Consider the following 144,179-nt stretch of genomic DNA (forward strand, 5'->3'; position numbering starts at 1 on the left):
TCCCGACTCCCCTGTCATCATGAGCTGGACCATAGTGAGTTGAAACGTACACGGGCACCACGATCGTGTTCGTAGCCAGCCACAGTACCTAATGCTCCGACAAGAGTTGCAGAGGGTAGTGGTAGGGTGAGCAGTAGACATCCTCATGATTCATGAGCACATGTTTTCAGCACAACAAACATCAGACGACGCCATCACCTTCTTCCAGGGAGAGCTCAAGAGGAGTGGTCTCCCGCAGTAGGATGGAGCGGAGGGGTCTCCATCTCAATCTCACAGACCTTGGCTTTAGAGGTCTACGATCAGGGCGAGCTCATTCCAAGATGGGCAGTTTAGATGGGAGTTCAGATGGGAGAGTCCAAGATTGGAATCCTGAACGTGTATGCCCCAGCATGTAGACAACATCGCCCGGCCTTTTGGAGGAGGCTGTCAGAGGGTCTTCCAGATATTGACTCCTGGATCGTTGGAGGGGACTTCAACCACCTGGAGTTTGGGGAAGACAAGCAGAGCAGCGCCTCGTTCTCTAAGATGTTAGCAGCAGAGCCTAGTACCTGGGAGCAGTTCATTTTCATGATCAGTGGCAGAGACCCATGGAGAGAGCCAGAGTTCAGCAGGACTCCTGGCAGCCTTCTCTTCTCCTTTGGGAAGAGGAGACATGATGGATTGCTCGAGAGATTAGATCGCTTCTATGTTGGGGACTGGGCATTACACAAAGGCGGCGCTACCAAGAAGGGGGTCCGCATCCCAGAGGACCTCTTGTAGGATGAGGAGATTTAGCAGGTTATGGCAGAGATCTGGGAGCACTCAGAGATGGCACGGAGTGAGGGCTGGGCGGCGTGGGTTGCCAATGCGATTCAAAGGAGCAGTGTGGAGCTACAAGCTCACGCCCTCAGGGGGAGGAGGACCTTCTAGGAGCCCGAGCGGCCTTTGAGGAGAGACCTCGCCTCCATCGAGAGGCTCAGGAAGCAGGACCCAGTGTCTCAGTGGCTTAGTGATAGATTGGAGAGTGCTCGTCTCGAGCTTCAGGACACAGAGCTACATCAGGATGAGTTCTCCTATCATTCCTCCTGGGCCTGATGGTACAATAGCAAGATAGGATGACAACAAAGTTCTTTCAAACCACTGGGCCCCAATCGCAGCGTCTCCGGGACTCCTAGGGCATCATGCACACTGACCCACAGGACATTCTTGACATAACCACGGATTTTTATAGCCAGCTCTTTCAGACAGAGAGGATGACCCCAACCGGTCTTGTGGCCCGAGAGCTTGTTTGGGAGCACGTTCTGACAGTAGTCTCGCGGGACCTATGTAGCAGACTTGAGGAGCCTTTCACAGATGAGGAGCTCTGGGAAGCCCTCAAGGCTCTCCCGACCCAGAAATGCCCGAGGGAGGATGGCTTGACTCCAACCTTCTTCCCGAACTTCTGGGAGATTATCTCCACCCCTTTCTGTTTAGCTTGCCAGGAGATTTTCGAGACAGGCCTTCTCCCTCGATCCTTACACAGGGGGTGGATGTGTTTGATCCCGAAAGGTGGAGATACGTCAGATATCCGACAGTGGAGGCCGATCACTTTGCTTGATACTGCATACAAGATCCTCGCCAAGGTCTTGAGTTTGCGGTTACAGCCTCATCTTACCGACATCATCCATGACACAGACTGGGTTTGTCCAAGAGCGCAGGATCCTGGACAACATCTTCACGTTCTGGGAGGTAGTGGATTGGTCTAGGGAGGAGTCACAGCCACTGGCCATCCTTCTCTTGGAGTTTGAGAAGGCCTACGACAGGGTGGAGTGGTCTTTCCTCGAGGGCACTATGAGGAGATTGGGTTTCTCAGACCGATGGGTCAGAGGAGTTTTAGCGCTATACGTAGGGAGCTCTAGTCAGATGATTATCGGAGGACACACAGGCGAGGCCTTTCCTCTCTCTCGCTCGGTCCACCAGGGCTGCCCACTAGCTCCCTTTCTCTTTTGTTTATAGCAGAGGCTCTGGGCTACTACTTGAGATCACAGGTGGCAGGTCTCACAGGGCTATGGCTCCCAATCTCCCAATCAGACAGGAGGAGGAGCTCCTTAACTCAGAGTTTGCAAATGACACGGCCTTGTATGTTGAGGGCACCACGGCAAGTTTAGAGAGAGTCAGAGGCGCCTTGGCTATCTATCGTGAGGCCTTGGGGACACAGATCAACTGGACGAAATCCATAGGCTTCTTCACGGGCTTTGAGGAGACACAATCTAGGTTGAATTGCATGCTCATAGTTACTATGGAGATTTTGGTTAGCGTCTGAGAAAATTGTAAAAGTTGTGTTAGGCTACTTGATAGAGGTTACTGCACAGAGTGTCTACTTTATAGAGGTTACTGAAGAGAGTTGGGTTAGGGTTTGAGAACTTTGCTAAATTAGTGTTAGGTTACTTGCAGGACGAGTAATGTCTCTAGCTTTCTAATTTTGGAAGGATCTTTGGGACCAAATGGGGTACAAGCTACGGAGTGCCAAAACAAAGCGTAAATGTCTCTCCTGGACACAAACAAAGAAAAGAAGAGAGAGAAAGAAAGAAAGAAAGAAAAAGTGTATTAAAGTCTTCGAGGAGAGAGAGAGAGAGAGAGAGAGAGAGAGAGTTAACCGTTGTAGTTTTGCAAGGATAAAATTCAAAAGATCCAATAGATAAAAGATATACTGAATGATGAGTTGGAGGAAATGGAGTGCATCCGTGAGTGGGGGAGTGACTTTGGTTTCAAATGGATACCGCGAGGCCAAACAGCGAGATACCTTGGATGCGAGATGGGTATTGACATCACAGCAGAGCAACAAATTGCCCCGATCCTTGAGAGTGTTCGGCGCAAGCTTCTCTATTAGAGCTCGGTCAAACTCTCCCTCGCAGGTCGCGCCTTAGTGGTAGACCAGGTCCTTCCCATTGCCTCATATATTGCCTCTTGTTGGTGCTTTCACAAAGGATGCATTGGACAACTCCGATGGTTGGTACGGAACTTCCTCTGGGCAGGTTCAGACGACACGAGGAACACTAGGGCCCAAGTAGCTTGGCAGACGGTGATCATGCCGCAAGCACTAGGAGGCTTGGGTATCATCAATCCGGAGATGCAAAGCAAGGCCCTTTTGGGCAAGTTGGTGGTTCGTGGCCTCACCCTAGGTGCCGAGCCTCTGAGGCTCCTCTTACAGAGAGGGCTTCTGAGGCACACCCCACGCACTTGGGGATAGTGGCAACCTTCACATAGATGGATCTTCTCAGAGGCCCCCCTTACGGGAAAGGGCTCCCCCCTGATGAGAAGCCTCCACATGGTTTGGCAAAGAATAGCAGGGGGCCTCATCCGTGCTTCGCCGAGATGTGCTAACCCCTTATGTGGCACCCAGAGGTCAAAGATCAAGAGGGACATATGCTTGGGCAGCGGACTCACATTGGCTGGGCACAGTGGGACAGTGGTCCAACAGGGTCTTTTGGTCGCTGGAGCAAACTACCTATGGAGGCAAAGACGAGGCTTGACGCCATAGCACATCTAGGAGAAACAGGGCAACAGATGGGCGAGATCAACTTAGCCATTCCTCAATCTTGGTGGGAAGGACTTCACATTTGGAGAGACAACAGATGGTTGGGGCGGTTTTCCCGTACTGGTGTTCCCTTAAGATTTTTGATGCAACGCGATAGCATGCACCCCGACTTCTTTTGTGTAGGACTTGGAGGCTTGCTTCAGCCCCTCACTAGGAGTGACCCTGAGATGGATGGGAGTCCTGATGGGATACACTGGCAAATTATCAGACCGGTAGGACGCTTGGGGAAGGAGTGGCACATTGATCCCAGTATCTCAGAGCACGACGCCTCTCGATGGCGCCTCTGGCTATGGGAGGGTAGACCCCTGAGGGAGGTCCAGTGGGACTCGAGGGAGTGGTTCTGGCCCTCCTGGGGCGGCCTAGCTGAGACGATAGATGAGGTGCCTTTCTTTTCCTACACACAGATTGGCAGGAGACTTCCGATGGACTCGTCGAGGTGGACTCCCTCAAGGGAAAGACACTGGGTGACCCACAGAGTGCCCCGGGATGTTCGCTCCAGGTTTTGGGCACGGTTGTGGTCCAACTTGTGACCAAGGAAGATTTCATACTTCTTTTGGCTGGCAGCCCACGGAGGCTTGCCCATCAGCCCGTGGTTGGAGCAGATGCAAGTGGAGGGACAGATGGTGTCCTGGAGACTATCTCGCACTGCCTATGAAGCTGTCGTAGCGCAACGAGGATCTGGATGAGAGCCCTCATGATCATGACACGCATGCAGAGATTACACCTGGGGAATGGTGGCTTGGTTGACAGAGGTAGGACACGCGTTTCAGATTGATGAGATCTCCCCAACCTATCATATACAGAGGATTCAGAGGATTGCACTCCACGAGGCAGTCCCCCCTGACACCCTAGCTCCTCCTCTTCTTAGGGAGGACAGTGTTTGGGAGGTGGTAGCCAGCATCACGGCTTAGAACATTTGGGTGGCTCGGTGCAGTCTTGTAATGGGAGAGCACCTGGTTCCACCCTCGGCTACCTTGGTTGCCATCTGGCAGGACATCATTTACACTCTACGGTCCACGTGGGAGCGTGAGACTCCAAGCTCCGGGGCAACTATTGAGAGGCGTGCTTGTTTCTGCAAGGCTTGGCCTGCAGGTGTTTCCTACATCTTCACTCCGCGAGGGATTCGCTCGCTGTAGTCCCCCCACTTGGATGTTAGCCCCAGTTCCAGAGATCCCCTAAGCAGTGAGCTGGGCTGCTGTAGAACAAGCTGATTTTTCTTTCAACCTTTTCCGGTTTTTTCATACTCAGCACCTTTAGGGCTGTTGTCTTGTATAAAATCTTTCAAGCATTAATAGAAGGTTCCTTTCTTTTGGGGGGGGGGGAAAGTGTCTTTTGTTAACAGTGCTACACTCGTATCTAATACATAGGGTACCCATCACTACCCAAAGTCATATTTTGCTGCTTTCACATCTTAGAATTTGCTGGAGTGCATGCCTAGAAGAACGTAAATGCAAACATTGACGAAGATTGGTCACAGTAAAAGATCCAATCTCGGTGCAAAAGCAAGAGGGCAGTGTGAAGGCTGCTCTAAGTATATTTTATTGTGGTTTGCCAAGAGGCCAAAAGAGAATTCACAAGCAAAGCAGGTCACAAGATGCATGCCCACATTTGAAGATGTGCTTAACAGTGCCAATGATGCCAAAAACTCTAGCACAAAACATCTTCATGATAATCTTTAGTGAGAAGCATGCACGAGGCATGCAAAAAAGGGGTGCCATCGCATATGACATATATTAACCATAACGAGGCATGTCAAAAAGGGATGAGGTCGCAATATGAAATCTGGAGTTTTTTTAGGGATCGGGGGCTCATTGCTTTTGATGAAAATGGGCTTACAATGCAAGGTTCACTGGTGGTCCGAACTGCAAGATGGGCAACCCCAACCTCTATAGAAACATTGATCCTTCATGTGCAGGCCCACAGTTTACAATTCCTTGCTATATCTGTCCTGGATCCTTTCTTCAAGCTCTAACGCAGTGGTCTTTACATATCATTTGAAGTACTTGGACACAAAACTTGCCAGCTTTCCCTCATTTTGGTCCCTTCTTCCCTTTGGGTATTGGTCTTTGCATACCATTAAAAGCACTTGGACAAAAGCTCTTCACCTTGCATGTACCACATTGGGGATTCACAGGTTTGCATACCTGCAATAAAAATCAAACCAACCACAAAAGAAGCTTAGAGTTTTGTCAATCAACAATTCGAATTTCTAGTAATTGAAAACTGCTCGTCATCTGTTTATTTTGCCACTGGTGAGTTGTATCAGATTATAACTGTTGCATTTAATGGAAACTGGGAATTTTTTGTATTACATTAAAGCTCAAGGCAGATTTTGAACTTTCAAGATGATATATAACATCACTATAACCAATCTAAGGAAGCTTTCATGCAGACAGATCCCATTTCTTCAATCCCTGCAGTTTAACTCCTGTCTCAAGGCTGCACCCAGAAGACCAGCAAGAACAGAAATTTGGCAGTTTGAGGGGACCTCTTGGTTTGTGTGTCCTGCTTGTTGTGGATTTCGATGAAGTACTCCAGTAAAAATTCTACCTTAGAGTTACGAGAATTGCATTGCCCTCTTAGATGTAGAGAAGCGATTCTCCACTTTCTTAGTGTCTTGTAGAAACTGGTTCTACCTCACAAACTGACCTCTAGATATTGCCACGTTAAAGAAGTGCAAAAACTTGTTCATCACTTAATGGAGTTAAAAACCAATACCTTTGAAGCAAAGACAAGCATAGAAGCAAAGACATCATGTACTGACCGATAATGTCCTTTTGGACGTGTCCTGGTCTCTACATATGGAGAATACATCCTCTGTTGAACTGTCTGAAGCCTGCTATTTCTGTTCAGCTTAAATACTAATGAAGCAAAAGATTTCTTAGCCTGTTGGGCAGTTCATTATCACAATCACGGCAATCTTTTGATACTCAGCAGAAAGGAGAACATTACTTTTTAAAAGAGGATACTGCTGTATACCAATACAATCCAAAACATACAATAACATGTGAAGAAATCCTCCAATCATTTGATGGCGATTGTAAGCACATCTGAAGATCAGTTTCTTGGGAAACCACATACCTACATTGTCTTTTCCCTCCCTCCGTTTGTGCATGTCTTCACAGTGATACATCTCTCAATTATGGATACTTATTTCCATTTATTTCATTCATAAATTTATGCACATCTTTACTATCCACACATGTGAGTCTTCTGTGTGAGTTTTTGTTACAAGACTTCACACATCCGCTGGTTATCTTCATCAGCAAATCCTGTGCACAAGTCATCATCAGTTCAATGTTGAAATCTATCATAGCTGATCATCACCACGTTTACCATCCTGTATGGTCTTTAGACATCTTCAATATGATTTCACCATTTCCTTATAGTGAGGGCTAATCCATAAGTTATAGTATGATTCCACCATTTTCATTGGTGTGGGCCTTTCTATGGCCTTAGCTGACACCCTATCTAGTACTCAGCCAATCTCATTTGGTGACAGGATGTTTGAAGCTACTGCATTTTCACATTGAGGAAAGACTGAAGTTGTCAGCAGCATGCTGCAGTGGGTTGAGGTGCTTCACAATCTTTACTATACCCTCAGGAGTTATTAGGTTAACTAGCACCATGGGAGTAAAGCCTCAGTGCGTTAGGCCATGATGCTTAGCTTAATGAGAACAGACTGAGATCACTTAGTGGAATGGATGAGATCTTTGGAACCAACAAACTTTTAAGTAACTCCTAGCTAAATGAGTGATCACTCACATGCACAATAGATAGAGCACATCAAGACCCTATCATTGATTTCAGTTTGGGTTGGATTGAGTCATCTCACTTGAGTTATTGATTCTAGCAAAGGCTAGAGAAATCTTTTGTTCTAGGCCTAATGTTTGATTACGTGTATTCTTAGGTAGAGGCCTCACAGGGCAAGTCTTTTAAAACATAATTAAGAACTGATTCATTAGATAATTTATATTCTGCTACAATAGAAAGTTAGTTATATATTAAATAGCTTTTTAAAGCTTTTGCAGCCTTTTGTGCATCCTCTCTCTTAAATCGAGCTTGCACTCTTAGTTTCTAGCTAGGCAGGTGGAATAGCTCCTGGCCTTCATCCTATTTCGATCTGCCTGCTTTCATCACCTACCCATGCTCTGCTCCTATCCAACGCTGTTAACAACCAACAGCCCCCTGTTGTTACAGTTGCCATTAGCTCTTAGGGACCTCAAAATCTTTTGCAGCCTAGCTTTTCCACTTGGCCCATCCCTGCAGTTCCAATCGCTAGCCCATCCCTCCTTTTCATCTTGCTGCGATTTCAGGCTACAGCTCTGTGGAAGTCACAGCAGTCTTTTGTGCTGAAACCGAACCCACATTGGGTTAGCAATCACTCTCGCACACTAGCTCATTTTTTCTACTGATTCACTTGCATTATTTATCTGCACCAGGGATTTTGACCCTTTTGACTAAGAGGCACTCACACCAAAAGGATTTACAGCTTGCTGTGCCTTAACATTTTGGTCATCTTGGGAGGCTCCCTCATGCATAGATTGATGTTCTTGCTCATCCTGGGAGGACTGCCCCTCCATATCCCAATAATCATCAGTAAGAGACATCTTTGCATAATTTTCTTTGCTGCATTAGGCAATAGTTCACCAGAGACAATCACAAGCTCACCTCCTCAAGAAAGATGGTGATGTCCCGGGAATGGAGCCATAAAACTGGCCTCAAGGCCAACAAGAGGGCGGTAAAAGACAACTAACCAGCCAATGCTTTCACACTAAAGTATTCAGCAACTAACTCAAACAAAAATTGGGAGCTAGAGTGCTCTTGCTCAAGAACAAGGACACAGATTTTTAGTAGTGAATTCAATCTCACTTGCATTCGATACATTTCCCACTCACAGTAGGCATTAATATCCCAAGCAATGACCCTGCTGGGCTCTGCTCTCACACCCCCCAATGGCAAGAGGCATCCATCTCTGTTCAAACACCTGTATAAGGCTTGAGTTGTTGCTAGCAGCCCATATGGGGTCACACAACTCCTCACACCACCTCTACTAGTTCACTCAGAATACCCAAGCAATGGGTGAGATCATAAATGATCTGCCCACAACCTCAGAAACAAGAACTTGAACTGCAAGCATCCACGGTGGACCACCCCGCCAACTAGTCTCTCCAAAACAGCTCACAGCCAAGAGACTTCACTAAGAGGCATGTGAGAACTCTTAACCAGTCCGGAAGCTCAGACCAAGCTCATTCACGAGCTAGCTCATACCACAATATTCCCATGCTACCATGCTGGCAGCTGTCCATGCAATGGAGGCAAAGTGCCCATGCAAGCTCTAACCCTGTCCACACGCCCATGCTGTAGCAGTCCGTACAAGTCATGTCCTGGCCATACAAGAGCAGTCCATAGACAGCCTACGCATTCATACAACCCATAATGCAGTAGCCTGCAATCTGTACGTGCCGTACTCAACTTTGAAACCAGTGCAACCTGTGTACGCACCTTTGAAACCCGTGCAACCTGTGTACGCACCTTTCAAACCCGTGCAACCTGTGTACGCACCAATCCGTACAACTGCTCATAAACTGCCGTCCATACATGATCCGCCAACCATACAACCTGCGTCCGTACGTCTGTACTCAGGGTTCCAGACCCAACGATCCGTACGTTGCCTCCCTGCCAAAATCCATACGGTGAGCACTCCCCGTGCATCGTGAGCTCCCCGCGACCACATCATGGATTTTTTTGTCCTCAATCAGCATATAATTGAACAAACTTTTTAATTCCCTCAGTAATATTAAATGTTTGAGTCAATTAATGTTTAATATTTTGTTGATCAACTGTAATAATAAGAAATTCAAATCATGCCTAGTATATAACTATTGCTGGCGGCATTCTTACCTTTCCTCCTATGCTAGTGTTTGGAGCTTCAACACGGACCATGCTTCTTTCCGGGGAGAAAAAACAACAAGACAATGCAAAACACTCATGAATGGGTACTCCAACTCTTGTACCATCCAACTAGGACTCCCAAAGAATAACTCAAAGTACACTTATGCATTCCAAGCAACCCTTGTCATATAAATTCAACTCACACAAACTTCAAGCCATATCAATTGCCTTAAGTGAATTCCCTATGGGTTCTTTCCAGGTGCTTCCTCAAGTAATCTTCCAAATCCCAAGGTTTGGGGAAATGCCAAGTGGCATCCCCTTTGCATTTGCGCCCATTGCCCCCTCTAGTGGGGCAATTTTAAGGCCCTAACCAATGACATACTTGGGTTCTAAGGTTATTTGCCCCCCTCTTTGGGCCAATCACCAATTTTATCCCCAAGTCACAATTCCCTAGGGGCAATCTTGCATATCCACACCTCATGGCCTTGCCAACTAATTTTCCAGGGTCCCACTCACATTCAAGTACAAAACTCACGCCCTCGTGACACAATGTTACAGTTTTGGCAGAGGTTTTCTTTTCTACAGATATCAAACTTGATTCTAAGGAGAAATCAATATTGAATCATATATATGTGATAGGGTTCCTAGGCCTTCTTGGCTCCGTCTGAAATCCACTCTTACAATCTCCAAGTTAAGCATCATTCTTAAAAGGATATATATCAAGGCTTAGCCTTGGTAGGGGATGGACCTCATTCACACCCCATCCAATGCTTGTCTCTATTTTATCTTTGTTTTTGCCCCCCTCTGCAGTCAAACTATCTTCCCGCCCTGCTCCGCCCGCCCCTCCACTCCTGCTCGCTGCTGCCCTGCCTGCGGCTCCCCGCTCTGCTGTCCCACGGCAGCTCCCACTCCCGGCCTGCTGCTCCGCCCTGTATGCTCGCCCTACTGCTTGCCATGCCCACTCGCTCTGCTGCTCCGCCCCAACCCACTCCACCCCTGCCCGAGCTCCTTGCTGCTCCACCCCAGCCCGCGCAGCCTGCTGCCCTGCTACGCTCTCCTGCACCACACCCCCCGCTCCGCCTTGCTGCTCTACTCCCATGCAGCTCCTTACCCTCCACCAGGGCTGCCCCCCGCGCTGCCTACTGCCCCTGCAGCCCCCCCGTCCCTGCCTGCCTTCTGCACCGTCTCACAGCCCCTCCCTCCCGCCACGCCTCAGCCCCCTCGTGGGCAGCTCCCTTCTTCGCCTCTCCACCTCTTCACCTCCGGCTGCCCTCCACATTGCAGCTTATCCTTCGCCTCTCCATCCTCATCCACCTCCGACTACCCTACCTTCCTCACCCTGGGTGTGCTTCCAGCCATGGGGGGGGAGCCTATGCTCCCACTCCCGATCGCGCACTAAAACCTGCATCAAGGGGACACGAATCAGTCCAAGGCAATGGGAAAAGCCGAGAAAGAGACGGATAAAGCCAAGAAAGACGACCCCAAAAAAAAAAAAAAGACACAACTAAAACTTGAGGATGTGAACACGCACGTCAACCGAAGTGGATTCAGGGTTGACAGCAAAGCAAAGGCGGGGCCCACCTCAGCCTCACCTTCAGCCTCTATTCCTACTCCGACTTCAGCCCCCGCTTCAGTTTCAGTTCCAGCCTCAGCTCCCTCTATCTCTACTTCGACCTCAGCTCCCACTTCAGTTTCAGTTCCAGTTCCAGTCTCAGCTCCCTCTACATCCTCACTGTCGACTTCAGCTTCCACTTCAACACTAGTTTCAGCTACATCCCCAGCTACAGCTACAGCCACTATCAGTCTCATGCCCATGGCCCCGGTTGTTTCCTTCCCTTCCTCTCCTGTTACAGCTCTCGCACCACTTATGACACCTACTTCGGAGGTCTCATACACTGCTCCGCATTACGCTTCACTCTCCCCTCTCCCTCTCAGTCAGCCCACGCTCCCATATCCCATTGGGACTGCCTCATCCATTCCACTGTCATCTCCGTACCTCACCCAGTTCACCAGTCACCGCCCAATTTCCGGACTCATCCCCACACTTTTATGTCACAGCCATCACAGTTTCAGCTAGGACACAGGTGGGCTGATACACCAAAGGCCTGGGATACCTTGCTCATGGAGGTACATAGCTTCGCATAGGAGCAGGTCCGCTTCAACCAGGAGCAAAGCCACATCATACAGGAGCAGGCTCGAGCCATTTGGAAGCAGGCTGATCTTAATCAAGGACTCAGACAGGATATCCTGCAGCTCCGACAGGAGGTCACAACCATACCCCGGGGAGTACCCTAGTTGTCGAGGCACAAATTGCGAGCATGCAATCTGCTATTGAGGAGACATCCAGATGGGTTGACGTGGCCAAATGGGAACCCGCCAGGGTAACTGTTTTGGCTACCCTCATGGAGCAGTAGCAGAGAGCCAGTAAGGCTCTCAACATTAGAGTACGCGGGATCCCACGTGCTGAGGCTACATTGATGGCAAATGTGACTGCTTTCATGGCCGCTACTCTAGGTGTGACTGAGCACAGGATAGAGAGGTCATGGTGGGTGGGGAGAGACTCCAACTGAGAGCAACCCCTGATCATAGGGTTCCATGACACCCAAGCACGACTTTCAGCTCTACGACGCAAGTCAATTCTTCGAGATCAGCCAGCGATCTCCATGGATGAGGACCTCACTCCTCTACAGGTTGAGGAGAGACGCGCTTAGCTGCAGCAGTGGGATCAGGCCTAGAAGGAGGGGAAGTGGGCAGTGGTACAAGAGGGACAACTTCTGACAGGCCCCCGTAGGGCACCAGCCCCTCCCCTACATAGGAAAGCGGGGTCTATGAGACTCAGATATCTAAGACCCTATTCTGCACCATTTGGAACTATAATGGTACCTTATGGTCAGAACCAGGGAACTTCTTGGAATCCTATACAGGTCATGACATAGTATTTTATACAGAGACACATCAGAGTCCAAAGCACCCACTTCCAGTAATCAACGGATATACATGGGAGTCTGCCTACAAAGATGAGATGAGGGATACAAGGGGGGTTCGAGGGTCAGGTGGAGCTGCAGTCCTTTTCACATCCACACTTTTGGGGACCATTTCAGTAGAGTAGAGAGATGCACATTCCAGGTTTCTTTGGATCCGGATTCGGCACATGGACAGCCGTGATCTGTTTATTGCAGTTTGCTACTTCCCCCTTGAGACCTCCCACTTTGCTAGAGATATCCGAGGTGACGATGAGACATCTCCATTTGCTGCTCTTTATCAGTTCATTGTTGACTTCTCTAGCCGCAAAGAAGTCCTCCTAGTGGGGGACTTCAACGCGAGGAAAGGCACCCGTCAGGTACTATTCCTCGACTTCAGGGATGATTCCACTCTCTTGCCAGACATTGACCTTGAGGAGGCAGGTATGCTATAGGTTTCAGCTGACAAACGAGGCCCATTCACATCTTATGGGCAGGCCATATTAGACCTCGGCAGGATGCATGATCTCATTATCTATAATGGTCTTGACAAATGGCCCGCCTTAGGTGGTTTCACGTGCTTTCCAGATACGGGAGGCAGCATTATCAACCTTGATTTTAAGGAACCGGAAACCCAAGGATCACAAGGATCTACAAAATGATCAAAGGATCAGATACATGTGGAATTCCTTATTGAAAAGGCAATTCCCCAATAAAGGCTAAGTAGATCTGATTTAATAGTTATTTTTATGTCTCTAAGCCCTGAATATTTTTGTGTTCCTTGTTTATTTCAGGAAAACAATATACCCTTAGTTTCCCCCCTAGGGAATTGTGCCTTGGGGGTCCCGGGTAAATAAGAGGTTTAGGCCCAAGAGGGGCCAAAGGACCTTAGAAATTTAGGTTGAAGGGGCAAGGGTCAAATCACATTTTAAGTTGGTCATTGGTTTGACCCCATAGGGCCTAGGAGCAAATTAAAGGCCTTGGGGGCAATCCAAAACGTGGGCTGCCGCGTGGCATGCTTATGCAAACCAAAATGGCAAGGAAAACTTTGGAAGGTCGTGGGTTGGCCGCCGAGTGTAGGACAAGAGGCGTGAGCTTGGAGAGTTCGTTTTTGATGCACGGAGAAAGGCGCTTGGAATTTGTGCACTAACAGTACGGCCGTCCTACGGTTTTTGAGTGGCGGGCTGCGTGTACGGGTTGGCGTTGTACGGATGGAACCGTATAGATTGTACGGACAATCCATAGGAGCACTCTAGCTCCCCCAATCTGTGTTTGAATTACTTGTTAATATTCTAGTGTGAAGGCTTTGGTGGGTTAGTTGTTTATATACCGCCCTCTTGTTGGCTTTGTGGCTGGACATCAGCATCTTTCTTAAGGAGGTGAGCCTGCGATTGTCTCTCATGAAGTATTGCCTATATTTGCATACAAGCTAAGGTGTGAAAGATATTGACAGTCCAAAACAGTAAAAAGTTGCAGGAATCTGTTTTTTTGTAACTATGGCAAATGCAAGTGGGTCTAATAATATCATCCAGATTGTTGGTGAGAAATTAGATTACCATAACTATCCCATTTGGAAATTTAGAATGGATAACTTTTTGATTGGAAAAGGCTATTGGGATTTGGTTATAGGTGATGAGAAAGAGCCTAATTTGCCTGAAAAAAATGCTACTGCAGTTAAGTATCATAAAGCTTGGCTGGAAAGAGCATGGAGGGTGCTTCACTGGTTTTCAATATCTATTTCAGATGCCATGGTTATGCAAATTCTGAAGTGCAAGTCTCCCAAGAATGCATGGGATATCTTGACAAGATATTATGGCACAACTACAAGTGCCAAGAAATTTCAGTTGAAGCAAAAGTTCAATAATATGTCAAGGCAGGGTAGAACAATACAAGAGTACGTGACTGAAATCAAAACCATAGCTGATCAATTAGCTTCTATTGATGCTTCTGGGGATGATGATGACATGGTTGCAGTCACTTTGAATGGACTTGGTCCTGAATATAAGTCTTTTGACACTTCCATTTCAATGAGGCTGGATATGGCGGATTTCAATGAACTAGTTGCTCTTTTGATACATGAAGAAGTGAAGCTTGGGCTGAATACTAGTGCTAGTAGCTCCAGAAATAGAGATGTCATTTTTTACTCTAATCAGAGAGGTAGAGGTGGTAGAGGCAAGAGTGCCTCTCATGGTCACATCTCCAACGTTGTTGATTCCATCATGGGATCCCATGCCTTCACATCTCGCATCACTAACTTCACTGTAGCACCTCTCCCTCCAGGGGCTAATCACACTTATCTTTTCTTTAGCATCTCCACTCCACGTCGCATAGCACCTTCCACCCCACCGAGTTCTTACTCCACCTACCATGATATATGCTTTGACTGCGATCATTCACCTACTTACTATGTCCGTGTGTACATACTTCTCGCTTATATTGACTTCATACCCCTTTTAGATAATCATGCTGCCTTGGTTACCCGCTCACTACACGAGGCTGCCCTTGACGCTTTCCCCCACACCACCCGCCCACCATCCCCTGGGACCGTACCCTGTAATAGCTGGTACGATGATGACTGTAAGGATTTACGCCGTCAGCTCAGATTCGAAACCAAAAACAGTCTTCTGAGCGAACTAGATACGCTACGTGAGTACCGTAGACTAGTACGCAGAAAGAACCTAGACTTTGTTCGTCGGAACGAGGAGGAGCTACTAAACATTTTGTTTAGTAACAACTCTAAGGACTTTTGGCGAAGATTTCTAGGACGGTCCCCCTCACCACTCACTAACACTCAGGTCTGGTTTGATTATGCACGCACACTTTATGACATCCCAAATCAGCCAGTCAGTAACCTCTCACACATGCCACACCCCACATCTTGCACCCTCTTCAAGGGGGGGGTAAAGAATGTCGTAATGAAACTTCATAATGGCCGAGCGAAGGATCATGAGGGGCTATGCAGTGAGTTCATTGCATATGGGATTAACCTCCTAGCCCCGATCTTAGCAAAGCTCTTAAATGAAGTTGTTTGTTTGAAGTTTCCACGCACCTGGACCATTAACACTATCTCAGCCATCCACAAGGCAGGGATCCCATGAGCCCGGAGAACTACAGGACCATTATGATTAGACATGTCATGTCCAAGGTTTATGCATCAGGACTTGATTCCAAGGTCAACAAATTTGCGGAGAGTCGAGGACTTAGAGCAATAGGACAAGCCGAATTCCGGTGTGATCATGGAACCATGGACCACATTCTCACACTCAGATGTATCATCGAGGAGGCGAGGGCACGGAAGCAGATGGGTTTATTGTTGCTTTGTGGATTTCCGCAAGGCATTTGACACGGTTCCAGGAGCCCACCTCATATGGCGCCTACAGGACTTGGGTTATGACCAGGAGATCATTTGGGCTGTCATGGCACTTTTCGAGAGAGTTTCAGACAGAGTCCGGGCTGGATCTAGATGGACAGACAAGATCACGAGCACTATGGGGGTCAAACAAGGGTTTCCATTATTGCCAGAAGCAGTTTACATTTGATGGGTCACCTGTTGAGATAGTTTCATCATACACCTATCTTGGGGTTGTCTTTTCCGGACCCATCTTCACTATGAGACCCGCGATGCAGGCACGCTTGAGCAGAGGATATACTTCATTGGCCACTAGAGAGGCAGTGCTTCCGCTCCCACTTTCAAGATCCACGGACCAAGGGGTTGCTTTTTGACTCCTTGATCTGCCTAGCGGGGATGTAGGCAGCCCATGCTGGGAGCCATACTTGTCGGATACAGAGTGGGCCCGTGTGGAGCGGCTACAGGTTCTCATGTTATCCGTGGTAAGCCATTCGTTCCTCACCAAATCATTCAAGCTAAGTTTGGGTCAGCCCCTTTACAACTAGATGCTGAATTTCAGGTCATCACGTATCTGTATCAAGTCAGGGAGTATGGGGATTACACCTCTAGACGTAGCAAGCTACCATGGCTAGCTCTATCCTCTTCTATGGCACTTGCAGCAGGTGGGGACCAGAGGTGCTGGTATGCACACACAGAGAGATGGTTTGAGCGACTGGGGCTCCACATTGATAGACTACCACCCTTCCAGTACAGCATGGATGCTCTATTTTCTCCCCTCCTATCACACGAGGTCAACCAGATTATCCGTGAGGATCTATTACAGCTATACACATTTCGGACCTGGTTGGGACCAAGTGAACTCCTAGTGAAGCTTAGCTTCTACAAAGATCACTTCTTACATATCACAGTGGAAGGTTTCATTGACCCACCAGGATACACACAAATTTACCTACCCCACTCACCTCTTGGGCAATTCCAGGTCTCTTCACACAGACTTTGTATCGAGAGCGGCAGAGCAGAGCGACTACCTAGAGAGAGGCGCATATGCACATTGTGTGACATGCAGGAGGTTGAGACAGTGGAGCACTTCATCTTCCGGTATCCTGTTTACTATGAGATCTAAGGGCATTTCTACTGCCTCTTCAGAGATAGCTATGGGATTTGGGCCCGATTCCTCTCCTACCCAAACCAGAAGTGTTTGGCATGATTCATTCATGAGGTACTCAGACACTGGAGAGGATACTCCGAGCACGGAGACAAGAGCAGACTTTTTCCTTGGCTGATCCTTCTCAGAGCTCTATCACGGAGTTCTTTCAGCCAGATCACGTGGACCCCCACGAGATGAGGCCTCGACATGACCGTGACCCGACAGCTCAGACAGAGGGTTGACACATAGATCACACTTGGGGACATCCCCTCTTTGTTTAGAGTCGGAGCCCGATTGACGAGGGTCACAGTAGCCCTGGTTAGACGTAGAGCTACGACCAGGAGACATACCAAGACTGCACCTTTGAGTGGCTGATAGCACTGTATTGCCGATTTCATGCCCCCATTGCCTCATCCACCCTGATGTCCTGCTGCTGATGATGATGATGATGCTGAGATTGATTTATAGTGACCATTGACATGACTATGTTGTGCTTAGGACTTAGTACTACCATTCTGCTTTTTTGCATTTTGCATTGGTGAGGATGCTCATTTAGTAGCTCCACTACCACAGCTCGTTTGTACCAGGTTTTTCACAGTCTCATAGACCCATCAGTCTTCCAAAAACTTTAATAAACTTTCTTTCTTTCTTTCTTTCTAAATCCTATCTCTTGTGTGTAGTCTGAATGATCTATGTCTTGAAGTGAATTTCCAGTTTAAAAGGCTGATTAATTTCAAATTTAATTAAGTTAATGACCAGAAATTTAGCTTCTCCTTAAGCATGATTCTGACAAATCATAAGGGTTACCCTCCTCCTTACCAAAGGCACCAACATTGCAACATGAAGCATATACATTTTCTTGGATGGTTTTCTAGTGAGTTTTGGCTCTGAGATACCCATGATAAGCCAAAGTCAAATTTCGGCAATCGATGAGAAATAGGGCTGAGCAAGGATAAGGAACATTAGGGTTACTCACTACTGGTAAACCTAATCCATATCAAATAACTCACTTTTGCGATTTGAAGTGGCTCAAAACAAAGAACCACATCAGCCTTACATTTCTTGCAATATACTTGTTTGGAATGCGCACTACGTTTCTCAATCTATTTACTCTTGTGGTCATTGCAAGGCTTTCAAGCACTAAGCCATAGATAAAAACTAGCTTATGTCTAAGCTACGTATTGGACTCCCTGCTCTACGGTAGTGTTAGTAATAGAGGAGACCAGCTGCTGATGTACTTGAACGACCACTTCGAGCTTCAGTGGCTTTGTTAAAGGCATTTGCGTGCCTCTTTCTTAGAGAGTTATTGCCTCCCCTTAGTGCTCAGCTCACATACTCCTTGCAGAGCTTGCTTCCCTCACCATGAGAGTGCTAGTGTGCTGGTCACAACCTGGCAAATCGATACATATACATGAATCTAGGAAATGCCCAAACTTACCCTCTAAAAAAATGCAGTTTCAGCCTGATGATAGTCTCTCAAGGTTGAAAACCATGTCCATTAGTTTGTCATCTACATTTCTAGGAGTCAAAAGTGTCATTAGAAGGGGGTTGAAGGTTGTTATGCCATGACCTGCTGCCAGCAAAAGAAAATTTATACATACCTGACAGTCGAGTTCCAGTTGAGAATGCAAGGTTGTTCGGTCTTCTACTGTATCTACACAACAAGCCAGCAAGGATATGTGCAATTTTTGTTTAAAATACGTAATTTCATAGTCGTTCTTCATCTGGTTTTGTTTCAGGGGATTGTGCTGTTCTATCATAGAGTTTCCAGCTGAGTACAATATGCTTCAATACTGCACATCTAGCTTAGACTTCTTCAAATGCAATAATTTGAAACAGAGAGAAGAGACCTAATAACAATGAGTCTCAACTCTGCTTTCTTTAAAGTTCGACAACTTCGTGGAATAGCCTTCTCAGAAGCAGAAGTGCTGTTACTCATTGCAGAAGCATGGCGAGCAAAGATGACATCAACTAAACATTTATATAATGTTCCATTTCTAAGTGTGTTCCAGTGGGACATGAGAAGATGTGTGCCTTAAGATGCAGTTTGAGATGTCAAAGGCGGTTCATGACAAGATCAACTGTGTCAGTACAGACTCCCGTAATCTGAATGGCTCAGATTAGATGTCATACCAACTTGAGGAATTCTTTGCAGAAAAAACTGCCGAAGCACTGCATACAATGCTGATCTGTGTAAAACGTAACACGTAGCAGAAATAGTTGTTTCCTGTCCCTGGCTTAGATGGTACACTTTGTTGTACCCAGATCATGCTTGACAGGTTCACTGCCATAAGCATAATGTGTTCTATATAGGATTGAAGAATGTGTGTCACCTATCGTATCTACATCACAAGCCTAGTAAGGATTGCTTTGAAATACATAACGTTAATCTTACCTGATGATCTTATTTCAATTTGGTATATTTTAATGTTCCATCGCAGAATTTCTGACAGATATTGTGATATCCCCTGGTTCGACATGCTTGATTTTAGCTTGCATATTAGATGCATTCTGGCATCGTCCACATTGAAAAATTCAAAGCAGAGGACTGAGTCCCAATATTAATTGGCGAAGAGAAAACATTCAAAACCCTCTTATCAACTTGTATGTATAGCCTTGTCAAACCAGCTACTGCTAATTGCAAGTCCCACTAAGGAAACTGCATGGAGGCAAAAACTATTGCCTCACTAAGCCACTATGCACCAAATCATGCTCATTGCTTATCGAACCTTCTCTCTCTCATGAAATGGAGCCAGCCTAGAAAAACTTATTCAAATCAGTAGGTCATTAAATGCATCCTACGTTCAGCAATCGGTCTTTCTCAACTTTTTCACTTCTTTCAAATTATTACGTTTACTGAATATTTTGGACAGCTTAAGGAAGAAAACCAGATCAGATTTACCTGTTGACCAAAACCTACGAATAAAAAACTGATCTCTGGCCACAATCTCTTGGGTAGCCACGCTTCAAGTGAAATCCTCACTTGTTCCGGGTTGGAACCTTTAGGAGACCACCCTAATCGGCAACATACTCTCCGCACATTGGTATCAACAATCAAGCCCTCCTCCCCCCTAGCAACAGGAAATCCACAGCTTGTCAAGTAAACTGTAGCATTTCAAAAGCACATGGGAGCATCAAATAATAACATCATTTCAACATTTCATCAAAACAAATAATCGCCTTCATAGACGAACACTTTTGGTTGACATTGACCCAACTAACTAAGACTGTGGTTATATTAAAAATAAGAAAACACAATCTAGAGCATTTCTTAACCAAGAGTCATATATGCACCCATCTTAGGAGAGATTGAGTTGACTTTGAAAGACTTGCAGATAACTTTCCGGGTTCATTCTTGGATCGTAGGCCCTAGGGGGGACTTCAACATGGTAGAGCAGCCAGTTGATAAAAGGGGGGAAAAGGAAGGTGGTGTCCTCCTCTTTGAGAGAGTACCATAAGAACAGTTTGTCTGAAGGGTGCGAGGCAGAGACTGCTGGTAGGAGACCGAGTTTTCAGATCAATGATGCTAATCTTCAATGCTAGGACATGGAGGGGCACTATCATGGCAGGATTGATGGCTTTCATGTTGATTATTGGATCTCGAGAGGGAAGCTAGGCACTGGTACTTCAAATCACCTTTTGTAGTCCTTCTAGTTAACTTAGGTGACTAGGGTACAAGATGATGCACAGTTCAAGTTTTAGGGTCCCTAGGTCATCCACACCACAAGCAATGTTTGGTATTCCACGTAAGCCAAGAAAATCCAGTCGCAGTTCCATCAGGCCTTCCAAACACACTCACAAGCCTCTAGGTGAAATCTAGGATGCTGAACAGGTCGGAAAAATGAACTCATTGCATTAAGAATTCGGTGCAACACTTCTAAAGCTGTGACTGATAATGCTCACCTGCTACGATAAGGCTAGTTTGCTGCGACTCGCAGTGATATAACACTACAACTAAGGTAACGTTGCAGCAAATGCTTATGCGGCAACACGGCGCAATAATGCTAACGCGGCCTCCTAGCCCAATGCTTGCCATTTGGATCCTTCTCAAGGTGCCATGTGTCCTTGAATGAACCCTTCAACTAAAGCTCTCTCAAGAGCATTCCACTTCACCTTTTAATTTAATGCCTAGCTAGGCCTGGGAATGCCCCTAGACCCTAGCCCTTTAATCCCACTTATGCAACCTTGATCTATGTATGCCTTGTTCTCTATCTAAAATTTTTCCTGGTTCATGTGGTAAAGATTTAGGTTCAATGAGTTCATCTAGAATTTCATTTCTAATGAGATTGTCATCATCTCCCAATTTCCTTTTGAGCCTACTTATAGGCATAAAATGACAGAGAGATTCTGTAAGAAGACTGACACACACATAGGATGAATGCCAAACGACAGTACGGTTGCTGCGACACACGCAGCCCTTGCCATATTTTAAGGCTGAAACGATAGTCGGTCGCGAGCCAAGTGCGCCTCTTGCTCGTCTCAGACGCCAATCTCCACCAGCACCTTGAACCAATCATCGCCCACCATCCGAGAAGTCGCCAAGCATCAGCCTGTCTCCAGGCTGCTGCCAGAGGGCAAGGAGGCCGACTTTCATGGAGCTGGACAAGAACCACGAACCCAACTGCAAAGAGAGTAAGGGAAAGAGCTTTCACGAACCATGTGTAGAAGACCACGTCCTAGGTTGTGCCAAATGGCACTCCTTTGAACCTTAGGGACAAAAATGCCCTCCCCCACGAGGTTTACAAGAGCTAGGGATGTTTTTCCATTTGCTAGGCGGGATCTTCAAAGAACATAGCAGACTGCCCACCTTAAGATGGTTGACTTTATTGACCTAGCATTTTTGGCATTTTAATACATAATCTTTATCTATTTCAGGCCAAAAGAATTGTCTTTTTAAAAGTGCATATGTCTTCTGAATTCTTACATGTCATGTATTGATACTATCATGACATAAAAAAAGGATTTGGTGAATAATGTCATTTATACTCGGATTTGAGTCCTTTCACCAACCTGTGGTTTGTTACCATTACCATGCGATTGCTCAATGAAAGCTCCCCAATCTTTGGATCCCTCTCCATAATTGCTTTTCATATTTCAAAAAAGTGAGAATCAAGCTCACATTTTCCCCCCCCAATGAAAACACTTTAATTAAGTTTGAAAAAATACATCATGGTAGAGATACATCATGCATAGCATGGGAAACAAAATACTCATCAAGAGCTACTGAAGCACAAGGTTGAGGTTGAAAATGCCATCTCAACTCTCTGGTGGACTCTGAGAAAAAAGGTGAGCCACTCCACTCCCCGAGAAAAACAATCCTCTTGGTAGAAGCCGCCCAGGCATGCTCACCCAAATGGCCATCAAATTGTGTATAACATCACTCTAAATACTAGCCAATGCGCAAAGCTTGGACCTAGGAGCCATCCAAAGACTCTGTGCGTCTAATCTCCAAATATGCCATTGAAATGCTCGCTAGAAGTATCCACTAAGGCATGTTCAAGTCTGTAAGGAGGGTGGGAACATCAACCAGAGCCATGACTGAACTAAATGTCATTGAACCCCTAGGTCATGAAGGAGGAGGGAACAAAAGTGCTCAAAAGACTAGCAATCGCCTTCCAATTAAACCTCACCTATCTGCAATTCCATAAACAATGTTGAATGGACTCCTCAATAGAAAGGCACGAGGGCAAGTGTGAGCTGCCGCGAAACTTGGACCTCCATAGATTCACTCCAATGGCCTCCATGGAATAAAAGACAGAAGAAAAGCGTGAATCTTCTGTTTTTTAGGGATTTTCAGAGTATTCTCTATAAGGATTTTTGCAAGTCAATATAACTCTAAAAATTATCCCGATGAGGAGCTCTAATAGGGCTTTCAGCCCTTAACCCTGAGCTGAAACTTCTTGGCATTACTAAATATATAGTGAAGGAATAGGAAGCTCTTCTCACGGTTTCATTCCCACTGCAAATACTTTATGCAAACGCATCCATAGAACCTCCATGAACACAAGGAATGTGATCTGGGTTAGGGTTTGGATACAACTTGAGTCCAGTTGCTCCACATGACCCAGCACCCTGAGAGGCTCAAAAACCACATCCATCGAGATATCCTCATCTCTAGACCTAGATAACCCGTCCCCAGAGTGAACATAAAAAACCAAGGCATCCCTGTTTGAACCTCATTGCTTGAAGTGGGATACCTAGCCTCATAAATGCCCCTGTAGAGCAATGGTGAGGCTTGCCATCCGTAAAATTTAAATCCAAGGGTATGGCTGCATCGATCTGCTCAATTCTCCGTTCACTTCCTCTGAGGTGACTTACTAACTAAAACTTACGATCATCCGGAAAGTTTTTGAAATCCTTCCAAGAGCCCACACATAAAGCAGGTCCTCTCCTCCATCTAAACCACTACATGTAACGAGAAGCACCACGAGGTCCGTCATGATCATCAAGTATGCTATCATTCCACATGACATGCTGCCTATCAATCTCTTCCAGAGAAGAGGCAGAGGGGCTTTCCAAAGATTACTCACAAAGCTAGCCAAATCTTTCTAGATGGCAGCCATAAGAGGGAAGGAAGCAAACCTAAGACGCAATCATGTAAAAATTCACCTAGGAGACGAGATCGTCTTAAAAGGTGGAGTGCTTTGAAGCGGATTGACTCCATGCCATAGAGAAGAGGAGGAACACAACCTTGGATCCCTAGATTCATGGAGACTCTCCTTGCCACTGCAGGAACATCACCAACTTCTACATCAGATATGACACTTAGTCATACCATGCTCAAGAGCCTTTCTGGACTTGGATCGAGGAAGATGCAATAAGCACTTCTTCTCCACCATGGTTGGACACATGGCAAGGAAGTAATTATATAGCTTCAAGACTATTTAGGCAGTTCTTTAGATGATCCTTTTGTGAGTAGACAAATCACAACTGACTTTTACTCAAATTCAACTAAATGCAAAGCGCAACGTTTGGAAGCATATGCCTTCTCGAATCACAAGATGAGACGAGGCTACTCTTGGATGACCCTTTAATGTCAAAGGAGCTGTTATTTGCCTTGCTAAAAGATGTGATGATGTCATTACTCCTACTTTCTTCATTAGTCACTTCACCCTTCTAAGAGATTTAGGACAGCAACACTCTGCCTTCCTCTCTTACAGGGCCTCATTCAAACAATAGACTTTCATTTCTCAGTGGAGGCCTATTACTCTTCTAGGCACCGCCTACAAGATCTTCACAAAGGCGATGAGTCTGAGGCTTGAACCCTTCTCTATAACCTTATATATGACACTCAGACAAGATTTGTATAGGGAAAGAGCATCTTTGATAACATCATCTCGTTTTGGCAAGCAATTCAATGTGCCAAAGAGAGTCACCAGCCCCTAGCCATTCTTCTTGATTTCGAGAAGCCATATGTCTTTTTCCAGTAACACTCTGGCATATGGGATTTTCTGACCATTGGATTATGTGGGTTTCCCCTCTCTACCAATCAACCCATAACCATGTTCTTCTTTAGGGACAAAGGAGAATACATTTCAGATTTTCAGATCCATTTTCCAATGGATGTCCCCTTTCTCCCTACCTTCTTGTGATGGGGGTCATGAGTTATTTTTCTTCACTTGGAAGTAGGAATTATTGTTTTTCCGCTTCAAATAAAAAATGATGAACTCCTTGACAATGACCTCGCTCATGATACAATTATATTTCTTAAGGCCTCTCTCCCAAATCTGAAAACTTTTGCATCGGAGATTTTTGTCTTGACAAGAGCATCTAGCAACTGGCACAAATCTATAGGGTTCTAGGTTTGGCATGTAGATACTCTGTGTTATGCTCTAGCCGAGATAGCATGACCTCGGATAGATCGGTGGGCATTTTCTCTTAGATGACCAACTTTTGTAATAGTTAATGTGCGTAATTGAAATGGTCAAGAGAAGTAACTGCCAAGGTCCTAGGTGAGGGTGGAATGGCATTGACTAGGTAGTTCTCAGTGCTAAGGCCTAGGTGCACCTAAATGTGTAATAATGCCAAGGGGCAAGTGGGTTTTAATGTGCCCCAAGAGAGGGGTAAAAAGGTGCACCAAGTGGAGAGGTTAAATTGATGACATTTGGCAAGGAGAACTATCTAGGGAATTGAGGGTCTCATGGATAGGTATGAATGAAATAACGTAGGGATCTGATGATTTACTATCCTTTGAGAAAAGGCTGGGTGGAATAACTGAAAAGCCATCGCCCGTGATTATTTCAACGACGAATGAGAGATTTAGATGAAAAAAAGGACGAGGATAGACGAAGTCTCTTACATTTTGGTATCAGAGCAAGGCTAGAGGATGGAAGGGGGATTCGTGAAGAGATGAAGCGATGGAGCGTAAGGTTCCCGGAAGGTGACGGGAGGCTACGAGAAGATCGACGGAAAGTTGACGTTCTAAATGAGAGAATGGCCACCGTGGCCTACGAAGGATGTTAGCGTAAGAAGAAAACCAGTCGTAGGTGACGGGTAAACGAAGCTGTCGAATTCGAAGCGGTTGTCGATACCTTTTGGAAGAGGGTCGTTGACGTGGATTTCGTCGGTGAAGGCGTAGGTGCATAATTTGACGTTTGCTTGGAAATCGACGTAAGGCAGCGCAGAGATTTAGGAGGTGGACGAGACTAGTGCAAAGTGGCCGTTGACGAAACTAGGCTATGCAGCTGAAGAAAAAAAAACTGATTTTTGGAGCACGATGGTAGTTCACGTAACGTGAAGGCGTCACGTCGATCAACAGCGGCATATTTGGTTTCATCTTGCTTGCTGTTCTACAGAAGCATTGGTTGCGAGGCATTCTAAGACCTTTGCACAGTCTAATTGGAAGGGAAATTGTACGTCTGGGAAAGAGTAGCTGGCATCGTTGCAAAGATCAGGGAGCTCTTTCTTTCCGTGCAGTTTTTTTTTTTGTTTTCATATGGTCCTGTGATTTCTGCACTGTAGAAGAGAAAAAAAAACAGGAAAACGGAACAGAAGTGAAGGGTGTATATATTGGTTATTTGGGTGATTTATTTTATTTTTTTATTTTTTTTTTTTAAAGAAAAAAAAAAGAAGAAAAAAAAAATCCCATCTTTCACTGTGAACCTATGGAAGCATAAGGGCAGAATTCAAGAGTGAATCCTAGTGACTCTAGAGTACAGTCTACACAACACATGTCACATCAGGCAGCACCTACTTTGATTGGTAGGATTTCGATATTAGAGGATGCTTTACAGCAAATTATGAACCAGCAGCTTCAAGTGAATGCTGGTCAAAATGAGATCAGGGAGATGGTGCAAGCCTTGTCGGCTAGGCCGTCTAGAATTGATAAGGGCAAAGCTCCAGCAGAGTCAGAGCCCAGTGTACATTCCCTAGAGCGCGCAAGGGTCAAAGTGCCTAATATCGCTAATTATAGACCAGAGAAGTACGCTAGTCGGATGACCGAGCGCAGCTCTGATGTGATCGAGGTTTGGTTACACAAGTGGGAAGAAGCCTTCGCCATTTGTGAGATTAGATCCGATCTAAAGAAAATCCGCGAGGCCACACACCTGTTTATTGAGGCAGCGGACAGATGGTAGACAAAGCAACAGAAGGATCAAGTTGCTCCAACCACCTGGGAAGGGTTTAAAGCTGAATTCAAGAAACACTTCCTCCCACCTGATGAAGAATCCCGAGCTTGGGATGCTTATAGAAATCTTCGTCAGAGGAGTTTGTCAGTGGCAGAGTACACTGACAAATTCAGGGAATGTGTCATGAAAATAACAGACCCTCTCCCTATGTCGGTTCAGTTAAAGGACTATATCTATGGACTGAACGACAAGACCAAAATAGAAGTTTGGGCTAAATATGTGACTACACTAGATGAATCTATTGCAGTAGCCTTGAACTATGAGGATGCCAGAGGCAGATCTGGTGGATTTGTGCAGGCAGGGACTCAGTATGAGTATCCCAAAAAAAGGGGGATTCCCGAGGAAATGGGTTTCAAAGACAAGTGTCTCGCAGCCAAGTGGCCAAACCAAGCAGGTGAAGCCGGTTGAGGGACCAGTAAAAACAAGTACCACTGTTGGGGTGAAAAGGAAAATAACTCCAATGGCAGCCCGGGCTTGGTCAAAGTCCTCGTTGACCCCGGAACAAAAAGAGAAAGCTAGAAAAGAAGGATTGTGCTTCGGCTGCCTTCAACGACATCAGTGGAAGGATTGTCCACTGAATAAAGACCGCCGCACGGCTAATATGATAATATCTGAATGTGACGTAGAAATGCAGTAGAGTCCCAATGCGGAACATATGCAGATGCAACTGGCGGGACCTTCTCAGAGGTTAGTACCTTGTTTGTTATGTGTATCTGTTGCTAAGTTAGTGACGAGTGCACCTGATAACATCCTATCTAAGCCCGCAGCAACGGGGTATACAGCCTTCAATGATACGGAGTTAATTAAAATGAAAGGGCAAGTGGCCAGTCATGATGTCATTGTGTTGTTTGACTCGGCGTCAACTCACAATGTAATTAACTCCAAGCTCGTGAAGAGGCTGAAATTAAAGACAAGTCCATCTGACTATGCGTATACAGTCAGGATGGCAGATGGAAGTTCAACTGAAGTATGGGACCAAAGGGTTACCCAGTTGGAACTTCGGATTCAGGACTATGCTGAGAAGCTTGATTTTGAAATGACCAAGCTTGCTCATGCAGATATAGCCCTGGGTATGGCATGGCATTCTAGGAAGAATCCAGCCATTGATTGGAAAAAGCACGTATATCAATTCAAGATGAATGATGTGCTTTATGTCTTACGAGGGACCCCAGGGACCGTTGGTTTCCGTGATGGAAATCAGAAAAGCTCAAGTAGAGTTTTTATTCCTTTGCACAGCATCGGTAGAGCCGGTGGATGATTCTTCGGCTAGCACTGATGTTACGCAAAGTGGTGAGATAGCCAAGCTGGCTAATCTTATAACAGAGGAGTTCTCTGAATGTTTTAGGGATGAACTACCTTATGGGTTACCTCCAGAGCGAAAAGTTCAGCATAAGATTGAACTGATCCCGAGGGCAGAACATGTAAATAGACCTCCCTATAGAATGAGTTTTGCTGAAGAAGCGGAGGTGCGTAGACAACTGGAAGAATACCTCAAGTTGGGGCAGATTCAACCAAGTTTCTCACCTTTTGCTTCGCCAGTGATATTAAAGAAGAAAAAGGATGATACGTTTCGCCTCTGTATAGATTACAGAGCATTGAATAATATCACTGTTAAGCACAGGTATCCGATGGCTCGGATTGATGATTTGCTAGATGCATTACATGGAGCCGTGATTTTCAGTAAGATAGATCTTAAGTGTGGCTACCATCAGATCCGGATTAGAGCCGAGGATGTGCATAAAACCGCTTTTAGAAGCAAGTTTGGTCATTATGAGTTTTTGGTAATGCCCTTCGGACTTACCAATGCTCCAGCGACCTTCGTCATGCTTATGAACGATTTACTACGTCCGTATATCGGAAAGTTTATAGTACATTTTATTGACGATATCTTGATATTCAGTAAAAGTGTTACTGAGCATCGTGAACACTTAAGAATAGTGTTCAGTACGTTGAGGAAAGCCAGTCTTTACGTGAATAAAAAGAAAACTATACTGTGTATGGTTAGGCTTGAGTACTTAGGGTTCATAATTACTCCATAGGGGGTAGAAATGGATCCGAAGAAAGTGGCTGCGATACTAACTTGGCCAATCCCTCAGAGTCTGACCGCGTTGCGATCATTCTTGGGATTTGTCCAGTTTTATAGAAGGCATATCAAAGGATATTTCGGAATAGTATCGCCATTGACTGATCTGACCTCAGATAAAGTACCTTTTATTTGGGGACAGAATCAACAGGAAAGTTTTAACACCATAAAACAAGCTGTGGTCACAGGACCGGTGTTAAAAATAGTTGATCCCCAGAAACCGTTGTTCCTAGAAACCGATGCAAGTGGCATTGCGGTAGGAGCAGTCCTCCTTCAAGAGGGAAGGCCAGTAGCCTTTGAAAGCAAGAAGCTTTCTCCCTCTCAAAGGAATTGGCCAACTCATGAATTGGAGTTGTATGCTGTTATCCATGCTTTGAAAACATGGAGGCATTATCTGTATGGTTCAGAGTTTTATGTGGATGTAGATCATGATACTCTGAAACATTTTTGTAAACAACCTGACTTGAGGGGCCGCCAAGCTAGGTGGGCAGAGCTCATGCAGGAGTTTAATCTAACGATTCGCTACCGAAGAGGAAAAGACAATAAGGTTGCTGATGCGTTGTCTAGCATTATGCACAACCTGAGTTTCACGGTATTAGAGAGTGCTCTAATGACCGAGATAAGAGAAACTCAAAAAGTGGACGAGTTTGTCCAGAGCTTGTGGCCTAAGGCTCATGTGTTAAAACCCGGGGAAAGTGAAAAGGATGACCTGGCATCCAGAAAAGGCCAAACTTATGCAAGATATACCATAAGGAATGGTATGCTAGTTAGAAATGGCAAGGTTGTAGTACCTGGTCAGAATGATCTCAGGCAGAGAGTCATTCGACAATGCCATGATAGCCCATGTGCGGGACATCCAGGTGTCGAGAAGACATATGATCTCGTGAAGCGAGATTTCTTTTGGCCAAAGATGAAAAAACATATTCATGAATATGTGACACGGTGTTTCTCGTGTCAGGTAAGTAAGGCCGAGCGGGTGAAGCCACCCGGACTTTTACAGCCCTTGGAGATACCACTAAGTAAGTGGGAGAGCATTTCCATGGACTTTATTGTAGGACTACCTGCAACACAAGGAGGATATAATTCTATCCTTGTGGTGGTTGATCGTCTAACCAAGATGGCTCACTTCATTCCGACTAGAGAGTCTGTTAGTGCCCCGCAAGTAGCGGATTTGTTCATTAGACATATATTTCGTCTGCATGGATTGCCTAGATCCATAGTGTCAGACAGAGATGTCAGATGTACCGGTCATTTTTGGACAGCGGTATTTGAGACACTGAGGAATGAGTTGGGAATGAGTAGTGGGGATCATCCTGAGACGGATGGTCACACGGAGAGAGTCAACCAGACTTTAGAGGATATGCTAAGGGCATATGTGTCATTGAGGCAACATACATGGGACAAGTGGTTGCCATTGTTGGAGTTTGCCTACAATGATAGGAAACATTCCTCTACTGGGTTCAGTCCGTTTGAGCTGAACTATGGTTATAGACCAGCCAATCCGACTATAGTTGGAGTACCTCAGAAAGTGCCTAGTGCCGCGAACTTTGTAGTTCAGATGCGGGAGATGCTAGCACTTGCGAGAGCTAATATCCGCCAGGCTATGGATAGGGCCAAGGTATATGCGGATGAAAATCGGTCTATAAGAGTATTTAAAGAAGGAGAAAAAGTTTTTCTCAGAGTTCCTTCGCACTCAAAGTCGTTGACTTCAGGAGAGTGTGCTAAGTTATCACCTCGATACTGTGGGCCGTGGTTAATTCTAAAGAGAATAGGCAGTGTAGCCTATAAATTAGAATTGCCACAGGGGTGTAAGGTGCACCCGGTTTTTCATGTTTCGCGCTTAAAGAAATTTTTGCATACAGGTGACTCACTAATCGAAGGTGTGGTTTTGTTTCAGGAGAGAGAGGATATTGCAAAGCGCCAACCAACAAGAATCCTGGACCGAGGAACAATGCAGATACGAAATCGGAAGATACCCACGGTGTTGGTTGCATGGCATGGTCAGCCTCTATCGGAAGCTACCTGGGAATCCGTATACCAGTTACGGAGAGTGTTCCCAGATTTCATCATCGAGGATGCTGATGCTTGAAGAGGGAAGGAATGTTATGCTCTAGCCGAGATAGCATGACCTCGGATAGATCGGTGGGCATTTTCTCTTAGATGACCAACTTTTGTAATAGTTAATGTGCGTAATTGAAATGGTCAAGAGAAGTAACTGCCAAGGTCCTAGGTGAGGGTGGAATGGCATTGACTAGGTAGTTCTGAGTGCTAAGGCCTAGGTGCACCTAAATGTGTAATAATGCCAAGGGGCAAGTGGGTTTTAATGTGCCCCAAGAGAGGAGTAAAAAGGTGCACCAAGTGGAGAGGTTAAATTGATGACATTTGGCAAGGAGAACTATCTAGGGAATTGAGGGTCTCATGGATAGGTATGAATGAAATAACGTAGGGATCTGATGATTTACTATCCTTTGAGAAAAGGCTGGGTGGAATAACTGAAAAGCCATCGCCCGTGATTATTTCAACGACGAATGAGAGATTTAGATGAAAAAAAGGACGAGGATAGACGAAGTCTCTTACACTCTGAGATGAAGGATTGAGGTCAATTGAGAAGGGCACAATGGCATGATGTTTGAGATGCCAAGTGTAGGTGTCACAACCTTTTGCTCCAATCTTGGAGACCATCAAGAGGATACTGCTATATTGGAGCTTCACCAACCTAAATTTGGGAAGCCTTACTCTAGAAAGCTAGAGTCACTCGCTCGCGTCCCACTGCACCTCACAAGGGGGCAGCCCTCTCATAACGAAGCCACCATGGTGACCGGTCCTATCCCAAAGTGACTGGTATCGGGTCAATGGACCAGCTCTTACCAAGACGACCCATTGTGACCGGTCCTATCCCACAGTGACTGGTATCGGGTCAATGGACCAGCTCTTACCAAGACGACCCACTACTTTGATCCGTTGCCACTCAATCATCTCCAAAGGCCCCGTCCCATAGTTACGCTGAAACGCCGAAACGGCGTAATTTAGGCCGAAAATGGCGTTTCCCCCATGCCCGATCCCCCGAACTGTGAAACACGGCCGAAACACGAAACGCGGCCCGAAATGGCATGCAGAAACGTCGAAACGGCATCTGAAACGACGTTTCAGAGCCGAAACGCGCCGTTTTCGGTGCCGTTTCGGACGTGACCTAAAAACAGGGACAGAACCAAAAAAAAAAATGCCGCACGCCTGCTTCTCTTCGTCGCGTTTTTCTGCTCGCCTGCCTACTGCTCTCTCCCACGATTTCTTGGCCCGCCTAGTTCTCTCCCATCCCTACAAGTTTTGGACACCCGGCTTTGGTGAGCACATTTCCTTTCTCTATGCTTCTCTTGCCACAAACATCTTGCTGTTTTTTGGCTGCAACCATTGATTCTTGGCTTTTCCCTTTGAAATTTGATCTATTGCAGCTTGTACAAGTGCTGTTTTTGCTCATGGATATGGCTTCACAAAGCGTTGTCGCTCAGCAAGAGGAGGAGTTCACCCAATCGGATTATTGGTGGAGCCAAGTTGATTTGGTAGGCAAGTATGACTCCAAGAAAGGAGGAGCTCGCAAGTTTAGATGCAGATGGTGTGGATTGGAGCGAGGAGGGAACCCTGATAGGGTCAAATGTCATCTTCTTGGCATTAAGGATGGGGGGATTGGGCTATGCTCCGTAATCTCACCACAAGAGAAAGAAAGGCTGCAAAGAGAGGTTGAAGTATTGCCCACTACAAAAAGGGCAAAGACAATGGCTTCCACTGGTGTAGAAGCTTCTTCAGGTGCTCATGCAGCACGTGTTCAGCAGGCCACTGCATTTTGGAGTCCTCTTCCCTCTGCTACTACGGCTGCTTCTTCTGCGAGTGCACATGGAGCTCCTGCTGATATTCCTGCTACATCTCGGTCTACTTCACATAGGCAGGGCAGTCTTTACACATCATGGCGTCCGCAAAGGAAGGCACAAGTAGATGCAGCTGTGGCCCGATTTTTTTACTCCAATGGGATTAGCTTCAATGTTGCTAGATCACCCTACTTCAAAGAGATGGTGTCAGAAATCAAAACATTTGGATCCACATATACCCCTCCCACATTTGATGCTTTGAGGGGCAAGCTTCTAGAGGATGAGGTGGTGGCAGTTAAGCAAGCTATTGAACTTGTAAAAGAGAAATGGGTAAAGTATGGGGTAAGTTTGGTTGCAGATGGATGGAGTGATGTGCAAAGTCACTCACTAGAGGGTATCCTTGCATATTGTAGGGGATCTGCACTCTACATACACTTCATAGAGTGTGGAGTGCAACAAAAAACAGCACCTATATTGATGCAAATGTGGGCAGATGCAGTGGAATATGTGGGGCCGTCTAATGTTTTGCAACTTGTTTTAGATGGGAAAAATACCAATAAGGCAGCAGGTGCATTATTGGAGCAAAAGTATCCTCATATCCAGTGGAGTGCTTGTGTAGCACATTGCTTGAATAATTTATTGAAAGACATTGGCAAATTGGATTGGGTCAAGAATGTTATTGACAATGGAAAAGAGGTGGTTAACTTCATCACACGACATAATTTTTCTCTTGCTTTGTACCATAAATTTGCCAACAAGGAGCTTTTGAAGTATGCAGAGACAAGATTTGCATACAACTTTTTGATGCTTCGCAGGCTCCTTGAAATGAGACCTGCACTGAAACAAGTTGTGGCAAGCCCAGGGATGCATGGCCCACGGCTCTTGGAATTTATTGTTATGACTTGTGCATAGGCAATGATGAATTTTGGGCTGATGCATCTCACATTGTTGATCTATGTGTGCCTATTGTGAAGCTGCTTAACCGAGTTGATGGAGATATGCCTTTTCTTGGTAAGGTGTATGAGGGGATGGATCGGATGATTGAGAATATCAGAGAAATAGAAAAGGATCCCCAAAGGTTGAGAGAATTGGAAGAGTTGGCTGTGAGCAGATGGAATCAATATTACTCTCCCATGCATGCAGTTGCCTTTGTGTTGGACCCAGAGTTTCAACACAAGGCAAGTGCACAACAGAGTGATGCAGAGGTTGTTCGTGGTTGGAACCTCACTCTTCACAAGATGGTACCAACTCCTGATTTTTTTGCCGAAAAAACAGTGCTAATTATATTACTTCGAGAACAAGATACAAGAGGTCAGCTTATAGCTGACGGGCTGCGTTCACAAATCGGACACAGCCCTAAAAGGTAGCATAATAAATCATACTCTCACGGAGGGATATGACGAGTGTGAATGAACAGCCATCGGGGTGGTGAGTAGTGCCACCGAAGGCCCTGCGTAGTCTGCTCGAAGAAGAGGCCCTGTGTGTCCCAAGCCCGGAGGAAGCGTCTCCGCTTCTCCTGACCGGCCCGGGAGTCTCCCTGAATCTGGTCCCATTGGCCTCTGAGGGTATGAATAATCTCACTCCAAATCTCCGCCATGATCTGGGCAGTCGATAAGGAGGTGCCACCGAGGATCTGCGCGCAGCGCGAGGTCCAGATGTGCCACCCTGTAATGCTGCTAATAATCTCCTAGACTGGCTGCCTCTCCCGAACTCCTGTATCAGCCTCTGCTAGGTGATGCGGGATACCCTCGAGCGGCCCCCACGTCCCCTGTGTGATAAGGAAAGTGGGGTCCTGCTGGCATGCCTCGAATAAGTGATGAAGACCAGGTGCGGTGCTGCACCAACAGAACGCGCCCCAAGTGATCAATCCTAGCTCTGGTGCTGCGCGAGTAAGAAGCCCGAAAGTCCACCTCCACACTTCCTGGGCGCGAGTGCAGCTCCACAGGCAGTGTTTTGGTGACTCCTCATCCGCATGGCAAATCTGGCAGCATCCATCCTGGCCTATCTGCCTCAACCAGCTCCCCACTGGAAGACCTTTGTGGGCAAGAAGCCACCGGAAGTATGAGATCTTCCGCGGCCGCCAGCTCTCCCACAAGGCCTTCCAGAATGCCTGCAAAAAGAACCTGGAAATACCCTGTGCGTACCAGCTGGGTCGCTGGGTGGGGGGGCGACTCTGCATCCTCCCGAGAACTCGCCTGCCCAGAGTCGTGCTGTAGGCGAAGAAGGAAGTCGGCCCCTGTCCTGTCACAATCTCTGGCCACCACCACTCTCCTGGGTCCCAATCAAGCTCTGACAAGGCCCGCCCCTCCCAGAGCCAAAGACGCCAAAGCTGCAACTGGTCCTGCTCGATGCTAGGGTCGGTACGCCAGACCTTCCCCAAAAGGCCTACGACCCGAACCCTCTGCCACGGGAGTAGGGGGTCGATGAGCGCATCCTCTCTCCTGAGTCGTCCATCCCCAGAAACCGCGAAGAAGGAGATAGAGGAGTCATCCATACGTCCTGCGATCACCAGTGGGATGCCACGGGGGGTGAACTGTCCCAGCCAGCGGGTGTCACCAGGCATGAGGACCTGAGGCTCAGGTGGAACCAACCAAGCAGCTGGGATCGCACCGTCGATCTCCGTGCGTCTCGCCTGGACTCCACGTGCACCTCCAGCTGCGTCTGCAAGATCAGCCATCTCCAGATGTCTGTACGTAATCCTCCAAACTCGAAGGGACCGGGCTGGCCCCCTCATCCAGCCGTCCCACCTGATATGTGATCTCTCCCCCAACTGAAGGCCCTCGGCATCTCTGACCTGACCGTTCCAGATAAGCGGCTGGCGATCGATCTCCTCCTGACAGCTGGGAGGGGACTGAATGAGACTGAGGCGGAGCCGCCTCCAAACCATGAGGAGGCTACGAACGAGTGGGGAACGGGGCTGAGTGAGCGGGGCGGAAGTGAAGATCCACCTGAGGGACGGTAGCCACTCTCCACCTCGGCGCGGGACACAAGAGCCGACTCCCTGCTGAAGTAACATCTTCCACGTCTGCCCCTCCGAGGTCAAGCCGCGGATGACAAGCTTGCCTAACAAGGCCTGACTCTGAAGCTCTGGATCGATAACCCCCAGGCCACCCTCAGCCTGCGGAAGAATGACTGTCTGCCAAGCAACCCTGGCTCTGGTATCTCTAAGACCATCCTCCCCAGACCAAAGGAAGTTCCGAACCAACCTCCTGAGCTGTGCCACGCTGGATCTCGAGAAGCACCAGCAGGAAGCCACATACCAAGCCGTGGCTAGGAGGACCTGGTTAACTACCAGGGCACGACCTGCAAGAGACAGCTTAGCAGTGCTCCAGAAAGCCAGCTTCCGTCGGATGGAGTCTAGCACCGGGAGAAACTGCTGAGCTGGCGTGATGTCTAGGCCAACCTGAAAGCCAAGGTATCTAGCTGTCTGTCCCCGTGGAATCCATCTGAAACCCAAAAATCGCCCCCACTGAGAACACGCCCCAGGGTCTGTGAGAAAACCAACTGATTTGTTCCAGTTGATTTTCGCACCAGCGGCCGAGCAGAAGACCTCCAGGGCCATCCGCACCCTCTCTAGCATCCTCTCATCGTCCTGGACATAAAGGGCTGTATCATCTGCGTACTCCGAGTCCAAAAGCTCCGTGTCCTCCCGGAGTGGAAGGCGAACACCCCTGATCCCGGTGGACCTCGCCCGAAGGTAGTAAGTCATGGCCTCGGCGAAGAAAAGAAACAGGTAAGGAGCAAGGGGGCAGCCCTGACGCACTGATCTCTCCAAGCTAAAGCGCTCACCCATCCTGCCTCCAATGATGACCCTGCTAGACGCTGTCCTGTACAAAGCTGAGATACCCTGAATCCAACCCGCCGGGAAACCTAGCCCCTCCAGAGTCCCCTCCAAAAAGGACCAGTCCACGCGATCGTAGGCCTTCTCGAAGTCGAGAAGTAGAATGGCAAGGTGTGATCCGCTGTGCTGAGCCCACTCCGCCGCCTCTGAAAAGGTGAAGACATTATCCAGGATACTGCGATCCTGGACAAAGCCTGTCTGATTGTCATGGATGAGGTCTAGGAGTAGAGGCCGAACTCTGGCACTGATCATCTTGGCGAGGATTTTGTAGGCAGTGGTAAGGAGAGTGATCGGACGCCACTGGCGGATCTCCTGTCTATCTCCTCCCTTCGGGATGAGGCAAATCAGTCCCGAGGAAAGGCTCTCTGGCATCTGACCGCTACTGAAAATCCCCTGCAGAGCTGCAAGGAGGGGCTGATGGATCTGGTCCCAGAAGGAGGTGAAGAATGCTCGGGATAGCCCATCCTCACCTGGGCATTTCTGTCCGTCGATAGCCATCAAGGCCTCTGTAGAGAAGGGGGAAGGGGCAGATTTGGAGATGGGGAGAGAATAGCAAAAGGAGGGGAGGAGAAGAGAGGAGAAGGGGAAGGAGAAAGGAAGAGAGAGAAGGCTGAGGGGATAGAGAGAGGGAGAGAGAGAGAGTATGAGCGTAGGCAGTAGGTAGCAGGAAGGAGCGTAGATAGGATTAGATGTCACATCAAAAAGTGCCTTACAATCCTTTTGGGTTGACTTATATAGTCCCCCACAGTTCCCACATTTCCTTTACTATTCTCCCATCTATTACCCCCTTAAAATCCTTCTTTTTCCCACCTTCATTACAGCCATCCCTTCCCAAAGAATTTTGCCCTCAAAATTTCCAAGAGGGTGCCCTGGATGAGAAGGATACAACAGAAACTGATCAGCTTTGTAGGAGATAGGGGTAGTCCTGCACAATGCTCTCAGGTTGCCAAGAATTCTCATCTTCCGTTAAACCTTTCCATTTGATGAGGTATTCTGTGTAGGCTTTGTTCCTTAGGCTTTGTTCCTGAGTACACGATCTCTGAAGCCCTTGATTTGCTCCGGCACATAGATTATGTGGCCCTCTTCATCCATAGGAGGCAGCTCAGGAAGAACCTGGACATGCTGTCCGACATGTGGTTTCAGCAAGGATACATGGAAAACATTATGGATCTTAGAGGTACTGGGTAGTTCCAATTGATATGCTACCTGCCCAACTTTGCGGATGATTTTGTAGGGGCCATAATACCTGTGGGCAAGCTTTGTGTTGGTATTACCTTTCAGCGAGGAATATCGATTCTTATGGAGACGTAAATGCACATAATCCCCTTCTTCAAAAGATAAGTACCTCCTTTGTTCATCCGCATACTTCTTCTGCTTGGCTTGGGCATCCTGCATATTCCTCTTAGCCAACTGCAGAAGGGCATTCATACTCTCCAAATCATTCCTTGCTTGCTGATTTTTCACAGCCAAGTCTGCAACCTTGGAAGGCATTCCCACTTTGCATCCATACATAGCCTCAAATGGACTCATGCCAATAGAGAGGTGTTTGGTGCTGTTGTAGCAAAATTCAGCCAATGCTAACCATTTGTCCCAAGACTTCTGCGTGTCATGACAGTAATGCCTTAGATACTCCTCCACCCACTTGTTCACCCTCTCTGATTGACCATCCGTCTGTGGATGATAAGCAGTACTAGGCGCAAGGGAAGTACCAACTGCAGTGAATAACTCCTGCCAAAAGTGACCCATAAATTTAGCATCCCTGTCACTGACAATCTCCTGAGGAAAACCATGGTGCTTGAACACATACTCAATGAATTGCCAGGCAACCTGTGAAGCGGAGTACCGAGTTTTAGTCGGTATGAAATGGGCCTGCTTAGTCATCCTGTCAACCACCACAAATATGCTATCCCAACCCTTATCTGTAGAAGGCAAGCCTGTAATGAAGTCCATGGCAATGTGAGTCCATTTGCCTTCAGGAATGGGTAGCGGTTGCAGAAGGCCTGCGGGTAACCGGCTGTCCACTTTATTTTGTTGGCAGGGCAAACATTCACTGACAAACTTAACCACATCTCGCCACAAACCATCCCAAATAAAGCTCTCCTTGACTTTTTCATATGTTTTTGTGATACCCGTATGCCCTGACATAGGGGATGAGTGCATTTCCTGTAATACCATCAACCTGTACTTGGAGTCTGGCACAAGATAAATTCTGTCCCTGCACCATAACAGTCCGTTGCGGAGCTGAAATCGAACATGTCCTTGGCTGGACGAACTCTGCAACTCCACAAAAATAGGAGCTGCATCAGAATTTTGCATGTATTCCTCCTGAATCCCAATTATCCACTTTTGATGAAGCGTGGAAATGGCAGACAGTTTGCATGACCACATCCTGGACAAGGCATCAGCAACCACATTCTCTTTCCCCTTTCTATATTCAATGTCAAAATCATAGGACTGAACTGCAGCCAGCCATCTCTTCTGCTTCATGGATAAATTAGGCTGCGTTAAGAAGTACTTGAGTGTCCTGTGATCCATTTTGACCTTAATCTTGCTACCGTACAGGTAGTGGTGCCATTTTGCAAAAGCATGCAAGATTGCTAGCATCTCTTGATCATAAACATGATAATTCATTTCTCTAGCATTAAACTTCCTGCTCTCAAAAGCAATCACACCATGCTCTTGTTTTAGGACAGCCCCTAAACCTTTGCCACTGGCATCCGTCTCAATAATGAAAGACCGTGAGAAATCAGGGCACACCAATACAGGTGCATTGCTAAGGGCATTCTTGAGGTTATCAAAGCTGAGTTGTGCTGCTTCTGACCATTGGAAGGCATCCTTTTTCAACAAATCAGTGAGAGGGGCAGCCCTTTTGGCGAAGTGCCTAATGAATCTCCTGTAAAAAGAAGCAAGACCCAAGAAACCTCTGAGCTGCGTGGTATTTTGTGGCTGCGGCCACTCCTTAATGCATTTCACCTTAGCTGGGTCTACCCTGATTCCGTGCCTGCTTACAACATGACCAAGATATTCAACCTCCTCTGCCATAAATGTGCACTTGCTGGCCTTGGCATAAAGCTGATGCATTCTCAAGATTTCTAGCACTTGTCGGACATGGTCAATGTGTTCCTGTGCATCCTTACTATAAATGAGAATGTCATCGAAAAATACCAGCACACATTTGAAAAGAAGGTGGTGTAAGATCTTGTTCATGAGTGCCTGGAAGGTGGCTGGTGCATTAGTCAAACCAAAAGGCATCACCTTGAACTCATATAATCCTCTTTCTGTACGAAAGGCAGTCTTATGCTCATCACCCTCTTTCATCCTGATCTGATGGTAACCTGACCTCAAATCAATCTTCGTGAAATACTGAGCACCCTTGAGTTCATCCAGCAGGTCATCAATCCTGGGAATAGGAAACCTGTTCTTAATGGTGGTCTTATTCAATTCTCTGTAATCAATGCACATACGAAAAGAGCCATCCTTTTTTTTCACCAGGAGTACTGGAGATGCAAATGGCGAGGTGCTATGAGCAATGAAGTTTTTCTCAAGCAAATCTCGCACCTGTGTTGCCACTTCTTCCCGTTCAACCTTAGAGAGTCGGTACGGGGCCTTGTTTATTGGTTTACTACCATGTTCCAGGACTATGGCATGATCAACATCTCTTTTTGGGGGCAACTGAGATGGCATATCAGCAAACACATCCCCAAATTCTAAGAGCAATTTCTGCATTTCACAATTATCCACATGGGGAATACCACCCTCCTGAGGTACAGAGACATTCAATGCATAAATGGCACTTTCGTTCTTGAGTTCCCTAGCTAGCTGCCTTGCTGAAATGACCTGCAATTTCTGATTCACAATGCCCTGCAATGTAACAGTTCTACCTTTGTGGCAAAACTCAAGAGATAAAGCATTCAAATCTATACTGATTTTCCCCAGGGATTTCAGCCAATCACAACCCAGGACAGCATCTATGGGTCCCATATCCAATGCCAAAAGATCACCTGCAAACTCATAATGATCAGAAAACTTGATCCTGGCATCCTGGCAACAATGTCTGCTGATCATGTGCTGTCCATTCGCGATCTCCACTTTCAGACCATGGTCTATCTCTGTAGCAACTAATCCCAATCTTTTCAATGTTCTACAATTAATGAAACTGTGAGTGCTACCACTGTCTACCAATACATGGACAGATCTGCCATTAATCATTCCCTTCAACCTGATTGTGTCAGCACTTTTGGCACCCATCAAGGCATGTAGTGAGATGGTATACAGTGTAGGCTGGACATCCCAATAAATCTGTTCATCATCCACAGGAACACTACCATTAGCATCACCTCTGACAGGAAAAGGCATTGTAGGTTGATGCTCCAACACAGAGAGTGTTGGCTTACGGCCTTTCCTGCTACATGTAGGCTGAATATCAATCTCATGCATCACATGAGTGGTTTGCTCAATAGCCCCACCCGGATCAAAAGGAAAAGCAGTCCCCTTTGTGGCATCTGTGTCAGGAGACTCATCTACATCATGAACTCCTGTCAATTCCTCATGAGAGACATCATGGGGGTCTCCTACATCAGCCACTTCATCATCATCAGATAATTCAATTATCATGCTGAGTTTGGCTGAGCTGACATTCTTCATTTTGCACACATCTCGGTGCTCAGGTGTCCATTTCTCTCCACACCTAAAGCATAAATTTGCCTTCTTCCTACTGTCCATTATGGCTCTGGAATGTTGTTTAACTTCTGATTTGCCAAAACCAGCGCTGGGTTTGACACCTGTCTTTGCATCCATGGGCCTGTATGGCTTTGCATATGGCATCTTACTTCCTGAAACCGTTGGATATCGTGGGAAGGAAGCAGCTGCTGGTTTCTTATCAATCCAATCAGCAGAATTTGTCTTCCTGTCAGCATCATAAGCAGTACCATAGAAGCTATGTGACACATGCTTGTACTTGCCAGCATATTTTGGCTCAAACACCTCAGCAAGCTGGGCTGCTCGCTCAATGGTTAGAGGATTGTGAGCTCTCACATCAGCAGCTAGAGAGGGATCTAAGCCTTGTATAAAACGCAGCAACTTCCCTTTCTCAGAAATATCCTGTACAAACAAAGAAAGTCTCCAAAAACGCTGCAAGTACTCCTGGACCGTACCTGTTTGTGACAGTGCATAGAATTCAGCAAGGTACTGTTCAAGGATCAGGGCCGAGACGAAGGTCGTGACCATAAGCTCCTTGAACTGTTTCCAGGTGGTAGGCTTCTGAGGTGACTCTCGCATGTAACGCCACCATGTATGCGCATAATCCTGTAAATGCATGCCAGCAAAAATGATTCTCTCCTCGTCATTCTTAGGGTAGAAGCGGAAATAATCTTCAAGCTTCGTGAGCCACTCCTCCAACTCATTGGGAGTACGAGTGTCACCCTTAAACTTATGCACAGAGATTTTATCTTTCACATCTTTGGCTGCGTTATTCCTATAGTGATTACCAGCATACTCACGCTTGAAGCTCACATACTGTGAAAAGGACATCTCATTACGAACATCCTCAGGCAAAGCCCTATATGAACGTAAGGCATCTGAAAGCACATCATCCATGTTTGCATGCTGCCCACTTCCAGCATCATGCTGGTTAGGAGAGCCACTCCCCTGATGCATAAAGTGCGTCTGACTGAAAGCATTACCTCCCTGATACGCAGGCTGAGTCTGACTGAATGTATTAACAGGAGGTGTCATTGAAGCATGCAATCCCTGCTGAGTCTGCCTGCCATAAACATCTCGGTGGGTGGGTGGCATAGAAAAAGGTTGAGAAGAGGACTGGCCCCTCTCCCAACTGCCCGGAAACCCAACACCCAATCCAGGCATGCTCGCCGTTGGCAAAAATGTGCCAATGGGCCGGCCCAAAATGGACGGCTCAGCCAATGAAATATGCGAGCCAAATGGAGGCCTGAAATCAATAAGAGAAGTGCTCGGCGGCACGGGCAAGGCATCACCAAAATCAACAGAATCCCCATGCTGGGGTGCATGCATAGAACCAACATCATAAGTGCGACGGCCATCAGCCATAAATCCCCTGTGTGGGTCAGGAAAATCACCCTGGCTATCCGACTGATCCCCGTGCTGGGGCGCGGGCTGCTTACCCTTATCGTGCATACTGATGGCGGTAGTGATCTGTTGCCCAAGGTTCTTACCCATCTGGGTGATAGCTGTATCGTGCATAGCCATAGCAGTGGTGAGCTGCTGCCCCAACTGCTGACCCATCTGCTGAAAAGCCCCCTGAAGCATCGAGGCCAATGCATCTAGAAACTGTGTGTCGGTAGGCATAGCAGAAACTGGCTGTGAAGGAGATGCACCCTCGGGGACCGGCATCTGCTCCTGCTGAGCAACATCGTCACCGTGCTGAGATGACTCATCTGACCGGGGTGCACGTTTGGGTGCCATGAGTGACACGAGGAAAATGTGCCAAGTGTCGAAGGCTCGATGTAGAGGCTCGCGAGGTGTCAGTAAAGAGGCTCAATTGCAGTCGTTGAAGAGGGTCGAAGAAAGCTCGATGAAGAGGCTGGGAAGGGGGCTCAAAATGAGCCACGAAGGTGGCTTAGAGAGGCCCAGAATAGGGCTGTAGGAGTACCCTAAAAGAGGGGTTTTTTTTTTTTTTTTTTTTTTTTTTTTTTTTTGGGTGTGTGTGTGTAGCTTAGGACAACTAAGACACCTAGGGTAGTCTCAACTAAACCAAACTGACTAAACCCAACCTTATCCAATCACTAACCTAACTAGACCTAAACTAACCTAACCAACCAAACCTAAACCTAACCCTAACTGAACTAACCCTAGTTAAAGTCTAGGACCTTGTAGACTAAGGTTTGCAGGGCGGCAGATGTGGCGCGCGACTGGCGGAGCGGAAGGCGACGGGGAGGACCGTGGGCGCGCGACTGGCGGAGCAGAAGGCGACGGGGAGGAGACGAGGTTCGGAGGCGGTGCGGCGTAGGAGACTACAGGGTGTAGATGCCACGAACAAAGATGGGCTCCGGCGACTCACGAACGGCGACGGGAGGCGCAGGGCTCCGACGAATCACGGAACGGGTAGCTTGAGGCTGTGGTGATGGGCAGCTCGAGGCCATCGGTGGCAGCCGTGTGGAGCTTCAGATTAAAATGGTCGGAGGGCTCTCGTGCGCTTGGGCTGTGGTCTCGTGGATGCCCTCGTGGGTTGCTGTGGAGCGCTGGTACTGTTTGCCTGCTCGAAAGGGGATTTGCAAGTGAAGGGGAAACGAAGGTGCCAGAGAGCGGTGCTCTGATACCAATGTAGAGAAGGGGGAAGGGGCAGATTTGGAGATGGGGAGAGAATAGCAAAAGGAGGGGAGGAGAAGAGAGGAGAAGGGGAAGGAGAAAGGAAGAGAGAGAAGGCTGAGGGGATAGAGAGAGGGAGAGAGAGAGAGTGTGAGCGTAGGCAGTAGGTAGCAGGAAGGAGCGTAGATAGGATTAGATGTCACATCAAAAAGTGCCTTACAATCCTTTTGGGTTGACTTATATAGTCCCCCACAGTTCCCACATTTCCTTTACTATTCTCCCATCTATTACCCCCTTAAAATCCTTCTTTTTCCCACCTTCATTACAGCCTCCAACATCTCATCCAAGGTGAACGGTGCCAACAACGTCGCCTGCATGCTAGGCTGGACCAGGGATGGAATGTGCCTCCACACCTCCTCACGGGCACGACTAGCACGAGGGGCAAGCGGCTCCTGCTGGAAGAGGGTCCTGTAGAAGTCAGTGGCCAACCCCAGGACCTCCCCCGGATCCGTAACGATGTGACCATCCGCTGTCCTGAGACTCCGAAGCTGATCACCTGCAGCTCTCTGGCCATGCGTCCTGAAGAACTCCCTGCACATCCGGTCACCCTTCCGGGCCCAGAAGGAGAGAGAGGCGTGATAGGAAAACTTTGAGCGACGCTGGAGTGTCTCCTCCAGGAGGGCTCTGGCTCGAAGGGCCTGGATCCGAAGCTCCTCCGAGCCCGGGAAGCCTGCTGGAGTCGCTGAATGGAGGCGAGGTCCCTCCGAAGAGCTCTCTCTCTGCCCCACCAATCCTGTCGAACCTGTAGGGCTGCTAGCTGGCAGATCTGGCTGGACTCCTGCAGAGCCTGCGCAACTGAGTCCACCAGATCCACGCACTCCCCCCAGTCTCTGTCCCAAAGACTGCAAATACTGCTGTGCACGTCCACCCTCGAGAAAATGGAGTCGGGAATCCTGCATAACCGGGGGGGAAGGGTCTGGGCTGCCGAATCTAATGAAAGGAGCACCGGCGCATGGTCGGAAAGTGTCGTCCCTGGAACTATACCCGCCTGACCGCCTCTACTGATGGCCCAATCACTGACATAAAATCTATCAAGCCTCTCCAGGAGTCTGCCTCCTTCCCTGCGGAAGCCCCAAGAGAAGTCCAGGCTCCCGTGCCAACGCCGGAAGGACGGGTCTCTCCAACTGTCCCTCCTTCCTGTCGCGAAGATGAAAGAGTCCCAAGCTGACTGCTCTGCCTGAGCCATACCTGTGAACTCCGGACCTCTGCCCTGCTGGTCCTCCAAGGTCTCCAAATTGTTGAAGTCACCTCCAACAATCCAGGAATCCATGTCTGGAAGAATCCCTGTAAGTGTCCTCCAGAAGGTGGCTCTGCATCAGAGGTCTGTAGGAGCATAAATGTTGAGGATTCCAATTTTGGATCCCTCCAAATCCAGGCCTACCCAAAGGGCTCGGCCTGGGATCAACGTGCCATGACCGAAAACTCCCTGGGCTAACTGCTCGCACATGGAGGTACAGACACCCCCACTCCTCCCCTGTGCGCCGATCGAGGGCTCCCAGTAAGTGTAGGAACGTCCAGGGAGAACCTTCCCGCAGCTACGGGAATGAGCCGCAGAAAGCTTGTGCTCCTGGAGCAGAAGTACATCCAAACGACCAATCACTGCAGGCTGAAGTTCCTGTCGCAAAATGAGCTTCCTGGGACCACGGGTGCCAGAAGAGTGAAACCCGTTCACATTCCAGGATACGAGGTGTAGGCTCATGGAGAGGGATGGGGGGCTGCGAACAACTGTCTGCTCGCGGTCGAAGTCGATGAAGAATCAGACATGTCGGAATGGAGGCGCTGCCGCTTATGAGAAGGTTTGGAGGGGGAGACGGGGTCGTCCTGCCCGTTCTTCAACACCTTCAGCAAAGGCGAGAGGCCTTTGGTGCCATGAACAAATGCTTTCTCGAGCCAGCTCGAGATCTCTGAAGTGGTCATCCCATAGAAGGTTCGGAGTTTCTGATGGGACCAAGCTCTGACATCCTGGGGGAGAGGCCATGACAGGGGAGGTCTGAGGATCACAATCAGTCGGAAGCGTTTGGCGGCGCAACGCCACCGCAGGCGCACATCGCCCTCGGACCACTGAATCTCGAGAAGCTGCCCACCGGATGGGCCTATCCAGGAGCAAACCTGGGCGTGTGTCTGCTCTCTGAGAGCCTCCCAAACCGAGTCGTCTGTCCAGGTCTCGGTGCCATCGCTGAGGAACGTGAAGGCGAAGCTAGGGCCATCCCTAGGGGCCAAGGCGACAATCTTCCCATCCGCCCCTTTGCGGAGCAGGAAGATACTGATGTCGAGACAAGCCGGGAAGGTCCCAAGGTCGGCCACATCCAAGTAGTCCCAGGGGCCAGATCTGTAAAAGTCTCGAGGAAGCTCTCTCTCCTGAAGCTGAGACCCATCAGAGTCTGCCACTGAGGGGCTAGCGGCCAGGGAAGCCTGCTCCAGTGGTGGTGTAGACTCCGGGTGTCCTGCCAGCGGGGGGGGAGGGGGAGGAGGCTGAGGGGTAGGCGACTCGGACTCCACGGAGGCGACTGGCGGAGAAGGTGGAGGAGACGGAGCGGGGGCTGCCCTCGGCTGGGAAGCCGAGTACCAACTCCTGATGGACGGCGGAGGATAAAAGACCAGCTTGCCAATTATCGCAATAAGGAAGGCATGTATGCATGGCCAGATGCACAGCATGATAGGTAATATTAACTCATTTTAATTTTCAGATTTTAGGAACTTGTAATTTGTTATTTAATACAAAATTAGAAATCTGAAATTTATGAGTTTTGGAATTTCAGATTTCGAGTTGGGGCTGTTACATGGTGAGCTGATTCCCCCGAGTTGCAAAGCTTGCCATCCGCATTCTAAGCCAAGCTTGCACCTCCTCTTCTTGTGAGCGTTTGTGGAGTAGCTTTGCCCATATCCACACAAAGAAGAGAAATCGTCTGCGAACGCAATGGGCCAATGATCTTGTCTTTGTTAATGCAAACTTGCGTTTGCTTAACAAGATGAGACACGAGTATACGCATGACAAATATATTGGATTTCATAGCCCAGATGATTGCCCACTCAGCTCATGATGATGATTCGTTAGTAGAGGAGAATGATGAGGAGGAGGAGGAGGAGGCAGAGGTTGAGTCTCAGGATGAGGATGAGCTTATTATTTGATCATATCATCCTCGATGTAGCCTTTTTTGGGTTTCAGCTTTCTTTTTGTTACTATGACATTTGGGCTTTGAAAGCTGAATTACCATTTATGAATCATGATTGGTTTCTTAAATATCATGAATCATGAATCATTTTTCCATTTTGTAACTTGTTATAGGATTTATAAATTACCCCACCTTGCGTAATTGAAATTTGCATTGTGTGATTGGTTGAACAATGAAACTTGAATCTTCAAAGTTACAATCAATATTAATGGTACTAGGTAGAGCTATAGCTTATTGTGCACTTTTTTTGAAGGTAGAGCACTCTAAATGTGTGTATGCATTACTCTAAACGCCCTTTTGTAAACCCCCTTGATGACGTGGCGTTTTCCCGTTTCACCCCCTCTCAAAAACCCCGAAACGTTTCCGTTTCCGTTTCCCGTTTCCGTTTCCCCGTTTCCCGTAACTATGCCCCATCCAAGAAAACTATCCATAGCAACTCAATGGAGTTGAGGCTTTGTGAAGACCACCCTCCAGGACTTGGGGATGGCGGCATCTATCTCCAACATCCTCATACCCACCCAACATAAAGGTAAGGAGGGAAAGACATAGGGGTGGCACAAGGAGATAGAGGCAAGAGAGGCAAGAAGGAAGGGGGTGGGGTAAGGAAGGGGGGTCTTTGCTAGAGGTAGGCGAAGGGGGAGGCAGCTGATCATGGGCCGAGAAGGTGAAGATGGGTGGGGTGGGGGTCAAAGGGGGAGATGGCGGGGCTAGTGGGAGCAGCAGGGAGAGCAGCAATTGGGCTTATCATGCATTAGGAATTACGATATTCAAGCAAAAATACGAGGTTGCATAAGCAACCGCAATGTCCTTTTCTACTTTTTAGAAAAGTCCATCTGTCGGAGCACGTCTATAGGCGAGTCTCAGAGCGCGTCTAAAATCGCGTCTACAGGCGTGTTTAAACGCACGTCTAGGCTATTTGCAGACACAAACAGCCGCATCTATAGACGCGCTGTTGTACGTGAAAATAGACGTGCTAATCAAACCCGTCTATAGATGTGCTTCGACAGTAATCCTCTCTTCCCTTCCCCTTTCTTCTTAGCTCATCAGTAATAGTTTTTTTTTCTTTTTTCCAGTTCATCATGTGGCCAGGAAGTGCTTCGAGCTCACCTGATCCTCGGGATTCTATTTTTAGGGACTTATATAACCTTTTAGGGTACCCTCCTAGTCCTGCGGAGTTATACAGGTATATGACGGATACTCTAAACACCCCCCAAATTTCGTGTGACCAGTCCAAAGGGATGGCTGTGATAATTTGCAAAAAGTGTGCCTATGAGTGTCTCTTAGATTCTACATGATGATGTGACTCATTGGCGTGAGGGAAACTCCTTGAATACTCTGAAGGCATCAACTGAGGAAGTTTGTCCTCTCTCCCATCTAGATGTGTGAGGAAAACCGTCAATTGTCCCACTCTATCATTAAAGATCCTTTCCTAGCCTCAAGGGGGGGGTTCTCTATGGCCACTATACATGTGTGTGGGTTGCCATGTCTACCATGCACTGAGACTAGCATGCCATGTCTATTCGAGTCTACTCTCTCTAGTTTAGGCAAATGACCTAGGGGCCCCTCTTAAATTCAAAGTACACTATATCGTAGCCTACCATAGCACACTATATTCAAGCCTACTCCTCATGGACAATCTACATAGGTATCTCTCCTCAACCTGCCAACCAAGGCCGTGCTAGATCCTCTAGGCCTCTCCGCAACCCCAAAATGTGATGCTGAACAGACTCGCATGCATAGCATTCTTGATCCTCCTAGATGCAAATAGACTCTGTGTGCCAAAGGAACGCCCCAAGCAATTGACGTGTCTCTCTCTTCCTGCTTGGTCAAACTCGTGTAACCAGTCCAAAGGGATGGCTGCGTTAATTTGCATAGTGTGCCTATGAGAGGCTATGAGATCCTATATGATAATGTGACTCACTAGCAAGGGCAAATCCTTGAATACTCTCGAGGCATCAACTGAGGAAGTCCGTCCTCTCTCCCATCTAGCTAGAGTACTACATGTAGATTGAAGAGCCCAACAGGCCAATGATCATCAAAGGATGGAACATTCCACACAATGGGCTGCTTGTCTCTCATGTTGAGTCTCTGGCGAGGACCAGCTAAGGGAACATCTGATCAACAATCGATGCCAATGGGGGAGCGGAAGATTGATGCTCGTATCTCTAAATATCCACCTCGTGCTAGGCATCCAATCATCATTTCTAGGAGTGCAGCGCTGAATTTGGTGGGTAAAGAAGTCCTTCCATGGCTGGTTGTCAAGAAGGAATCACTAATCACAAAGCTTACCTAGTAAGGCTTTGCACTAACTATCAAAACAATAATATTCAGGCCTCTCTCGGTGTAGGTAAGAGATGGTGCTCCATGCCATCTTGGCTCTTGCATCAGCTATTCCAGTGCAATTGGACTAAAGATAGTTGTGAATCAATCTTGAGCTGAGCAATGCATGAGCGAAAAAAACACAAGTAGGATGCAATCTACCATGTAGATGCTAAAAGAACTTGGTTTACAACAAGAACTCTAGAGGGGAGAGGATCACATAGATGCCCTTCTTCTCATATGCCAGACGCATTGGTCGCCGTCTTCAGCTTGTAGCAGCCCCCTGAACCCCCTTCAGTTGGATAGAGCAGCAAGTGCCCCAGGAGGTCATTTCCAGATTTTGGTCACAAGTGTGGACTAGCCTCCGCCCACAGAAGATTACATGTTTCTTCTAGATGGTGGCCCACGTGGGATTCACCGTTGGCCCTGGTTGGAGCAGATAGGAGGTGTGACTGATGCACAAATAGAGACATTGAGACGCTTCCGCAACGCAGAGGACCTAACAAGGGGCCCTTAGGATCGTGCCTACGATGCACAGGATGCAGCAGGACTTCACTTTGGGCATGGCAGCCTGATAGAGGGAAGTCATGCCTTCTCAACTAACATGGTTTTGCTAGTCTCAAGATCCATGGACAGAAAGTCTTCCAGATTGAGGTGCAAGATGCGATGACTCCTTCCCGCCAATGGCCATATCCTCACCAAAGGCATGGACAGAAGGTCTTCCAGATTGAGGTGCAAGATGCGACTCCTCTCCTTCCCGCGAATGGCCCTATCCTCACCAGAGGATAGCATTTGAGAGACGGTGTCCAAATTTACTGCTTGGAACATCTAGGTTGCCCATTGCAGTTTGGTGATGGAAGGTCAGTAGGTCCCCACAGCAACCACCCTCGTGATCTCATTATAGCTTTCCCACGATGACCATTGCAAGACAGGTGCATTTCTGCAAGGCTTGGCCTGTTGGTGTCGTCTACTTTTTCACGGAGCAAGGCATTCGCTCGTTGTATAGCCCCCCACCCTGGTTGTTGGCCCCTGTGGTTTCAAAGCCTCTCTATGCAGTAAGCTGAGTTCGCTGAAAACAGGCTGATCGACAGCTAAAGTTCTTTCATTGTATCTCTTCCACAATCAGCGCCACACAAATAGCTGATTTGTATGGTTGGTTTTTTTCTAAAGCATTGATAAAAAGTTCATTCTCAATGCCGGGGGAGGGGGGGAGGGGGGGGGGTTGGGGGCGCGCAGGGAAGGGGAAGGGGGAAAAAATCCTGGCGTAGGATATCCACAAGATCTGCTTTGGGCTTATTGTATTTTCTGTCTATACTTAATAAAGGCTACTTTTTTGCAACTAAAAATAAAAACATAGAAAGTCAACCCTCTTTGACGGCTTCAACAATCTCAAGAAAAAACCTTGGTTTTGTCATATGTATTTCCTAGACTTTCCCCTCCCCAAACAGTCACAGGCGCTTAAAAACATCTGGAGTTTGGAACGTGTAAAATAGAATAACAGACAAAGGTAAGTTGACTTCATCTAGCTTGAAAGTCTAAGCAGTAAAGGCTGCACATTGAAAGAACCTGTCTTCTTGATATTTGTTCTTTTGTAAGTGGCACACAATTAAGTGATAATAAAGGAAATTTTGAAAACAAGAGGCAGACTCAGACGTGATGAAGGATTAAACTCTATTGTGTTACCTTGTTGATTCTGCCAGGCACAAGTCTCTGCAATAACTTCAATCTCTCAATAGTTAGCTTTGCAAGAACTTGTTATATGAAACTTACCTTCCAAAGGCCACCCAAAGCACCAGAAGTGCAACCTTAGGTCCAACACCAGGGAGCTTCAGCTGCAGTTAAAAATGTAAAAAAATGAGGATATATATTGTACTTGGCAATAATAACCTGCAACTGTGTAACAAAACTTGCATCAAGTTAAATTCAAAATGGTTAAGTGTGATTGAACTTCGCAGAGTCATTTACGATGCTTTAAGGTCTCATAACACCCAACAAATAAAAAAAGCTCACCTCAATCACAAAAAGTGCTGCTTCAGGTCTAGAATCACTGTCCACGTGGCAGATGCACAGTGCACAGTACACAATTTTCCCTTATTCTAACTTTTGAGGACTCCATCCCCATCAATTGCTTTAGGTATGAACAAAATAGAATAGAGCAGAGTAGTAGATAGAACTGCAAAGCCGCAAAATTCAGGGTCTGAATACAAACACTAACAGCTGACAGCACAAATGTGCCTCTTGGAACCCAATTTCGAGGCAAATGAGAGGGCAAATGAGCTCTGATGGACATCACCTGGAACAGAGCTAGCTGCGGCTATGCAATTAAACCATCATTTGCAGCTCTCAAGATCCAGATCGCAGCAGATTAAGGTGCCAACTATTACCTGAGCAATTCTGGCTCAAACCTTGAAATTTATCAAAAATCGTAGAGGACTTATGATCTCTCAATCAGCCTGATTTCAATGATGTAAAAACTATGCAGATCTGAGCACTTGGGAAAATCGAGGTCACCAGGGCTTTACACGTGTCATCTGGTGACTGGGATAGACCACGACCAATTTTTGCAGTGAGGTAGGCCCAAGGCTCAAGAATAGGTGCTCCAAATTTCAGAACGAAATGATAGCTAATTGCCCACAAATTCCCATGAAAAGGTCTCTAATACCAACTGAAACATAGCTTCTATTAAGGGCTGCTAACAGTGACTAGTTTATGGGTAACTTTGGAATTGTTTAGCAGAAATGGCACAAAAAGAAGTAGAGGAGAAGGGTTAGGTCTGTCTTAATTGAAGAGGGCATGAGATGTAACAACTCCCACGTGGCTGAGCTTGGTGCTGTTCTTCTTTGAATGTGCAGCTTACAGGCTGATGCTTATGAAGTCCCAACAATGATAGAATGACATGTGATTGTATTAGAGTTGAATGAATGTGTAGTAGAAAGAAAGAAAGTTTATTAAAGTCTTTGGAAGACCGATGGGTCTATGAGAGCTAAAACCCCTGTATATAGTTTTAGAAAAGTAGGGGATAGTACAATAGGGTTGCCACCTGGCAAGCCAACAAACAATCCTGAAAACACTACTAAATGTACAAGAAGAGTACTAAAGTAACTCCAACTAGTGGGACTCTTTATTGGGACAGAGCCCATTATCTAGCTGTCTGCTAACCTAGAATCCACTAACTGTTACACTGACAAGTAGACCCTCTAGGGAAGAAAAAGAGGAAGGAATCATGAGACAATGTTCTTCTAATGGATAGTGGCAAAGAAAAGTGGCCAAACATAGCAAACTATAGGCCCAAAAAATATACAGGTGGAATGGCTAATAGGAACTCAGACACATCATTGAGGCATGGCTTCACAAATGGGACCACAGATTTGCCATTCGTGAAGTTCATAATGATACAATGATGAACCGAGAGGCCAAATATATGTTCACAGCAGCTGCAAATAGGTGGTGGATGAAGAAACGAAGAGACAATGTAGCTCCAATCCCTTGGAGAAGATTCAATCTGGATTTCCAAAAAAATTTTATACCTCTTAATGAAGCTTCTAGAGTGTGGGATGATAGTCTGTACCTTCGCAAAGGAATTTATAAGTAGGAGAGTATACTTATTCATTCTGAGAAATTGTGACGGATATCCCTGAGCCGTTACCGTAGTTTGTTTTAAGTCAAAGCTTGTATACTTGGCTTGAACAACAGGATCAAAAAGTGCACGGCCTGTGTGTGGCTGTATGTGCCCCAGGCTAGAACCCCAGGCTGTGTGTGTGCCAAATGCATCTCTTTGCGAGGACTGCATACCAAAAGGTTGAGAGGAGGATTGCCCTCTCTCCCACTGGTGGACTGCCATGTAAACCCAAACCACTCTAGGCATGTAGGTGGTGCGGTGAAAGGAGCAATTAGCGAATGCATACCAGCAGGTTGGTCCAAGATAGATGGACCCATCTGCAAAGGGTAGAGAGCTGCGAGCTGTACGATGGCCTCACATCCGGCAAAAAGATGCTTTTGCAGCACAGAGAATGCATCATCAATGCCAAAGTATCCCCATGCTGGGGTATGGATCGCTCAACACCCACATCCCATGGCCCTGCGCACCTAGTTTTCCAGGGTTCTCCCCACATGCAAGTTTAAACTCATGCTCTCGTGACATACCCCTCCCTTGAAAAATGGCAAGCGACCTTGATTGCATCTGGATGTTACAAGGATATGCAATAATTAAAATACATGTGAATATACCATCATAGAAGCATGTATTACAAACTGACATAGCATATATGATTGTTCAGAAGAGAACAAGCTCTTGCGAGTTCCTCCTCCACGCCTCCCTGCCGTCTACCTCCCCCCTTCTCGCGTTACTTCGCCGCCTCCCTTCCTGTTTCGCCTCCCACCTCTCCCCGCTTCTGCCCATCGCGACGCCCCCCTCTGCCGTTTCTCTCGCTGCCTGTCGCGACCCTCTTCTCATCCCCCCGCTGGCGTTCTGATACTCATGCTGAACTCGGCCGTTTTCAAGCTCCTGGTTCTATTCTCCACGTGAAGCCCTCGCAGCACTCTGCAGGTCGTCAACAGACTCCTCTTTGCGCAGCTACCCAGTTCGTTTGGACTTGGCGTTTCTTGGTCCTGCGTGGACAGATTGAGCAGCCGGCTCCTCCCCCGACAGCTGCCCCTGACTCGCTGCTGGCCCTTCACCTCCTCAGCCTGTGGAGGGACGACAGTGAGTGATATCCAGCCGCTTCAGAGGCTCGACCCTGTGTGCTCTTGCTTCCAGCCCGGGTCAGCCCTTCCAGTTCGCCTCCTTCCACACCCGGGCTCCACCTGCTGCTCCACCCTTTCTCTCTTCTGTGGCAGCCCCTTCCTCCCTCGGAACGTTCTCGCAATATGTCTCAACTGTATGGCGGCATCTCGCCTGGAACCGGAGGCCCCTTCGGACCCCCCCTCTCCTTCAGCCTACCGTGTTATTCTGACAGAGCAACAAACCTCCTTGGTAAAACAGGCAGCCAATGACTTCGCCCACACCTCGGTGTATGGCAGAGTCATTGGGCACTCCCCTTCGAGATCAGCCATCAGAGACTGGCTACAGTCCACCCTTGTGCTAGGGGACAGTCACATTAAGGAGGTGGCCCTTATGGGACGGGGCATCTTCTGGCTCAAGCTCTCCACTGGTAGAGCTGCGAGCGACCTGGTTTCACGCTCCCCCACATTAGTGGACGGGAAGTTCATCATTTTGGTTCCATGGTACAGGGGCTTCAGCGTAGCTGACTTTGATGATCGTTTCAGCATACCCCGCCACCCGGTAACTCTTGTATTCCCAGGCCTTGCAGCAGAGTTGCGCCCGATAGTCAGGGACCTGGGGGCGCATTTTGGGTGGGTGATGCAGGACACTTTCGTCGACGCAGTCGCTGCGGCAGGAGCCCCCAGGGTTCGAGTGGCAGTGTTAGATCCTTCGTCCCTCCCATCAGAGATTGAGATTGTGATAGATGCAGGCTCCCTTACTCAGAGCTTGGTAGTTACTGGGCAGCCTGGGCAGTGCCTGCGATGTCATGGTTTTGGGCATCTGGCTGCTGCCTGCCCGTGCTTCGCCAGCCCCACTCAACCCCCCCCTCTGCCGCCACCCCCCCCCACCCACCCAGCCGCGCCAGGCGGAGCAGAGGCCGTTGCAGGAGGCAGAGGTTGTTGGTGGGTGGACCGATGTCAAGAGGAAAAGAGGCAAGAATAAAAAGAAAGGTAAGGAGGCAGTAAGCCCTCAGCCCCCTACCGTACCACAGAGACCTGTGAGCCAGCAGTCCCAAGGACTTGGGAACGCGTCCTCATCTGCTGCCCCCCCCCCCTCAGCACCTGGTCCCTCCCTCTCCACGTCCCCCCCCCCTCCTCCTTTACCCAAATCCCAGCCCCAGCCTCAGCCTCAACCCCCACCCCCCCAGCCTCAGCACCTACCCCCCAGCCCCAGCCGCAGCCCCACCCCCCCCCCCGCCCCTCGTTCCTCCTCGTCCTCCTCCTTCAGTCGTAGCTCCCCCAGCCTTGCAGGTTCCCACACCACCTGCAGTTCCTGACCCCCAGCCTCCACCCGCCCAGCTACCCACTCCTGTGGAGGTTGAGAGCCCTAGCCCGCCTCATCCGCCCCCCCCCGTTCCCCTTGTAGGGCACCCCGAGACCTCACCCGCTTTGGTGCAGTCTACCATGCCTGACAGTCCCTCAGTTGCAGATTCCGATGAGCCGCAGCTCAAGGAGCGGGCGCTTCTGCGTGAGTTCTACAGGGCCAAACCTTGGGATTATCTGGACGTGGCGCATGTTGGGACCTTCCCAGCTTGTCTCGACATCAGCATATTCCTTCTCCGCAAGGAGACGGATGGGAAGATCACAACCTTAGCTCCGAGAGATGGACCCAGCTTTGCTTTTACCTTTCGCAGCGACGGGACAGAGAGCTGGACAGATGACTCTGTCTGGGAGTCACTCAAGGAGCAGACATACGATCAGATCTGTTCCTGGATCGGACTGCTAGGCGGACAGCTTCTCAGATCTCAATGGTCCGAGGGCGATGTGCGCCTAAGGTGGAGATGTGCCGCCAAACGATTCAGGCTGATTATGATTCTCACACCCTTGCTGACATGGCACCTCCCTCTCGAGGTTAGAGTGTGGACAGCACAGGAGCTTCGCACTTTCTACGGGATGACCACCTCAGAGATCTCGAGCTGGCTCGAGAAAGCGTATTCTCATGGTACTAGAGGCCTCACGCCTTTGCTCAGAATTTTGAAGAATGGCCAAGATGATCCGGCTTCTCCCTCCAAGCCACAGAAGCGGTTGCGCCTGCACTCGGGTCCCGCCATCCTCCTCGACCTCGACAGCGAGCAGACAGTTGTTCGGGGCCTACCAGTCTTCGCCATGAGTCTACACCTTGTCTCCTGGAATGTGAACGGATTTCATGCTTCTGGCACTCGCGGTCCCAGGAAGCTTATCCTACGACAGGAACTTCGGCCAGCTGTGGTTGGTCGCTTGGATTTGCTTTTGCTCCAGGAGCATAAGCTCTCTTTGGCTCATGCTAGCAGATGTGGGAAGATCCTCCCTGGGCGCTCTCACACATTTTGGGAGCCTTCGATTGGGGAGCAAGGCAGGAGTGGTGGCGTTTGTACGTCCGTCAGCGAGTCGCTCCTTCAGAGAGTTCTCGGTCACGGTACGCTGATCCCAGGCCGTGCGTTGTGGATTGGCCTAGAGTTGGAGGGCTCCAAGATAGGAGTCCTCAACGTCTACGCACCTACAGATCTTCGGCGCAGAGCCACCCACCTTTTGGAGGACACTTACGGAGTTGCTTCCAGAAATGGATTCGTGGATTGTTGGAGGAGACTTCAATAACCTCGAAACCATGGAGGACCAGCAGGGCAGAGGGCTAGAGTTTGCAGGCATTGCGCAAGCGGAGCAATCCGCTTGGGACTCCTTTCTCTTCACGACTGGAGGGAGGGACAGTTGGAGAGATCCCGCCTTCCGTCGGTGGCAAGGCAGCCTAGATTACTCTTGGGGCTTCCGCAGGGAAGGGGGCAGGCTTTTGGAGAGGCTGGACAGATTCTACGTCAGTGATTGGGCCATAGGCAGAGGAGGACAGGTAGGAGTTGTGCCAGGGACGACTCTCTCAGACCATGCGCCAGTGATCCTGTCACTGGACTCAGCAGTTCAGACTCTTCCCCCCCGCTCGTGCAGGATTCCCGACTCCATCTTCTCCAAGGGGGAGGTGTGCAGTTGTATCGACAATCTTTGGGACAGAGATTGGGGCGAGCATGATGACTTGGCAGAGGCGGTTGCTCAGGCTCTACTAGAATCCAGTCAGATCTGCCAAGCGGCAGCCTTTCAGGCTCGACAGGAGTGGTGGGATAGAGAGCGCGCTCTTCGCAGGGACTTAGCCTCCATTCAGCGGCTTCAGCAGACAGCCCTTGGCTCGGAGGAGCTTCGCCTCCAAGCTCTTCGTGCCAGAGCCTCCTTGAGGAGACCCTTCAGCGACGCTCAGAGTTTTCGTACCACGCTTCACTGTCCTACTGGGCTAGGAAGGGAGACAGGATGAGCAGAGAGTTCTTCAGGATGCATGGCTAGAGGGCAGCAGGGGACCAGATCCGGAGTCTTAGGACGACGGATGGTCATATCACTTCAGACCCGAAGGAGGTCATGAGGATGACTACCGACTTCTACAGTACTCTCTTTCAGCAGGAGCTGCCCGCACCGCACACTAGACGTTGCCATGAGGAGGTGTGGAGACACATCCCTTCCATTGTCCAGCCCAGTATGCAAGCGTCGTTGATGGCTCCGTTCACCACGTCCGAGTTGCAGGAAGCCTTGATGGCTATCGATAGGCAGAAATGCCCTGGCGAGGATGGTCTTTCCAAAGCTTTTTTCACCACCTTCTGAGACCAGATTCACCAGCCTCTTCTAGCAGCCTTCCAGCAGATTTTCAGCAGCGGTCAAATGCCAGAGAGCCTCTCATCAGGCTTGATCTGTCTCATCCTGAAAGGGGGGCGACCGATCACGCTCCTCTCCACAGCATACAAAATCCTCGCCAAAATGATCAGTGCCAGAGTTCGGCCACTGCTCCCGGACCTCATCCATGACACTCAGACAGGCTTCGTCCAGGATCGCAGCATTCTGGATAATGTCTTCACCTTCTCAGAGGCCACGGAGTGGGCACAGCACAGTGGGCAGCACTTAGCGATCCTACTTCTCAATTTTGAGAAGGCATACGATCGAGTGGATTGGTCCTTCCTGGAGGGCACTTTGGAGAGACTTGGATTTCCGCCTGGCTGGACGTCAGGGCTGTCCTCTTGCCCCCTACCTTTTCCTTTTCTTCGCTAAGGCTATGACGTACTTCCTCCGAGCCAAGAGCACAGGGATCCGAGGGGTTCGCCTCCCCATCAGGGAGGACTCAGAGCTCCTAGACTCAGAGTACGCAGATGACACGGCACTGTATGTTCAGGATGACGAGATGACGCTGGAGAGGGTTAGGCTGGCTTTAGAGGTTTTTTGCTCAGCTGCTGGTGCGAAAATCAACTAGAACAAGTCAGTTGGTTTTCTCACAGATCCTGGGGCTTACTCGCAGTGGGGGAGATTCCTGGGTTTCAGATGGATTCCTCAAGGTCAGACCACTCGGTATCTCAGCTTTCAGGTTGGACTGGACGTTACCCCTGCTCAACAGTTCCTCCCAGTGCTAGATTCCATCCGACGGAAGCTGGCATTCTGGAGCACTGCTAAGCTCTAGGACGGGCCCTGGTGGTGGTCAACCAGGTTCTATTAGCCACAGCCTGGTATGTGGCTTCGTGCTGGTGCTTTGCTCGATCATGCGTGGCCCAGCTGAGGCGGATGGTCCGGAACTTCTTATGGTCCGGAGGGGATGGGCTCAGAGACACCAGAGCCAGGGTAGCGTGGCAAACAGTCATTCTCCCGCAGGCGGAGGGAGGCCTTGGCATCATTGATCCAGAGTTCCAGAGTCAAGCCCTGCTGGGCAAGCTAGTCATCCGCGGTTTGACCCCCGGGGGGGCAAACATGGAAGCTGCTATTTCAGCAGGGGATCAGCTCTTGTACCCCGCGCCGGGGAGGAGAGTGGATGCCCTCTCTTAGATGGATCTTTACCTCAGCACCGCTCACCCGCCCCCGTTCACCTTACATTCGCAGCCTTCTCTCTGTTTGGAGGCGACTTCGTCTCAACCTCATCCAGTCGCCTCCGAGCTGCCAGGAGGAGATCGACCGGCAGCCCCTCATTTGGAACGGCCAGGTCAGAGATGCATCGGTCTACAGCTGGGAGAGAGGACACACATCTCTTGGGATGGTTGGATGAGGGGGCCCGCTCGCTCCTTACGAGTTTGGAGAGATACTTACAGACACCTGGAGACAGCAGCGTTGGCGGCAGCAGCAGCAGGGGGGTTAGAGGTGCGCAGGCGAGGCGCACAGAGATAGAGGGTGCGATCCCTGACCGTTGGCTGTCACCCCCGGAGCCTCAGGTCCTCATGCCCGGAGATGCCTGCTGACTGGGCCAGTTCACCCCCCGCGGCATTCCCCTGGTTATCGCAGGTCGCATTGCAGACACTTCTATCATGTTTTCGCCGTTATGGATGACGGCCGTCTCAGGAGAGAGGGTGCTCTGATCGACCCCCTTCTCCTGTGGCAGAGGAGCCGTGTTGTTGGCCTTTTGGGGAAGGCCTGGCAGATCGATCCCAGCATCGAGCAGGAGCAGCTGCAGCTTTGGCGTCTTTGGCTCTGGGAAGGGCGGGCCCTGTCAGAGCTTGACTGGGATCCTGGCGAGTGGAGGTGGCCAGAGGTGGTGACAGATCAGGGGCCATCCCCTTTCTTCGCCTACAATGCGAAGATTGGCAGGAGAATTCTTGGGAGGATGCAGAGCAGACCGCCGACCCAGCGTCCCCGATGGTATGCTCAGGGGATTTCCAGGTTATTTCTTCAGGCCTTCTGGAAGGCCTTGTGGGAGAGCTGGCAGCCGCGGAAGATCTCATACTTCCTCTGGCTACTCGCCCACAAGGGTCTTCCAGTGGGGAGTTGGCTGCGTCAGATTGGGCAGGAGGGTCTTTGCCACATGTGCCACGAGGTAGAGGAATCACCAAAGCACTGCCTGTGGAGCTGCACACGTGCACAGGAAGTGTGGAGGTGGGCTCTTGGGATCCTCACTCGAGCAGCTCCGGAGCTTGGATTGGTCACCTGGGGCGCCTTCTGTTGGTGTAGCACTGCACCAGGGTATCATCAGTTGTTCGAGGCTGATCCGCAGGACCCCGTTTTCCAAGGGACTTGGGGCCCTCTCGAGGGCATTCCGCAGCATTTGACAGAGGTGGATACAGGATCACAGACGAGGCAGCCTGCTTGGGAGATTATTGGTAGCATCGTTGGTTGGCACATCTAGACATCACGCTGTGCGCAGTGCCTTGGAGGTACCTCCCTGACGACTGCTCAGATCTTGGTCGACATTTGGAGCGAGCTCATTCACACACTCAGAGGCCAATGAGACCAGATCCAGGGCGACTCCCGGGCCGGCCAGGAGAAGCGGAGACGGTTCCTTCGGGATTGGGACTCATGATCTTTTCTTTGAGCATACCTCCCAAGGCCTCCGGTGGCGCTACTCCCCGCCTCTCTGGCTATTCCCCCATACCCGACTGATCCCTATGTGAGAGTCCATTTTGTTCATTCTAGGGCTGCGTCCGTTTTGTGACAGCAGCCCGTCAGCCGGAAGGCAGACTCCTTGTATTCATGGTTCTTGAAGTAATATAATTAGCACTGTTTTTTCGGGAAAAAAAAAATATGATTGTTCAAAGCCTAGGATAGCAATCCATATACACCGCAAAGATTATCTCATATTGACTAGTACATTGATCATAGAAGTCCCAAGGCATACATTGGATATTTCATCTTCTTTTCATCCTTAGACAGATGGGTAGCCCGAAGAGGCTAACTCTACTATACTTGACTTACTGAAATATTATGTGTTTGAGCATAAGACAGTGGGAGCAATATTTGCGCTTTAGTGGGGTTTGCTTACAATAATACTGTGCATACTTCCACTGGGAAAGCTCCATTTGAAATAGTGGTGGGAGGGAGGAAAGTCCCGCCTATCTTGCGTACTAAGGATAAGATTTTTGAGGCTGATAAGTATGTTGAGAGCATGGATGTGATATATCAGAAGGTGAAAAAAGCTTACTAAAATATTGTGTGTTTTAGCATAAGACAGTGGGAGCAATATTTGCGCTTTAGTGGAGTTTGCTTACAATAATACTATGCATACTTCCACTGGGAAAGCTCCACTTGAAATAATGGAAGGAGGGAGGAAAGCCCCGCCTATCTTGCATACTAAGGATAAGATTTTTGAGGCTGGTAAGTATGTTGAGAGCATGGATGTGATATATCAGAAGGTGAAGCAAGCTTTCCAAAAGACTCATAAAGAAAAAGAATTGACTGTCACCGCCATGAACTTAAAGAAGGTGATTGGGTTCTTTTGCATTTTGAGAAGGCAAGGTTGAAAAAGAAGAGGGGCCAAGATCGGTTGTTCCCTAAGCTCCTTATGAGATACTAAGAGTCTTCTCAAATTTCCATGTGAGTAGCTTATAGGTTGAAGCTACTACAGCATTGGAGAATTCACAAAATGCTTTCCATTGTGAGTCTTCTTAAGCCTTTAAAAGGGGTTCCAGAGCATATTTTGGCACATAAGGAAAGGAAAATCAGAGGTAGAGTTTCCCGCCGCTACTTGGTGAAATTTACGAACTATTCATCATTGCATGCAAAGTGTCTGGAAGAGGATGATCTAGCAGATACATCTCATTTGTTACAACTCTACTTGGAAGCATTTCATCTTGAGCCAACTGCAGTTGTGGCTCCTTCAGACTTAGCAGAGTGCTGGCAGATGATACATGTTCTGACAAAGGCATCCACATCCCATCTCAAAGCTGGCTAGTAGAAAAAGTGCTCCACTGCCTTTATCGTGGCATCAATGCCTCTATGCCATGCATATGGTGGAGCATGACTTTCTATCATAACCTTTGACCTCAACTGCTTCGTGATACAAAGTCGACCATGCATCATAAGAAATCCATCCCTGAGAGTATAATGGTCATGCCGCTAATTATTAGACAGTTGGTCATAAATCATTGAGAAATCCTCGTCCTGAGCATACTGGTCCTTCATTGCATCCCAACTCACTGTGGTAACAATGGTAACTGCGGAAACCTGGGGTTTCCTTGACAATGCATCGGCCACTACATTCTTTTCACCCTCCACATGCAATATCTGAAAGTGAAATATGGATAAGAAATTGGCCCAACCCATATGCTTCTCAGACAGCTTCGTCTAATGGAGGAAATATCTGAAAGATTTATGATCTGTCTGCACTGTGAAATCACCCCTAAGTAAATAGTGTTTCCATGTAGCAAGGGCATGAATTACAGCCAGCAATTCCTTCTCCTAAATGCCCATATGTCTTTCATCATCCTGCAAAATCCTACTCTCATAGGCCACGACATATCAAACTCTTGCATTATTTCAGCCCATCTAGCTTTTCTTCGTTTAAGCTCTTGCTGATTGCAAATCCACTTAATGCTTTCTTGATAAAAAATAATCTCACATTTGGTGCCATAAAATTGTGCCTCCATTTCTTCAAAGCATAGACTATAGCATACAGTTCCTTCTCATATGCCAAGTGATTCCATTGGGCACAGTCTAGCTTTTTGCTTTCAAAAGCCACTAGTCGGCCCTTTTGTAAAAGTACCGCTCCAACAGCAAAATCACTAGCATATCCGTTTCAACCACGAATGGTTCATTGGGATCTACTACCTTTAAGACAGCAGTAGATGCTATAGCCACTTTTAGCTTCTTAAAACTATTCTTTCGAGTCCCATATGAAGGTACTTCCCTTCCCCTTAAGCTGGTCCATCATCAGAACAATAATCCTTTTTGTAGGATGTGGCTATTCCAATACGGCCCTTACCTTCTCGGGATCCATACGAATCTCTTCTTGGGATATAATATGTCCCAAGTACGTAACTTCTTTTGCAAAGAATTCAGATTTGGATTCTTTTGCCAAAAAAGAATTATCTCTAAGCAATTGAAACACTTTCCTCAAATGTTTCAAATGCTTTTTTTTTTAAATACTATAGTTTAGGATATCACCTAAAAATACCACATCAAATTTTCCTAAATATGGTCTCAAGGCACTATGCATTAAGTGTCATAAAAGTTGCTAGAGCAATTGTTAAACCAAATGTCATTACTTTGGACTGATAATGCCCGTACCTAGTACGAAATAATGTCTTACGGACATCCTCTTATCTAATTCGCACTTGGTGATATCTTGATCTTAAGTCATTTTTAGTAAAATATTTTGCTCCTTACAAATTGATCAAAGAGCTCATCAATGCGAGGCATAGGATACTTATTTTTTGTTGTGATTTTATTTAAGGCTCTGTAATCTATGCATAAACGCATAGTGCCATCTTTTTTCTTTACTAGTAAAACCGGTGATGACCAAGGTAAATTGCTAGGTTGAATTTGGCCCTTCTTAAGGTATTCAATTAATTGTCTTTCGACCTCACATTCTTCCATTTGACTAAGTCTATACGGTGGTTTACAAACAAGGGTAGATCCAAGAATTATGTCTATTTTATGATCTACATCTCGCTTTGGGAGTTAAACCATCAAGCAATCACACAGAAAAACATCTTTAAATTCAACTATTAAATCATTAAACGAAGATTTATACTTTTTAATCACATCAAGAGAACATTTATTCTTTTCGGGCGTAGCAGAAATAAAATTGCCAATAAAAGTAAGCTCACAGAGATATACCTCGCATCGTTGTCAGTATAGAAGTCGTTCCAATTCCATCGAACAAATAAGGGGAGAGTTGGGCACATCATGTTCTCCCTGAATCTAGAAGACTCTACCATTTTTTTCAAACATAATCGAATTATTTAAATAACTCCGCAAGTTCACAGAGGTATACCTCGCATTGTTATTGGTATAGAAGTCGTTCCAATTACATTGAACAAATAAGAGGACAATTGAATACATCATGTTCTCCCTAAATCTAGAAGACTCTACTATTTTGTTCAAACATAATGGAGTTATTCGTATAGCTCCACCGTAAGCTATGCCCAAGACTATACAACCATTCTCAACCAAGAACAACATGTGTTCGATCAAGATGCATAAGGCATCCTGATAACCTTGGATAGCCACTTCTACACCATGAATCATGGTGTCCCACACCTTTTTGTCACTGCCCTTTGCTAGAGAGACCACATATTTATGGGCACTTCAACTCTCTGGAAACCTCAATTCTTAACTAATGAATAGTTTAAGAAATTGTGTGGCACTATCATCGACCACCATCACTCTTACTCTTTGCCCCTTTATTTTTTCATGCATCCTCATTAAGTCATAAGGACCAAAGCTGGGCCGCCATATTGCCGATGATAGGAAACACGTGTGGGTGTTGTCATCATGAAAAATCCTTACCGCAGTGTACTTTTTAGTACCTTAAGCAACAACATCTGCACTGCATGTACTTGTTTTTATGGAGGTTTATTTGGGGCTTCTGTTTGTTTTTAGGGCAGTTCCAAGCAACGTGATCTTTGCGTAAACATTTGAAGCAAAGATTTTCCTGCTTGGCCCTTTCATAATCCTCTTTCTTCAGGAGAGGATATCTTTGTGTTCGAGGTTTCTTAGGTGGTGCCTAAGAAGCCTCCTTCTTGAAGTGCCCCTCCCTTGTAAGATTGAAAATATTGAAGTTAGGAGCAAAACCAGTTTGTTCCAAAGTTTCAGTTTTGGATTTCCCCGTCGTGTCGTCATATATTTGGGCATATTTAATTGCTTCTTCAAAGGCTTTCGGAGAATTTCTTCTCATCTCAACCTTACAAGTGTCTTTCAGACCTCTCACAAAACCCCTTATCTTTAGAATCGTCGATTCCCTTCAACTTAAGGACCGCCTCCCTATAGTTCGCTATGACTGGACTAAAGTGTTCTTACCCATGTTACAACTGTCCCAAGCTTCCCAAGCCCGTTCTAGCTCATTCTCAAGAAAGAGCATCTTAAGAAGGCTTGTTCAAATTCAACCCAATACCTAGGGATCCTATCATTTCCCTTAGGCTCATCCACCATTTATAAGCCTTATTTTCAAGGAAAAGACTCGCTTCACAACTTGATTTTCAAAAGGGGTGTTCCTAAGTCGATGGAAGTCTTGCCATTTTTGCAAAAACATATTTATCATGTCCTTGTTGTGTTCTTTTTCTTCCCCATTAAAAATTGGTGATTTCAAGTCCTTAAGAATGTTAGAGATTTCTTTCAGTCGAGAGGTGGGCACAAATTAGAATAGCTATAGTAACTAAAGTATGGAAATACCACAAAAAAATCCGATGTATAAAATAACACAATTCTAGGAAATACAAAAATTTAAGAGTGAAATCAGCTAAATTTGTATTTCATAAGATTATCATGTTATCAATGAGAAAGAGCATACCAGTTCATCCATTGTCGATGGAATGCATCCATTGTATGGAGGAGCTGCTACCTTCTCTGCAATGACCTTCAAATGCTTTGCCTTTTGCCTAAACAATCACTCAATCCAACACGAACATCTTGATTTGTTCAAGCCGCAACAAAAAATTCGCAAGATACATCCAAACAGAAGCAAAAAGAATGACAACAGCTATTTGTTTACAGTTTGTTACAAAATTAGGCATTAATCTCTCTTTCACACACACACAATCTTAAACTAATGTTATGAAGGCCACTTTATGATAGGATTAGAATATAGATGCGTGCTATAATAACTTTGAGCTGAGATGCCATGTGCACTCCTCGACTCTCTGACACTGCACTCCTCGACTCTCTGACACTCACAGATGTAGTAGCTACGTTTTTTTTTGTGTACTTTCTCATTGGCCCGTGAGGCCTTCAAAAGGCATTAATATCTCTCTCTCTCTCTCTCTCTCTCTCTCTCTCTCTCTCTCTCTCTCTCTCTCTCTCCACACATGGTTTGATAGCCATTGGATTCAAATGGACAGACTTCTCTCCTTACAATACAACATGGATGCATCACCCGAGCTGATCCCACGAGATGAGATCAACCGTATCAAACAGTTGGACCTTCTCCAGCTCCATATGTCCTCGGATTGGGGGGGAGACCAAGAGTTCCCCACCAAGATCCAATTCTACCATGACCACTTCTTGAGGGTCTCAGAGTATGGTCTCGTCATCAAACCTCAGTATCTCGAGGATAGGAGAGTCTCACATGCACTAAAGATTGACATTAGACAGTTACGAGTTTCGTCACATCAGCTGAGGATTGAGGCATGGAGAGTTGCATGCATACCAGAGAGCAAAGGATCTACAAAGTATGCACGATGGGGGGGTCGCGACATATGAGCATTTTCTATGTGTTTGTCCAGTCTATTATGACTCATGAGCGGGGACAGTATCACTGCCTCTTTCAGGAGAGGCATGGCTTTGGTCCGCTCACACGGCTTATCCATTTTCCCAACTAGGTTTGTGTTGGGCTCTATCTGATTGAGATGCAACGACACAGAACAATGATGCAACAGACCAAAGAGCAGCAGGGGGTGAGGCCACAGGATACTGAGATCGACCGAGCACAGACACGTGTCACAGACTTCTATGCATTTGAGTCAGCTCCAAGGGAGGTTGAGGAGGAGGAGCTAGATGAGATGAGGGCATCATGGATTAGCGGTGAGCGCCACTGCCATGATGCTGCCGAACGCGAGGCGCACAGACCGCATGCGACGCGGAGAGTGACCAGAGCACACACGATCGAGGTCCGGTCTATCTCAGGAGTCAGCCCTTCTCAGAGGAGATTGCTAGAGATGAGGCGTCACCCTTGACATAGCCCATCGGATACAAAGATCAAGGAGACCACCCAAGAGACAGCTCGACAGACACAGATACGAGAGCTCTTTGCGTCTCATTAGAGAGCCACCATAGTGCTTGGATACATGGAACCTGGGCATGTACTCAAAGCATTAGCTTTGAGTACTTGATGCTATTTTTCTATTTTGTTATTACTAGTTACTAGCTTAGCACTTTAGCACTCAGCAAGGTCCTTAGTTAGCCCTTTGCTCACCCCCCCCCCTCTCTCTCTCTCTCTCTCTCTCTCTCTCTCTCTCTCTCTCTCGCTCAAAAGAAGAAGAAGAAGAAGAAGAAGAATTCTGAGAGATTCGAAAGCTTTGTACAACTAAGTGCAAGAAGGCACATCTATGGAATTGGAAAATGAGACAGTTTTCGTACATCATGCTTGGGCAAATAGTGATCCTTTACGGATGCCCAGCTTGGGCACCTGGGCTCTCTAGGACCTACTAGTAAGAATAGAGACTTTACATAAATGTTTCCCCATAGGGGAGCTAGGCGTTAAGGCACAGACACCCATACCTCATCCTACTAGCTAAGACAGATATGATACCTCTAGAAGAGGAGGCATTATGTCAATTCATGGCTAACAAAGACAAGTTGAGAAGATGGACGCCAGCAAGATGTGGCAATGAAATGGATGGAATCATGGGGCATAAGAGCCACTGATGTGCTAGAGGATGCATGTACAATCAGGAAGATATTGACACACAAAATGCAAAAAAAAGTATGGCATAACCCGGGGACAACAATGCAGTTCTACAAACAAGTAATTCATCCACAGAATGCAAAAATATATGGAGGAAGTCATAATGTTCAAAAGGCCTCTAATCTGCAAAATTAGAGCCCGTTCACATGAACTAGAGATGGGGAGTGGCAGGTGGGCAAGACAAAAGATCCCCAAAGAGGAAAGAACCTGCAAAATCTGCCCCAAAGGGGAGGTAGAAGATGAAAAACACGTACTCCTAAGATGTAGAGCTTATGCACACATCAGAGAAAGATACGGGGACCGCAGAGGAAATCTGAAAATCTGTTGGAATGGCAGCTGAAATCCTAGGAAGCTACTTAAAAGAAGTTTTGGAACACTGCAACAAGGTACTCGGGCTGGTACACAAGCTGTACTAAACACACAACAGTTCTTACACTGTAAGAAGTTTGTTTCACTAGATGTTTTTTTTTTTTTTTCAAAGAAAGGAACCTTCTATTAATGCTTGAAAGATTTCATACAAGACAACAGCCCCGAAGGTGCTGAGTATGAAAAAACCGGGAAAGGCTGAAAGAAAAACCCGCCTGTTCCAGAGAAGCCTAGCTCACTGCCTAGGGGATCTCGGGAACTGGGGCTAACAGCCAAGTGGGGGGACTATACAGCCAGTGAATCCCTCGAGGAGTGAAGATGTAGAAAACACTTGCAGGCCAAGCCTTGCAGAAACGAGCGCGCCTCTCAATAATCGCCCTGGAGCCTGGAGTCCCACGCTCCCAGGTGGACTGTAGAGTGTAAATGATATCCTGCCAGATGGCAACCAATCTGGAACGCGTGTACTCCCTTTGTCAACCAAGCCACCATCCCCCAGGTGTAGTCTCTGTGAAGACTCTGCATGCGTGTCATGATCCTGAGGGCTCTCATCCAGATCCTCACTGCGCTACAACAGCTCCATAGGCAGTGTGGCATAGTCTCCAGGACACCATTTGAGCAGCAATGGCACTTCCCCTCCACTCGCATCTGCTCCAACCACGCGCCAATGGGCAAGCCTCCGTGGGCTGCCAGCCAAAAGGAGTATGAAATCTTCCTCGGCCGCAAGTTGGACCACAACCACGTCCAAAACCTGAAGCAAACATCCCGGGGCACTCTCTGGGTCTCCCAGTGTCTCTCCCTTGAGGGAGTCCATCTGAAGTCTCCTGCCAATCCGTGTGGTGTAGGAAAAGAAAGGCACCTCATCTATCGTCTCAGCTAGGCCGCCCCTAGAGGGCCAGAACCACTCCCCCGGGTCCCACTAGACCTCCCTCAGGGGTCTACCCTCCCATAGCCAGAAGCGCCATCTAGAGGCATCCTGCTCTGAGATATTGGGAGGATCGATGTGCCACTCCTTCCCCAAGCATCCTACCACTCTGATCATCTGCCAGTGTATCCCATCAAGACTCCCATCCATCTCAGGGTCACTCCCAGTGAGGGGCTGCAGTAGGCCTAAAGGTCCTACATGGAAGAAGCCGGGGTGCGTGCTGCCGCGCTACATCAAAATCCTCAAGTGAACACTAGTACGGGAAAACTGCCCCAGCCATCTGCTATCTCTCCAAATGTGAAGTCCTTCCCACCAGGACTCAGGAATGGCTAAGTCGATCTCGCCCATCCGCTGCCTTGCCCCTCTCAGATGCGCTAGGGCGTCAAGCCTCGCCTCTGCCTCCATAGGCCAGCGACCAAAAGACCCTACTAGACCACTGTCCCACTGTGCCCAACCAATGTGAGTCCGCTACCCAAGCATACGTCCCTCCTGATCTCTGACCTCTGGGTGCCACATAAGGGGCTGACGCTCCAACTCCTCTCTGCATCTGAGCGGAGCACGTATGAGCCCCCGGCTAGTCTCTGCCAAACCTGTGAAGACTCCTCATCGAGGAGCCCTTCCCCGTAAGGGGGGCCTCTGAGAAGATCCATCTATGTGAAGGCTGCCACTGTCCCCCAGTGCGTGGGGTGTCCCTCAGAAGCCCTCTCTGTAAGAGGAGCTTCCAAGGCTCGGCACCTGGGGTGAGGCCACGAACCACCAGCTTGCCCAAAAGGGCCCTGCTCTGCATTTCCAGATCAATGATACCCAAGCCTCCTAGTGCTTGCGGCATGATCACCGTCTGCCAAGCTACTCGGGCCCTAGTGTTCCTCGTGCCATCTTAACCTGCCCAGAGGAAGTTCCGTACCAACCATCGGAGCTGCCCAATGCATCCTGTGTGAAAGCACCAACAGGAGGCAATATACCAAGCAGTGGCAAGAAGGACCTAGTTTGCCACTAAGGCACGACCTGCGAGGGAGAGTTTGGCCGAGCTCCAATAGAGAAACTTGCGCCGAACACTCTCAAGGACCAGGGCAATCTGCTGCTCTGCTGTAATGTCAATACCCACCTAGCATCCGAGGTATCTCGCTCTCTGGCCCCGCGCTATCCATCTGAAACCAAAGTCACTCCCCCACTCACAGATCTCCTATGTCTCAAAGCCCGTGAAGAAGCCTATGGATTTCGTCCAGTTGCTCTGTGCCCTCGAGGCCTCACAATAGATAGCCAAGGCGCCTCTGACTCTCTTTAGACTCGCTGTGGTGCCCTCAACATATAAGGCCGTGTCGTCTGCAAACTCCGAGTCAAGGAGCTCCTCCTCCTTCCTGATTGGGAGCCTCAACCCTGTGAGACCCACCATCTGTGATCTCAAATAGTAGCCCAGAGCCTCCGCTACAAACAGGAAGAGGAAGGGAGCTAGTGGGCAGCCCTAGCGAAACGAGCGAGGGAGAGGAAAGGCCTCGCCTGTGTATCCTTTGATAATCATCTGACTAGAGCTCCCTGCGTATAGCGCTGAAACTCCTCTGACCCATCTGTCTGAGAAACCCAATCTCCTCATAGTGCCCTCTAGAAAGGACCACTCCACCCTGTCGTAGGCCTTCTCAAAGTCCAAGAGAAGAATGGCCAATGGCTGTGACTCCTCCTTGGACCAGAACATGAAGACGTTGTCCAGGATGCTACGCTCTTGGACAAACCCAGTCTATGTGTCATGGATGATGTCGGTAAGATGAGGTTGTAACCGCAAACTCAAGACCTTAGTGAGGATCTTGTATGCAGTATCAAGCAGAGTGATCGGCGGCCTCCTCTGTCAAATATGTCGAAACCTCAATCTCTCCCTCCTCCTTGCCTTTTGTAGCAAACATATAGACAAAGTGTGAGACAAAAATGTACCTACCTAATACAGAGAAAACTTTCAAAGAGAAATCACTACATTACCTAGAAAGTATATGTTCCTTCTTCTGGAGTTGACTCTCTATACTGCAAATCTGGCAAGCTAAACGGAAAGGGGTAGAGATAATCTCCCAGAAGTTTCGGAAGAAGGCCGGAGTCAAGACATCCTCCCCCGGGCACTTCTGGGTCAGGAGAGCCTTGAGGGCTTCCCAGAGCTCCTCATCTGTGAAAGGCTCCTCAAGTCTGCTCCATAAGTTCTATGAGACTACTATCGGAACATGATTCCAAACTAGCTCTCGAGCCAGAAGACCAGCTGGGGTCATCCTCTCTGTCTGAAAGAGCTGGCTATAAAATTCAGTGGTCATGTCAAGAATCTCCTGCGGGTCACTGTGCATGATGCCCTGCGAGTCCCAGAGACGCTGTAGCTGTGTGCCGGTTGATCGGGGCCCAGTGGTTTGAAAGAACTACTTCGTCATCCTGTCCCCCTGCTGTACCCAACGGGCCCGGGAGGAATGGTAGGAGAACTCAGCCTGCCGCAGCTCTGTCCTGAAGCTCAAGACGAGCGCTCTCCAATCTGTCACTAAGCCACTGAGAAACTAAGTCTTGCTCCATGAGCCTCTCGATGAAGGCGAAGTCTCTCCTCAAAGCCCACTCTCACTCCTGAACGGTCCTCCTCCGCCTAAGGACGTGAGCCTGCAGCTCCACACTGCTCCTCTGAATTGCATCAGCCACCCACGCAGCCCAACCCTCTCTCGGTGCCATCTCTAAGTGCTCCCAGATCTCTGCCATAACCTGCCGAATCTCCTCGTCTTGCAAGAGGTCCTCTGGAATGCGGACCCCCTTCTGGGAGAGTCCTCAGCGGGGCTGATCCAAGGGAAGTCCAACTGGAGAGTGGTTGGACATCGTGGTACCTGCCACAATCCTGATAAAACTGCCTCTATGTAATGCCCAATCCCCAATGCAGAAGCGGTCTAATCTCTCGAGCAATCCATCGTGTCTCCTTTGTCCAAAGGAGAAGAGAAGACTACCAGGAGTCCTGCTGAACTCTGGCTCTCTCCACAGGTCTCTGCCACTAATCATGAAAATGAACTGTCCTAGGTGCTACGCTCTGCTGCTGGCATCTCTGAGAACGAGGCGCCGCCCTGCTTGTCTTCCCCAAACTTCAAGTTGTTGAAGTCCTCTCCAACAATCCAAGAGTCAACATCCGGAAGACACTCCGACAGCCTCCTCCAAAAGGCCGGACGACGCTGTCTACACGCTGGGGCATACACGTTCAAGATTCCAATCCTGGACTCTCCCGTCCGAACTCCCATCCAAACTGCCCGTCTTGGAATGAGCTCCCCCTGATCCTAGACCTCTGAAGCCAAAGTCTGTGAGACTAAGATGCAGACCCCTCCGCTCCGTCCTACTACGGGAGGCCACTCCTCTGGACCTCTCCCTGGGAGAAGTTGATGGCGTCGTCTGATGTCTACTGCTGAAAACATGTGCTCCTAAATCAGAAGGATGTCCACTACCCGCCCTACCACTGCCCTTTGCAACTCCTGCCGGAGCATCATGTACTGTGGCCGACTACGAACACAGTCGTGGAGCCCGTGTACGTTCCAACTCACTATGGTCCAACTCATGAGGACGGGGGAGTCGGGAGCAAGGCTCTCCTGTGAGTGGGTGCCTGTCCTAGAAAATTGCCTTGTGTGATTTTGCCGGGGGTTTGGAGGGCGAGTAGTCAGTGTCTGTGTGGCGTTGTACTAGGGTGGATACCAGCTCAATACCGATCTTCCATGCCCACTTCATCACGAAGGAGGCTTCCACCCCGAACAACTCGGCGCATGTCTGGAGGGGCCATAAGTGTGCCTGCTCCACCTTTACCTCCATCGGCACTCTGATAACTCCTGTCGCCAAACCACACACTGGCTCCTCGCACGTGAAGCTCAGCTGAAAGTTCACCTCCGCGCCATGGGCGTACCAAAGATCTAGTCCCTGTGGTCCCATCCACTCGTCCATCATGAGCATAATCTGATTACCCAAAATAGCATCAAACACCTCGGGGACCACTTCTCCAACCCTATGGAGGCAAACGGAAATCTCCAAACGGGGTGTGCCTGAGATCCCACTGCACTGATCAGACACCCCTCTCGGGGCTGAAGGACCATGAGCGTGACCTCCAATGGCAGAGGGTATGAGTCCGAAATCTCTAGATAGTACCAGAGTCCTAACCTCCAGAAGTCCCGCGGTAAGGGACGCCCAGGCTGGAAGTTGGGAGCTGCTGGCCGGGAAGACGAGCCTCGTCCCTCAGGATCCCTCTCTGAGCGAACCTACTGCTGCGATGAGGAAGCAGAAGGGGGTGTCGCCGTTCCCTTACCTGATGGCAAGGATGTCGAAGCGGAAGAGGCTGCTACTGAGCGGAGAGGGGGGTGGCGGGAGAGTGAGAGGTAGGGACGCGGGGGACAGAGGACGAGGGGCGGGTAATGAGGGTGAGCATAGAAGGGGGGGCTGAGGGGGGGGGAGGGGGCGGGGGGAACCCTGGGGAGGGAGGGGGAAGTGAAGAGGAGGAGGGGGGGGATCTGGGGGAGGGGGGAGAGAGGGAGGAGGAGGGAAAAGGGCGACCACAGGCCCCCCGGAGGCTGAACTTCAGAAGCTGGAGGATCGACTGGATGGATAGTGGCCTCTGCTGCTTGGGGAGGTGACTCCTGTTGTTCCTCTTTCGAAGCCTCTCAGTCAACTCTGTCCCTCTCCCTGCGGTTGGCCCTCTGTCTGCGGCATATGCGCACCTGCTTGCTTGGTTTCTTTTTCTTTTTAACCTGTGTCTAGTTCCTTTCTAAGGGAGTAACCCATGAGGTCTGAGACTCCTACTGCTCCTGCCTGAGAGGGCGCTGAACTCGGGCCTGCTGACTCTGCCTACTCTGTGGAGGAGAGGGGGAGGCGCACGAGGGTGGCCACGGGGATGACCCATTTGTCTGCAACGAAGACACTGGCCTAGTAGCTCGGAGATGTCCACCCTCTGGCGAAGTGTGCTCCCTCCCAGGGTCTCAAGAAGGATCAGCTCTGGGAGGGACTCCGGGCTCTCCACCACCAATATGATCCTGGGGACTCCATCATCTGCTAGGACGAAGGCGGCCATCTCTGGCGGGGACTCGAGCACTGTGCCAAATGCCCAGGCAATGAAAGGGAGGATGGCTCGATACTCCTTGGGAAGCCCTGGGAAGTGGAGTGTAACCGAAAACCGTGGAACATGGCGTGTCGTATCCATGTCCTCCACTGTGAACCCACGATACCAAGGAAAGAGGTAGACAAGGTGCGGGCCGAGGAGAATGGGGCTCTACTCCACAAGTGTCGAGGCGGTGTCAAGGGAGCTCAACTAGATGAGGAAAACACCTCGTCCATAGATGGTGATCTCCTGGATGTGGTCACCCTCTAATGTCAATCTCGCCTGGATCCACTCTCGCACCTGTCTCCGTGTAGGCGTGAGGCCCACAAACGCCTTGTCTTGGAGGGACTAGACTGCCTGCTGTACCTATTGCTTGTCAGCTGGAAAAGAAGAACTTTAACAGCTATGGGAGTCGAGGGTGCTGCCATAGAGCCCCTCTGGCCAGACCAAAGGTCACCACCAAGATTTTCTTTCACCATAACAAACACGAATGCTCCCGCTGCAGGGAGGCAAATGAAAAAGGGACGAAGCGAAGAGGCGGAGGAGAGAGAAGGAGAGGGCAAGGGAGGAAGGAGGGAGCAAGGGGAGGAGGAGGAGGAAGGAATGAAGAAATGGAAGGAGGCGGGAGAGGCGGGAAAAGAGAGAAGAAGGTGGGAGGAGGCGGAAAGGCAGGGGGGGCGCTGGTGGGAGGGCAGAAGGGCGCGAAGAGGTGCTTGGCGGCAAGGAGGGGAGGCGAGGAGGCAGAAGGAGGGGGGGAGGGGAGGGGGGGGAGCAGCAAGGGGAGGGCGGAGTGGGGAAGGCAACGGGCAGGGGGACGGAGGTGGAGCGGGGGAGAAAGCAGGGCGGGGGGCGGAGGTGGAGCGGGGTAGATGGCAACAAGGGGAGGCGGGGGAGAAGGCAGGGTTGAGGGTGGAGGTGGAGCCGGGGAGGCAGGGCAGCGGAGCGGAGAGGGAGGAGGGGCGAGGCGGAGGGCGAGGGCAAGGCAAGGAGGCAGGGTGGGCAGCGGGAAAGCAAACAAGCCGCGAGCCAATGCCAAAATGTACATGAGCAATGCGGGCATTGTTTCACTAGATGGCCACTATTAGTTTAATAGTAGTCACTAGTCCCATAGATCCTGAAGAGTCTCACGCACGTGGTGGTGGCACCATAGGAGACTGATCAAGCACAGAGAGACGTCACCAACTTCTACGCCTTCAAGTCAGCCCCAGGACACATTGGGACAGAGGAGGAGGAGATAGCTGACATGAGGGCAGCATGGATCACCGTGAACAGACGACACGGAGTAATGGAGCCTGGGACACAAAGGATGACTAGAGCACGCATGATGGAGGTTCAATCCATCGCTGCTCTACTCAAAGGAGTCCGCCTAATCCAAGGCGTCATCCTCGACATGGTCCATCAAATACAGAGATCACAAAGACCACGCACATGGCCACAACGAGAGCAGCACGATAGCTGCAACTACGCGACATCTTCACATCTCATCGGAGAGCTACCATGGCCCTCAAGTATGTGTTTGGAGCATTAGCACTACCTACTTGAGTCTATTTAGATTTTGAGATTATTTTAGGGTTATTAGCTTAGCTTAGCACTATATTTAAATCTTTAATATCTACAATTAGGAATTACTATCTACTATCTAGTTACATAACTAAAACTTAGCTAATATATTACTAGATGCTAGAATGATGAATCTAGATTCTAATATCTAGTAATATATTATAGCTAAGTTTTAATGACTATATCCATATCTTATATACTATACTATATACTATATCATATTAAAGGATTACATTGTAGTTAGGACTCAAGACTTGTCACCTTTCAAGGGTACATAATTCTCATTTAATTCCCACTAGCAAGGGCCTTAGCGAGCCCTTTGCTTCAGCCCACAGTGGCTTGTATAAGTTATTTTGTTGATTGTACTTTTGTCTCATAGGCCCACGAGGCCTCCTGAACATGTTAATCTCTCTCTCTCTCTCTCTCTCTCTCTCTCTCTCTCTCTCTCTCTCTCCGACCCATCCTTGGGCAACAAGATCAGATTTTTTATCTGCAGCAGGCAGTGACAGAGCTAAGATTGGAACTGGCAAAAGTAAAGGCTCGACTTCACATCCTGGAAGCACCTAGTAAGCAGGAAATAATTGATGAGGCTGTAAAATCCTGTAAGGCTTCGCCCCACCCCGCAGCTAGTCTCTACAATCAAAGATCTTGTTCACATTGAAGTACAAATTGCTAAGAAGGAAGTGACTGTGGAAGTGGACACCAAAGCAAGTAAGTCTGATATTCAAGCAGAGATTAAAGAACACGAAGCTAGATGTGATAATGCACTAAAGATTAGAATAGGGGAACTCCCAGAAGATTGGTACAAAGAGGAGGACACATATAGTGAAATATTGGCAAAGCTCAAAGCAAGCTTGCCCAACATTGAATGAGCGGGATGATGACGACTCCACGCCAACTTCTATTATGCACTATAAAGGTCATGCAATCCTTACACTGAAGTCAAAAGATATGCGGATCAAGCTTCTTCGACGATCTTACAAGTTGAAGGGTACCAAAGTATGGATAGCAGAGGAGCTTACACAAGCTCAACTCAAGAATAAGGGAACTGAATTAGCTGAAGTCAGGGCTGAAAGGATGGAAAATGGACCGTTTACCGTGAAGGCATAACCCTAATCAGAGAGTTTAAATCAAAACCAAAAGACTCTCAGTCTTAAACTGATATATGGCTGTTTACTCTTTCAGACTATTATGTAGGTACTCTAAATAATGGGAGTTCCGTTTGCACTCCTTGGGAGCTGCCATCATGTGCGCTCCCTAAAGCAGATGTACTAGAGGGTTTCTTGCTGTCCCATAGACCTTTTGGTCTCCATTGGATGTTAATAGACTCTCTCTCTCTCTCTCTCTCTCTCTCTCTCTCTCTCTCTCTCGGACATCTTGCAGCAACTAAGCAGCTCCTCACAAAAATGCACCACATGCAGGCCAGGGAGGTTGAGCAGCAGAGACAGATAGACACCCTTCAACACAACTTCCCATAGCCCAGACAGAGGCCAAGGTGGCCGACCTTCAACATAGAGCGGAGATACTTGTTGTGAAACACGGGCCTGCAAAAGCAACCATTTCAGCCACTCTACTTGAGGAGCAGCAAAGAGCGAATAAGGCTCCTAATATCAGGGTCGGTAGGGTTCCACGCACCATCTCAAACGTTAGCACCTTTGTGACCTCCAACTTGGGGGTGCCAAAGCATGGTATTGAGGGAGTGTGGTGGGTTGGATGACACCTCACTACAGATCAGCCCCTCATGATACGTATCAAAGTCCATGGTTAGTGACCGAGATCCCAAAATGACGAGCCTATTCTAGAGACTTTTATTTGACAATATGGGGGACAAACCTGAATTTTTCTTCTTCTTTTCACCCCCAAACTCGTGGTCAATGTGAGGTAGCAAATTCATGTGTGTGAGACTTTTTGAAAATGCTATGTGGCTGATCAGAAATCAGATTGGGAAAAGTACCTTCCGCTGAAGTTTGCATGCAATAATACGGTTCATAGCTCCATAGGAAAAGCCCCATTTGAGGTCATATATGGAAAGGTGATTCCTGAGGACCAAAGATGAGATATTTGCAGCTGATTAGTATGTTAGGGATCTCCAGACAGCATTCAGCCAAGTGCAGACAGCAATAGAGAGATCTCAAGAGAAACATAAGAAAGCTGCAAATAAGCACAGAACACATCAAGCAAGGAGATTGGGTGCTTTTAAAGTTTGAGAAAGCTAGGCTCCGCAAGCTTAAGGAATCTCCACACAGCATTCAGCCAAGTGCAGACAGCAATAGAGAGATCTCAAGAGAAACATAAGAAAGCTGCAAATAAGCACAGAACACATCAAGCAAGGAGATTGGGTGCTTTTAAAGTTTGAGAAAGCTAGGCTCCGCAAGCTTAAGGACAAGGAGAAAGTGTATGCTAAGCTGTCTACCAAGTTAGTTGGCCCCTTCTGGTTCACAAAAGAAATCAATAAGGTGGCTTATAGATTAGAATTGCCAAAGCATTGGAAGATTCACAATGCATTTCATGCGAGTCTTCTAAAGAGATATCAAGGGCCGCAGCCATAGAACCTATATTGGAAGATCCATCAAAAACATATGAGTTGGAAGAGATTCTCCAACCAGAGCAGATTGTGTATCATACAATACGCAAGGGTCCCCAGGGCAATGTAATTTATAGGTCCTTGTCAGGTTCAAGAATTATCCGGTCTTGAATGCCAAGCGGATGGATGAAGACATATTGTTTGACTATCCATAAGTTTTGGATATTTACAAAGAGGCCTTTTAGTTGAGGTCAACTAATTAAAAGCCGAGGGTATGTCACCAACTTGTAAATACTCCGAGTAAATATAAGTTTGACCTTTTATTTGACCATGGTCATCAAAGATTTCTCCATTCATTTTGCTATGGTCAAAGAGCTTTTCTATTTAGTCAAAGCATTGACTCCGGTCAATGAGACGTGACTTCGGACAATGAGGCTTGACTTCAATCAAAGAGTCTTGGTTTCGGCCAAGGAGGGTTGACTTCGGTCAACTAGAGCATTTGTGCTGACTACGGTCAGAGAGATTTGACCAAGGTCAAATACTTCGACCTAGGCCAAGGTTCTTGACCATGGTCAAAGAGGCTTGACCCCAATCAACCAGAGTATTTCTATTTGTATGCACCGGTTTGCTTGGTGGGGATGCCCAAAAAGACTAGGATTTAATCCTAGTCTAGAGATTCCCATTTGCATGCCAGAGGCTAACAATTAATGTGTGCCATTGGCTACATGCATTTGATGAATTGTTGCAGGTTCTCAAGAATAGTTCACTCTCCCAGTTTTATGGATCTTAGCGAGCAGCCAGGAGGTGTCCATGTGACCATGGCCTTAGAAGGCTCTAGAGTTGCCAAGTCATTGGCATGTAACTAGAAGGTAGCTAGGATTTTGACAAGTGGCAGTTGCCAAGCTGGGCAGTTGGATCTCCCACTCTCCTGTAATTTTCTCAGCCTGTGGATTCTGTCTTGAACAGCCACAAGCTGCAAGCTTTGTACTCATTTCTTGTAATAAAGGACCTTCGAGGGGGTCCAGCCCAATTGCTCCTAGGCCCTAGTGTGGTGTCATGTGTATGCAAACTCTCCTTTCTCTCAGTAATTAGCTAGTAGATGATCAAGGATTCGATGCTCAATGCATAGCAGATTATGCATGAATTAAAGCACCAGCAAGATACAGAAACACACTTGACCCTGCATACGTGAGTACTTATCTCGGGAATTTCTGATTTTTTAGCAACCCGGGGTATTATACATCATTGCACACTGCCATACACACCGCAACAAAATGGACTTGCAGAGCGAAAAAACCAAATAGAAATGTAAATAGGCAGGTGCATACTTAAGGAAAAGTCTTTACCCAATAAATTCTGGTTGGATGCTAATATGGGTGCCAACTATGTGCTTAATCGAGCACCCACTCGAGCATTGAAGACCATGACCCCTTATAAAGCATGGACAGGCCCCGCAAGCGTGTAATTTCTCACATGCAGGTGTTTGGATCTCTTGCATATGCACATGTAGACACTTTGCAGGATATGACTCCAAATGCTTCTAGCGGTTCACAGCCTCCTGCTGTTGCCCATGTTCAGCCTGATTTGCAGCCACTTGATGATCATGCCATTGATCAGGCAGTTGACGAGGAGCAGGAAAAGAGTTCCAAAGTGGCTCTTGATACTCTACAGTACAGCAAGCAAGCTGAGCCCTTGGCTGCCCGCAACACAGGTGCACAAAAAGAAATGCAGGGTTATTTTCTTCAGGTTGCTTTGATGGCTACTGCTTGTAATGAGGAACCTCTCTGTCATAAGGACACATTCGATAACTGAGAGTGGATGGATGCTAAAAGAAACATTTACCTGACTAAGGCAGCCCATAGCTTGCTGATAAAGAGTGCCCCATTTGATGGTACTCTTTATCAGCAAGCTATGGGCTGCCTTATTTACTTATGTCCTACCCAGCCAATATGCTGTTTCCCAGTTAAGCAAGTACATGCACAAGCCCAACACACAGCATTGGCAGGCAGTGAAGCTAGTCTTCTGTTACTTGGAGCCACGCAGCATTTCTAAAGTGATCAGTCTTCCCCGGATTCGCATGCATTAACGGACAATGATTGGGCCGGTTGTTGCGACATGAGGGTGTCTCCAGTGGCAAACTACTTCATGGATCCAAACCAGGAATTTCACAACAAATTCATAGGGCCTTGAATCAGGAAGACATTGCCATGCAGAATATCAAGCTAGACGTCAAATTGTAGCCTTACTCCCACAGAGTGCAGTAAATCAATTCGTCTGCCTGCATCAGCTTTCAGGGCCAAATTGCAGCTTCAAACTAGAATTTTCACAACCATACCCTAGGGCTTTTAATCAGGATGGCAAAGCGATCAGATTGATGTTAAAAAATTCAGTTCTGACAACTTTTGACCCCCTAGGGGTCTGACATGTGGCACCCAAGAACTTCCAGTGGGAATTTGGCTCATAGGTGTGCCATAGGCTGAAACCTCAACCAAACCCTCAAACTCAACTTCCAAAAGCAAATCGCAGCTCTCTAACTAATTCGCAGTTCAGGAAAGGTATCCACAAGTGGCTGGCGGTCAAATCGCAGCATCAGAAACGCATCCGCAGCACACTGGAACAAATCGCACTTGGAGGAATTCTTCATCAAGTGGCAGGAAATCTCAAACAGCATGGGGAGAAGTCAGCGATTGTCCTGGAATACAATTTGCAGTAAAGAGAGAGTGTGGGAGAGGGAGAAAACACAGCACTAGGGCCCAAAAATAATGGTTGGACCCCCCAAAGGACTTTATCGCAATAGAATAACTTTGTACAACTGGCTCGCAGAGGGAGCATGAGGCTGAATACAACTAGGATATACCTTTGTAAGACTAGAATAAGTCCAATCATACAAATTTAGAATTTTTGTTGTTCTAAAGATCAAAAATCTACAAAGAGCTGAATACAACTAGGAGCCTAGAGGCGCTTAATTGTTCGACTAGGGCAGCCAACCAGAAAGCATGTGCTTTCCAAAAGCTGGGCCTGCTTTTCTTGCCTAAAATAGGCGATTTTCTCTAGAAAGTCTAGCTTTCTCCAAAATATCCAAAAGAAGGCACTTTCCTCCATAGAGTGGGGCGCCCTTACTGTTTTTAGCTCAAGTGGGCCCTTCTTTAATTGGGGCGACACTTGTCTTGTGGTTTTTCCCCTTAGAAATTGGGGACTTTAGCATTCTCCAAAGTCGTGCACCTTGCACAAACAATATCCAATATTTCTTCTAGCTAGGTATGAGAAAGGATCTGACAGAATGCCTTATTTGTCAGAAGGTGAAGTATGCCTTATTTGTAAGAAGGTGAAGTATGGTAGGCAAAAGACACCTGGACTCTTGATGCCTCTTCCCGTGCCCTAGGCGTCTTGGGAAAGCATAGCAGGGGACTTTATCTTTGATCTTCCTAAATGTGTGGGGACTTGTCAATTCAGTAAATAGGCTCAATTCATACCTGTTAGGAAACCTATCAAAGTAGGCCACATGGCAAGAGTGTCCAGTTCTCTTATAGCAATGCAAAGCAAAGTAAATAAAAGATATTCAAGTTAACCAAAGTCAACCTTCTTTGACCAAAGTCAATCTAATAAGGGTTCCTCTTTCTTTCTTGGGAGAAGCACATAGGCTCAGGGACACATGCTCCGATTTTCAAGGTAAAAGGATGAAAATTTCCCACAATTTTCCATGATTTTGCGCTCTGATACCAATGCAGTAGGACCGGCCTTGTTTCTAGCTATATGTTACCAGTTTGGCCTAGGATTCAACTACTCCATTAGCAATACCTAGCTAGAGGACAGTAACTGGCAGAAACCGAACTGCAAACAAATGTGCAACCAGCTAGTCCAGGTTAGCATGGAAAGAAGTTCCTTCATTAGTTGAAAAGAATGGGCGTCACAGGCTGGACTTGCCAATAGGAACTTGTGAGGGCTCTACAAGGACAAGTACAGAGTGATCTCCTCTTTAGAGTTCAGCTAGAGCAAGTACTCAGCTATTAGAAAGAATCACATGAGATGTATAGTCAATGATATGTACAAATGAAGTACAGCAGCCTACTTATAGCTCCAGGGCTGGCTGCAAATTACAAGATTGCTCATGGGATAGATCCCCAAATGCCACGTGACAATAACCCAGCAGCCTATTAAAAGGACTATTAAGAGCCTACTAACTAGCTAACTAAATAGCCTACCAACTAGCCCCTTTGTTACACTCATCTTGCGAGGCTGAGTACAGGGCAGTTACAACCACAGTCGAGTGTATTTGGCTAAAGTGCTTGTTGGGTAATCTTCGTGCATCATTAGAGGAGCATACTCCAATTCTCACTGATAGTCAGAGTGCCATTGCAATGGCATAGAATCCTATGTTTCATGTGCGTATGAAACACATTGAAATTCAATATCGTTATGTCAAGGAGCGGCACTATTTCCCTTTATTAAGTTTGTAATCCCTAACCTCGGTTAGAGGTTGAGTTTGTGGGTGAGTTAGTCATCGACCCCAATTAGGTCCATCCTAGGGTTTTGTCTCTATGACCACCCTAGCTTTGTAGTTCATTGTTGCTGCTGCAGTTTCATTCCACTGCTTTAGCTCCATTCTCTCGCGTTCTCTCACTTCCATTTCCAACACCTACTAGAATGATCAGGACCACATAGGTCCTCCTTGGTAAGAACCCCTCAAGTTGTCTCTAGAATATCATGAGCATGATCATCCTCGAGATCCCAAGTCTCCCTCTGAAAGGGTTCAACATGATCACCAATGGCCATCTAGATCGCATTGCGGAAGGTTTCATGGACCTCAGTACAAGTGGTGCCGATTGAAAGACAGGCAAGAGTAGACCTCCGAGACAAGGTGCTTTGCAAGATCCAAGCCATCCTCAAGTTCGGAAGGGGAAAGCTAGATGGTCATCTGTCAAATGGATGATGGCATCGACACTTGCAGACTTGGCGAGATGGTGAGTTCTTGGTTGAATCTGTGCGCCAAAAGAATGACATCTCCATGATTGGGAGTACCATAGGTGCTGCATGGAAACAACCTATGTACTAAGATGGTTTACTTGTAAGGAACTCAACCTGGATCAGCATGAGCTGCGGAGTCATGAACCAAAGTTCAAGGACACCTTCGACTTGTTCCTAAGAGCTTCTCTATGGGAGCTGATGCTGAAGCATCTGCATCGACAGGTGAGTGTTGGCCCATGGTGAGGTGATGAGGGGGGGCATCGGAATAGAGTGGTGAGAACTTCCCCACCTACGAGCCCCCATATGAGAAGGACCGTAGGGAGGATGACATTACAGCATAGGATGGGGTGAAACAGGAGGGACTAGGACTGCCTTGTGGGCAGCAGATATCAGCCATGGGCCACACAATATTGGAGTTTAGAGGCCAACTCCCCACCTGTGAGCCCTCCCTTAAGGACATGGGGGAGTTGTACCAGCAGCATAGGATGGGTCCAGAGGGAGGCCACATGGGCTGAGAATAGACCTACACTTGTCTATAGCATGGCATAGCTAATGCAACATGTAAATAAAACCGATGTCCTTGCAATCACACAACATCTGGTGTGGAAGACATGCCACCGCACAACCCCCAATGTGCCTCGCTTCAACACGTGTACACCCAAGAAGATAAAAAACTGTGAGAGAGAACACTGAGATGTCCAGCCCAAAAGACCTCGTAGATAGATGTAGAAATCAGTATAAAAGGAGCTCTCAAAGTCTACCAACACCTACAGCAAACTCCAGTGAGGTCAGGCACCACCACAAGCCTCGTATGCTACACCCTCACTAAGGATCTTCAAACTGCCGCATGCCTCTTGCAGGCTTCAGTAGCTGCTCAAGGGAGCCCTCCTGCTAACTAGTCTCACAGGCTTCACTGCTGCTCTTCACCTTGGTGGTGATCTGCACACAGGAACTGCTAAACGCCCCCAAAGGGGGGGCACTTTTATAGGGCTCAGGATCCCTCAGTCTGGCCAACATGCCTCTTCTGTTATTGGCCGACTCTGCCGCATGGCAGTCACTGGCCTAACCTCACTGCAGGACTGCAACTGCAGTCTGTACTTGCTAACCTGCAGACTGTACTGCCAACTGGCAGTCTGCTTCTGTACTTGCTGCTGTACTGCTGACCAGTGCATGTTGTCTGATGACCGGTGCCGGTGCCTATAAAAGTCTCAAAAATTTATAAGTCTAAAGTACAACATTATGATCAAATTATGAAAAGCCATAAAGCACAGTATGACCTTGTTTCTGTAAGCATTTGCATGTGTGTGTTACCCTGGACAGCTATGCTTCCCTTTCCAACTTGACTGATGGAAGAATACAAGTTGATGCCAGATGAAAGAACCTGTAGAAGCCAACTGGCCTCAAAATCTCCGCCAGCTGGTCAGCTGTTAGCTCTTCTTTACACAGGCCAAAGGGATTGAGACCACCAGGAATTGCATGTAGCCGCCTCATTGCAGCTGCGGTTACTGCATCTCTTGTTTGTGAGCTAATCATAGCTGCTACAAGTAGATGAAACCTTTGAGTCTCCTTATCCGCAGCTTCATCAGCCAACTGGACGTCAAACCACGCTGTGTGTTACATTTACACATGCTGACAATAGGCGTAATTGAATTAAAGCATTCAATCCCATAACCATATACCAGATATGTAAAAATGCATAGCTTGTATCAGTCAACTACCTGATGGGTGCCCATATGATCCACAGGAGCATCTCGATCAGCTCGCATGCATCTGTGCATGAATGACAGATTTTCAATGGCTTGGCTAGAGCAGAATTATTAAAATTTATTCCACCACATATCTTTACCCTTCCGCTCTTCTTAAAGACAGAGACAACAAACTAGACATGCTATGAGTAGAGACAAAGAGTTAGGTTGAAAATTGCTGAAAGTCAAGTATATCAAACCAATGTGAACATTTTTTTAAACTTGTCTTGAATACTGAAACACCAAACTACACGGCTCCGGCTCCTCCCCCTCTCTTGGAACTAACAAGAAATAGAGAAATACAGCTCTGAAAGAATAAACTGCTCGAGTTCTGTGCTTTTGGGAGAAGATTGCTCCCTCTCCCCCTTTGCCCTCCTGTTCAGCCCCTACTCTCCCCACCTCCCCTACCCTAGCCTTCATCTCCCTCCCCCACCCTTTTCCTCCTCCACCAACTTCCTTACCACCTTCTTTCTCTCTGTGGTACCACCTCCTTTCTCCCTGAATTACAGCGCTCCTCACAGGAACAGTCAGTTATGGCCTCTTCTCTCCTACTCTTGCCTCCGCTCTGCCTGCTGGCCTATATGGCCTTGGAATGTCTCTGAGACAGCCTAGCCCCTGGCCAGACTGTAGAAAAAGTAAAATTGTTATGTTAGCTCACAATAAGTTGAAAAACAGCATTTGATGCAATCCCTAACACATGCAAAGCTGATAAAACTCAACATCGTATTCTAACAAGACGGATCGACACAAGCGTATTCTTTAAAGAAGACACTTGACTACCCTGTCACACCAAGTAGCCTTCAATCTATCACATATATGGGGTTCTTGTGTCAGTTTACGGAACCTTTTGACGCAGTCCTCCCATAGGGGGCCAATCACTCGTAACTGTGCCAGTACAGCACCTCATGACCTCTCTTACAACTTCTATTAAATTGAATCACATCTTCCTGGAGTAACCCTACAAACAAAGAGGTATGCACCAGGAAAATTTATTTCAAGGGCCAGTCTTGCGAATTCTCCAAATGTCGTGTGACGAAACCACTCCCGCCGGCATTCCACGCATGTAATCTGGCTGGACTCTCGAGTCGTGGAGTCCACAATCCAGCTGGACAGTCTTCCGGGTTCCCTATGAAGTTAGTACGAACTTACGGGGGGATTTTCAAAAGATTGCGCATCTAATAGCCCCCATGGTCCAGATTTATTTATGAGCGCTGAAACGCGGGAAATCACCCCAACGGTCTAGATGCATTTATGGGTGCCAAAACACAGTCGATTGTCCATCAACGTCTCGCACACTGACGTTTCATAAGTTTTCCGAGGGAAACAATCCTTTCATCATTACAAATCTTACAAAGAGCAAGGGGGAAATGTAGGGATACACATTAGTAGTGGTGACATTACAGTATCCTATATACGATATAGTAGTATAGTAGATATACATATACGTATTTAATTTTACCCTGAAGCTCAACCAAAAATAACGACGGGAGCAGATGTGATCTCTAGCAATATGTTAGTGAATTTCTTTGGGGCATGCTCGAACTTAAGTCCGAGCATTTGATAGTTTGTGCATTAAAGGACGATTTCCCTCCCTCCTTAGGGTTGGGATCTCAATTGGAGCAGCTAATTGCCCTCAGTCCTCCACACATTATGTTGGCTGCCTAATGTATCATACTTGATGCATAAAATCCCAATCAATAACTCATTTTTTTCTACATCCTTTGACAACTATCATGTGTTGGACGTCAACTGCCCCATCTGTGAAGCCTCACCCCATATGATGACCAGATAAGGGCAGATAGACACGGGTAGATGTTGGGTAGATAGATGTGCACATGCCTTGACATGGGTCTCTTCCTAATGTCTAGGATTGCCATATGGCAGCATTTTTGCAAGTAGGGGTCACACCTATAAATAGGCAAGGGATGGCGGTACAAATCTCACATGGCCAGTCGACCTACTTGTCGGGTCCAATCAGGTCTATTCGACCTTGGGTCGGCAATATTTGGATCAACCTATTCCATGTTGAAGTCCAGTTTTCTAGAAGTATCCAGCCCTGTCAAATGGGCCCTTAGGCTCACTCCCAATCATCCCACCAAAGCCTCAGCACAAGCGACACAAGTGTATAGGAGTACAGCCCTCATCCATTCAGTTCTCTCTGAGATACTCCCCCTTTCATTGGCTGTAGTTTACCTGCATCTGGCTGGAAGTCCATAGCCCATCTTTGTGCGTACTTTCCCAGGCTTAGTGAAGCTTCCCTATGACGATTTCAATTGATTCTACTTGTGTTACGTACCAGTTAGATTGTGGCGTGACCTCAAATGGGTCGGTGACAAAAGATCCTTATAGAGACCAATGATAATGTGCATAAAGGTAAATAGTTAATTGTGTTGATGTGTTATAAGGATTGGTCAAGGATTTAGCTGTCAAGGTCTCAGATGATTGGGGTCTGAGATGACTAGGATGATCCCTGACTCCCATGCACATTAGATGGTTAAATAGTGGCAATCGCTAAGGGGCAAAGAAAGTTTAGTGATTTAAAAAGAACCAAAGGGGAAAAATGATTTAATGCATAGGGAGGGGTTAAAACATTAAGCAAATATGGGGGATTTCACGTGAACCCACTTTGGAAAAGAATGACATATTATTCGAATGAACATCTCATGCTGAGCGTTAGAAAAGCTATCTGCTAGGTGGAGATTGTGGCTCAGACACTCATGAGTGGTTCAAACAAAGAGACTTAGCTGTAACATTTGGTATAAGAGCATGTGTTAAGCAACAGGCTGCTTACACTCTAGTGATTGGGTTCAATTCTTGCAATTGTTGTGTGCTAGGGATTTGTGGTGAGCGGTGAGTCTGATCGACGCAGAAAGAATTTTGTTCTAGGTTGACGGAATCGGCGACGGCTTGCTGTAGAAGGCCATAGTTTGGAAGTTTGCACAACTTGTTTGATGCGCAAAAGCTTAATGGGCAGGGGACGACTAAGCAGAATAGGTGGTCGTCAATGACACGGAGAGTGTAACGGTTAGGCGCTCTAGTAGGTTTGCAAATCAGGGGATGAAAGAGGACAGGCCGGCATGAGAACATTGGGTTATTCGACAATGCCTATCCCACAAGAATCAGTGCAAGGTATGTTGCCCTATTCCCTTGGTGCAACTCCATCTGTTATGGGAAGGCATAGGAACGAGTAATCACGAGGACACAGATCCATACATGCATGTGAACACGCGCAGACGAGAAAGGAGAAATGCGTCTGACAATGAGTTTGCTTTCGGTTCACATTCTTCCTTCCCTCCCATCCCTCTCATATCTTCCGCTGCCATCTTTCCTCCAGTGGCTTCTCATCCTCCTCCTTCTCCCATGCCACTGGACTCCTATAGTTTATTTCCCTCTATCTCTCCCGCTGCCTCTTTTTCCCCTCTCATGTCATATCCCGCCTCTCATGTTCATCCCTCCCCCTCAGGACCTTCTCCGAATTCTTTTATTCCTCCGATGGTGCCGCCTCTCCCTTCTTCTCACTCCGCTCCTGTTCTAAATTCTCTTATGCCTCCACCGGTTGCTTCTCCCTATCATTCTCTTTCTTCCTCTCACCCTGTCTCTACAACAGCCAAACATGTTTTCACTGATATGACTCGTTTTAACGGGTCTAATTATACCACATGGTCAAATCTCATGCGCCATGTGCTTGATTCTCAAGACCTATGGGAACTCATTCAAGGTACTGAATCGCAACCTGATCCTCATGTTTATCCTTATCAGGTAGTTCGCTCGTGGCGACATCGTAATGCCACTGCCATTGTCGAAATCATGCAAGGTCTTTTACCTGAATTTCACTCTCAATTACAGCATTTTGATCTTGCCTCTGAGCGATGGGCACATCTCACTGACCGCTATGCAGCTCGAGATCGTACTCGTCGCATCAATCTTGACCATGATCTCCAACAATTCCAGATCCTTGCTGATGATGATCTCAAGGTTAAACTAGCAGATTACCGGCGGTTAGTTGCTGAATTTGCCACAACTGGTCCTCCCAAATCCGAGGATGACCAAGTTACTTTCTTTTTAAACAAACTTCCGCCCAAGTATTTCAGTTTTATGCAACAAATCATTTCTCAACCATCTCTTCCTACTTTTTATGAGTTCGAATGTCAACTTTTGCGTTATGCTCGCCTTTACTCTCAGGTCCACCAAAAACATAGCATTCCTGCTTCAGAGGGGGCTCTTCTCTCCGGGATTCAAAAAGATCAACCCAGCTCCCGGAAGGCCTCCTCATCATGATCTCTTCATTTCTCGCTAACCGGCAACAAGGGGAGTCCGTTGTGGCAATAACTCTGTTGCTACTATTCATGGTGTTGGTTCAATCACATTTGATACTGACAAAGGCCCCAATCTTGCTCAATTGGATCAAGTGTTTTATGTCCCCTAATTAGGGGTCAATCTTCTTTCCGACCATCAACTTTGCCTTCTTGGTCGCACGGTGCTATTTACAAAGATGCATGTCGACATCATAGATGAGACCTCGGGACTCCTTTTAGCTCGAGGCGAAGCCCGACCTCATGGTCTGTACTTCATAACTCAATTTCTTGAGACTCCCTCCCATACCGGCTCTGAGTTTCATCGGCTTTATGGTATTGCTACCCTGAAAGATCCAACTGACACAGAATGATTATGGCATTATCGCCTGGGACATTTGTCCTATGACTCTTTATATGAAATGTCTCGGGATCATCTAGTTGATGGCCTACCTAAATTATCGCGAGCCAAAGATATTTGTCGTCCATGCCAATTAGGCAAACAAAGCCGAACTCCTTTTCCTTCTCATTCCACTTCTCGAGCCAGTGAGATATTGCGTCTAATCCACCTCGATATTAGTGGCAAATCTCATGTTCCTTCACTGAATGGCTCACAATATTTCTTCTTAATTGTGGATGATTACTCTCGATATCAATGGGTGTTCTTCATGAAAGAGAAATCTGACACTTTTTCTTTCTTTGCTACTTGGGCTTGCTTGGTTATGAACCAAACGGGAAAGTCTATTGGGATTGCTCGTAGTGATAATGGTGGTGAATTCCTTTCCCATGAATTCACTCAATTCCTTCACGAGCATGGTATCCAACGCCATCTTACATCTCCAAATTCGCCCTCCCAAAATGCTCGTGTCGAACGGAGACAACGCACAGTCATGAACATGGCCCGTTCCATGCTTTTTGCAGCCGAGTTGGCTGAACGTCTCTGGCCAGAAGCTGCGAATACTTCTGTCTATATCCTTAATCATTGCCCTACTCAGCCCATCCCGAACATGACGCCTTTTGAGGCCTTCTATGGCTACCGACCTTCTATTTCTCATATTCGCATCTTTGGATGCCGCGCGTACACTCATACTCCCAATGATACTCGCGGTAAACTAGAACCTCGTGTTGAACTTCTACTTCTAGTTGGCTACTCAGCAGAAGCCAAAGCTTATCGCTTATTTGATCCTCGCACAAACAAAGTTTTGGTTCGCCGAGATGTGGTCTTCGATGAAAGAGATGTTCTGAAAAATTCCTCTATTCTCTCCGAAATTTCTCTCTCCTCCCGAAACTTCTCTCTCCACCCATTGCTTCTCCTCACGACCCGCTGCCACGCTCGTATCGACAAACTATGAAGGATTCCGGGATTATTCCCTTAGAACTTCCTCCTTCCGGTCCTCGACGCTCTACTCGAACAACTTCTTCCACTACCACCGCCTCCATTTTTACCACGGCCTATATCATACATTCTGAACCTGCCACTTGGCACGAAGCAGTTCAACATCCTGCGTGGCATTGTGCCATGGAACAGGAGCTTGAGAGCATTGATCGCAATGAGACCTGGATTTTGGTCGATTGACCCACTCACAAAAAGGTCATCGGAACCAAGTGGATCTTCCGAACAAAACTCAAAGCCGATGGAACACTGGACAAGTACAAAGCTCGCTTAGTAGTGCAAGGATTTCGCCAAAAACATGGTATCGATTATGAGGAAACCTTTGCCCCTACTGCTCGATTAACTTCCTTTCGCCTTCTTCTCGCCCTAGCCGCTCATCACCGCTGGTCTATCTATCAGATGGATGTCAAGAGTGCCTTTCTCAATGGCTACCTTGATGAGGAAGTCTATGTGACTCCCCCACTTGGTTCACATGATAGACACCTTCCTCAAAACTAATGGATTTCATTCCACTCCTTTTGATCCAAATTTATATATCCATCAATCTTCAGAGGGGGTCTGCTTTATCTTACTCTACGTAGATGATCTTTTGCTTTTAGGCTCTACTCCCACTACACTTCAATTCATTAAAACTCAACTCAGCACCACATTCGAAATGACCGATCTCGGTCTTCTCTCCTATTTCTTAGGCATGGAAGTTGTTCAGCATTCTGGTGGCATTTTTGTTTCTCAACAGAAATATGCTCTTCAACTCCTTGATCAGATCATTCCCCACGAGCCTAAGCTCGCTGCCACTTCCTTAGATCCCACAGTCAAGCTCTCAAAAGACTTGGAGTCTCCTCCCTTTGATGAACATCTCTATCGTCAGGTTGTTGGCAAGCTGCTCTGGCTCCTTCACACTCATCCGGATCTTGCTTACTCAGTTTCCATTCTCAGTCAGTACTTTAATGAACCCAAGCTCACTCATTGGAATGCATGTATTCGTATCTTGCGGTTCATACGTGGTACTTACTCTTATGGTTTACATTTCAGACCAGGACTAACACTACAGGGATACACTGATTCCGACTGGGCTGGCGACCCGGACAATCGCTGTTCTCATGGCGGCTACATTTTCTCGTTTGGCTCGGCACCTGTTTCTTGGTCTAGCCGTAAACAAGAAACTGTGGCTGGCTCTTCTACTGAGGCTGAATACCGGGCCTTGTATGATTGTACCACAGAGGCCATATATCTCCGACAGTTTTTGGCAGAGCTACACTTTCCTTGCACTGAACCAACGATCCTCTACGTCGACAACAAAAGTGCCATCGCTCTCGCCGGCAATCCCATTTTTTCCAACCGCACCAAACATGTCGGTGTACACTTTCATTTTACTCGCGAGCAAGTGGAATTTGGTACTACTCGATTGATCTATGTTCCAGCTGCCGATAATCATGCTGACATTCTTACCAAGCCGGTTAATCGCCCTACTCTTGAGCATCTCAGCCCACGGTTGGGGATTGGTATACTGCCTCCTTCTTAGCAGTTTTTTTTTGTATACTTAAGGAAGTGAACAAATCCCCTGCGAGGGCACTCCTTCAAGTACTTCTTTTTGTTCCATCATCTGGGCATTTAGTGAAGATGAAAACCTACTTTGTAGGCATCTTCATCTAAATGAAAACCCTTTAATTTTTTTTATTTTATATATATATATATATTTTTAAAGGCTGATGAAGAAGATAGATCACTCATGGAACACCTCTTTGCTTCTCCCGTCTACATTGGACATTGAGAGGGGGTGTTAAGCCAGGCAATCTCCAATTCTAGAGGACAGGATAATCAAAGGCCACCAAACTGGCACAAAGGTCCGATCACTTACAGGTAAAAACACCACAGGTGAATCTCCGTCAGGACACAAATCAACAACCAAAACCCGGACAAAACTCAACAACCAAAGCTCTGTCAAAAACAGGCTCCTGAAGAGCCCAGGATCGCGGAGGCCACAAATGGCCCCATTCTGGTCGACCAAAACTGGAGTTACACGTATAATACCATATAGAAATAAGAACATTGTGATGCTTGAGAGAATAAGCCACCCCCTCTCACCGCCGAAAGATGGAGGAAAGAGCAAAGGTAAAGAACAAATTTGTCGTAGCAGTACTGATAATCCAGAGAGGTCGGAGCTGAACAGTGAGCCAGTGTTGTTCGATCTTGGACCTCGAGAGAGAGGAGTCTATCCCCGCCTCCATGCAGGTAGAAGATTCGAAACAACAGTCATCTAGACACATTTGAACAGAAAGGGTCCCGCCTAGGGAGAACTTGTAGATCCTGGAAGTCGATGCCGATGATGGTAGCGTAGATCCTGGAAGTCGATGCCGATGGTGGTAGCGGTGAAGAATCATGACCCCCTCTTTCGAAGGAATGGGGAGTGTCAAGCCGGAAACCGAACAGGGAGGTAGGGATGGGAGTAGAAGATGGAGTTCTGAAAGGGAGGGAGGGATGGGAGTAGAAGATGGAGTTCTCTCCCTTAGTGCGCAGCGGAATGAAGAGGAAACTGTTATGTTCGTAGGAGTGATGCTCCCTGTACCTATGGTATCAGAGCCATGGTGAGCTAAAGACCCCAGATCTCTGGTGATCTAAAGATCTTGCTTCTTCATGGAGGCCATAGGTACAGGGAGCATCACTCCTATGAACATAACAGTTTCCTCTTCATTCCGCTGCGCACTAAGGGAGAGAACTCCATCTTCTACTCCCATCCCTCCCTCCCTTTCAGAACTCCATCTTCTACTCCCATCCCTCCCTCCCTTTCAGAACTCCATCTTCTACTCCCATCCCTACCTCCCTGTTCGGTTTTCGGCTTGACACTCCCCATTCCTTCGAAAGAGCGGGTCATGATTCTTCACCGCTACCACCATCGGCATCGACTTCCAGGATCTACAAGTTCTCCCTAGGCGGGACCCTTTCTGTTCAAATGTGTCTAGATGACTGTTGTTTCGAATCTTCTACCTGCATGGAGGCAGGGATAGACTCCTCTCTCCCGAGGTCCAAGATCGGACACACACTGGCTCACTGTTCAGCTCCGACCTCTCTGGATTGTCAGTACTGCTACGACAAATTTGTTCTTTACCTTTGCTCTTTCCTCCACCTTTCGGCGGTGAGAGGGGGTGGCTTATTCTCTCAAGCTTCACAGTGTTCTTATTTCTATATGGTATCATACGTGTAACTCCGACACTTGAGGAAGTGAACAATTCCCTTGCAAGGGCACTCCTCTTGTGATCTCCTCTTGGGCATTTCACAAGGATAGCCAGCACCGCCATCGATATCCCTACACGAAGCTCCCAGCACACAATGTTTGCCCCTCCAAATTGGCAATTGAGAGGGGGTATTCAGCCACTACACAATCCCCAATATATGGGGCAATCTAACAACTCGCAGGCCAGCCATCTCAGCCAAACAAGTGGCCAGAAAGACCAGCTGGTTTGGCCGACCAGTTGGCCGACCAGCTGGCAGGCCCACCGACCAGCTGGCCGACCAGCTAGGTCTGGCCTATAAAAGGCGTCTGCCCCCACACTCCTTGTGACAGGACAGGACCTGCAGCTCTTCTCCTCCATGCTTTGCTGCAGCCCCGCCTGCTCCACTTCTACCTCTCCTCTTCAGTTCTGCTCCTCTCTGCCTCCTGGCTGCTCCATCCTCTCCTCCAGATCTGTCCCAACTTCTGCTCCTCTGCTCCAGATCTGCTCCTCTACTTCAGCTCTGTTCCTTCTGCTCCAGATCTGTCCCATCCTACTCCAGATTTGTCTCTTCTGCTCCTCTACTCCAGATCTGTCCCCTCCTGCTCCAGATCTGCTCCTTTTCTTCATCATGTTGCTATTCCAGATAGCCTGAAGGTTCCTTCCTCAGAGCATGCTGGTTTTCAGCCATTTCCTAGGGCAGCTCCATCCCTTCATCATCTTCGTCATCATCAAGCTACACGGAGGACTGCGTTACGCTCCCTCTGCTGCTATCTTTTCTACTGTTTCTCTACATGGAATCATCTTTCTGATTCACCTCAACCACGGTCCTTGAGACACGACAGCTTGAGGTTCTTGTATTCAGTTTTTCATATTACCGACAGGCACTATGTTTTCTGAGTTCCGTTCTTCAGTTGTGTCTGAGTATTGTCTATTTTTTATCGTGGTTCCACAGGATAGACACCTCTTTATCCTCTGGAAAGTTAGTTTCTTTGTATGCCCTAGAACCCACTTGGTTTGCCCCTAGCATCTTCATAGCTTAATGCAATCGCTATTGCACCATCCAATGGACCGTGTTTTAGATGCCTTCAGCCGCATCTTTTGAAGGATTGTCCAAAAAATAAGAGTCATTGCATGGCTGAGATGTTGATCTCAGAGTGTGATACAGAGATGGAGAGAGAATCCCAACGACTTGCAGATTCAGCTAAAGGGACCTTCACTCAGGTTAGAAACAGCTAAATTTGGTGTTTTGTTGCTAAAAAGTTTAAGAATGCACTTGATAATAGCTTGTCTCAATCCGCAGCAACGGGGTACTCAGACTTTGCGGTATGGAATTAATAAAGATGAAAAGGCAAGTCGCCGAGCATAAAGTCATTATGTTGTTTAACTCAGCATCAACACAATTTTATTACTTTCACATTTGCAAAGAGACTGAAGTTGAAAACTAGCCCATCTAACTATGTATATATAGTTTGGATGGCAGATGGAAGTCCAACTGAGGTGTGGACCAAAGAATCATACAATTGGGAGCTACGCATCCAAGACTACATGGAAAACTTGGATTTTGAAATTATCAAGCTTGTTCACATAGATGTAGCACTTGGAATGACATGGCTCTTGAAGAACAATCATCTTAAGGCGCATTGGCAAAAGCACATTTATAAGTTTGAATTTGATTGTGTATTTATATACTTCGAGGCGAGAAGGATCTTCCTCAATGCCCTTTGATTTCAACTATGGAAGTATCATTATTGTTTACTTAGTTAATTTTTTTGTTTGTTTATTTTAGATTTGAAATGACAATAAAACGTTAAAAAAGGGAGTGGGAGGAAAAACATAATAAAAAATATTGCACACATGCAGACACACAAATATGTATATGTATGTATAGATACATATATCTATAGCAAAACTAATAGGTACCTAAGAGTGGATGAACTCCAACAGTAGAATATACCAAAGGACTAAAAAGAAAATGGGCTATAAAGCTCCCACTTTGGATTTTGATTTTACATTCAAGGATCCTAATACACCGCCCATGAATAATAGCTGGATGACAGCTATCCTTATGTACTTTAGTTCGTGGCTCAGTTAGTATGCCACCTTAGTTAGCTGAGTTTGGTTTGAGACCCACATATAGGATTCTTCTATTTCTTTGTACTAGAGTTCTTTTGGCTTTCATAACTAAGAAGAGGAAAACTGTTTTCAGCCTCCACCTTTGTGTGTATTCGCCCATTGTGTATGTGAGAAAGCCGCAAGTGAGACTCCTTCTGTTGACTCTGTGCCAACATGAACTTATGTAGAAAGGGAAGGTGATACAACTCAAGCCATTATAGTACAAGACCAGGGGGTGATTTCTTTGGTAGACACTGGATGGCCAGAATTGCAAGATGTTCAGACCAGTTGAGAGTACTCTCAACGGAAGCAAGAACGGAAGAGGGAGAGAGAGAAACAGAGAGCCACACAAGTTTTGGTGGGTGCAGAACCACCCTAATCTTCTTTTTCATTCATTTATATATGTGTTTGAGTATTGTACATAACCGGGGTAAAGGCACAGTGACCTTTAACCCCCACAAAGTCCACATTGCAGTATGGACTATTTTATGAGACTGGGGTTCAGATACAGTTGCATGGATACAGTGATGCTGATTGGGCTGGTAGTATTTCTGATAGACGATCTACCAGTGGATATGTGTTCTCTTTTGGGAGTGCTGCAGTCACTTGGAGTAGCAAGAAACAGCCTACAGTTGCCTTGTCGAGCATAGAGGCTGAGTACAGGGGTGCAACAATGGCTGCATGTGAGGTAGCTTGGTTACATAAGCTACTTTATGATATGCATCAGTCTACAGATGGGCCAGTTGTCATTTATTGTGACAACATGAGTAGTATACACTTGGCAAATAACTCAATCTATCATGCTAGAACAAAGCACATTGAGGTGCATTATCACTATGTGCAGGAGAAGGTTTTACTAGGTCTTATTGATCTAGTTTATGTCAGCACAGAGGATCAGGTAGCTGACATACTCACGAAGGCATTGGGCATAGAGAAGCTGCGCAAGTTCAGAGACCTGCTTGGTGTGCAAGAATTGGGATTAAGCTCGAGGGGGAGTGTTGAGATATACCAAACAATTACAAAGTAGAACAGAGTAGAGTTTTTGTAACATGCAACGGCTAATGATCGTGTAATCGTAGCAAGACCTTTAAACCCATAGCGAGTCATCTTTACTTATGCACCATAGAGAGATGAAAGAGTGATGAGGGTTAGGAGATAGAGAGTCAACAACCAATTGGGTCCCTGTACCCACTGAGGGCCCCCTCCCCCAATATAGGGGAGAATTTGCTTTAATCTTGGAGAACTGAAATACAATGAAAGACTCTTTGAGAAAGCACGGAATGCAACTCGGAAGAGACACTTGTGAACACTAGAACAGACCCAAAGACCAAACAAGCAGCTCCAACCAATAGCCAAGACCTCTATGCTGTCCACGCCATTGATGTAGAAACTCTAGGAGGCTCGTGATGAGGCTAGTGCTGTCCACAGGCATGCAGGGTTACTGCGTGAGTGAGAGAGATGAACTGAGGAATATGGACAAAGAGAGCTGAGAGAGATGGCTGAGAGCTGAGAAATAACTGAGTGAAAACGGAGAGATTAAGTGGCTGAACTATAAACTGAAATGAACTGCTGAAAAAACTGCTCTTGATGCCGTCCAAAACCATGCTGAATGCTGCGTGCAGGTGTTACCTTTAAATGCAATCTATACAGCTGACTCTAGAGCTGGGTTGGCGTGGCAAAGGGGCAGCAGCAGAGGCTGGAGTAGGGCTGGTACTGGCTGGGGACACGCCTTAATAGGCCTTCAAACAGGCCGACTGGTAGCTGGTTTGACCAACTGGCCAGCCAAGCGTGACCGACCCAATGGTCGGGTCAACCGACGGGTCAATCTGACCCAACCTGGTCAGCCTACCCAGCTGGCCCATGGTTGGCCTTTTGACCTAACCTAACACTAACTGACGCTAACCTTTTGGGTTGACTTCTAACCAGCCTAATCTGGTTCTCCAGTGGATACTAGAGGACTTTGACTAACCCTAGGGCTCGAACACTGACGTCCGTAGCTCATGCCTGACTCGTCCCCAGACTATATAGGGCTCATAATGGGACCACTTCATAATGGGATCTACTGATGTACAATGTGCACTTGATATCGAATCCAGTCTGTCACAATGCACCCAAATGCAAGGGTGCATGTGACAGTTTCTTCCTTCAAGTATCATAGGCCTTTCTCAGAAGTAATAGGATTAGATTATTGAATTACCGTGCAGTGAGAAAGTCCAACACGTGGTATAAATACTAAAAGACGACGCTTGGATCATAGAGAGGCTTCATGAGGATAACTCCTTGCATCATCTCTCTATATTTGTTCCTGAAGCGTTTTTCCTTTGCTTAAACATGTTCCTTTTAGACTCCTTTCAACTACTCCTTTGGCAAACCCTATAGTGAAGCCATCACATGTTTTTTCTTTGGAACAAAAAGCAAGGACTAAAAGTAACATCTTATACGTTAAACCCCTTCGTCTTACTCGGTTTTATTCTAGGGGACATGGTTAGCAAGCATAATAAAAAGAAACTTCAAGAAAATCATACGCTTGGAAAACCAGATATTTATTTGCCTTATTTCATCGATAACGGTATGCCAATTTTCTGGAGCCGCCTCCTCGTTAGCTCTCTTTCCAGCCGATGATCCACCTGCCCCCTTGGAGTTAACTTTCTTTTTTCCAAAGTCCTCGATTTCAACGTTTGCATTTGTGTCCGATCCCACCTCTTGAAGACTCTCACTTTTACGTTTCATCAACAATGACCCAGCCCTCAACAGTAGAACCGATGACGCTGAAGCGCCCTCGTGCACCGTGTGAGGAGTCTGCAACAATGTACCGTTTGTTTCAAACAATTGCGTATCATTCTCTTCCATTGTTTCTTTAAATGCAGGGTTCTATGTTTGGGAAGTATTTGCATTGCAACGAACTCAAGTCATCGATCACCAACGTTAAAGGGTAATACAGCTAGCTGTACGTCTTGCTTGTTATGACACGCCGACTAAGAGCTTACAGACTTTCCTTGCGTATCCCAATCAAAATCTCCGGTGAGGTGCACATAAACAAATGATGGCATTCTTGGGCCCATTCCCAGTTCCACCAAAACAAGCCTTCTCACGCATCATCACCATCACTGAATTTGAAGACTCTTAACTCGTTCCAGCTTTAAAAATTTGCCTTTTTTGAGCGATGATAAGAAACATTAATTTTTAAAAATGAATTTTTTTATGCAAGAACAGCACGGCCTATCTAGCATAAAAATTCATGTTTTTAGCACTGCCCAAAAAAAGTGTCCCACACCATTTTTCGCCACGTGGCTCCCTACTATTTTGGTTCTCTCTCTCTCTCTCTCTCTCTCTCTCTCTCTCTCTCTCTCTGTGCAAATCATTCAAACTTTCCTATACTCGGGCTTCCATCACAGGTGTTGCAAATTAATAATTCATTCATCTTGACAATTGTTTTCCTTTGATAGAACCAATTGAAAGCAGTGCTCACGAGTACTTGTTTAAGCTCGGTTGGCAAGGTAGGTGAAGCTTGAGATGGACTCACAAAAAGCACTTGGAAAGCCAAATTTTTTTACCTAAGATAGGCCACGTTGGTGCGGCTTGTTCTAGGTTTAAAAATTTGCCTTTCCAAGTGCCTTTTGCGAGTGATGATAAGAGACATTTAACTCTTCAAGAAGATTTAAAAAAAGAAAAAGTTTATGCTAGAATAGGCTCATCAATGCGGCCTATTCTAGCATTATATTTTCCTTTTTTTTTAAGCTACATTTTTCAAGCTGCATCAAACTTAAGATGCACTTTTGCAGGCTCTTGGAAATGCAAATTTTTATACCTAGATAGAAAGATTTGCATTTCCAAGTGCCTTTAAGAGTGTCAATAATTAACATTTTAATCTTCCACCATATCTTAAAACTAAAAATTTTTATGCTAGAACAAGCCGCACATAGCTAGCCTATAAGAGTGCATCTCAAGCTTGATGCAGCTTGTCAACATACCATTCAAAAAGGATATATTTTTTCAAAGACCCCCCTTTGCAAAGGAGTGCCTACTTGGGTGGTCCTACTAACCTCACGCTTGAAAAACAATGCCCAAAAATGAGCGATCATGCTATAAACTTGGTGGATAAAATTAGCCATAACTTCATAAAATGATTATTTTGATACATGTAACTTTATTAGATGTTGAAATAAACATAATAGATGTGTAAATCATGTCCTGCTATTTGGTTTGATATGCTACATGGACCCATTTGGATTTTCCAATCAAAAGATATAGGCTGTCAAAGTTTTATGTTGGAACACGCCGCGCCGGCAACATAAAAGATTTTAGCTTTATAGCTTTGTTGGCAATGTGGATGAACATCAAATGCACTCACAAAAGACACTTCAAGAGGCAAAATTTTTTTGGTCTTCCAGCAGATGATTACAAATGAAATTTTTTATGCTAGAATAGCCCGCATTGACACGGCCTATTCTAGGTATTAAACTTTGACAGCCTTTATCTTTTGATTGGCAAATCTAAATGGGGTCATGTAGCATATCATATCAAATGGCAAGACATGATTTACACATATATCATGCTTGCTTCAACATTTAATAAAGTTACATGCATCAAAATAATTATTTTAAGAAGATATGGCTTATTTTCTCCACCACGAATAGAGCTTGATCTCCTATTTTAGGTTATATTTTTTTCAAGATGAGGTTAGTAGGATAGACCATTTTAGGCTATTGTTTTGCAAGGGTTAGGTTAGTAGATAGACTTTTTCAAAGGGGGTCATTGAAAAGCAATTCTTTTTTAAAGCTATGTTGGCAAGGTGCATCAAGCTTGAGATGCACTCTTATAGGCTAGCTATGTGTAGGAAATGGAGAAAGGCCCCGTCTGAGAATGCTACTGAGGTTTGCAAAAATTAGCTCAAAACATTTTTGCATGCTAGCCATGCCATGCAAGGCAATACTCTACCATTGGAAACTTGGTTAGCTTGGTGGGATATGAGAGCTTTTCATTGGGGTCCTTGGTTTGTTTCACGATATGAATTTGGTGTGTTTGTTCCTACCACAAATCTTTTCGAGGCTAGGCATGCACGCATGAAAGCAAGTGTGGGACATAACGACCAAATTTTATTGTTTGAGGCTACAAGGGCGATTTGTCCTTTGCAGTTCTTCCGAAAGGAATTAGAATCTAGATGTGGTCATGGGATGGTTGACATGGTGGAGCACTTTTATAGTAGAGGTGTTGCATCATCTTTGAGCAAGTGATTGGTTGACTTGGCAAAGGCTTTGATACAAACAGATGGGTGTGACCTCACCAAAAATGCAACATTCATGTGACAGTCCACGCAAAAACGTATTGTGCTTGCAGATCCAAATGAGGTCCTAGAAGAAGACAACCATAGACCGAAATATGTGACAATCAGTGTGACCAAGCAACACACACCCCTTACTCAAGCTAAAAGAGGCAACCAAACTATGGTAGTGGAGACAAAGGTACCAAAAACAATATGGGCGATTCACATAATAGAGCCAAACAAAAAAATGACTTCTTTTGGATTCTTGTCAAGCCAAGGTGGAAGTGTGGGTGGTACATTTGTGAAGGAGATGAGAAGAGTGCTTTTGGAGTGCTAGCGTGGCATTTTTTTACTAATGTATTGGAGTTTATTTCTATGGTATATCATAGCACACAATAATAAAAAGCGCTCTCTATGTATTAAATATTATTTTCATTGGGGTTCTTGGTTTGTTTCTCTCTCTCTCTTCTCAATTAGCACACTTTTGAGCTTGTAGGAGGAGACTTGACTATGTGTTCACTATGGCTAAATCATGTAATGTCATTCTTGTAGGTAGTAGATGTGGGCATCTAGAGTTTGACGAGGTGGACTTATACCATGCTCAAATCAATTTTTGCACTAATGGGTTCACAAAGCACTCGATCTATTTTGGCGGGTTTTCTTCTTCACTCAAAAACTTTCGTTGGGAATGTGGGGGACTCCATTCTTGGAACATCTCTAGAAACATTGCATGTCTGCATAATATATACTCAAAACTTGAGATTGTCAAGCTAGTTGGAACATCTCTTGCAACATTGCATGTCTACGCAATATATACTCAAAACTTGAGATTGTCAAGGTACTTTGCAATTTGTTGCCAACTTTCTAGCATCCAATGAAACTCCTTGGTGGGATGGTGGCCATTCTACCTCAAATAGATCAATATCGTTGCAAGATGGGATGAGGATCTACTAATTCCACCAAATAAGTCAATAAGGTTGCATGTATGCACGAAAGCACTTGGCTCCAATTTGTGGGTTTTACGAGTCTTTAGACACTATCGATTGTTTAGTAAGAAATATAAAAAAAGAAACTCTTTGAGGACTCACAAGATCCATTAGGCTTCGCCAAGGTTCTATAGTTATTTGCATGCTCTCACACTGACTGTGCAAAGCCACTAAAAAACTATAAATTAAAATTGGAAGGTAAATTGGCATTATTCTTCCTTGCAGGTTTTACGAATGATACCTGCAAAGTTTTGATGTCAACTTTCTGGGGGGGTTTTCTTTTGCTTTATTTTTATAAACAGATCCAATAGACAACAATCTCTTCACTGGCAGGCATAAAGCCCTTTTAACAGGAAAACGGATTTTTTTTAAATGCAAACCTACTTTTCTAGCAAATGGCTTTCTGGATAGTATTTTTTTCCCAGACAACGACTTTAGCTCTTGGGATAGTAAGTTGTTTTTTTCAGGCAACGACTTTAGCACCCTTAGCTTCTAAATCCTGCAAGGCACATTCATTTTCAAGATCTCATTGTAAGTAAATGGAAGATCCTCAAGCGCCACCACATATCAACTTAGTTTCGCAAACATGTTGCTAAAAAATCTTGCAAAGCATGCATCTGCTTCCCAAGGATTAAGATGCAACATGCATGTCATGTACTAATCCAAGATCAGAAATTGAGAGTCAATTGAACTATGATAATCTGATGGAGTAATAGATGTGTTGAAGGTTCTCACCTTGATTCTTGATTTGTGGGGATCTTCTTAATAGAAATGAACACATGAATTTGTTAGCATCTTGCTCACAAACGAACACGCGAGACTCAGATGAGCGAACGAAAAGCTTGAAGTGACTTGAAGACTTGTAGCTGGAGGAAGCCAAGGCAATCGTTCTAGGAAGAGCTCAAGCATGGAGGGAGAGTGGAGCCCCCGAATTGATTTATAGCCATATTGGAGGGGGGTAAAAAGCACACACAAGCTAAAAGCTGAAAAGTCAACAGCCATATACAAGATAAAAGTTGAAAAGCCAATAAGTAGAGGTTAAGAATTTTAGAAATTCCTAATAAAAATTCCTTAAAAACTAAGAATAATCACAAAACTCCCACTCAACTCAATCCTAAAGCATTGTCTCTAGGAGAGCCAATGCTAATATATATAAAGACTTTGAAAATAAAAGGATGAGCAAGTTAAAACAATGTGTCTCTGACCAAAATGTTAATTGAGGTGAAACTTAAGTAAAGTAGCCAAAAGTCATGATCTTGACCTCAAGAAGAATGCATAAACAATGAGAAAAGATGTCATCCTAAAGAAATCCTTGAGAATCCCTTCTATATCAATCCTAATCATTATTTTCCACACATGATCATCATCTCATTAAGTAGGAAAGTAATACACGACACCATGAACTCGTAACTCTTGCAATTATTACCTTCTTTATTCAATGAGCCATTTCCAATTGAACTTTTATGGTGAAATTCACACACATCATCTTCCATTCACTCCTGTGCTTGCCCAATAGCAATGAGACAATAAGTAGTTGAGCTATGCTTTTATGTGTCCCTTGCTAGAAGAACACACCACAATTTCGTGGATTCGTGGTTTTAAAATATGTGATGACCATTCATCATGACTTTTTCTTGATTTTATACTCTCAATTTTCACACTTAGCTCTTTCCCTAGACATCATTTTACATCCCTAACTTCGCACTTGTCTAAGGTTGCCCAATCCCTTGCTCACTATCCCCCAAATTTGTTTTCCTACTCATCCCTCATCTTCACATGTTAGTAGCACTTAATGAAGTTATTTGCCACCCATTAACATCAGCCATCCATTTCCTAACTTATCGCCACAAGTGACCCATCACACCTACTAGCCCACAACCCTAGCCTTACACAACCTCCACCTTAAACACACATCAACACCGGCCAGCCATGGATGGCATAGCAAAAGCAAAAGAGAATGAACGTGATAGAGAGAGAGAACCAAGACTCCATTCCCCCTTTTCAAAGAAAAGATGTCTAATAAGTATAAAAGAAACTCCAAGATCAAAGCTCAAGGGAGAAGTACATCATGCAAGGCATGAGAAAACAAACACTCTAGTATGAAAAGATGAAGCTCCAACAAGATAAATAGAAAAAATCCAAGCTCGAGGTTGTAAGTGCCCCCTTAACTCTATGGACAAATCCAAAAAGAATGGGGAGCCACTCCACTCCTGAGAAAAATAGTCATTTTAGTAGAGGCTACCCCTGAGGACCTATGCATGGCTCCCAAATGGCCACTAGGGTGTGTATAGTATCTATCCAAATACTGGCCTATGTGTGTGCATGGTGGACCTAGGAACCATCCAAGGCCTTAGTGCATGTGGACCTCTAGATATCCCATCCCGATATGCTAGCAAGACTCTCCCAATAAGTATCCATAGAGACATGTACATGTCTATAAGGAGAACTGGAATGTCAACCATAGAGCATGATTGACCAAATGTTTTCTAATCGAGATAGCCCAAGATAAGTCATGTTTTTCAAAGAGCATATGTGGCCCCAAAGGAAAGCCAGGATACAAAGCCCCAAGTCACGAAGAAAGGAGAAGGCATCAAAGTGCTCAATAAGCTAGCAATGCCCTTCTAGATTATCCTCGCATATTTGTGGTCCCATAAGCAATGTTGAATAGACTCCTGAGTAAAAAGGCAACAAATATAAGTAGAGTCTACCCCAAATATGGACCTCCAATGGTTCATTGTGACCCCTCCATGAGTGAAAGACAAAGAAAAGAGTAATTTTTGAATTCTTGAGGGATTTCTAGAGTCTCTTCTAAAAGGACTGTTGCAAGTCAACTGAAATCTAAAAATTCTCCAACGAGGAGCTCTGGTGGGCTTCTTCCAACTTCTAATGTTGAGCTAGAACTTCCTACCATTATTGAATGTGTAACAAATGAAGGGGAGGCTCTTCTCTCGATGCCCTACATCCCACTACAAATACCTTATGGACACTTCCATAGAACCAAATCCTCCATGAACCTAAGAGAACATGACCTGGGTTAGGGTTTAGAAACCATCCTAAAGCCAAAAAACACTGCTCCACATAACCTACCACCCTAATAGTATGAAATGCAATATGCATAAGTATATCACCGCGTAGACCTCAACAACATACCCCAAAATGGACATCAAAGACCAAGGTGATCCTCGTAGTCATGTAAGCTGAACTGGAATCCCTGGTCTTGTAAAGACCCCAAACCAAGTAGACCAAGTAGGCTTGTCACTTGGAAAATCCCAATCCAAGGGTGTGTTGCATCAATCTTCTAGATTCTCCTTGGACTTCCTTCGCGATGACTTACTAATTGAAGTCTAGGATTATCTAGAAAGTTTTTAAAATTCTTCCAAAAATTCATAGAGGAAGTGGGATTTCTCTCCCAACTAGACCACTAGATATAATTAGAGGTATCAAATGGTCTACCATGATCATCAAGTATATCATCAGTCCACACAAGATGTTACTTTCAATTGAAAAATGAGGCAACTATGCCAACACATTCTACATAATCTGACATGAATCTACAAAATATGCTCACGTGATAAAAAATGGAGTGATGAATAGATAATGATAACTATAATACGTCATTTGAAGAAGGGCACATAACATTTGAACATATTGAATTAACTTGCCATGATTATAAGGAAAGTTAAAACATAGTCACACGATCATAAGTGCAACAAAGCTGAGATCTCAAGGTGTTCCTTGAGGCCATGAAAAATGTTATAGGGAAAATTTATTGTATCACATGATAAGAGACGAATAAAGAGTAATAGCTCAAGGAAGATGGCCCTACATCTTGTAAAAAGATTATTGGTATGGGTTCCAAGTTGGCCCTATATCTTGGTAGAGACTAGAGGTATGGGCTAAAGGATATAAACAAATACCATATGAACCTTTGGAAAAATGAGAGAATAAAAATAGATTTTAAAATCCAGTGAGACAAGCAACGGACCATGGGATAAAAAAGTGGATGAGAACACCCCAAAAATGTCAATTGCATGGCTTCTGGATCAATTTTCTCTCACTTTTTCCTAAACTACTTCACTCTACTCTACTCAAAGCTTGGACGTTAAAGCTCCTGATGGCAGTTATTTTTTCCTTTAGTTTTTTCATTCTTTGTTTATTATTTTTATTGAGATATAAGTATATAGTGTTCACACATGTGCACGTGCATGCGCAAACATGCACACACACACACACACACACAAGCCAAGAACAACATTGAAAAGACATACCATGGCACTACTAACTCCAAAATGGTATCAAAAAAAAAGTGTGGAGAATACAATGCAATTACAAACGACCATGACCAAGTGTGTGTTGGATCTGAATCCACCCCATGAATTTTTACAAAGTTCTATGAACTTTTGTGCTTACTACCTCAATGACAAATAAATTGCACATGACCTTCATCGTGAACAATTTTTAATTGCTTATTACACAAGACAATTAACATAGATCACATATCGACTACAATTTTGATGAAATTACATCTACAAAACATGTTCGTTATCCATAGTACTAATCAACATTATGCGGTGCGGAGATATTATTTCGTCTCTTTGAATGTGTAGTGAGTTATTTTTCCTCTTAATGTGTTTCAATTTAGTTACTTGTATGGTCAGCTCTTTAGCCTTTTAATAGTATAAAAAGGGAATATAGTATAAAATAAAATTTAAAGATTAGGATGGTCTTTCAGTGGCAGAGTAGTTTATGGTTTTCGTTTTGTTTCTTCCTTAGACTTGGTCTAGTTAAATTGGCTTTTCTGAGACTTTTTTCATTTTTGGAGTTCATTTACTTTTATTATTTATATTTGGTTGTGTATGTGTGTGTGTGTGTGTGCACGTGCTCTTAAACTTATCAATCAAGACAATTTGTGATAATATAATCTCTACAAAGAAAGATAATGAAAAAATAATGAAATCCTTCTCAATTATAAATACCGAATGATATTGAAGGAGCTCCACTCACCTGCATCCATCCACAATAAGGACAAGTTAGAACAAGAACCTTAACTTGTGGGACTATAGGCTTCAAATAGCTCCACTTGTTATCTGATGTCACAACATTATAAGATATTTATAATAGCGAATCTTATCGACCTTGCATCATGTGGCACCCTAATGTTTGAGTCACAGGTATCCAAATGCTCCAAGTGTTACACTCTCCTGGACTGCCATTATGCAAATTCCCTAGTATGGGGTCATGAGAGAATTCTCATCATAATTTGTAAGGTGCCCTCATTTATGACAAATATGGTCCATTGGTCAATATACTCAAAACTTACTATGATCATCATAAAATAGGGTTACATCCCTATGTGGAATCCATATTTTCCCAAACAAAAATGACTTTTTATACTAAGGTATTTGTTGCCATACCTACCCATATAACAAAGGAAAAAAGACTTGTCTAAGTCATTCACATTTTCTATCACACACCTAGAAAAACATGATGGGCTTAATTCCATAGTCATGGTGTTCCATATCCAATCCTTTATAAGGTGGTAAGAATTTAAAAAAGTATATATCTACAATAAGCCATCAAATATAAAAATAAAAATACCACCTTCTTTGAAGTAAAACCATATTCTTTTAATCTTGTCCGACCAACAAATTCAAAATAGTCGTAACAAGCCCTTTGATCACTTGTTGTCAACATATCAACTCTGATCATCAACTAGCCCTTATAAAGCACCATCAAAGTCCAACTAGTAATGACAGTTGTGTGTGTGCACATGTGTGCTACCTATGACAAATTAAACCATCCCACAAGTTACCACATAACTACTCAAGAGCTAACAATTCAATTAATCAATCATCCAATTAATACACAATTTATTCATAGTACAATAAGATAAAATCCCCCCTATATCATGCCTAAACAATTAGACTTCTCTAGAAGAGGCTACTCATTCACAGTATTTCTTCAAGACCCAACCCCTTCTATGATTTGGATATGTAACCTATCACAAGGACTTAGGACTCAAACTAGTAATCCAAGGATCCAAACTCAAAATCGTCCAATCCAATCCACGACAAGACAAGCATGCAGCACATATTTGGAATCGAACAACACACGGTCCTCACTCAAAACATGAGGGTCTTCTTTGTTAGATTGATTCATAAATCAGTGCAACATATCTTAATCTATTACAAATATATCAAGTCTCATGATACAAATTTAGGGTTAATCATCTGCTAGTTTTATCTACTATTAAACTTAAATTTTAGTATGAAATCGAAGTTGAATCGGGCTAGTGTTCACGTGTATTGCCCTAGAAATCCCAAAACATCAAGCAAGGCCTACAATTGTAATGGGAAAAAACAAGATCTTGTTTAAGTCCATAAGTCATAATCCAAAATTATCCCTTGGGTTCTAAAATCAATGGTGATGATTTTCCAAAGAATAACTCGAGGTTGAATTTAGTTTTCATTCATGGACATAAGAGTTCACGTGCTTTCCCAACTGTTTTGTATTTATGTGTCGGTTTTTAAAATCTAGTTGTTGTAATTAGTTTTCATTCATGGACATAAGAGTTCATGTGCTTTCCCAACATTTTTGCAATCCATCAAAGTTTTCTCTAAACTCATATGAGATCCTAGGCACTACAATTATGTTTGTGAAGAACACAATTGTATTCAAAGAGGATTTCCATGCTCCCAATTATTTCTTTTGTGTGGTAGTAGTCCTTGATCCTAAGTCTAAAAACACTCAAGCTCTATTTTTTAGAACTATCAACTAAGGTCACAAGTGAGAAAATATTATAATACAAGGTTACTTTTTGTTGATCTGCTGACCCAAGCTCAACCACTAAGAAGGTAATATAAAGATATTAAACCAATTTTAGCATTTAAAATGCTATTTTGCTCCTTAAAATCCGATCTTTGTATCAATGATATTTTGGTCTCTCTTGGGATTGGAGAAAGTGTGATCTGTAATCAAGAGACACGTAAAAATGATGGATTAAAATGTCATCATCAAATTTATAGCATAGTCGTAGTCGTATGGCTCTTTTGAAAAGAAACCCTCTATTGTGGGCCTTAAAAGATACTACCAAAACTTATAAATAAATAAATAAATATATATATATATATATATATATATACATATGTATCATGTATATATGTATGTATATATTTGTACATACACACACGCACGCGTGCACACACACACACATGCACACACACATACATACGTACATACATACATACATACATACATACATACATACATACATACATACATACATATATATATATATATATATATATATATATAGAGAGAGAGAGAGAGAGAGAGAGAGAGAGAGAGAGAGAGAGAGAGAGAGAGAGAGATGATTAGGGCTGGGTGTGCGACTCAATATTGTTGGTCTATTTCACCTCATCTCAGATAGCAAGTAGAGAAAAGAAGATACGGATTGTGGTCATTAGAACCAAGTGTGTGCTCACCTTTGACAACTTGATCTTACTTAACTATATGATAATTTAGAATAGTCATGCATGTATGTGGTTGATATTTGGGTGTGTGGCTTGACATGTATCATCTTGATAACAACCTTCCCAATCAAATGTGTATCAAGAGAAGAACACACATAGTTTAATTAAAAACACATATCAAACATCTACTTTGAATATAATTTCTTATATTTAGGGATGATTTTAATTTACTTTATAATGTGTTATATAGTGTAGTTTATTTTATCATGTATAAGAATGATTTGTGGTTTAGGGTAGTGTAATTTATGAAATGATTTGACCTAGTTACTACTAATTAATTCAAGTGAGAGAATACCTAGACAAGATGTGTATGTATTCTATATTGTAATAGTGAAGTTTTTATGTAGGACAAAGAGCTCTTGAGTATGCAAAAGATAATATGCTTACATGACTATAACAAGAAACTCCACCATGAAATTACAAAGCAAATATTTTGAAATGACATTATGTATTTATTCATAAAAGTTAAGATTTCCTAGAGATGGGGGGTGAGATGCAACCCAGCAAGGTGGAAGGCGAGGATGAACAAGAGATGGGGGCTGAGATGTAGCCCAGCATGGTGGAAGGCAAGACTGTGGGATGTGTGGAAAGGATGCACATGCAGGAAGGCCAAATTCCTCCTCTGGAAAGTCATGAACCAATGGCTGCTGGTGAGGTCAAAACTAGTGAAGAGAATTCAGATCAACCCAGTCTGTCCCGTTTGTAGTAAGGCGTTGGAAGACCTCGGGCACTTGTTTTGGAAGTGCCCTATGGTAAAGGAAGTATGGAGGGAGCTAAAGCGGGCCGTGAAAAGTGTAGGGTTGATGAGTAAGTTCTCCCTGGGATCCACCTAGGCACTCACCCTCCTGGGGGACATGTGAAAGCTACCTTCACATGGCCATATAAAAGGGCGGTGGCCCTCATGAGCATTTGGGAAATCAGAATTAGGTTGGCTTGGGATTCAGGGCTCCAGTCATTCTCGCCTTAATTAAGTCCTATCTCCAAGATTTTGGTAGAATCATTTGTAAGGATGACCCCATGATTAGCCAAGCCCTTTACGATGTTGATTGAAACCTCTGGGTAGGTTAAGTTTGCTGTTCACAGCATAGGCCTCGGGCCGAATTTTGTATGGTCAGTTGACCTTTTTTTTTGTTAATACATCACACCTTTCTGTTTTGTTTTTTTATAAAGTGAAGATTTGAAGACATTCTCAAGAAATAAAAACAATTGGAATGTACGATATTGTGAAATGACGCATTGATGAGGCATAGATATCAGGCTACAAATAATAACTTTGATATCAAAATCATATACAACAAATGTAAATAATCATGTTGGCAAAAGGATTGATGTACTTCTCTCATATCAAAAGCCTGTACTACAAATAAAAAACAATTCAAAATCCTATTTGGAAAGGATTGGCATACTTACTTTGATACCAAAACAACACATGATATCAGAAGGAGATGGATGTGTTGATCGCAGCATTGGTCCAACAGATGAGAATGTTTGGTTATGAGCACAAAGTGAGTGATTGACTAGGCTATTGTCCTGCTCAAACTAGATTCTAGGTTGGGTTGTGCACATTGACCCTCTCTCTCTCTCTCTTTCCATTTACTAATAATGAGTGCTAATTTTGATATGCTATGCATTTCATAAATGTTGTTTTTAATCTTTATGATTGAAAAGTCTATTGTCACACAAGTGACGAAGATCATTTACCTCTTATTAGTTATACTCTTTTATATAACAAATAAAAATATCAAAACCTGAAAGGCTCTTTAGATTGATGACTTTGTCTAGTGGTGTTTGATGGAGTTGTGTGTTGTAAAAGTCTATATATATTACTTGTTTTTGGCCCTACTAAGGGTTTATGGAGGAATGGAGAAGTTTTTTGCTAACCAGGTTCATTGTTTAGAAGTTAGTTCATTTGGTCAAGTTGATCATGTTGATGGCATGTTAATGTGTGTTTAGTGTTAGGATTAGTGGTAGTTTAGGCCAATGTAATGAGTTTTAGGTTTAGGCTTTTGTCTATTTGTGAGGGTCTTAAATGATTTTTACTTTGTGTGGATTAAGTTTTTGGCCTTATATGAGAGGAAGTGAATTATTTTGTCATTTGAATAAATTTTCAAGTTTACACCATAGGCAATGCTTGGTTTGGCTCTATGCTTAGTTTACTTGATGATTTAGTCTCTCTCTCTCTCTCTCTCTCTCTCACACACACACACACACACACACACACACATACACACACAACTCTCTCTCTCTCTCTCTAGAGAATCAAAATAAACATTTCCATTTGTGTAGACACTCCCTCCCATGTGTGTACACACATAGGCAAACACATACACGTGTGTACATATATACACCTGCACATGTATAGAGAATCAACATTTGCACTTGTGTCGACATTGTCTCCGATGCGTGTGAATTCATAGGCAAATACATACATGTGTGCACACATATACACATGCACGCGTGCACTTACATATGTTCCATTTGGTGTCCTTGAGTGAACAACAACCAATGCATAGAGATTATTTTGAGTATGCATTGTGGCATGAAACATAGAGCTTGTTGAGCATGGCAAGTCCATCCTTATATTGGATTTTGCATACAAAGCACTTCTAGACATATTCGGATTGGTTTTGTGGTTTGTTTGAATGACAGGAAAGGAGTGCAATAACAAACACTCAATCACAACTCTGACAACTTATTAGAAGGAAGATCACAAATTCAAGATGGGACGAAAATTCTAAAGCTTTTTGGATGTGCTAGTTGCTATTCAGGTGGGCAGGAGTAGACTCACAACCCACTCACAAAAACTAGATGGAGGACATGGGTGGTAGCATGTTGGGCAAGGCAATCTTGTGAAGGGGAGAGACTGCAAGGAGATTGCACATGCCACATGCCCTTTGGGTGCCATGATGTACCTCACAAATAAGTAACATATGATAGATTTAGATGAACCACTTCATTCATGACTCATACCAAAGCACCTATTCTAATTTCCCTAACAATATGAAGTGAGTTCACATAATGGAATGGAGGCAATCTCTCAAGTCACAATCAAAATGGCAAAAGAGCCCTATAAGCAAGAAGCTCATATGATGTTGAATCGGAATGTGGTTAGAAGAAGACTTGATCTTTCAAGTTTAGAACTGTAAATTTTTGAATCATTAACCATTATTTTGAACATATAGCTCAGTTGTAAAGTGGTATTACTAGTAGATCTAAGAGTAGATTAGAAATTGATGCTCTCATACCTTGCATTCACTGGGTTGCAAACATGAAGTACCATGAACTGTTAGCTTATCGAAAAGATCTCCAAACAACACCATCATCATCATCATCACCTGTATGAGAGTAATCTTCACCCCTTTCTTCCCCCAAAACATGCTCCTCCTACACCTCCTCATCCATAGAAGCTAGCTGCCCATAAAAACTTTGTTTTGAAAACTGATCCGTTTGGCCACATTTGAATGTGCTTTTTTGTTTTTGCATGGTGAATGTTCCAATATTGCCATGTTGTACTTCTTTAACCTTGTTGGATTGGAGCCACACTGCTCTCAGAAGAGAGAGGTTGGGAAGCTGAGTTGATGTACCCGAGCATATGAGCCAAGGGGCATCAATTTCTAGCTCTTCATCTAAATGGTGATCATCACAATCCCTTGGGGATCAAATCGTGCAACTTGTACATCCACCCCAGCTCACTCCATTATGTACACCAACTCACTACATTAGTTCACAAAGTTCTTCTCACAGCTTTCTCACCAATTCTCTCTATAACTCTAGCATTGCTCTAGTCGTGGCTCAATTTGACAACTGCTTCATTTCTTTCACTCCAACTTGAGTTGTTCCATAGATCAATCTCTTGCTTCCGAATAAGGTCATTTGCCAACCAAAATTCTCGTGACTGCTTTTCCTACTTGTAGCTTTTTCAGTAGGAATGCTTTGACTTCACTTGCTCAACCAACAACACAAAGAAAAGTCAAGCAAGGAAAGACAAAAAGAAGAAGCTTTGCTTGTAAGAGAAAAGGGCAACACAGGAAGCACTACATGTCAAGCTTCAATTCCGTGGGCAAGTAGTCACTCTTGTAGGTTAGGGACATCAACAACCCGCTCGATCATCAATGTGTAGGGAAAGGTAGGCAAGGAAATTGGAGAGGCTCTTGGAGGTGTATCGAAGCTTGGCCACCCGCGAAGCTCCCTTTTGCTTTTTTCGAACCTCTGGAATCGATCCTAAAGAATAGTATAGATATAGATTTAGATATAGATGTGAAACTAGGGTCTCTTGCCAAAATGGCCACGTCCCCATTCATATTTAATGGCCTATCCCCTCTTTCATATCTTTTCTCTCCTATCTTTTCACCCATCTACCTTTTCCCAAATTCATTTATCTTTACTTGCATTTTCCCTTTCCCTTTCTTACACCCCTTCTATAAGTTATTGGAAATTTTGATTTAAATGGGGACTTAGTGGTTGTGCCACCCTTTTGAACGTTGGTGACTTGAGCATAGATACCTCTCAAAAACCACCACAAGTCCATTTATGCACTTACTCCTAAAAGGCAAAAGGCAGGGCGTTAGTACCTCGATTTCAATAAAAACATATTTGAGTAAATTTAAAGTTATTGAAGAAGAAGAAGATCCCTAGAAACTCGGGAGTGCCCTCAGCTCTCCTCTCTAAGAAGTTGTTGCAACTTCCCACCCCCATCATGACCTCTTCCTCCTCCTCCTCGTTGTTGTTGTTGTTTTTCATGTTTGCCATTGTGGCGTCTGCATCCATCGTCGGCGACTCCCCCGACCACCGCCTCAGCTTGGTCTTCGACTCGTGGCTCCAACGCCACCCCAGGGACTACCCCTCGCTACAGGAGCACCAAAGACGCTTCCAGATTTTCAAGGACAACCTCGTTTACGTCCACCAGCACAATCTGCTCAATTCTTCCTACTCGCTGGGGCTGAATAAGTTTGCGGATCTCAGCAACGAGGAGTTTAAATCGCTGTATTTTGGCAGCAAGTGGCCCAATAGAGCCAAGGGGCGTTCGCAGGAGCGAGGGAATCCTGAAAGAGCGCTTGCATTGAGCTATCGCAAGGGGGAAGGCACTCCCATTGCCATAGATTGGAGGGAGACGGGGTCGGTGACCAAGGTAAAGGACCAAGCTTCATGCGGTGAGTTCCCAAAAACAGCGGGATACGGTGATACTACAGTCAAAAGCCTTCTTGAGTTTGCCATCGTGAAATATGCCGCTCGTAGCATCTATGTCCCAAGGTTCCGATTTTAAGAGCAGAATGCCTTCATCTGTAGCATGTGTCACGCCATTAAATGTAAGTTGCGGAAAGAATCACAAAGACTTTGGTCTGCGCATTGATAGACGGAGTTCCTGTTATTGAACCTTCGAATTTTCGTGGTGCTGGATGCAGGAAGCTGCTGGGCATTTTCGACCATTGCAGCTGTTGAAGGCATCAATCACATACGCACCGGGGATTTGATCGCGTTGTCGGAGCAAGAACTCGTGGATTGCGATACATCTTACAACATGGGATGCAATGGAGGGCTCATGGACTACGCCTTTCAATTTATCATCGACAACGGCGGTATCGATTCTGAGGAAGATTACCCCTACACCGGACGTGACGGCCAGTGTGATTCCACCAGGGTACGTCTTGCCATTTTGCCTACATCCTTGGCCCTGGACTCTGGAGCAGACATCTAGAGCTTGTAACAAGTTGCGCCGTTTCGAGGGTAGACCTTAGGAATGGCAGAGTCTTCCGCTGGGATTTATTAAGATGGAGAGTGTGGTTTCTTCCGAGTCAGTTCCGGCAAGTTCGCATTCTCTTCAAGAAGATCGGTGCCGCGCGTGGAAGCATTGCTGAAGGCCATGATGGTCCCTCCCTACAAGATGCATTTTCTTTTAAGGGTAGTTGTTTGGTTTCTGTCGCCGCGCTCTGTTCTAGGCGTTGCTCAAACTCTGCTGGTCAATCTCCTTTTCCTTTATGTTCTCGTCGCTCCCGACAGGGTCAAATTATTTTGAAGCTGATCACTGTTGCCGCGCTCCCATGTCAAACGTGGTGGTTAATACCCTTCTCCTAAATCCTTGCTTGAGGCTACAATGGCATAACTTTTAACCACTCGATCTGTCTTTATGTATGATGCATCATGCTCAGAAGAACGCACATGTGGTGGTGATCGATAATTACGAGGATGTCCCCCAAAACGACGAAAGGTCACTGCTGAAGGCCGTTGCACAGCAACCAGTAAGCGTGGCAATCGAAGCGAGCAATCGTGATTTTCAATTGTACGCAGGGGTAAGAGTCCAGGCCTCGTGAAGTTGCTCAAATCTGATTGAAATTCGAGACGAACTTGTTGGAGAGGATGATGTGTGAAGCCAGTCATTAATTGATGCAAAGTCTGCTAAGGTATGTCCAACATTGATAAATGGGAAATTCCTATTAATTAGCTGTGGAGAAAAGAAAGGGGTGAAAAGGAAGAGGGTAAGGCCATGATCAAATTAAGGGATAAAGGGGAGGGGAGGAGTTTCAATTCAAGAATAATGGAGAGTAGGGGCATTAAAGAGGGAGCTGGAGCCTGGAACCTGAGACTGAGGACGGGGGAGAGGGACCACTAAAGTATGTACTGGTTGATGCATGAGTTTTTTTCGATCCTCTCATTTCAATCCAAGTTCTAACTTGACCACTGGAGGGCCAATAATAAGCTAAATAAACGGGTGTTGAATTAACTATCGCTCTATATAGACCGTTTTGAAAATCCTCATCCTTCCAATGTACTTAAATCCCATACCGGGGCATCTATCTTATTTTTCATCCTTACAATTATCATCTGTTGGTCATTGATTACATTAGAATTCGTTACGAGGTGATGCAGGGGGTGTTCACAGGAAGCTGCAGCACTGACCTGGACCATGGCGTGACGGTGGTCGGCTATGGTAGTGAGAAAGAGGTTGATTACTGGATTGTCAAGAATTCTTGGGGAGAAAATTGGGGGGAGCAAGGTTACATCCGGATGCAACGAGGCACGTCAATGTTGTCAGGGTTATGCGGGATCAACATGGAGGCATCGTACCCCATCAAGACTAGTGCCAATCCTCCGCTGCCTCCTCCATCGCCTCCAGCCCCTGTCAATCCTCCAACCAAGTGCGATTCTTCCTATACTTGTCCCGCTTCCAACACTTGCTGCTGCCTCTTCCCCATAGGAAAGCATTGCTTCGCTTGGGGCTGCTGTCCGCTCCAATCTGCCACTTGTTGCGACGACCACTATCATTGCTGCCCCTCCGACTTCCCCATCTGCAACACCAAGGCTGGCACGTGTCTCCGGGTATGCTCCTTGTCCTTGGTATTTGAGGGCTTTCTCTTACGGTCCTTGCCTCTTTTGCATTGCGGGATTTTCATGTTACCATCACTCCATTTTCAATTAGGACACTATAGAGGGATAGTTATTACCATTTAAATGTAGTTAAACATTTATTGATTATGTTTTATGAAAGGCCATGGCTTGCAAGGCTCCAGTCTAGCAGGTTAAGAATGACCTATTAGCCACGCTCCAGAGAATGTAGCATGACCTTTGATGGGTCAGTGACAAAAAGTCCTCAGAGAGGCTAAACATAATGTATATAAATGTAAATGATTGGTGACAGAAAGTTCTTAGAGAGAACAACAATGAGGCGCCGAGGCCCCATGCACACTAGATGGGTTAATTCATTAGCCATGCCCCTAGTCTTGGGGCCAAGATGAGGTCAGTGAATTAGAAAAGGCCCAAAGGGGCTTAATTGATTAGCATGCAAAGGGGATCAAGCGTTATCTAGTGACAGAAAGTCCTTAGAGAGACTAAACATAATGTATATAAATGTAAATGATTGGTGACAGAAAGTTCTTAGAGAGAACAATGAGGCTCCGAGGCCCCATGCACACTAGATGGGTTAATTCATTAGCCATGCCCCTAGTCTTGGGGCCAAGATGAGGTCAGTGAATTAGAAAAGGTCCAAAGGGGCTTCATTGAATAATGCATGCGAAGGGGATCGAGCGTTATCTAGTGACTAAGGAGCTTTCTAGGGACGTGGGAGACTATTGTGTACACGTTTTTTGGAAAAAAGAGAGTTATGTATATGTGATTCGTCGGCTCAAGCTGAGCTGTTGTAAGCTTGATGCACAGAGATCGTTTGGCGGGGCAGAAAGTACTTTTTGCACACCCGTGAGTTTTTCTGTGAGAGAGGTTTGGAGCGTTGCATGTGGCATTAGAGCTGAAGATGAGGCAGTCCTGGGATCACGCTGCAGTTGTAGACTGTCGGAGGAGATGCATTGGGAATTGAGCAGGAGAGTGCATCGAAGGATTTGTAAGGTCACGTGGAGCTTGGTAGTGTAGCAGGTAATAATTGAAACTCGTCTAATTTAAGTAAAGCGGCATTTGGGTCGCAGTGCTCGTTGAGTGACGAAGCAATTGTGTTACACTCTGTTCAGGTGTATGGTCAGATAGTAGTATGAAGGGAATTGTCTGTGTTAAGGAAGGTCCAACGTTACGTTGGCGACAGATAGGTGAGGAGTCCTCAAGTTGGTGACATAATCACATTGGTGATGCAACAAGGTGATACACACGTGGGTTGGGAAATGGTGTTCAGTTGTTAATATATTTCACACACGATCGGACATTGCAGTTGCTTCTACCCATTGATTGGATTAACATGAGATGAGGCCCTCAAATTTCCACTCTTTTGGGTTGTCCACACCTTGGGTGGCCTATGTAGGTTGGACGAAAACAACACGACAGACATCTCAAATTATTTTGTGCCAACAACAATCAACACTCCTTCACCCTCCCCTCGTTCAAACCTCTGTGGATCCTGCCTAATTGATGCATGAGTGGATTACTAGTAAAGGCATCCCAATTGGGGATTTTGATGAAGGGATTATGGGCGCTGATGCTTCGTTGAGGTTGGAGAATGTGGAATTAGAACATAGTGTTGAGGCAGTCGGTTTATTCATACAACACAATACATTATAGATGCTTCATTGAAATTCTCAGCCTTTTGTTGCTTTGTCCGAAGTTAAAAATCCCAGCAAGTAGAAATCTTGCAAGTAGTCTTGGTAGAAGTCTGTTATTGTTGTTGATAGAGTGACTGCCAAGCGAGGTGGGTAGAACTCATGCAGGAATTCCATATGGAAATTCGGTACGTAAGAGGGAAGGATGCTGATGCTTTGTCACACATTATGCATAAGATGAGTTTCACAGTATTAGAAAGCGTTCTAATGATTGAAGTTAGGGAAGTGAATGATAATGTCCAGAGCCTTTGGCCTAAGGCTATTGTGATAAATCCCTGGGTTATAAATGACCTTGCATTTAGGGAAGGCCATGGTATGCAAGATTTTCCCAAGGCATAGTACCTTGTTTGAATGATCTCCTGCAGAAGATCATCCAACAGTGCCATGATAGCCCATGTGCGGGACATCCACATGTTGAAAAGACATATGACATTGTAAAGCACGATTTCTTTTGGCCAAAGATGAAAACGCATATTGATGTATATGTCACACAATGTTTTTTATGTTAGAAGTAAGGAAAATGGGTGAAGGCAGCTGTCCTTCTCCATCCATTGAAAATACCACGAGGTAGATGAAAGAGCATTTTCATGGACTTTATAGTTGATCTGCTACAGACACAATGAGGATATGATCCTATCCTTGTGTCTTACCAAGATGGCATAATGGAATCCATAGTATCAAACAAGGTTACGAGACTTACTACTCAGTTTTGGGACCAATGTTTATTATGCACTACAGACAAAGTGGGAAATGAGTAGTGGGGATCATCTTGAAACGGAAGTCCAGACAGAAAGAGTCAACCAATCTCTTCTAGTTATCATAGATTGTCATTTGAAGGTGACCTGCTTCCCCAAGCCCATCCCCTAATATTTTCCTTTCTACCTAGAATAAACGAGGCGGCTAAATGGCTAAAGAACAACTCCGAGCAGTTATAGCAGTCCTCAATCTCTGTCTAAAATCTTGCACTAAGTCACCAAACTTGCCACACACTTTACTTAGGTGTATCCCAAGTTAAATCCAGACTTCACCCAAAACTCTTATCAGCAAAATGACCGTTTGAAGACCGCCTGACATTTGATCCTCCTTATTGCCTTAAGGCCTTCTTGAACATTCTGCCGAGAGTCCTTTTATAAACACCGCAACATGGACTGCCCTTCCCTATTTTCTTCAATGTATCTCTAGAAGCCAACCATTTTGGAGGTATCTTCCAGAGGACAGAGGAAAACATGAGGAGCTGTAGATTTCCAGATTCTGCGTAACCTCTCCTCCAACAATGTGGCGGGTCTGTTCTGGTCCAAACCAAATTCAGTCTGCATCTTATCTGATCAGGCATACAAAGAGTCTTGTAAATGCACGCAGATAGTCCTTTCCCCTTCAAAGGTTTCTGTTCCAAGTCCAACTTCTGCTTGTTAGCATCAAGTTCAAATGGCAATTTGTAGGCCAGAATCCTCCTGCTGTTTCCTTGACAGATTTCAATAGCTTAATATCCCTGTTGTTCAGCTTATGCTGAGCCATTAGCTCATCCATAGTCTTCACCAACCCTGTGTAGATTGCAATCCCAAAGGCATACCCACGAATTTAATCCTTTGTTGTTCAGCTTATGTGCCCTTACATGGTAGTACAGGGCCATCTAAGCCCGTATTCTTCCTTGACTACTCCAGTTTTGATCTAGCCACTATCTTGGGATATCTATGCATGATATGCCAAGATGAAACACTTTGTATAACCATTGGCAGATCAAGGCAGCATTTTTCTAAACATCCAAAGCAGACAGGACATGTTTAGTACCACCAGATTTGCACTAATGCATAATGATAATGCATTATATCTTCTCAAACTGCTAGATAAACATCCAAAGAAGACAGGACATATGCAAGTACCACCAGATTTGCACTAGTTACCTTTTCAATATCCCAATTAGTTACATCAATCTGCATCTGGCCCTAAACCCCTGCCCCTGCTTAATGCACTTGAACTGGTACTTATCTAACCAAGCGTCTCTTTGCTCATGACCCAAGAATAGGGCGTAACTTTGTCTTGACCTACCAGTGCACCGGAGACTACAAGGAGCTCTTCAAAGACTTGCAACAAAGCCTCCATTTTACTCTCTTGAGCTATCCAAAAGACATCTGTAGCACGTGCATCCATCTGTGCTGTTAACTACCTTTCCTGAAAGAAACACAAGCCCTTCAATGCAATATTTTTCTTGTTCAGTCTAATAGCTGCTAGGAAAGGCTGAGTAGCACAAGCAAGCAACAAGGGTGCGACTCGCGAGCAGGCTTCCCTGTTTCACAGACCTTTTAACTTACAATCGTAGTTACAATCAAATGTTTGGAATTTCCCTAATGTTATGGAGACTCCAAACGTTTGAAAAGTTGAAAAACCGAGATGGAATTTTGAAACATGTTTTACTTTTTAATATCGTAATTCACTAGAAAATATGTTGTACTGCATGGTTTCAAATACTATCATTACAAATAACACACACTTTTTTTCTGTAAAGAGAGATTTCATTCAGGAAAATGTACATTCATAGCTGTCCAAAGTGGGAAAGCCGTCCAAGAGAGATTTCACCCGTCACTCGCCTGTTTTCTAATCTTCCATTGCTCGATTGGAGTTCTGATCGTCAGCTTCCAGGTTATTCTTCTTTTTCATTCGCGGATCTTTCTGTCAAGAAGGCCTATCACTTATTGCTTCCACATATATAACCAATCTTACAAATTAAAACTTTTAGAGAACAAGCAAAAAGACAAAACAATCTTTAGACACATTATGAGCACACAACTTACAAGCTACAAATTTCAGTAAAATTCAGACTTTTAAAAAACAGTTACCGGTGACCACTACCAGACCATTTTGAGTTTCGACCCTCCAAGAGTTGTATTACAAAGCTTGGAAGTTGTCCATAATTTGAAAACAAGATTACAAAGTCAAATAGAAACCCTTTTCCTTAAAAAACAGCTTACAAGTGACAACTTGCAACTTGCAAGGTGTGACGTCTTCCAACTTCAAGTTCAAAATTTTTATTCATCAATGATGAATCATGATTTAGTTTCCAATTGTCAATGTCAAGGCTTGGCCCTCGACTAGTTAAGACTCATAATTCACTACTAACAAGTTACTAGATAGCTTGCATCCAAAAGCTTTAAACGATCAAATCTAGGCTAATGCTTCCCCTGTGCAAGATGAGGGGTTGTGCCTTTCAACGCAGGTATGATTGGCCGTGGCGTAGGTTAAAAAAAAGTCCAAATTGAGGCAGATTTGGGCTTTATGGCCATTTCAAAAGTTGAAAGTTTTAAACGTTTGCGAATCTTCAAACTTGTGTTGGGCAAAGCAATGTTTTTTTGGAGTTTCCAGACGTGATTTTCTCAAAGGTTTCCATATGTGTGGTCACCTAATCAAACGTAGTTATTAGTAACCTTGCTTGCAAGCTTAAGGGCTCTGCAATTGGCTCAAATTGCAGCTGCAGAATTCTAAAGGCTGCTGTAGTCATCTCTAAAACCTATGGCCAACAATCGAAGCCTATCATAGGCTTTGACTCCATGGGCAAGCCATGGCTGATGCCTTTCGTTTTTCATCGTCTTGGCAACTGCAGGCAACTCAATTCCTGTTATGCTTGCCAAACCTTTCTTAAATACCTCAACAATCTCATGATAGTAAACCAATCTCGAGTTTCTACATGCACCTGATTTATGCGATTTATATTTCTCAGGGGATTATTAGTTGGCAATACTTGGTCAAAAGGTGGAGTCTAGCCAATTAGCCATGCTAAGCTTCCAAAGAGTTTTTGGGGGTTAGTCACAATCATTCCAATTGGAGAATGATCAAAGCCACGTACTTCTGAGGAGAGGTCCTTCACGCTTCAAGGGGAGGCTCAAGAGAAGTTGTGTGATGGAGCTAGCAATCGGAAGGGCTTATGTGCCAAGCAAAGAAACAATGTCATCTCCCCACCTATGATACGTTAAATGAGGAGGATTCCAGAAAGAGACACCTGCAATAGCGATAAGCTGATTATTGGCTTAGAATGATCATTGCTCCAATTGGCTTAGAATGATCATTGCTCCATTTGTGATTGTCCCAATTTAGTCGACATAACGATATACCTGTAAAAGGATAGGGCTTGGGAAGGCTGACATCTAGGCAGTAGATCTAGGTGCTCCATAAGCAGATCTAAGTGGCAAAGGGTTGACACTTATGTCTACCCTTGAGAAGGGTCATATAGGCCCATGCGACATTTACAATGAGTAAACCCAAGCTCATTAAGAATCTTTGGATTTTTAGCATATGCACACTTAATCGATCATCTATGATGGAGGCTTGTTACAAGGCCCAAGAAATGCATAAGGTTGAATATAATAAAGAGAGCAAATCATACATGCTATTCGATCTAGGATATAGGTGTTTCCTTTGTTTACAAGTGAATGGTAAAGGAGAAAGGCATGGCAACATCAGCAAGGAGAAGGCAGAGAAGAAAATCTGAGAAGTTCAACTACAATTTAAAACCACGGTCCAAATTAAGCTGATGAAAAGGAAAAAAGCCCACCACGACAAATTGCAGTTTCAAATTATGCATTGTCATGACACCCATCATGACAATTTAAAAACCATTTTCAGCTAGAATGCAATAAAGCTATGATGAAGAAATCTCATTTATTTCAAAAGGGAGGAACGTGAGCATTGTCGAAATTACTAGGAGACAATCAACTGGCAAATTTGTATACAAAAAAGATGGAACAATGGACAAAGAAAAAGCCGTAGATGATTAGCAATGTTCATGCACGAATATATGGAGATTATAAACTTTTGCTTTAGTTGCTAGAATGGCAACATTCAAATCCTTTGTATAATTTGCAAGAATCAACAATTGGAATATTTATCAATTAGATGCCAAAAATGTGTTTTTAAATGGGTACCTAGATTAAGAGAACCATTGGGACAACTAGAACATTATGCAGAATCATGACAGCAATAGTATAGATTCTTATTTTGCAAAATTCATATTTGAAAACTCAAATGTTAATCTTACACTATAGATTGCAATTCGCAATATGTCATGCAAAAGATTTGATTTGGATAGACTCGTAGAGGTAATAAAGCCCATTGATTGTGCTAAGTATGATCTTTTAGTAAAATATTGGGACAATGCATTGCAAAGTATCAGATTCAGAACGGTGGAAAAACGACATGAAAGTTTTTAAAGATACATCAAACAAACAGGAGTGAATGGCAAAGTAAATAAACAGGTGGTTGGATCATTGTTGTATGTTGCATTGCTAGGCCCTATGTTTGTAGGCTACAGTACTAAACAATTAATGTTGGGTAATTGGAAGGAAGCTGAGAGACTACTTACAAGCTTTAATCTAACCAAACAACTAGACATTCACAATTGTGGCAAAAGATCTTGAATTACTTACATATTGTTATAATAGTAATTATGCAAGAGGTACAACACAAAGATAAATTTATGGTTATGCATTGTTCTTAGCACAAAGAGTTGATGTCGGTTAAGATAGAGATATCCTAAGTTTCGTTGTCATTGGTAAAAAGCAGAGTACAAAGCCTTAATCACAAGAGTGCGAGAATAGATATTGTTAAGCCAACATTTAATGAAACATGATTCCTTGATGCCGTGCAACATTGTAGCTAAGTATACATTCCTATATTAGCATATGGACACAAGGAAACTATGCATCACACAAAGAGTACAAAGCGGAGAATTAGCCCACAACATTTGACTACATTTTGACGAATGCTGTAGCCATTTTGATGCTTCTCAAAACAAGTAGCACGAGAGCTATTCAACACATATATAGTTTTTGCTTTGATACCAATGGACATCTTAGGGAAGGTTTTGCATCACGTGAATTCCTCTTGTAATCTCATGATTTCATCTGGTGGGAAGGCATTAGAGGCAAATCCCAATGTTATGTAGAATAGTGTTGGTATTGTGCTAAATCAAATACCATATCCTAGAGTAAGCAAGAAATGTCATAGGTCATTTTATTCTATAACTAAACAAGAGACGGTTGGTCACAGTCTTCTCTCTCTCTTTAATCATCTCCTTTATTCGCCATCTGCTATTCCATACAAGGCTGATCGTTGGCTCGACACTCTGCAAAGATGACAGAGATGCAATATACATACATGGAAGACCTTACAAAACCATGGTGAACAAGTTGATGCTTTGTTAGTTTCTGGGTTGACTATATGAACGCTTGTCTTGCATTTTCGACAAAGCCATAACTATTCAACTGACATTTACCATCATCGGTAGCATGCCAAGCCTGCTCTCTTAAGTACTCTCATGCAAAACATATTTCATGTGTTGTTGCAATGGAAGCACAGCATTTGTCTTCAGTAAGTGCTCTTGTCCTTCGACTGATTAGCTTCTTCATGCATCAAATCCCTTTCAGAATCAACTTGAGGGGCCCCTTTTACTCCCTTCCATTTGCTAATTTGTAGTGTCTATCCTAACCTTCTTAAGTGCTTAAAAGAACCTCGTGTCCTCTAATTACAGCACGTTCTTGTTTGAGGTATGATCATGTACTTCCATCAGTTTTCTTCTGAAAGGAGTGCTTCTCTCCCTTTTGAAGCACTATTCATTGTCAAGGGTGCAAACAGTCTCAGTAGAGAAAGTTGATCTCCTTCAATCAGGGGGCTACTTGTATATAGGCTTCAAGGTTCAATTCTTCACGACCTATTCTTTGCTTTTGAGAGGAAAGTATGGTAATTTGCAAAAGGGTGCATCCACACAATTATGTTAAGGCACCCCAAATTGGACTGTTTGAAGGAGAGATGGGGTCTTGCATGGGGCCTCCAAAGGTTGCCAAGAACCTCCCATGTATGGGGGCCTTAGGCAAGCAAGGACTGGAAGTAAACTTTGAGAGGGGTTCGTGTGTATTTTGGGAAGGAGGAGTAACTTGAAAGTAGATCAAAGGTCTCTGCAGATTCAATGCAAGGGTGCTGGATGGTGGGCTCAAGCTCATCTAATGAATGGAGTTCTACAATGTGTGGAGGTTGCGTGTATAAGAAAGGTCATCAATAGCCCTTCAACCGGTTAATAAGGAAAATGTTTAAGTAAAGATTGGCACTTGTTCAATGGGCATCTGTAGCCCACTGTTAGACCATTTGCTTACAACAGAGGACAAAGGAAAGCTTGGCAATCATCCTCTTGACATCTGCAGATCATTACCATTCCAATCCAAAGAAGGCCCCACATATTTTGCAACATTCATCCATGATTGCACACGTAAGACCTTTATGTATGTGCTTAGTACAAGAGTCAAGTCTTGAGACACATCCAAGGAGTTTTGAGTGTTGCATGGACGCAGGAAGGCAAGAAAGTCAAAAAGCTTAACTTATACAGTGGGAGTAAATACGAGGGCTTTACTTGTTAGAAACAAACGAGTACAAGTACTCGACGGGAGGGAGGGAGGTAGGTTGAGACAACTGGTTCATCTACTCAATGGAGTCCTGGGGGAGTTATCGAATGCTGAAAGACCATACGTCACCCATCTACATGACTTTCATGACAAGTTTTTCTTTAAAGAGAAAAGATTTGTTTATTTTTTATGTAAACTACGTATAGTAGAAGCACAACCGAGGAAGCCCCATTCCAGTCTCCTGACGTTGCCACGTGCAGTTCAGAGGGCAGGAGAATGATCCGTTCTTCAGCCATGCAGAAGTGCAGAAGCTTTCCTCCATATTTGCAAGCGTGATAGGGCACACCCTCAGTGGTTATCTGCCAGCTGCGAGAAAGATGATGGAGAGGGGAAATGCCCCTCGTCTATGGGATAAAGCTGGCCAGTCTGTGAACTCCTCTGTCCCGACCTTACAGACTGCTAACTGCAGCTGTCCACCGGCCTATATAAGGGCTTTGTATTGCCCCAGCCCTTATGCCGGCCCTAAAACAGCGCATATAGTCAGCCAATGAACCTGACAAGGGTGGTCCGGGTAACGCGATGCTCTTAAACCATGTACTCATTTATCTGACAAACCAAACTCAAGCACCATACTCTATTTTAAAGCACTAATTTAAGTAGGCGTGAAGTGTCCAAATGCTCTTCCAAATGTTCTCGTGTTTTTTATTCAATCTCAATAGCATGTGTTTTATCCTTTAATTGGAATGCTCTTCTTGGGGTTTTGTAAGATAAGCCCTCCTATATTTGCAAGTACATCATGAAAAGGATGTTCACTTCTAGACTTGCTGCAATCTTTGATATAATGGATTGTCTCGCCTTCGCGGATAGATTCTATGTTTGCCATTCTATTATGTTCACCCTCTCATTTCCCCTTTTGATGCAAAAGAAAGAAGCTCTGCAAATTTTCTAGCTCTACTAGCTTGCAAAAGACTATTGAGTAGTTTTTTTTTTGGCTTTTGTGCAAAACGATGGCAGGATGCAAGGAGTCCATTTGGAGTAAAGATGCTAGCACGAACGGATGCACTGTATGCTAGATAGGGGTAGTTTGATCTCATTTGCTTGCCTCAAATGATTCTTTGATACATAGTTATTTATTAGATTACAATACACGGGGTTTTACACTAAAATTCCCTTTCATATGTAAGTTATGCTATTTTTGTAAGACAATGCTAACAACTCAAATAATCATCTGAAACTTTTAAGAAGTCAGCCTCCTCGTTTATTGTGGATCTTTTTATAGTGGGGACTAATGTTGTGAATGATGGCTTGTTATCCATTATATGACTAGAAATTAGTGAAAAAGTTTCTATAGTAACTAACATGATAAGCTTAAAGAACCTGAAGATTTCCAATTTAAAAAAAAGCTTTATCATGCAAAATAAAGTGAGTGCTGTCTTTTCCTTAATGATATCCTTTATTGGGGAGTTGCAACCAAGCATCATAGAAATAGTTGCATAGCCAATACCAATTTACAAAGGGATGAAAGAGTAAGTTGACCAAGCACTATCTAGGATTAGAGTCAAATACTAAAGATGAGAGGATTCTAATAAGTTGTGATAAGAGCTTGGGTGAGGAATGTTTTCAATGGTAGACTTGCATAAAATGACTATTGTAAAATCTTTTGAAAATTTTCATAAAAAGCTTTTTAAAGTAGGGGGGTATTTGAAAAGTTTGTGCTTTCGAAGTTCAATAGCAGATTTGCATTTAAGACTATTGTAGAATCTTTTGAATTTTTTTGTAAAAAGCTTCTAAAACTTAGGGGGTATTTGAAAAGTTTGTGCTTTTCAAGTTTATCTTTTTGAAAAATATCGCGAGAACTTGTCTTTTTGTTTTTTAACAAAATGTTCCAAAAAATGAGACAAAATATTCCCTTGTTTTAGTTTAAAGCATATGGGTTAAGTTATAAGCACCAACCACCAGCCATGAAACAACAAGCTGTCATTAGGAACCATGTAAGAGTGTTGAAATAGAAGTTTTCCCATATCTTAATTTTATTATTAACCTCTCTTTCATTCAAATTGAAGTTGAAATTCAAGTCATCTAACTAGTCATTGCAATTGACACATGTTTGTTCTCCATATATATGTATTATTTTGCTTTTCATTTTTATGACAACAAGCATGGGTGTATATACATCTTTAAGCATTGCAAGTCCATGCCACACTTTTTTTAATTTAGAGATCTCCATAGATATTATTGGACATTTGAGTGATATATGATGTCTATGATTAGTTGGCAAAAATCAAAGCTTTGCCTTGCAAAAGATCCTTTTTGAATTATCTTACATATAGGTAAGGAAAAAGCAACATGATTTTTTTTTCCTCTGCGGACGATGTGATCTAATTACACTTACAACATTAAAGGGAGACTTTGTGTGCGATTTACAACTGTTAAAAGAGTCCCTATCATCTTGCGAAGAGTAGGAAAGCAAGTTATAGGCTGGTGCAAGTCTATCTGTAGATAACTTTTTGTAGAGGAAAGGATGGGAATTTCCCAACAATTTGGAAGAGATTGGGGTTGCCAGTCTTGATTTGGGCTAGATATGAATGCCTTGTACCTACTTCATTCTAGGTGCTAAAGAAGAAGCTTGTGCAATAGGCTCACCTAGTCCAAAGCCATAAGAGATGATGCAATCTAGTAGGATTTAGGACTTCCCATGGGAGCTTCCATGAAATATTCCTTTGACATGAGTGTTTCTTGAAGGTAAAGGTAGAGGAAGCTTTAATGGAGACACTAGTGAATATGTACTCGTATTTCGGTAGTCTTCGGCTTGTAAACCTCACCACCTAAAATCTTGAGCTTTCACACAACAATCAATCGATTACTTGGCTTGATCCCCATGTGCTATTTTGTCCCATTTCTCTTTCCATTTTGCCAAGTCTTAAATACTCAAGGCACTGGGGGTTAATTTTTATAAAGAGCATAGATCTCTATTAAGGAAATTAAACTCAAAGGTTCCTAATGCAAACATCGATCACTTGGATGTGAAGTATTCCTTTGAGATAACCACTACTTTGGGCTCACATTGGCTTGCAGCTTTCATTATGTGCTTAGGAAACTCTAGAGCTTTTCATAGAGAGTCATACTTGTCTTGATCAGAGAAAGGGTGATGGTTGGCACAACACAACATTTGGAGGTGGGCATTCCACACTCCAGAAAGCCATAGTTTTTAGAGTTTGACAGGCCTGACTCGTGGATGCATTGGTTTGTGCATTCCATTGCTTTTAACAAACAAACATTCTACTAGCCTTCTATCCATAGTACCCCTCCATTGAAAGTCGAGGTCTTGGGTTTGTATGTTAAAATGCGTGAAAGTAGCCAACTGCTTTATCTATTCACATCATTTAGTTCAGACTTGTGGAGGTATATAGTCCATGAAATGCCCCTTCCATACGTGAAGTACCTGCAAAGTCTGACCCACATGGGTCAAGAATATTGAAGCCACTTCTACAGTGGCCATAGCTAGTTCCCCCCACTTCTCTCTCTCTCTCTCTCTAAAAAGCTCAATCTCTAGCATAGGCTCATCTTTGAGATGTACACAACCAAGAGAGCTGCAGCCAATGTGACAAGTCCAGTGATACTTATAGAGTCACAAGGAAAATAGAGGGTCTCAACAAACCATGCATTCCCCTCGAACTTCAATCGCTTTATATGTTGATTAAAATCCGCATCTAGTCTATCTCTACACGATGGCCAAGCTAAGGAATTCTTGTGGCAATATGGAGTGCAATTGGCAAATGGAGTGTGACTCATATATAAGGTGTTACCATACATGGAATGTGACTCTTGTATCGGACCCATACTTTAGATGTTATCATATAATATATTGGTCACATTTATCCATGTATGTATCTGCACATATTTGTATATACCGTATGCATCTACTGCATTTGGTTATTTGTTATTTGTTTGTTAATTTTATTTTGTGCTTAATTTTATATTGGATCTTGGAACCTCTTTCAAGAGCTCATTATTTTGTCATCTCAAATGCTAAGCATCTTATTTTTTATGCAATTACTAGACTTTACTTAGTTAAGTATTACTTATTAAATGCTAGCATTTTATATTTGTTAAATGTAAGTGCTATAGGAAATTATGCCTTTTTAAACGAAACATAGAATTCTATAATTTTTTTTCAAAATCTATTGTTTATACACTTTATTCGTTGCCATTATGTATGAAAGTAAATGAATTTAATTAAAATTTGACATTTTCTTCATTTAAATTTGGGCTTTTTGTTGCTCTTATATTTATTTTGATTTCCTATTCTTGTATTTTTACTTTGTCCTAAACAAAATATTTTGTATGCTATTGTTTACTCTTGTATTTGTTTAACTTCATGTTATTGTGAAGTTTTAATATTTATTTTAAAGAAGAGTTTTAGTATGTAACTTTTATGATTGAGTCTTATTCGGGAGAGTCTAACAAAAATAAAATTTATTTAGATTCAACATATGGATTATTTTTAACATTTTAGATTTTGTTATAAATTGATATTTAGTATGTGAAAGTCCATGTCACCATATTAGTCATCATGTGTGATTTCCTCTAGATTATGGCTTGAAAGAGAGGTTTGCAAGGGCAAACTTTAGACTTAGTAGCTCATTCATATCTTTGTACTTTGTTCTTATCGAAAACGATCGTCTTCTTATATTTGTTGCTATTATGCTTTAACTCCGGTTTTTCTTTCAAGATGTTATCAATTTATTTGAACATCTTTTCATGGATGAGATTAATAGAGTTCTATTGATGAGGATCTTTTTTCTAGCAATGAAGTTATCAACTTACTTTTGAATGTCTTTTCATGGTTCAAGAACATGAAATAATGACACTGATGGGATTAATAGAGTTCTATTGATGAGGATCCTTTGTCTAGCAATGAAGTTGTTTCACTACTTGTAAGCTATCAAAATGGCTTTTTCCTCCATTGGGGTCCCATCAGAAGTTTACTTCACCATTTCATATCGCTCAATTTGATAATGTCTAGGATGACTTTATTGATTCCACAATAGGAGGAATTTGCCATTGAGGAGATTGAAAGGTTAATGATCAGAGTTTTTGATTGAAGGGTGGTTAATGATCAAAGTTTTTGATAAGACATGTAAGGGAAGCACCGCTAGTAGCTTGAGGAATGAGTACCATTGATGAAGCTCAGGAAGTTCAATAAACAATATGTGAATATAGCGAGCAAGCTCACTGCAAGGGTTTTAGAGTTGAGGGAGAAGTGCTAGTTAGGACACGTTTGCTACATAGCATCTACTTGAGAGTCATTCCTTCTATGCTATGATGCAAGGTTATTGTTATCATAACATTTCTTATTGCCCCCCCAAAGCATTATTATAAGGATTAGTACCTTGGATTTTGAATTAGAAGACAAGGATGTTAGGCAAGATGTGGTTCTACCTACTAGTTATCCTATGTATAAACAAAAAGTGAAGCTAATGAAGACATATGGACTCAAGGCATCTCTCAAGAAGTAATAATCATTATTCCTTATGATATTTAGCTTATAATATGAATCCATGGAAGCCTACTTCTAGATGAAAAGCTACAAAATAATGTATTTACACATCACTGTTAGTAGCAATGCGATAATAGAGCAATAAAGCGAGAAGCATAATTTGTAAAATACATAATACAAAAAGTCCATAGAATGGAAGAGAAAGAGAGACACCAATATACATGGTTCCATACTCTTATCTTACAATTTTGACCATACAACTCATGACCAACTCATGCACCGATTTTCATGTCCCCTGAACCCCCACTAAGGTAGGCCTAATGCATGTCACCGGCTCCCCTTGGAACCCTCGATAATGTCCTAGGGGGGGTGTTGCCTCTCCCTTACCCCCCTTCATGGAATGGGTATAAGTGCGTGTGGGTCTAAAGTAGAGCCCCAAAACGACCTCTGTAAAAAGGATCAAGCTTCACATACAACCACTACCACCTTTGGGAGGCGTTTCAAAAACTTGCATGCTTCAAAATTGTGTATAGCTGTTATTATGTTGCCTAGTATATAGTCAATGCATAAGTGAAGCACCATGAGTGTGCTCATGGGAAGATGAAGGCAACAATGGTTTCTAACATATATGTGTGAAGTCATGATTGTGTTGTCAACCCTCTTAAAAGGTTAGACTTGAAGTGAGTAAATATACAAAAGGATTTAAGCATTGCTAATTACCCTCAACTCCTTTAAAGAAATTTTAGCGAATTGCCCTCAACCTCTTCAATAGGCAGAAGGACCTAACCATCGCTAATTGTCCTCAACTCCTCAAAGAAAAATTTAGCTAATTGCCATCAACCCCTTCAATGCAAAGTTCAAAAGCTAGAATCAAGAAAAGTCCATACATAGGTAAAGAACTTAGGACTCAGGCAATTCAAGCACGTAAAGGTCATTCTAATGATCATGCATTCATAGCTTCAGACAGAAGTAGAGGCAGAGGCAAAGGTAGATCATATCAGAAAAGTGATCATCATCAGCAGCAACATCATCAGCAAAGCTAGAATCAGAATCAACATCACCATCATCCTCAGCAACATCAGAATCAACAAAGAGGAAATCATTCCAACCGAGAAAGATTTCAAGGACGAGGGAATGCATCCGCCAATGTGTCAAAAATTAAGTGCAACTATTGTCACAAGTTTGGACACTATGAAAGAGATTGCCGCAAGAAGCAGTACAACCAAGGCGGTCAATCCAGTAGTAATTGAGGGAATTTCTGAGGTAGAGGAAATCATCATGGTGGACATTGTAGTCACAGTCATTTTGCAAATGAACATGGAAATATGTTTCCTGCAAGCGAGGAAATGCATCAGACTGATACAGTGTACCTAGACCCTGATTTCAATCCCAAAGAGGATTACAGCTATTAAGTCGACCAAGTGGAACAGGATCCTTGGTATATCGATAGCGGTGCATCATCTCACATGACAAATCATCAGGAATGGTTCACAGAGATGAAACCATTAGAAGGTCCGAAAAATGTCATCTACACAACAGACAATACACCGAATCTGGTTCAAGTAAAAGGCGTTATCCCTATGAACAATTTCACTGGTATGAAAGGATTGGTGAAAGATGTGCTCTATGTTCCGAAGCTCAGCAAGAACCTCTTGTCTCAGTAGGTCAAATGACGGAACACAACTACAGAGTCATCTTCGACGGAGATGAATGCACTATCAGAGATGAATCCAAAAGATGTCAGCTAGTCGCAAAAGGTGTCAAGGAAGGACGCTTATACAGTACCAGTAGATAAGCATGCCATGTTAGCTCAATCACAACAGATGCCACTATCTGCAAAATGGCACAAGAGATATGGTCATGTCAATTTCAAGTACTTAGTCTCATGAATCAGAATATGGCAATTGGGATTCCAAAGCTACAGTTTCTTGAAAAAGTTTGCAAAGCATGTTGCTTTGGCAAACAAAAGCAAACCAACTTTGGCAGAAGTACCTCCCGTGCATGAGGTATTCTTGATTTAATTCATACAGATGTATGGGGTTATGCCCAGACCCGCAGCATCAATGGTTCACTTTACTGCTTGACTTTCATCGATGACTACAATAGATATTGTTGGTTCTACTTTCTGAAAGAGGAATCTGAAGTGTTTTCCAGATTTCAAGAATTCAAAGCCATGGTAGAAAACCAGACAGGAAAAAAGATCAAGGTCATGAGACCAGATAGAGCAGGTGAATACATGTCTTCAGTATCCATGAATTTTTGCAGAAGTTAAGGCATACGAAGACAATTTACATGTGTAAATACTCCTCAGCAGAATGCAAGAGCTGAAAGGAAGAATGGGACTTTAGCAGATAGTGCTAGAGCAATGCCTAGTGATGAAAAGCATCTTCTGAATCAGTATTGGGCAAAAGCAATAGCCACTGCAAACTATTTGCTTAATCGGGTTTCTACCATACCGATACAGGGTATGACTTCTTATGAAGTATTCACTAGACACAAGCCACACATTGGGCATCTCCGCATATTTGGTTGCATAGCATATGCCCACATACATGATAATCATCGCAGGAAATTGGATGCAAAGTCACGCAAATGCATCATGGTTGGCTATAGTGAAGAAAGCAAAGCATGCAAGTTGTATGATCCCATCAACCACAAGGTCATTATCTCCAGAGATGTAATGATGAGGAATCAAAATGGAAAACCTCACCTACACAGGAGATAGAAGCATCGACTTCACAGTCATCTACAGAACAAGTTGATGAAGAAGAGCAAGAATTGCTAGCAACACCCCAAGCAGAGCCACAGTAGCTCAGACGGTCTACTAGGGAATGCAGACCACCAGCCACATTGACATATGCTCAAAAAGGCAAAGCAATTTAGGTGGAAACCCCCAACTATGCTCTTATGACTACCATCATGGCTACAAAAGAGCCAGTGTACTTTGAAGACGCAATAGACAAGCCAGAATGGCAAACTGCTATGAATGAAGAAATGGATGCTTTGTATGAGAATAATACTTGGGAATTATGCGACCTTCCACCAGGAAAGAAGGCCATAGCAAACAAATGGGTATACAAAGTGAAGTACAATCTAGATGGAAGTATTCTGAGATACAAAGCTAGACTAGTTGCAAAAGGATTTGCACAACAATATGGTTAAGATTATGATGAGACTTATGCTCCAATAGCAAAGATGGATTCCATATGGTTCTTGATATCACTAGCGACACTTAGCAGATGGAATGTGTATCAGCTCAATGTCAAGAATGCATTTCTCAATGGTTATCTAGATGAAGAAGTCTACATCCAACAACCAGCAGGTTATGTTGAATCAGGAAAGGAGAATAAGGTTTGCCATGTCAAGAAAAGTCTCTATGGCTTAAAGCAAGCACACAGAAGTTGGTATAGCAGAATCGACAAGTATTTTGCTGATTTGGGATACATGAAATCCAATGCAGATCATACTCTCTACTACAAAGTTTAAGGGGAAGACATTACTATTGCACTTTTGTACATAGATGATCTGATTGTGACAGGAAGCAAGGATAGCTTCATCAAAAAATTGAAACGAGACTTATTTGCAGAGTTCGACATGAAAGATCTTGGACTTATGCACTATTGTCTTGGAATTGAGTTCTGGAGAGATTCAGATAGCACATTCATGAGTCAGCTCAAGTATGTTTGACAGTCTCTTGAAGAAGTTTCATATGGCAGATTGCAAGATTGTAGCCACTCCCATGGAACAGAGTTTGAAACTTACTAAAGATTCAAAAAAGCCTACAATCAATGATAGATACTACAGGCAACTCATTGGATCTCTTATATATCTGACAATCACACGGCCAGATATTTGTTATGTAGTAAGCTCACTAGCATAGTTTATGGCAAATCCAAAACAGTCTCATTGGAATGCGGCCAAAAGAGTCTTGAGATACATCAGAGGTACAAGATAGTTTGGGATAAAATACAGAGGAAGTCATCCACAGTTGCATGGATACTGTGATAGTGACTATGCCAGAGATCATGAGACCAGGAGATCGACACAGGGATATGCATTTTTCCTTGGTCAAGGTGCTATATCATGGTTGTCAAACAAACAGCCAACTGTTTCTTTGTCTTCAACTGAAGCAAAATATAGAGCACTCACTACAGGTGCATGTGAGGCTATATGGCTCAGAAGACTATTGTCAGAAACAAATTACTTTGATGAGGGATAGATCCCCTAACCCTAACCCTAAATGGGTTTGTATGTATTCTATCTTTTAACTAAATCTAGTGTACGGTTAGTCATTTGTGGTGTGCTCTCTAGTGCCCTCTCTCCTCATCTCCACTCTTCTCCTCTCCCCTCTTCATATTTTATCAGCTTTGGCTACCAACAAGTAGTATATAGTTGAAGTGCATCATTCAATAAATACTTCAACATCGAACATGATCATAACATGTTATTGAATTCTACCTTGGTAAAAGTGTTCTATATATTTTCATCATAAGAACTTGCATAGAAAACATTTAATTGTTAAATTCCCAATATATAGATAGAGTTCTAACATGTGCCTATTACGAGTGGCCTTGCTCTAAATCTGGTGCAAGAAATTGGCAAAAATTCCATTAAATTCACATTTTGATGCATGAAGTTTTACTAAATGGTGCAAAAGGTCATGATAATCATGCTAAAATATGGATTTGTCAATCTATTATTGTTTTGTTTTGATTGTTTCTTTTCGCTTGCTCACTTTTTCTTGCTTGCTTTTTTTGGTTCGCTCACGAATGGAAAGACTAGAAAATGTAGAGACAAGTACACAAATATCACTCACTTTGACTTCATGGTCTAACACAACTTCACTGCATAGATCAATATGTGTATTTGTCCTACATGGACATTTTTGCTTAATGTATTATTTCAGCTTGCCAAATTTTCCCTGGATAGCTATCTTGTAATATAAAGCATTCAGAGTTTTCATTATTAAAAAAAAAAAAAGTGTGTGTGTGCACGTTTAACACACACACACACACACACACACACATATATATATATAAATTTTAAATATACTTTACTAACATATCTAACCTTGGTTAATCAACTTAACTAATATATATGCACGTTAAGTTGATTAACCTAAATAAACTTAAACCCTGACCAACATATCTAACCTAAATCCTAACCTTGGGTGCCCCCCACATAAGGCGCATGCCTTATGGGGGGTGCAACACTAATTATAGCTGGCTAAGAGAGAGAACTAAGAAACACTCACCTCGTCTAACGAATGCCTTTTGGTTTGCTACTCAACGATCCACACCATCTTCAAGCAAACCCACACTCACTCACATGAATTGACAAACCTGAATCTTGCTCTTGGGGATGCTCTTGGTGGCGCCCTTGGGGACACTCTTGAGGAGGGAGGAAGGAGCGCTAGAGTGAGGGAGGGAGGATGTGAGGAATCAATGAGTGGCAGAGAGGGCAAGGGAGCAATGAGTGGCAAACAAAGGGAGGACGAGTGGTAGAGAGAGGGAGGGAGGATGAGGTAGAGCGAGCCATTGTGGGAGGGAGTGAGAGGCAGAGTGAGGGAGTGAGAGGTAAAAGCAATGGAGGGAGCGAGGGAGAGGGAGAGGGAGAGGGAGAGGGACAGGGAGAGGGAGAGGGAGGGAGGGAGCGATCGAGACAGAGCGAGAGGGAGTGAGGGAGGGAGCAAAGCAACAAAGCATCCGAGCGGCAGGAGGGGGTGGAAGGGAGGGAGGGGGAGACCAAAAATTCAATTTCGATGAGCGGCCAAAGGAGGAAGCAAGGTGAGCATCCAAGCAGGATGAGGGGTGGGAGGGGGTAGGAGAGAGGGAGGGAGGGGAGGCAAAGTGGCCGAGCAGGATGAGGGGAGGGAGGAATTGGGAGGAAGGGGGCAGAAGGGAGGGAGGAAGGGGCAGGAGAAAGGAAGGAAGGGGGCAAGAGAAAGGGCGAGAGAAAGGGAGATTAATCAATAGGAGGAGATTTATCGGGAGGGTGGGAAGGGATTAATTGGGAGGGGGCAGGAGGGAGGGATGGAGGGGAAGAGATTAATTGGGAGGAGTAAGGAGGGGGAGGAGGAAGTGCATAGGAGGGGGGGGAGGGAAAGGGCAGGAGGGCGGGGGGGGGGAGGGGGTAGGAGAGAGGGGGAGGAGGCAGGAGAGAGGGAAGGAGGGAGTTGGAGGGAGTGAGAGAGGGAGGGAGAGGGTAGGAGGGAGGGGGAGGGGAAGGGGGAGGGGGAGGGGGAGGGTAGGAGGGAGGGTGGAAGGGGGAGGGTAGGCATGGGAGGGAGGCATGGGAGGGAGGCATGGGAGGGGGAGGGGGAGGGAGGGAGGGAGGGAGGGAGGGAGGGAGAGACTAATTGGAAGAGAGGAGTGACTAATTGAGAGGGAGAGAGAGATTACCGTTTGATTAAGTTTTTGGAAGGAAAGTTAGGAGTTTGAAATTTTCTATATAAAGAGCTGTTCTTTCTTTCCCCCCTTCATTCTTTCAATCATATTTGGGGAGCAATTTCCTCACTTAAGGCTTGATTATTAAAAAAATTCATCTTCGTGCTCTATTTGGAGAAGGTTTTCACTTAGGGCGTGATATTGAAAAAAGGCTAAAAATGACAGTAAAAAAGCATAAAATACTTTAAAATGTAAATAAAGTATAACTGAGCGTTATGTTGGGAAACTAGGATTGAGCTTTATGTGAGGACATAAGGTGTGCACACTATGTGCCCACAAAAGGCTTGAGCTTTATGTGGGAACCTACAATTGAGCCTTATGTGAACACATAAGGCGTGTGCCTCATGTGCCCACATAAGGCTTGAGCCTTATGTTGGGAACCTAGGATTGAGCCCTATGTTTGCACATAAGGCATGCACCTTATGTGCTCACATAAGGCTCAAGCCTTAAGTCATTTTATTCACAAAAAATTTGTAGGTTTTAAAGTATATTCTATTTTCAAATCAAATTAAAATATGAAAATGAGGGTTTCAAAAAATATATCTCCATACTTTATCTTTAATCAAATTAAAATATAAAAATGAGGGTTTCAAAAAAACATTTCTAATTTTGAATCTTATTTCAATTTGATAAGAAAATATATATTTTTAGATTTGAATGTTTTTAAAAAATTTATACAAAAAGTTGAGGGTTTTTTAAAAACTTGTTTTACTATTTTTTATGCTTTTTCTTATTAAATTGAACCTTATTTCAATTTCATAAGAACAAATCTATTTTCTAATTCAATTTTTTTAAATTGAGGGTTTTAAAAACTTGTCTTACTATTTTTTATAATTTTTTAAAGTGAGTTTTTAAAAAAATAATTGCACATTTTGATTTTTTTAATTTTGTACCATAAAATGAGGGTTTTTGGTTTAACTTGGCAAGTAAATTGCTTTAGAGTCTTGCAACTTGAAGTTAGTATCACCCTTAAAATTATATGAAGTTTTAGAGTCTTTAAAGTCATTATTCACTCCTAAAATACTACATTTAAAAGATTTACATATATGATTCAAATAATTTTATTTCAAAATAAATATTTTACATAACTTGAGAGTCCAAGCTTTCTCTCTCTCTTTCTCTCTCTCTCTCTCTCTCTCTCCCCCTTTCCCACCCCCCCTCTCTCTCTCTCTCTAGGTTGATAAATGATGTGATTAAAAGAAACGTAGCCTAATGTTTTTAGGGGAAAGATGATATGCAGTTGATAGCATTAGAGGACCGACTTTGTACTAACATGCATTGTATCTAGCATGTGCATGATGTGCTTTTTTATTGCTTGCCTCCCTTCCATATCTTATAGATGTCCCTCTTATTTGTAGGAACTCTTAATTATAGATGTCCCTTTAGGTGTATCTCCTTTTCTTGTCTTCCCTTGATGTCCATAAGCTTCTAACATGAGACTGCATTACCACTTGAAGGCCAATCATTACAGTGACATTGGTCATTCTGATCAACAACATGTTTGATGTTGTGCACCCATGCCATTTCATGTTTGTTTCAAAGATAGATGACATAGCCAATATTGCTCTCTTTGCAATTGGTTGATCTAAGTTATGCACTCCTTTCACATTGAAAGCCATATTTTAAGGTAGAAGGTATAGTTAAGCTATAGTCTCTTTGGCATGCAACTCTTGAGCTATTGGTAAGGTTATCATTTGATGAATCTATAGGTGCATAGTAAAGTTTTTGAAGACACGAGCATGGTAATCACTCGACCTGATGTTGTCATCTAAAATGATCCCACTAGTTTTGTGATCATAGAGCTCATGTTCTTTGTTTTAAAAAAAATACTCAAATGTGTGCATTTGCTATCTCCAAGACTTGCTACTCAATGGTGATGCAAAGTTTTGGTCATTGTTTCTTCTTCATAAATATTCCAAATGTGTATTCCATTATTGTTTGGATATTTCACCCTTTAGATCCTTCCCCATCGACCTCCTCCTTATAGCTTGATTGAAAATTTCAAATTTCCTATCTCAAAAGATCTATCTAGTCATCTTGTAGGAATTACAAGTTGCATCATACCATAAGTTACTTATCTAGTTGCAAACAAATCTAGAAAAAGGCATGCCTTGAGATGTGCACATGCAATTTTAGTCCAACATAGAATACTATCTAAGCCATATCAAAATTATCAATGGTTATCTCCTTTAGTTGTGAGAGTGGTCAAATGATGCACTATTAAATGAACACTTGCTTGCATGTCTGTGTAGAGCACATTTTTAATGTTTTCGATTGTTATATCCTATATAGCCAAGTTTACATAGGTCACAGCAAATGTAACATTTGGTGAGGGGTGAGTACAATCGCTTTGGTGTTGCATGTTTGAGGAGATCATCAAGTGAGTGAGTATGATGACCCTACTCTAGCTCTTCAAGTGAGGGTCTAGCATAGTAGGAGATTTTATGGCATTGAAGCTTTGAGGAGGTCTTGTAGAACATTAGATGACTGAGGTTACTGATGAGGGGCAGAAGGGGGTACAACATGAAGTGGTTGAAGTGAGTCTCTCAAGGGAGGAGTTCTCTCAAACCCAGCCTTTGTGTAAGCTTTGTGTCATCTGTACTTGAGGGTTTTTAGGATTGTCAAACTAAGAGGTAAAGGTCTTGTTGCATGTAAATCTTGAGTGGAGGCTCACGTTCACTTAGATCAAGCTATAAGGAGACACCAAAGATCCTACAAAATCTCCAATTCCTTGTTTGTCTTTTGTAGTTGTGAGTACATTACTGGTGAAGAGATGCAAGATCCAGAGAAGTGGGTCACTTCTAAGATATAAATAACTAATATGCACATCTTCCCATGACTATAATGGGGCACAAGTCTTCAGAGAAGGTTAGACTCTCTTAATATGTAAAATTTTCTATTTTTGACCTATGTGTTTGAGGTTTTCCATTCCGATTCCTCATCGAAGATTACATCTTTGGAGATAATGATTTTGCGATTGATGGGATCATACAACTTGTATGCTTTGCTTTCTTCACTGTAGCCAACCATGATGCATTTGCATGACTTCCATCCAATTTCCTGCAATGATCATCATGTATGTGGGCATATGCTATGCAACCAAATATGCAGAGATGCCCAATGTGTGGCTTATGTCCAATGAATGCTTCATAAGGTGTCATACCTTGTATCAGTTCGGTTGGAAGCCGATTAAGCCAAGAGTTTGTAGTGGTTATCGCTTTTGCCTAATACTAATTTGGAAGATGCTTCTCACTAAGCATTGCTCTAGCACTGTCTGCTAAAGTGCATTTTGCTGAGGAGTATCTGCACAAGTGAATTGTCTTCTAATGCCGTGACTTTTGCAAAAGTTCATGAATGCTGAAAACATGTATTCACCTCCTTTATCTGATCTCATGACTTTGATCTTTCTGCCTGTCTAGTTTTCTACCATGGCTTTGAATTCTTGAAATCTGGAAAACACTTTAGATTTCTCTTTCGAAAAGTAGACCCAACAATATATGTTGTAGTTGTTAATGAAAGTCAAGTAGTAAAGTGAACCATTGATGCTACAGGTATGGGCATAACCCCATACATCTATATGTATCAAGTCAAGAATACCTCATGCACGAGAGGTACTTCTGCCAAAATTAGTACACTTTTGTTTGACGAAGCAGTATGCTTCGCAAACTTTTCCAAGAAACTATAGCTTAGGAATTTCGATTGCCATATTCTAATTCCTGAGGTCTAACAAGTACTTGAAATTGACATGACCATATCTCTTATGCCACTTTGCAGAGATAGTGGCATCTGTTGCAATTAAGCTGACATGGCATGCTTATATGGTACTGTAGCTAGCATTCTATACAAGCGTCCTTCCTTGACACCTTTTGCTACTAGCTGACATCTTCTAGATTTGTCTCTGATAATGCATTCATCTCCTTCGAAGATAACTCGGTAGTTGTGTTCCGTCATTTGACCTACTGATAAAAGGTTCTTGCTGAGTTTCGGAACATAGAGCACATCTTTCACCAATCCTTTTATACCAGTGAAATTGTTCATAGGGATAACATTTGTCCCTTGAACTGGATTCGGTGTATTATCTGTTGTGTAGATGGTATTTTTCTGACCTTCTCATGGTTTCATCTTTGAACCATTCCTGATGATCTGTCATGTGAGATGATGCAATGCTATTGATATACCAAGGATCCTGTTCCAGTTGGTCGACTTGATATAGCTGAAATCCTCTTTGGGATTGCAATCAATGTCTAGGTACATTGTATCAGTTTATTGCATTTCCTCATTTGCAAGAAACATATTCCCATGTTCATTTGCAAAATGACTGTGGACTAGAATGTACACCATGATGATTTCCTCTGCCGCGGAAATTCCCTCGATTACTGCTGGATTGACCACCTTGGTTGTACTGCTTCTTGCAGCAATCTCTTTCATAGTGTCCAAACTTATGATAATAGTTGCACTGGATGTTTGACACATTGGTGGATGCATTCCCTCATCCTTGGAATCTTCCTCGGTTGGAATGATTTCCTCTTTGTTGATTCTGATGTTGCTAAGGATGATGCTGATGTTGATGTTGACTTTGCTGATTTTGTTGCTGATGATGACCACTTTTCTAGAATGATCTACCTCTGCCTCTGCCTCTGCCTCTGCCTCTGCTTCTATCTGAAGCTATGAATGCCTGATCATTAGAATGACCTTTTCGAGCATGAATGTCCTGCGTCCTGAGTTCTTCACCAAGTAGGACTCACTGGAGCTCTTTCAGTGTCGGAATTCGCCATTGGTAGATGGCAATACTTTGGACTAGATTCTCATATTCCTCTCCTAGTCCATTCAGGATGACTTGAACCATTTTTGATGGATTCATGGTCTCTCATACTATTGCGCATTGATTGTTGTAGTCTTTAATCTAGAGTACATAAGCATGACCAGTTTCACTGCTGCTGTTGTGGAAACTCTGGTTGATTTGGTTTCTCAGTGTGAGAGTCCTGGATGTCTTCTTGGACTCATAGAGAGTTGCGAACATATCCCATGCTTCTTTCGATGTCTTGACGGTGTTAAGGTGTCCTAGCATAACATATTGCACATTCTGCTTGATCAGATGATATGCATACTTATCTTTCTTATCCCATTCTGCATGAGCTCGGGTAATGGCAGGATCTGCTATAGGTGCAAAAACTATTTGTGTAGCTGTAGATCCCACTGCAGGTGCTATGATAACAGGTGGAGTAGAGCTACTGCTGACTGGATCATCCAATGGTCTAGGTGTAGATCCATCGACATACTCCCATTTGTCCTGAAGTACAAGAATGGTCTCTATTCGGTATTTCCATGTGCCGTAATTGGAGTTATCTAGCTTAGCAGATGCCTTTAGATTGAGGTTGCTAGTCGTAGACATGGTGTAAGAAATGTACTCAAAGTATTGTGAAAATCACTGTATGAATCAACTGCAAAACACTGACTGTGCCAAGTGAAATCTGAACTATCGGTGAAGATAGAACTGCAATATATAAAATATGATTTGTGTTACAAGGCTTGTGGCAAATGATGCCGAGAATAGCCAAGAGGCTTTAGAAGGCTGAAATGATGTGCACAATGCTGTGAAATAGCTGAATAGGCTTTACAATGATGGCATGTGTGTGTGAAATCAAATCATGTGCTATCTGCCCAATGAATAATTGGCAATGCCTCTGAACACTCTGAAGTCTTCTCACTGAACTAATGAATGTCAGGTTTCAGGTAATGTGATGATGTGAAACCATATGCGAGTGTATGGATTAACTCCGAGTAGGTACAAGTCAGGAATTTTGGGCATGGCTTAGATTGGCACAGCTCTTCCTGATAACAATCTCGAAACATTCCAACGATACAGGTAGAAGCATCACCACATTGCGTCAGAATGTTTGTGTTAATTGTGCTTGATACTACAAGGCATAAGATATCTATTCACTTTGCTTTATTATAAACATATTAGTTAAAGTAATAGAATTTGAAAATTTGCCCGAGATAAGATATGTGCTCAACAAGCTATATGATGTATGTGGAAAAGTACTTTCTGCTACTGATGCTACCTGTCGCCCTATCATTGATAGCCTTATGGAGATATCATCCATGACCATGCAATTTTTACAAAATCGGATACATTTACTTGTTATTTTATGTTTAGAAGCAAAAAATCAAGCAAAAAAGGAATTGTAATCGCCTTGTGCTTTCAATTGCTTGTGCATTGTTTATAGGTTCTAAGTGAATATACACACACCTTCTTTCCATATTTTATATGATGACCAACCAAAACATGTAGGGCATTTTGAACCATCACTAACAAACCCGGGACATCCTATACAAGCAACAATTGAACATCATAGCATGACACAACTAGACATATAATTAACCAAACACAATTTATAAAGAATGCAAGGCCGTGATTACACACTGTGAGATTCACTTTTTTAGTATTTCTTATTTGCTTGGGGAACACATTACTTCTCAAGAAGGACATCTCAAAGCCATAGAGAAGATACAACATGCAAACCAAATGCAACCACTTTACAAATCATAGTCCTATTTTGATCAAGGACTTATCTTTAAGCTATATAACATCAATACCATAGAAGAATATTGTATTAATATGTGTAAAAACATCATAGACGGTGGTT

General features: G+C 44.8%; 3 protein-coding genes across 6 annotated transcripts; 1 reads left to right on the top strand and 2 right to left on the bottom strand.

Annotated features, from left to right (window-relative positions):
- Positions 1-5,204: 5,204 nt before the first annotated feature.
- LOC147899800 (uncharacterized) lies at positions 5,205-98,524 on the bottom strand. Of its 4 annotated transcripts, none has more exons than XM_087377310.1 (8): positions 98,360-98,518; positions 97,940-98,314; positions 84,353-84,404; positions 84,016-84,224; positions 65,118-65,205; positions 50,921-50,982; positions 19,810-19,978; positions 5,205-5,700 (listed from the first exon to the last, which is right to left on the bottom strand). In XM_087377310.1, the coding sequence occupies exons 2-8, from the start codon at positions 98,236-98,238 to the stop codon at positions 5,587-5,589; spliced, it is 993 nt and encodes a 330-aa protein (XP_087233436.1). In that variant the 5' UTR covers positions 98,239-98,314; positions 98,360-98,518; the 3' UTR covers positions 5,205-5,586. The 4 variants fall into 4 exon arrangements, with proteins under 4 accessions (XP_087233436.1, XP_087233435.1, XP_087233437.1 ...); XM_087377311.1 differs by adding an exon at positions 18,509-18,561 and having other exon boundaries at positions 5,576-5,700; positions 97,940-98,524; XM_087377312.1 differs by lacking the exon at positions 5,205-5,700 and adding exons at positions 9,143-9,235; positions 18,509-18,561 and having other exon boundaries at positions 97,940-98,524.
- LOC147899801 (uncharacterized) lies at positions 31,615-42,380 on the bottom strand. Its single transcript, XM_087377060.1, has 2 exons — positions 39,876-42,380; positions 31,615-31,806 (listed from the first exon to the last, which is right to left on the bottom strand). Exons 1-2 carry the CDS (start codon positions 42,378-42,380, stop codon positions 31,615-31,617), a joined length of 2,697 nt encoding a protein of 898 aa, XP_087233186.1.
- A 15,296-nt stretch (positions 98,525-113,820) lies between the features above and the next one.
- LOC147899802 (low-temperature-induced cysteine proteinase-like) lies at positions 113,821-126,801 on the top strand. Its single transcript, XM_087376895.1, has 5 exons — positions 113,821-114,319; positions 114,572-114,807; positions 115,316-115,456; positions 116,034-116,483; positions 126,598-126,801. Exons 1-5 carry the CDS (start codon positions 113,866-113,868, stop codon positions 126,658-126,660), a joined length of 1,344 nt encoding a protein of 447 aa, XP_087233021.1. The 5' UTR covers positions 113,821-113,865; the 3' UTR covers positions 126,661-126,801.
- Positions 126,802-144,179: the final 17,378 nt, after the last annotated feature.

Source organism: Dipteris shenzhenensis, chromosome 7, assembly GCF_047967505.1.
Source record: "Dipteris shenzhenensis isolate YYH24624 ecotype China chromosome 7, Dip_SZ_1.0, whole genome shotgun sequence".
In the NCBI taxonomy this organism is placed as follows: Eukaryota; Viridiplantae; Streptophyta; class Polypodiopsida; order Gleicheniales; family Dipteridaceae; genus Dipteris; species Dipteris shenzhenensis.

Excerpts from the sequence above, each read along its gene's own strand:
- LOC147899801 (XM_087377060.1), bottom strand. The coding sequence starts at position 42,380 with ATGGCTGATGGCCGTCGCACTTATGATGTTGGTTCTATGCATGCACCC. Across the intron at positions 31,807-39,875 it reads GGGAAGAAGTGGCAACACAG|GTCACGTCCGAAACGGCACC; the intron begins GTGCGAGATTTG and ends CCCTGTTTTTAG.
- LOC147899800 (XM_087377310.1), bottom strand. The coding sequence starts at position 98,238 with ATGGAAGAGAATGATACGCAATTGTTTGAAACAAACGGTACATTGTTG. Across the intron at positions 84,225-84,352 it reads ATCATATGGGCACCCATCAG|TTGGCTGATGAAGCTGCGGA; the intron begins GTAGTTGACTGA and ends TTTGACGTCCAG. Across the intron at positions 5,701-19,809 it reads TCGTAGGTTTTGGTCAACAG|GTATGCAAACCTGTGAATCC; the intron begins GTAAATCTGATC and ends TTTTTATTGCAG.
- LOC147899802 (XM_087376895.1), top strand. The coding sequence starts at position 113,866 with ATGACCTCTTCCTCCTCCTCCTCGTTGTTGTTGTTGTTTTTCATGTTT. Across the intron at positions 115,457-116,033 it reads ATTTTCAATTGTACGCAGGG|GGGGTGTTCACAGGAAGCTG; the intron begins GTAAGAGTCCAG and ends GAGGTGATGCAG. Across the intron at positions 116,484-126,597 it reads AGGCTGGCACGTGTCTCCGG|GATGCAAGGAGTCCATTTGG; the intron begins GTATGCTCCTTG and ends AAACGATGGCAG.